Here is a 133,370-nt window from a genome sequence, read left to right on the forward strand (position 1 = left end):
AAATAAAAGTTGTGTAAAATTTGGCAGGGTTGCTGGGGTTTGAGACAAGGTCTTGCTATGAAGTTCAGTCTGGCTTTGAACTCATGATATAGCCCAGGCTGGCCTCCAACTCAAAATCCTCTTGTCTCAGCCTCCTGATGCTGGCGTTACAGGCCTATGTTGCACAACTGGCTTGCAAGTGCTTTTGTAATTATTGTAACTGTTGGGTTGCTCAGAATTATTTAGAGATCTTCAGAATCAAATGAAGTGGCAATATTCTGAGAGGGGTCTCACCTACCTGTCACAAAGAGTAATTTACCTCTGCTTTGCAGCAAGCAAAGCAACTTTTAAAAATGTGTTCATTTTGTTAAAGGCCAAGAGGGCTACACAAACATGATAATTTATAATCATTTCTGCATCTTGGAGTAATTTTTTTTGTTTGGGAGATTTTAAGAATACAAATTTTGGTTAATTTTTGATTTTGCTTTATTTTGGTCTAAGGATTTATTTAAGCACATGCTTTCATTTCTCAATCTTTGTGGTCTATCTCATTCTACTTCTTTTAAAATACATGACTTTTAAAAGCTGATTATCAGTGTGTTAACATCAGAACATGTGTGTTATGAATAATAGTGAAGACCTAGGTCCTTAGACCTGACACCACCTATATCTTCTTAAAGCTAACACATTCTTCCATAAGCTCCATTCACTCTTCCTGTCTTTGGCAGGCCCTTCACAATTATAATTGTTTGTAATCTCCTGGCCTAGAATAGTAGTGCCATTTTTCATAACCTCATTTAATATCAGATCTCTTTGATGTTCTCTAACATAAAAATCTTCACTTTTTTTTTTCTTTTAGTACTGAGGACTGAACTCAAGGCCTTCACACTGAGCTACATCCCCAGCCCTTTTTAAAATTTTTTATTTTGAGATAGTCTCACTAGGTTGCTAAGTGGCTGAGACTAGGCTTGAATTTGCGTTCCCCCTGCCTCAGCCTTGCAGAGCGATGAGATTATAGGCAGGCGCTGGTTTGAGAAGAGTCTTAAACTCTGGAATTAAAGTGAAAGGTTAGCAAGGTCAAAGAGACAGATAATATCACTGTAGTCTAAGACCGCGAACGAATTGCTCGATTGTCCCAAGCAGCACAGACTTGTAACCCACACATTCCCTGTGCACATGGCCTTGGAGCCTTCCCAGGAAAAGTGTCCTTGGGTTAAACCGAGAGCTGGGACGTCTTAGAACTTCTCACTTCCTAACAGTCCCACCTCCTCAAACAGCTAAATTACCTCTCCGGTCTGAGAAAGGATTAGGAAAGATACGCCCTCCTCACACCAGGTCTGATCTAGAAGACTGTGGAAGCAGCGCAAACTCTGACCTCGAGGACACCCACGGCCACGCCTTGTTCCCTCCCGTCCCCAAGGCAGCACACAAGGCCGGGCCGCCTCCCCAAAAGAGCAACCCACCCCAACCGTCCCCATCCCCGACCTGGGGGACCCGCCAGGCCGTCCGAGGCTCCCGGCCTTCCTCTAAAAGCTGCAGACGCCCCTCCCCGTCTGACAGCCGCGCTTGAGGAGGAGCGGAGGCCCCGGCGGAGGGTCCGGCCAGGCCCCCGTCCCGCAGACCGTAGCGGAGGAAAAGCAGCATCCGTCTCGCTAGGAGAGTCGCGCAGGGATTAGCCGGCCCGTAAGTGCTCCACTCCCAGGCCAGAACCCCGCCCCGGACAACGCCCCCGTGCCTCATTGGCCTACGGGGCGGCCCTCGAGCCAATCCCGGGCTCCCGCTCTTCTGGAGCCGCCTACCCCGGGTTTGCACCTGAGAGGCACCGGCTTCTTGCGGCAGAACTGAGTGTATTTGTTTTTTTGTTTGTTTGTTTGTTTTGGCTTTTTTGTTGTTGATTTTTTGGTACCGGGGATCGAACTGAGGCCCTTGCGCTTGGGAGGCAGGCGGCAGTACCACTGAGCTAAATCCCTGGCCCCTGACTGTATTTGTTTAATCTGCAATTTCCCACTCATCACCCCTCTGCAAGATTCACCCATCACCTCTCTGTAGGCAGCCAGAATACAACAGTGTAGATTATCTTACAGAAAGGACAAAACAAGGGACGCAGGAAGAAAATAACTTTCTGGAAGAGGAAAATCAAACACTGTATCCTGTTTTGGGTTTGGGAGACAAAGTCTCATTATGTAGCCCATCTGTCCTGGAACTGGTTGGTGCTCCTCCTGCCTTCCCAGTGCTAGGACTACAGTACCGTGCCACTGCATACGACCTTAAAAGAAAAATCAAAGGTGAACAAAAGGAAATAAGGAAGAGGGTGGAGGTGCATCGTTCCCCAGTCAGCCCTCCGTCATTCCAGTCTATGCAACTATACTCAATGCTTCTAAGATCATACCTATGAGCCCAAGATGTCTCCCTTCCTCACTCATTCAACCAATATTCCCACGAAGCCCTCAGTGAGGTTAAAAGATTATTAAGATACAATGCTGTTTACAGTCTAGCTCCAGACTGAACATGGTATGATAAATGGTACATGTACAAGTGCTCTTCAAGTACAGAGGGGTGCTTAGAATAGGGTTTTATGTCCCTTCCATCCAGCCTAGGCAGCGCAGGAGGGGTGAGGAGTCAGATACATGTACAAAGAGAAGGGCGTATCAAAGAGAAACCATGAACACAGAAATCCAACACAGCCAATTTCATTTTACACTCCACTGGCTTGCTTCATTCACAGAGACATGGGTTTTTTCACACAAACTAAAAATATACCAAAGCAGTTTACAAGTTTTGATAAATATGTACATATGTAGTAAAACTATATGGATAGGTATAATACATACCACTTTCAGTAAATTTGGTTATGGAGGGTAAGGTGGGACAAATTAGGCAAAGCAGGAGCTTTTATGGTATCTGCAGTGTTTTAGTTCTTTAGATCATGAACAAAATATGGCAAAATGGTAGTGTTTGTCAAATTTGGGGTAGAACCTGAGCATCTATTATTTTGTAACTTTTCAGTTTATTTAAAAAGTTAAACATTTATTTTAAAATTATAACCAAAAATTAGAAAAAAATGGTATCTTCTCAGTAAGACTTACCCTGGTAGCTTTCTTAAAGGTATAACTTCATTACCCAGTACACTTCCGTCCCCCTTATTCTCTATTTTTTATAATTTCTACATGTATCATTTCCTAACATGCCATCTGTTTATTAGTTTTGTCTATTTCTCCTAGCACGTATGCTCCATGAGAGCAAAGACCTTTGTAAGTTATGCTCTCTGATCTAGTGGCTGGCACAAAAGGTGCACTGTAAACATTTGTCGAATGAAAGTATGGGTGTTAGAGCCCAGCTGCCTGTGTTCAAGTCCTGGACTTCGATGCATTATTGCTTTTATATGTAACTCCAAATTTATCTATCACCAAAGTTGATGTATTTTATTTGCTCTCCTTATCCTTGTCCACTTTTATTAGAAATGTTAAGAAGTGGAGGGTGTAGTGCAGTAACACAGAAGGGTGAGGATGAATTTCTTCAAATAAATCCTTTGCACTGGAAAATAACATTTCCCTATTACATTAGTTGATTTCATTGCTTCCCTGATTAATAGAAATTCCTTTTTAAAATGACTACTTGTTTTTCTTTCCCCTGGCTAATACTAGAGGTCTTCTCTTTGTCCTTGTGCTTTCCCACCTCTGTTGTGAAAAGCCCAGATAGAAGAGCAACCACAGCTGCATGAGTCTCCTGGAGTGGCATCTAACATCAAGATGACTTTAGTGACACACAGACAATGTGAAAGTTTAAAGGATTTTAGTATTTACAGACTCCCATCCTCATGACGGTGAGGAACACAACACAGTGGTCAGAGAGCACAGGCATGGATAGAGAAGGGGACACGTGGGTGGGCTATTTACTTTACTGGGGCCAGGGCAGCATCCAAATTGGTTTCCACCAGCTGGAGCCATTCTGGTGGGGCATAGTATTGAAAACTGGGTCAAGCATGACTGAACACTTCTTCCCATATGAGAAAGCTAAACTTAGGATGCTAAGACATCATAAAATTATAAGCACTCACTACAGGAATATATTGGAGATGGGGGAGTGGTACAGCACTCTCCCAGCAGGCACTGGGTTCAATCCTCGGCAGTGAAAATTATAATTACAAAAATATATGAATACATATACCAAAAAGAAATATTAAATCATCGTGATCAGTCCTGTTATTTTATCTATTGTTTTGTAGGAAATTAGCCCACAGCTTAGCACTCTGAAACAGCACACATATTATTTCAGTTTCTGCAGGTCAGTACATCAGACAGGTTAGCTCAGGGCCTCTGTCTCAAGGTCTTTCAGGAGGAGGCACTCACTATTGAGATTCTGATTCTTAAGTTCAGTTAGGAGAGAATCAGCTTCCACGTTCATTCAGTAGTTGGCAGGATGAAGCTGGCTGTTGGCCAGAAACTTCCCTCATTCCTTGCCATGTGGGGCTCTCCCTAGATCACCCACAACACAGCAGTTTGCTTTCCTCCAAGAGGAAGCCACACTCTGAACACTGGCATTAACACCCCATCACCTCTGTGACACATAAAGAAGTTAGTCAAAATCCAGCCTACACTGAAGACCAGAAGTGTACAAGAAGACAGGAATAGTAGAAGGCAGGAACTGAATGAATGGTTGGGGCCATCTCAGAGGCCACCTACCACCGCCCCCCCCCCACTTTGTGCCATGTTTAGCAATATGTGTCCTATCTTCCATGCACTTGCTCATGTACTTCTCCCCCACTGGCTGCTACCATCTGTTCCTTCTATCTCTACTGACTTCTTCATCTGTCATTTTCTTCTTCCAGTTCCTGGTTTTCCACATCTCTGAGCATTCTCTCAGAATGTACATCTGTCATGATTGAGACCCCCAGTCTAGCTCTCACCTGTATTCTGTAAAATTACTAAGTCAATCAAATATACATTTCCCTTTTGTGGATTCCTACAACATATAAGGGCAGTGGTGTTCTGCTAAGATTTTTTTCCCTCTGCTTTTCTTGTCTCCCCCAAAATGAAATCTTTTAGAGTGAGGATCATGTTTTTAATTGTGTATGTCTTGGTACTCTTTGAAAGTCCTGATTCTAGCATTCAATAGGGTAAGGGCTAGCACTGAATAGCTTAGTTATTCCTGTACCCTACTATACCTGGTAGTACTTTTTATCACACACTGGAAACACAAGGACAAATGGAGAAGGAAATCAGCTAAATGGGATAATCTTGGCTAGTCTGAGAATTTATGTAAATGAAAACCTTGAAAATGAAGTAGGAGTTAGGCAAGCAAAAATAGGTGTCAAGAATGAATATCTCAAAGTCAAAATTAACCATCTTTTCTACTTGTCTAATGATATTGCTTTAACTTTGTTTCCTCTTACATCATTTTGTCCTGATCATGACAACTTTCATGTCAACCTATTGTCTCACTATTGTGGATGTGGCTCCTTTAGAAAATGTCCTCCAGATAGGTGATGCGTCGTCCCTTTGTTCTCTTCCTTACTTTGCTTCTTGAACCACCAAAAGGATGTTTACATCACTGACTGAGATCAGAAACTGCAAGAGGAATAAACTGGGAAAGCAAAGATTATTTTTGGATATTTGCGCTATTATGTGTGATATCAAGCACATCTGTCAATTAAGCAGTTGGATACATCTCTTAGGAGTTCAGAAGCAAGGCAGGGTCTAGGAGAAATTTTAGTTTTCAGTGTATAGATGTTACTGAGATCCTGGGTATGATTGGGATCCTTCTTTCTTTTGTACCATCATTGGGTATTGAGGTCCTAGACTTGTATTAAAAAATTTGCAGTTTGAGATGAAAAGTGGTTCCAGCAAACAGTAAAAGGTAGCTAGTGAAGTTTTGAAGAAATGGGGCATTTAGGTTTGAATACTAGTTTTGCCAGTTACTAGCTATATGACCTATGTCTTCAGCTGTAAAAGGTAATGTTGCCTATCTTAGAAAAAGCTACCACAGGGTTGCGGCTAAATACCCCAATTCTTCTTTTTCTTTCTTTTTTTGTTTTGTTTTTTTCTGGGTTTTTTTTGTTTTTTTTTTTGAGACAGGGTCTCACTGTATAGCCCAGGCTGGCCTCAAACTCACAGCGATCCTCCTGCCACAGCATCCCAGCTAAATTCTCCAATTCTTTTTTTTTTCCAGTACCAGGGATCAAACTCAGGACCTTGCACTTGTAAAGCAGGCGTGGTGCCACTGAGCTAAATCCCTGGCCTTCCCCAATTCTTTGTCTTGGTTCTGCTACTTAACAGCTGGGAGCTAGGTCAAGTTTCTTAACTTTTCTACACTTCATTTTTCTCATCAGTATGATGGGCTTAATAATTGTGCCCAACTTATGTGAGGATTAAATAATTAGTGCACATAAGTAGTACAAAACGTTAGCTGTTATTACTGGGCTGTTTTAAAATAGTGAACAAATGTATAGAGGGTGTCCCATAGTAACTATATACAAAATGATACCTTAGTTTGTTATTGTTAAACTGATATTGACTGTGGAGTATGAAAAGATTAATACAAAGTGACATCTCCATTTAGATGTGTCTTTCATTAAATAGGAACCAATGGAATGGCTCACTCTACAGCTTCCCAGGGGAAACTTAGGGAACTATAATGCATACATTACTTTGTTTGCAGTATAGCACCTTCCAGAAGAAACATTAAGTTAGGAATGACACTTATTTCTGTATATTAACTTTGGCACAAGAAGTGAGGCAAGTGCAAGAGACCCTCCTGGTAATAACATTGTTTTCCCTTCAGCTGTTTCTCAATGTGATGGTATTCTGAATTATGGAGGCAACTCCTTTCCACTTGGTTTCAGAAACACTTGGAAGCAGTTATATATGTTGCCAAAATTAAATTAAAATAATAAAATTAAATTTTACTGCTTTTTTTTTTGTACCAGGGATTGAACTCAGGTCCTTGCGCTTGTGAGGGAAGTGACAGAACCACTGAGCTAAATCCCTGGCCCTCTTACTGCTTATTTTTAAAATGAGGCATCTGAGCCAGGGGGTTCACAACTTGCCCTCCTTAAGAGCTCAGCGTGGCACTATGTCATCTAAACCACTCTGGGCTCTAAGACTAGGTAACATGTTTTTGCTCCTCAGCACTGCCTTCTTTATATTATCATGAATATAGATTTGGCAGCACACTGGTCTGACCCATGTAGACATTCTTTAGTTTTTGGTTTTTTTGAGACAGGGTCTCGCTATATATTCCATACTGACCAACTATGTAGCCAGGCTACCCTTGAACTTGAGGCAATCCTCCTGCCTCAGTCTCATGAGTGCTAGGACTGGTGTGCACCACCACACCTGGCTCTTATTTTTACATATATATGTCTTGTTAGAACTAGATTATAAAATGTCTTCCATATTCCATGGCAACAGGGCTACCTCTATTATCATGTGTGTGATATACTCTTTGTATAAGGTGGGGAAATATCCTAGAATGAGAAGAAGTATTACCTATGAATTTGGCATCAGACAGCCCAGAGCTGAGATTCTACCTAGTAGCTGTAAGAGCGTGGGCATATTATGTAACCATCCTAAGCTTTAGTTTCCCCCTCTGTAAAAGAAGAAAATAAAACCAACAAATAGAATCACTGGGTGGATTCTGACATATACTAAGATAAAGGCTATTTATCTCTTCACCCACCCATTCAACTTTCAGTATTAAAAAGTTCAATTAGGTTTAATACAAATCACAAAAAGAGATATGGAATCCTATATCTGGTGTGTTAGGGGCTGATATATTGTTTGGTAAATAAATATGAAACTACAGGCCTATGCTTTCCTCTAAAATCACCTTTTCTTCTCACCCGTGTTTAGTTTTACACATTGATGTGGCAGCACACAGGTTTTTCTCCCTTGCTCAAGAAAGCATTCCTTCACTTAGTAACACTTCTACCAAAATGTTAAGTCTCCCATGGTCCTAGGACAAAGATTAATAAGATACAGATCATAGCCTCAAGGAGCTTAGTTGTTTTTTTTAAATCTCATTTAAAATACATTTTGTGAAGAGATTAATTCCAGGAATGTAAGACCTCATTTTTTAAAAAAATTTATTTTATTGGTACATTTTAGGTATACATTATAATGACATTTATTATTGGAAATTTGCATCTTTACATAATCTCTCTTGGTTATTTTTTCCTCCTTCCTCTGCCCTCCCTATTTACAAAGACTTTGTTTCCGTTTTTTCATTTTCTCATATTAATTCCATTCCCTTCTTTCCTTTCCCCTACCCCTCCCACTTCCCCTTCGCCCCTTTTCTTCCTATTTCACATTATCTATTATACTTTGTAGTCCTTATTTACACTTTCAGTTTCTCACACTAGAGAAGCTATTCGGTATTTACACACGTGTCCTATTGTAAGGCCTCAATTTAATAAAATCTACTCTATTAAGTGATCAAAAATTTTAGTTTTATGGGGAAAAAAAAGACAAAAACTATTCCAATAATGAAAAGATATAATATGATTAAAAGGCCCTATGGAAACCGAGTTGGGGGCAGGGACTTAATTCAATATAATGTGGGGGTGGTTGTGAGCCAAAAAACCCCAAACAAACAAAATGAGTTTTTGGAGTAAACAATTCTTTAACCAGCCTGGAACATTCACAGGAAAAATAGCATTCTAGGTAGTCCTATGTGCACTGTGGGAAGTAGCTCAGTATGTGTGGGTTATTTGCTATGGCTAGAACTTAGACATGTGGGGGAAACAGTAGAAAATGAGACTAGATGTACAGGGAAAAGCCAATGTGTAAGAGCTCTTGCTACAGAGTCTGAGTTATACCCTGTAAGTCAGTAACTACCAAAGGGGTTTGGCAGGAGAATGCAAGATGATCCACTTAGGCCTAAACATTAAAATTTGTTTTTATTACTAGTTTCTTTTCAGGCATGAATTATTATTAGGTATGCATTTGTGCAGTAGTACATATATACATGATTCGTGTCTAAATACAGTACATATACATGGGGTGGGAACACATGCTCTCCTCCCTTTCCCTTATAGGGATACATGACTAAAGAAGTGTGAAAAGTCTGGAGACCACTGCCACGGGTAGGTTTATAGCAGAGAAGTTAAGTGAGTTGATCCGTGTTTGAAACAATACTTTCTAAGGTAGAGAACAAGACTAGAAGCAGTCAAGGGAGACTGAGATGACTGGCAATTGTAAGAGTAATGTGGACACAGGCCTGAACCAAGGCTCTGGCAGTGGAGATAAGGAGCACCCAGTCAAGTTCCTTTTAAAAACTACTACTCTGGGGCCAGGGATTTAGCTCAGTGGTTTCGTTGCCTGCTGCGCAAGCACAAAGACCCGAGTTCGATCCCCGGTACCAAAACAAAAAGCAAACAAAAAAACTACTGATCTGGACAGGGTGGTGTATACCTGTAATGCAGCACTCTGGGAGGCTGAGGCAGGAGGATCATGAGTTTGAGGCTAGTCTGGGCAAGTTAGTAACTTAGCGAGATTCTATACAAAATATAAAATAAAAAACTGAGCCAAGATCCTAGGTTCAATCACCAGAACCATACACACAAACACACAAACACACACACGCGGAAATATTAACTGTATTTGGATAAGGAATAGAGAGTGGGGACTATAGCTCCATTAACTAAAAGAATATTAACAGAAGTAGGTGGGGTGGGGGACTAGTATATCAGTATTGGATATTTTAGATCTTACATATATATGGAATACTCTATTTCAGACGTCCCATAGCCAGGACTTAGAAATATAGGTCAGAAATTCTTAATGAAGACCAATCAGATGGCAGAGCATTAACTTTCTCACTACATACCCATAAGCTCTCCTAAAGAATATTGAGGCTGATTATTTTTCTGGACAAAATGAAAAACAAAAATTAGAACCATGTAGATTTCCAAATCTGTCATTATTGGTCATAATAGAAAACTTTTCTTCCTCACCCCAGTCACCTTTCTTTTCAATCCTCATTTTGAAGTTCATTGGCACAGCATAGATTTCTAATACTTGGTGTAAACAGTATGAGGTATGTTGATTTCTAACCAGTGTTAAGGCAAAGAAATGGGAGAGAGCTGAAGTACTCTTTGTTCACAGCACAAACACATTTGGATTGTGTTGTTTCCAAAATGATTTAGTAATAAAACTCACAGAGCATATGGTATTAGCTCTGTGCTAAGGGCTTTTTTGGGGGGTACTGGGGATTGAACTCAGGACCTTGCACTTGCCAGACACTGGCACCACTGAGCTAAATCCCCAGCCCTGGGATAAGTGCTTTAGTTGAATTTACCTCACTCTTCTCAATACCCCATGAAAAAGTACTATTATTGTTACAATTTTTAAGAATAAAAACCTGACTTAAAGTAGTTAATTGGTTCAAATTCAAATACCTAGTAAATGTTGGCACCAGAATTTGAACTCATGCAGTTCAGTGCAGAGCTGTATGTTGCTTTCCATCACTGCTTCTCAACCAGTACTCTTCCATCCTCTCAAACACCTCAGGCCCTTTAGGTTTGTTCTTTTTGTCTATACTCACAGCTCCACAGCTCTTCAGAATCACCTTCTACTGTCTTCTACTGACTGATGTTTTTGGGTCCTTCTTGTTTTCTTTGCAACTTTTACTCCTAACAATCCATTAATTCTGACAACACTCTCACTCATTCCTCATTTCCCTTCTCTTCCCTCCTTACTCAGCTTAGACTCTGTGATTCTCCATTGTAATCACTGCTGCAAACATTTTAAATTCTTATTCTTCTATGCAGGGATTTCCAAGTGTCGCACATTTTCTCTTTTCAAAACTCTCACTCTCCCCTCACCTCCCTCTTAGCTGAGGACCTTGCCTCAAATTTCACTGAAAAAGGAACAATCAAGGAGGAAGTCCTTCATAGACTCTTTATTTGCAAACCAATTTGGACATGTGCCCATTATCTTTGTCTTCTCTCAATATACAGTAAGGCAGAAATGTTCCTGCTTCTACCTAAGGGACTTTTCCTCTTGAAGTTGCATAATTTCTTGCCACTAAGATTTTGCTCCTACAATGATCTATAGGTTTCTTCATCATTATCAGTATTTCCCCCTTTATTGAATCACTACCATTAGAATACATTTTTTGTACTTCTCATTTAAATGGACAAAAAGGATAGAAAAAATTCTCACATCATACTTTCAGTTATATTTCTTTGCTGTTCTCTATAAAATTTCACAACTATTTGTCTTTTGCCATCACCAATGAGCTAATCTGGCTCTATTCCACTGATCTGCATTCTACATGGTCAGTATTGGTCTTCTACGATGTCAATCCATAGAAGCACTTCTTGCCTTCTGACTTTTTGCTCTGTTACACTGAAGACAGTGACCTACTTTTCTTGAAGCAACTCTTTCCTTGGGTTTAGTGATATCACGTTTTCCCTTTCCTCAATCTCCTGTTTAGAGACTTAACCTCCATATATTTTGAAGTTTCTCTGGGCTTAGTCCTGGAGTTTCTCTTGACATTTTCTTCAGTGATTTTATCCTTTTTATGGTGGTAAATACGATGGTCCCCAACTTAGTATATGTGCTGCTGAAGCGAGCCCTGATGGTCCCCAACTTATTATGGTTCAGTATGTGACTCTTTTCCTTTATATGGTGTGAAAATGATAGTCAGTAGAATCTGTACTTCAAATTTTCATCTTTTTTCCAGCTTAGCAAAATGTGATATGATAATCTTTTGATGCCTGGCCCATTGCCTGTAAAGTAATAGGTGTCCAACCTCTTGGCTTGCTTGGGATGCAGAGTGAAGAATTATCTTGAACCATATATAATAAAATATACAATATACTTTAATACATACAAGTAACAAACTTTTTTTTGAGGCAGAGTTTCTCTATGTAGTCTGGGCTGGTCTCAATCCTGATTCAGACTTCTGAGGGCTGGGATTACAGACATGTACTATCATGCCTCAGTATCCTTTTAATATTAAGACAAAACAACGCAACAAACCCAAGGGCTCAGATTGGACACTCCTTAGTGTACTGTCTGGCTGAGCTAGGATGTTCATTAGGTTAGGGACTATTAAATATACTTTTGATTTATGATGTTCCATTTACAACAGGTTTATGATGATGCAACTCCAACATAAGCAGAGGGGCCCTTGTACTATACTATTTATGTTGATAAATATAACACAACTGTTGATGCTCAAATTTTTATCTCTTGGACACAGGTCACCCTTGTGTTCCAACTGTCCATTTGTTCTTCATTGGATAACTAGGACTTTTTGGGGTGTCTCTTTTTATTTTTTCTTTTCTGTGATGGAGATGAATCCAGGGCCTTTTTTGGTCTAGGCAAGTACTCTACCACTGGGCTCCAATCTTCAGCCCTTTCCTCCTTTCGATTCCCATCTTCATAGGATTTTTTTAAAACACCTGATAGAAAATGGAAAGCAAAGATTGACTTGATTTAGGATAAGAATTTATGGAGAGTAAATCCATTTAAGGTAGGCAAAATGAGAACAGGAAACTTTAAAAAGGCCAACGCCTATACTGTATATTTTTTGAACCGTTTTCTGCTAATTATCTATCAATAGAAGAACAACATTAATCTTTCTTTTGCTACCCTTTAAATGACTGACTTAATGGTATTGTTTTGAAAAAAAATTTTAAATACAGGAAGTGACAACACTAAGTTTGGGAGGGTAATTTGGAGGCTAAGAATAAATAAGACATAAAGCAAAAAAGAGACAGGGATAAAGGCTGCATAAAAGGGTACTTCTAAGAACCGAATGGGAAAAGCCTTGATTCCTCCCCACTCTGGGTTATTCTTATGTCGAACACTTGAAGGTGCTTTTGGAATCTTCACCCACGGGACTTTTGTAGTCTTTTAGGGCACTCCTAAATCTACACCCATTCCTAACCAATTTCACCCTCCTCACCAGCTATATTCTTTAGCTTCGCCAGTTTCCCAAATCTTCAACCCTTCCTCGAATTAGTCCAATCAAACTTTCCCTTCTGGACTTCTTCCTTACCTTTCAAACCAGGAAACGCCTATGAGAATCACGTGACCAAACTTGTCCTTAATGGCGCTCCATAATTTTGCTACCATACCGCCCTTCCTCACCGCTCTTCCTCACCCATTTGCTCGCCTCCGCCTTAGTCTCACTCCCCCCTACCCGCGAAAGAGTTGCGCCTGCGCGCCTCCAATTCAGGAGCTTTCCCTTTCCTGGTGACCAATCCACTGTCTACTCCGGTCCTTGGGACGCTCCTCCCCTTTGCTGGGGCCCTGGCTAGAGGGACTGGCAGTGGCTGCCCTACTGCCTGTCTGAAAGATTCGCTCGGCTCATCTAGTGGAGAATTTTAAAGAGCCACTAAATGAGTAGAACGTATATGAAATTGTTCCCTATATTTTCCACTCCGGAGTCAAACTGAGGAAATCGGCATGTCGGGGTGAACGGGCGATCCGGTCTGTTTTCGATCTGGCAATCCGCGGACAGCTTCTTCCCTTCCACCTCCCTCCGCCCCGCCCCCACTTGCTTCCCGGCCGCGCTGGTGAGTGGCGGGCGGGAGGGCCGGCGGGGGGAGGGAGGAGGGGGAGAGGAGGAAAGGCGGGCCCTCGGCTGGGAGATAGGTGGGGGGAGGGGAGGGAGAGCCGGAGCGCTGGAGTTGGTGCTGGGAAACCCGGGGCTCATGTTGACAACAAGCTCGAGGTGAGTTCCGGGGAGCCTCTTCCCCCTCCGCTGCAACCATCGGGAGGAAGCGGGGCTGTGGGGCACCGGCCTGGAACCTTACTCTCCGAGGGACCCAAAAGGCTACTCCGCACCCCAGCTCTCCCTGGGCGGCGAGCAGCGGAGAACCGTGGTCCGGCGTCGTTCTCCTCAGACCTCTCTCTGGGAAGCGCTCACCAACGCGGGAGCCCCCGGCCTGGCCGGGGCCGACATGAGGGGTGGTAGAGGAGGTGCCTGTCCCGTGTGCTGGGCCGAGCCTGGGGGCTGGGGGAAGGTGTTTGGGGGCGTGGAATAGAGCTAGGGGAGGTTGGGGAAGCGAGGGCGAGGAAGTGGGGAGGGCGCGTGTGTGGGAGGCCGTGGAGTGGGGAGATCAGCCGGAGAGTCCGCGATGGAGAGGGCGTGTAGGGCGAGAAGCTCGGGTTGGCACGAAGGTGGCCCGCGAAGGTGACTGGATGCCCCTAGGAAGGAAGGAAGGGGAGTTGTGGCGGGGAAACATGTTAGGTGTAGGAGTGTGAGCCCGAGCAGGAATTTGGGGGAGGTGTGTTTAGGGGAAGGGCGTTTGGGTATAATTGGGGGTGATGGACAGAGGTTGTTTGGTCTTCTTCTTCATCACTTAGGCTGGTCGATTCCTCATTTCGCATTCATCAGAAGCTTCAAGACTGTTGCTAGTGCTGTTCAACTAAGGCAGTCCCAGGATATTTGGTCAAATATCCAGGTTAGGAAAGCAGAGCTCGCTTGGAGGTTTAGGGATACACACTCGAGTGACTGGACCATCAACTCTTACTCTTTAAGAACTTACTAATAGTGATGCATCGAACAAAAATAAAACATTATCGATTCTTCTCGTTTATCATAGTTTTTAAGGTGTTCGTAAAAATCGTACGAATCATCCAAAAAGCCATTTTTGAACTATGGTGAAATTTCAAAAGATTTAATTAAGTTCTTCGTATGTAAGAACTTTTTAAAGTATAAAGGTAAAAACGGAGATGCTACTGTGCTGTTCTGCTCCTAGAACATTTTAAATAACACAGAATGAAAAGGCAAAAGCATTTTTAAACTCAGGAGTATTTTCAGAGCAGTCCAATTGTGATTTCATCCATGGTCCATATGGTACTTTTCAAAGTAATATCTCTAAAAGGGAAACACTCCATTTCTCTGTCCTCTCACTCAATTGGTATTTGTTTTACTAGTAAGTAGTTTTTACCTTCTTTTGGAAGTTCAGAATATACTTAGAAAATAAAATAAAATACATAGCTCAAGTGCCAGGGCACTATTTTGGGAGCTAGGAGGGTGGTTTTTAAGTATGGTTTCCTTTTAACAGCTGTCTGAATATTATTCAGTAAAATAATTTTACAAAACTAATTATTTCAATTAAAAGATCACTACTTTTTGTCTTATTTTGAGATAGAATAATGTTCTATAAACTGGCTTTTACACGAAAACCTTTTGGAAACTCTTCGGATGAAATATTTGGCTGTTGAATAAAGCTTGCTTTTACTAAAATAAGAATTTTAGCATTTTATTAAATATAATTTTGCTCAGTTTAATTCATGTATTACAAATGTTTAGTAATCTGAATCTTTGTCATATATTTTAGGTTTTTTTTGAATCCTAAAGTAAGGAAATGTAGTGGAAAAGAGCTCTGGGCAGTCTCTAAACTTGTGTAATTTGGGGCAGATTCTACTGCTACTGCTGCCTCAGTGTAACAGTTGAGAGTCAAAATAGAAAAAACCCAATAGTCCTTCTGATTTTAAAAGTCTCTCACCTTATGGACTTTTCAATGTTCTGTGTAAAAGAGAATCAGCATTTACTCCATACCCTTCTCCATGGTGTCTTAACTCTTTAAAATAGGTAGCAATATCTACATTTTATCGATGAATAACTAGAATAAATAGAAAACTTAAGTTACTCAGTTCCCATAGCTAGCAGATTGCAGAGTTGGGATGCTAACTGAAAGTCTGACTTCAAAGCCATGCATGTTACTTCACAAGTTGCATTGCTCCTGCTACAGGAACCTTTAAACTTCTGTCACTGCTGAAATGTAGTTGCAGATGTTCTTTGGTTGGGTGCTTCTAATACAAGGATTAGATGAATCAAAGAAGATGCCAGTACCAAAACTTAGGGGTCTTGTTGAGAATTTGTTTTATTATACTCTGGAGCAGGATTTGTCTTAATTTGCATATGACTTCTACAGTTTATTCATGTAGTAGATAAGATTTATTGAATAAATGAATATTGTAGAGTCATGAAAATTTGAGACTCCATTCTGCTAATTATGCTTTTTTATGAAGGTATGTACTAAGTAAATCGCTTAATATTTTAGAAGAATTTTAATACTATCTTTATAAGATGACTTTTTTTTTTTTTTGTACCGGAGATCGAACTCAGGTCCTTGTGCTTGTGCTGCAGGCGACGAAACCGCTGAGCTAAATTCCCGGCCCAATACTGTCTTTGTAAATGAAGCATTGATTATACTTTTTTTTTTTGGTACTGGTGATTGAACTCCGGACCTTTTGCTTGCGAGGCAGGCAGTGGAACCACTGAGCTAAATCCCTGGCCTGATTATAAATTATTTTTATTGTCTAAAGCTGTAGCTTCTTATAACCCTGAAATATTAACTTTGCTACTTGTTGATGCTTCACATCAGAAATTACAAATTCTGTATAAATATTATTTTTTTACACATGACTAATTTTTTTTTTTAAGTTTTTTTTGGAGGTGTACTGGGGATTGAAAGCAGGACCTTCCACTTGCGAGGCAGGTGGCAGCATCACTGAGCTAAATTCCCAGCCCAATGACTAATATTTCTAAGTATGGTTATTACTACCTTAGACATTATATTGTCTCCATACTTGCTGGCCAGACTCTGCCAAAAAGTTTAAAATGTTATGTAAATACTGCTTAACCGTTATCAGGGATTCTTCCTAGTTTTTATTTTTTCTGGTACCAGGAATCAATCTTCCTACTTTTTAAATTCACAGTTCTATCGTAGTCAATGTCTACTATCAAGTTTTCTTTCTCATAATTTGGTACTCTCAAAATTCTTAACTTTTATCAAGACAGTGGTTCACATGCTACCTCTTAACAGCTGTGGAGGCTTGGTCAAGTTACATGGTCAAGTTTCAGTTTACTCATTTATGAAATAGGGGAAACAATATCCACTTCATAAAAATTTTAGTATTAAATGAGATAATATACATAAGATGTGTAGTATGGTGAGTAGCTATTAATACTGTAGTTTAAAAATTTTGCTTATTTGTGGGATATATTTTTCACATTAAAAGTAGGTATTTAGTTAGAGATGTATAAGAATAGTCATACTTCCATATAATGTAATGCTAATTGCACCTAAGTAGTTTTATTTTTTCATATTTTAACAGTGACTATTTAAATAGGAGTAACGGCCATTATCTGTTTGGAGTTCCACCAGTTGGGATAACTAATGCCTTTGGGTGTCAGATTACATAATTGCATAGAACATGACAATGAGAGAGAATAAGTGAAGGAGGAGGAAAAAGGGAAGACTGAGAAAAAGTACAAACTGCAAAAATTCTGTTAGTCTAAATTGCCTCAGTGATGCTTTTTTTGCTAAAGTAAATTCTTGTGTATTTATAAAATATTTATTATAAATGTTTTGGTTAGCCTAGTTTTTATTGCTGTAATTTAAACCTATATTTGAAAATATTTAAGAATATTATGTATATCTCTATCTTGTAATAAACTAAGGAGTTCAAGGAATTTTATGCTTTTTAAATAGAAATTTGATTTTCTTGTATATAACTTTCAGGTAACTTAGTTAAAATATGAAGACTGTAAAGAAATTAGCAAATGAGGTCTGAGTAGAGAAATACATCTTTAGCAAAGAAAACTCCTGAATTTTGTTGGGAAATACAAATTTTGTTTCACCATTTGTTATTTCCGATTAACTATGTAGAATCTTTACTATACACTAGTGCTGTCCAATAGAACTTTCTGTGGTGGTAAAAATGTTCTATATCTGCACTGCCCTGTATAGTAGCTACTAGTCACATGTAAAATTGGTAACTTAGAATATGGATGGTGTCTGAAGAACTGAATTTCAAATTTTATTTAACTTAAATTAATTTACATGTAAGTAACCACATGTGGCCCAGCAGTGATTTTTCAACTGGTGGTGATTGTGTCCTCAGGGTCATTTGGCAGTATCTGTAGTTCATATTTGGCTGTCAAGTCTAGGGACGTACTTCTTGCATCAATTGCATGAAAAGCAGTGTTGTGTTAAACTTCATAAAGTACATAAGTTAGCTTTCTAACTCCCAAAAGTAAGAATTATTTTGTGGGCTGAGGATGTGGCTCAGTTGTAAAGTGCTTCTTGCATAGTGTGCTTGAGGCCCTAGGTTTGGTCAAGAAAAAATATCTTGTTCAGAAGTGTCTGGCGTGCTGAGATTTAGACACTCTAGGTTGCTGGCTACTCTACTGACAGATACAGATCAGACTCTACAGAATTTATAATCATTATGTTTGTTAATATTGGCTAATACTAATGAAGAATTGTAGGTTTGGTCTGAGGTAACAGTTTTTTTTATTTTAAACTTTGATAAGAGCAATGAGGAAAAATTTGTGAGTCCTCTGTTCTCTGTTTTGTCCATTGATTTGTAAGAGGCAAGAGCTTTTGATTTGTTTCCTTTGTCTAGTTTAAACACTTCTTTCTGCAGAATATTGTATGAAGTAATGAACCAGTAACTTTTTTTTTTTTTTTGGTACTGGGGATCAAACTCAGGTCCTTGCGCAGCAGGTGGCGAAACCACTAAGTTAAATCCCCGGCCTATGAACCAGTAGCTCTTAACAGTTATGTAATGCCAGGGTTAAAACAGACTCAAAATGTTCTAAGATATGTACTATTTACAATTAAATTTTATATTGTTTTGGAGTTGACAGTATTGAATCTGAGTACATGAAAGTTCCTTTTACTATGTTTGAATTTTTACTTAACTCAAAATAGTACTTAGACATAGGCGTAACTAATAATGATAGAATATAGAGTGTGACACAAATAATAAATTTTCTATCAGGAATATTGTTCACTTTCTGTCATAATTACTAAATCATTAATGTGTTTTGTTTAAAATATCACATTACTAAATAAAAGTCACTGTATTTCCAGTACTAACCTTCTTTTATTCTTATAGATTGTTCTGGGTCACATAATGCCAGCTGAGCGTAAAAAGTCAGCAAGTATGGAAGAAAAAGAATCTTTGCTAAACAACAAAGAGAAAGACTGCAGTGAAAAGCGGCCAGTGAACAGCAAGGAAAAACCAAAAGACGATCTCAAGATCACTGCCAAGAAAGAGGTCAGTAAGGTCCCCGAAGAGAAAAAGAAGAAACTAGAAGAAGATAAGAAGAAAAAGGAAGACAAAGAACGCAAGAAAAAAGAAGAAGAAAAGGTGAAAGCAGAGGAAGAATTAAAGAAAAAAGAAGAAGAAAAAAAGAAACATGAAGAGGAAGAGAGAAAAAAGCAGGAAGAGCAAGCAAAACGTCAGCAAGAAGAAGAAGCTGCTCAGTTAAAGTAAGAAAATTTAATTATTGATGTGAAAGAATGGGAAATTTGAAATATTTGGGGTGAGGATGATTATTTGAAAACTTCCTGTATGCAGCTCCTGAACATTTGGGGGTATCTAAACTTGGTTCTGTAGGTTCCAGTGACTAAACTAGTACTAAATGCTTTAATTATTAGTTTAATAGTAAAAATCATTAATAGTTTATGAGATGTAATCTAGATTGTTTTTGATTTTTAAAAACTTTTTTTATGGTATAATAATACTCCATCTTTTTAGAATATTTTGAGGCATCATTTTATTTTACCCATAAAAACTTAGTCTTTTCAATTGAGTCATCTAATGTTTCCTTAATGTGTGCTTTCACTGCTAGTCCTATATTTGTGTGGGGCTGGGAAATTTCCAGGAGTTATTCAGATGTCCATGTTCTCCATGGAGGATGCAACCTGTTAAAGTAGAGTAGTTTTTGGTGGAAAAATCATAGAATTGTAGGTCAACTCAGAAATATTTACTTTTTTTATAGATTTATATTTTAAAGTTACTATGCTTGTATCTAAAAGTCAAGTTGTCCCTCTCCTCCCACCCCATCCAAGTTATTTTATGACTTCTGCAATTTAAACTTGTTCTATCTTTTTGGTGGAAAAAATGGGTGTGTCTATTTTTAACAATTTGTTCACATTTTATGAAACGGTTTCTAACTGATAGTTCTCTTCTGGTTTCCTTTCAAATTTTCTAGATCATACTTGAATTACAACCCTAAGCATAGCAAGTACAGTACTTCATTAAAAGTTTGATTATTGCTGAGTGTTAAAAAAACAAATACAAGGGCTGGGGATTTAGCTCAGTGGTTTTGCCGCCTGCTGTGCAAGCGCAAGGACCCAAGTTCGATCCCCGGTACCAAAACAAAAACAAAAACAAACAAGTACAACATTTTAAAGCATTTTTAATGTATTCTTTTATAATACTTTCTTTAAAATATTTTGGTGGGCAATTTTTTTCTCTTTCTCCAATGCTTTTGTTTTACATTTTATATTCTTCCCAAGCATATCATATTTTTCATATTAAATATCATGTGTTTAATTTATGTAGTTTCCCAGGTGGCAGAATGATTTTTTAATTGTGATTTGTTGTTATTGTTGTTGTTCTTTTTGGTACTGGGGATTGAACCCAGGGTCTTCCAAGTGCTAAACAAGTCCTCTACCATGGAACCACACCTCTAGCCCATGATTTTAAATTTTGATTTAGTTATTCAGAATCTTTCACTCTACCATATATGGTATTATCAGTATACTGAGCTCTGATTATCTTAAGTCATAAATGAAATATCTTCAAAAGTAATGAAAAAGCATTTTTATCTTTTGTTCCTCTTAGGTGCTGATACTTGAGATGATTATTTTTTTCCCCTGGGGTTTACTCTTACAGGATTTATCAGTGATACAGTGATGCTTCAAAAATATTTAGTCTGTTTTATTTGTGTTTCTGTTTTTTTCCGTAGAGAGAGGGAAGAATCCCTTCAGCTTCATCAGGAAGCTTGGGAACGACATCAGTTAAGAAAGGAGCTTCGTAGCAAAAACCAAAATGCTCCAGACAACCGACCAGAGGAAAATTTCTTTAGCCGCCTGGACTCAAGTTTGAAGAAAAATACTGCTTTTGTCAAGAAACTAAAAACTATTACAGAACAACAGAGAGACTCCTTGTCCCATGATTTTAATGGCCTAAATTTAAGCAAATACATTGCAGAGGCTGTAGCTTCCATTGTAGAAGCCAAACTAAAAATCTCTGATGTGAACTGTGCTGTGCACCTGTGTTCTCTCTTTCACCAGCGCTATGCTGACTTTGCCCCCTCACTTCTTCAGGTCTGGAAAAAACATTTTGAAGCAAGGAAAGAGGAGAAAACTCCTAACATTACCAAGCTAAGAACTGATTTGCGTTTCATTGCAGAATTGACAATAGTTGGGATTTTCACTGACAAGGAAGGTCTTTCCTTAATCTATGAACAGCTGAAAAATATTATTAATGCTGATCGAGAATCCCACACTCATGTTTCTGTGGTGATTAGTTTCTGTCGCCATTGTGGAGATGATATTGCTGGACTTATACCAAGGAGAGTAAAGAGTGCTGCAGAGAAGTTTAATTTGAGTTTTCCTCCTAGTGAGATAATTAGTCCAGAGAAACAACAACCTTTCCAGAATCTTTTGAAAGAGTACTTTACGTCTTTGACCAAACACCTGAAAAGGGACCACAGGGAGCTCCAGAATACTGAGAGACAAAACAGGTGATTTTCAAATGTTTCTCAGAATTGAGAATTTATTTTGGAGCGCATACTTAAAAATGTTTAACGTCTTCATGCTACTGAAAGAACTTATGGAAAAGGGCTCCTTACAGGTGATTTCTTAACATTCCAGGAAAATTTCAAAGTATAATAGTCTGAATATTCATGTTTAAATGTGAACCTACAATAGTTTTGTTTCTGATTTTTAAAAAAAATCTAGCAAGTATGTGGTGACTTTTGCTTTGTGGATTTTTTTTTTCCTGTGACTTCAAAGACTCCTTGATATTAAGGAGTAAATTTTCTGTCACTTTAACTTGCTAGTATTTTTGTTTGTTTTTATGTCTCTTCTATAACAGGTTTGCTTTCATTGTTTTGTACTTTAAGTTGTTAATGTCACTATTGCTACTCCTTTTTTTTTTTAAGAAAATGATTCATCAGTGATATTAAGATCTTCATTTTGAGAAATAGTGTACACAATTAGCTGTGAAAAAATTTGCTAGATGTGACTATAAAGTACATTTATAGAAGTCTTTTTGGGGGCATTCATTTAAAATTCTAAAGGTATAATGTACTCTTCCTGTAGTAATTGGTAAAAGACTAGACCCAGTGGCCAACTTTGTGAGTAAATAATGTAGACTCTATAGTGTTTCCACTGAGAAGGCATTAATAAGCTGGAAGTCAATATAGTTTGTGGGTGTTGTGTCAACTTTATGGACAAATGTGGAGCAGGGCTAAGGGTGTGCTAAAAGGGAGGTAATAACAACAGCATATAGCTGAGTACTTTCCAACTAGTATAATTGTATGGTTGAGAATCTGGAATTGCAATTAATCAGACATTAGTATGGGAGAGTACCTTTTATGGTTCCCAGAAATCTGCAGTGGGAAGGGACAACCATAGTTTCAGTAGTTACCACTGGAGGATGATTTGACTTAACCAGGAGAAAAGACAGTAATTTTGTTATGCCAATAGTAGTATGGGTAGAACAGATGCAGAGATTACGTGGCTGAAGGTTACTCAGGTGAGAATTTGAGATGCCAGTGGTATTACCAGTGTTTCTTTTTAAAAAGAGAAAATGGGCTGGAGATGTAGCTCAGTGGCACTGTGCCTGCCTTGCAAGCGCAAAGTCCTGAGTTCACTCCCGGGTGCCAAAAAAAAGAAAGAAAATGCTGGGCATGGTGGTACATGCCTGTGAATCCTAGCTGGTCAGGAGGCTGAGAGGATCACTTGAGTCCAGGAGTTTAAGACCAACCTGTACAACATATCAATGCCCTGTCTAAAAAAGGACAAAAAATTGTCATAGTGTTTTATGCTTTTGAATGTTAATAAGTCTCACATATTTAAGGCTTCTTCATTGTTTCCATAATAGTTTGTCATTTTCATAGTCCTTACCCCATATTTTTATCTTAATGTATCACAATTCGGACTTTGTATGTTAAAAATTGGTTTTATTGGCCACTTTAAGGGTTTGTATTTATGTGTTAATTTTTGTGCTCAAAGAATTGTAGTAGGAAAAATCTACAGTGATTTACTCTAATCACTTTTCTTATTCAGGAATTTTAGATTCCTGACAGAAAAGGTTATCATTCCTCTGAATACCTCCCAGAAAGAGCTCAGGGCTCTCTGAGCCATTCCAATGTTGGGCACACCTATTTGCTATGAATTCTTTGTTATGTCAAGTTGAAATTTAACCCTCTAAATAGTGATTAATTTGGATTTTTTTTTTTCTGGTAAAGTTGAATAAGGTTACTTAAAGGGATTTATAAACTGCTCACCTGTTCACAGTAAATTCAGTACAGAAACTGAGTAAATGTTTAGAAAGTTTAGAGCAACTTTGTGTTACCATGATCATCTCACGTATTTTATGAAAGTGTTTATAATGATTGGGAGGAAAAATTAATCTTTTACTACAGATAATTGGAGAAGCACTGGTGTAGGACATGTGTCCTCTTTGCTTCCCCTGACCATAACTCACATATTAGCAAACTGCCTGTTATTCAGACTAAATACCTCCAGGTTGTCAGTTTGTTCCATGATTTCCAGATAGTTCACTACCCTTGGGATATCTGTCTCAGATGCATTTTTTAATATTTGTGACTTAAAATTGCTTTTACTTTTAGAGCTGCCTTGTCATTTTTACTTTTTGTTAGGCTTCTTTACACTAAAGCCTGATTTCTCAATTGAACTGCTTCACTAGTAATTTTTAAAGCCTAGATAAGTACTTGCTTATGTCTTAAACTTTGTTTAGATGCTTTTGGCATACTATTTTAACCTAATGATAATTTTGAATTTTGATTTTATTTACATTGTAAGTACCTGCTCAAGTTATTGATAAACAGCTTTGTAGCCTTCCTTCAGAAACTTGTTTTGTGTTTTTGAGACAGGGTCTCGCTGTGTAATTCTCACTGGATTTGAACTTATTACATAGCCCAGGCTGGCCTTGAATTTGTGGCAATCCCCCTGCCTCAACCTCCTGAGTGCTGGGAATTACAGGCATGGCATGCACCACCACACCTGGCTACTTTTATCCATTCTGATACAGAACTGTTAATCTCTGGCTACTAGAGGTTACTTGCCAAGTATAGACTGACCTTAGGGTTGAAGAAGTCACTTATTGTGGGAGACTTTGTCCACTTACAGATGTAATCATTTGGGGGAAGTGAGAATCTTAATCACCATCAAAATCAGTTGGCATAAGCTTAGTAAATCACTCATGCTCTAGGATACCCTCAATCCACACAGCTTCTGTAGTGAAGATACCCGACTGAACAAAAAAGACTGAAGAATGGATTAGTACCGAATCCCTGCTTAACCTAATGTTAGTTTCCTTCCTTCTAAAAAGGTACATTACAGTGTACTGCTAAAACAACCAGTTTCTAAAAGTTTCTCTTTCCCAGTAATTGTCCAGTAGGTGTTTTCCTGGAACTAAATCGTGGACAGTAGTTTTTAGGTTTCTCTTAGGTATGATAATGCTGGAAAGCTACCTACTAAGCTAGCTGATATGTAAAGCTCGTAGGTGGTTAAATGTCTTTAAGTGTTTTTTCTATCTTTAATAAAATCAAATATATTTATTTTCAGTCTAGAAATTATAAATATTCTTAGCCATTTTAATGTAACAGGAGATAGTGCAGTTCTTGTTTTGTGAAGTTGTGTTCTGTATGCATTAAAGTCTGCACTTAAAAATTTATTCAGCCAATTTTTAAACACAGACATGTAAAATCTCTGGTGCTTTCTTAAAGACACTAATGAATAAATGAAGAAAGTGACTGAGTCACATTGACTCCTCGAACAGTTCTTTTCTCATATTATCAAGTGATTTGATTTTAAAGTTTAGTTAAAAAAAATGAGTATAGTGCAGACTTTTTCTCCCCCACATTGTTAATAGAGATTTGCTGCCTTGTGCCCCCCTCCCCGCCCCCCTCCCCCCCGCCAGCCCCCAGCATATTGGTGTTGAATCCAGGGATCACTGACCTACATCCCCAGCCCTTTTTATTTTGTGGTTCTGAGAATTAAACCCTCACGCATGCTACCACTGAGCTACATCCCCAGCTTTTCTTATTTCTCATTATGAAACAGGGTCTTGTTAAGTTGCTCAGGTTGGCCTGGCACCTGCCATCCTTCTCATCCTTAGTGCCCTGAGTGGCTGGAATTACAGGTGCATCCCCACTCTTTCAGGCTCAGAAGTTTCTTTTGTTAATGTAAATTCATGCAGCATTAGTTGACTGATGTTTAAACTTAAAAATATGTTGGCTTAAAATTAGTGTTTTTACTCTCATTTTCCATCTAAGTGGAGTTGTATCTGTCCTTATAGGTAGGTTCTTTGATCAATTGGTAATATTTAAGCTCTATTAAAATTTTACTTCATTGTACTTTAAACTTAAGGAGACTCTAACAATGCTATAAAAGCTCTAAAATTGTTAAGTCCTTCTAGATATTATACTTTGACATAGTAGTTGTTTAATAAGTAGTAGAATGGGTATAATTATGCTTTACAGTATATTTACAAGTTTGTAAGACATCATTGCCAAATTCTAAAATGAGACTACATGAAAATTTAAAATAATTCTAAGATAAATTTTTATGATAATTTGACAGCATATAGAAATGAAAAGTAAAACCCAATAGTTGCCAGATGTGGTGGTACCTGCTCTATAATCTCAGGTGCCTGGGAGACTGAGGCAGGAGGATCTCAAATTTGAGCCCAGCCTGAGCAACATAGCAAGATTTTGTCTCAAAATTTAAAAAATAAAAACAAAAAAGTCTGGGGATGTGCTTGCCTAGCTTGCATGAGGCTCTGGGTTCAATCACCAAAAGTTTTTCTTGAGTCTGCTTCATAATCATTTTTTAAGCTTTGGCTATATGTTCTATGTTATTTTGTATAACTGCACATGGACAAAGTTAAAAAGGATACTATGCATTTTTGCTGAGATTTTTTTTTTCCTTTTTCATTTGGCTGATGAGAGTTCAAAATAATACTTGGCCTTTAAATTCTTGCCTTTTCTTTGGTGCGCTTTGGCAGATTCCCACCCCCTATGAAAGTACTGTTTTACATTAATTTGTCATCTTAACTGATCCTCACGGAACCCCTAAAAGAAATACCTATAATTTGAAGGTGACAGATTTAGGGATTTAAGGATTTGCCCAGTTTAACATGGGCGGCCAGTGATAGAATGAGATTCTTCAGTGCTCCACTTTTCACAGTTATGTAATACCTGTCATTGCCTGCATTTAGTACTTTCAGTTTTTTAAGTGTGTAATATGCGTATAAAATGGGTAACATTTACCCCAAATGGGGTAACATGGGGTATTACCTAGATCTGGGGTAAATGTGAATCATGTAGTATGTGTATATGTATAAAAGCACTTATTACAGTATCTGGCACATTTTAAGTGTTCAGCAAATGTTAGCTACTATTAATGTATTGCCTGTTTAATCTTTTAAAAACTCTTTTTATCATTTCAAAAGTTAAACTTCCATAGCTTGTTTTAAATTTCATGTTCAAGACAATGTAAAGCAACAAAGTAATCTATAAAATAAAAAAGAATAAGTCAAAATTTAAAATGAAAAAGAAAAAATGTCTCAATATGAGATGAGGCACTAAGGGATTTTCTTGTTTGTGAGATATAATACTTGATTCAGTAATTGACTATTTGATATTTTATGTCACTGTTACTATTTTAAGTTAGTATAAAAAGTACTGCACATAAATTGAAGATTAATGTACCTTAGGGATGCTTCCAGACAGACATGTCATATCCAAAGGAAGTCTACTTTTTACATTTTTTTATTATAATGAATACATCTGAACTGATTTTTTGTTGGTTACTTTTTACATCTGTAAAAGAGTACCAGTACCTCTCTATTGTGCAATTGTATGAGAGGGAATGAACTAGTTCATAATACATTTAAAATTGATGCTTTGGTTAACTCCAGTCATGACACAGGGATAGCCAAGCTATGGCCTGTGGGCCAGTTTAGATCTCTGACTAGGTTTTTTGTACAGCTTATGATCTAAGAATAGTTTTTACCTTTTTAAATGGTTGGAAAGAATAAAAAGTAGTATATATGTTCTGAAACATGAAAATTATATGAAATTAAGTGTCCATAAATAAAGTTTTATTGTAATGTAGTCATACTCATTTATTTTCATATTGTCTATGGCTGCTCTTGTACTATTATATAGCAGGATTCAATAGCTTCAACAAAGACTCCATGGTCTACAAAACCTAAAATATTAACTCTGGCACTTTAAACAAAGGGTTTCCTGACCTCTGGTTTATGACATTCTCAAAAGAGTTTTTTTTGTTTTTTTTTTAATATCAGACATGGAACTCGGGACCTTGTGCTTGCAAGGCAGGAGGCGGAACCACTGAGCTAAATCCCCGGCCCTCAGAAGAGTGATTTCAATTCAACTTTACTTAGTAGATATGTTTCTTAAAAGATAGTAATTACAGTGTTAAATGCTGAATCATTTTAAGCTTGATTTTGCTTTTATTTCCAGTGTTACATTTCCATAGAATTCATGTAAGAAATTTTGATAAGGCATAGGGGTGTAGCTCAGTGGTACAGCACTTGCCTATCATCAGTGAAAACAAGGCCCTGGGTTCAGTGTCCAGCACTGGTAAAAAAAAAAAAATGGTGAGTTTTTTTTTAGTAAAACTAATGTAAAGAAGAGGTACTCTGGTCAAATGTGCTGTGTGATGTTTAGTTCCCTCCCAGAGCCGTGGGGCTTTTTGGGTCTTTTTTCCCTTTTTCTTTTTGGCAATGCTGGGGATTGATCCCAAGGCCTTGTATATGCTAGGCAAGTGCTTTATCATTGAGTTGTACATCCCCAGCCCCTTCACAGAGGTTTTCTAAGACATTAATTAAGCAGAAAATTTTCCTATAAGCTTCATAAATTTAAAAAACTGACATACATAGAAGATACATTTAAATGTTTTGTTTTAACTTTATTTGAATTTCTGTATGATTCTAGGGTTTTTGAATATTCAGACACCTTTGATGAGTTACTTCTCTGTTATGTCAGAATAGTCTTACCACACGTGGATTTAGCCAGGTGTATAGTAAATGTGTATTAAATCAGTGGCCAAGGATAAGACATGACTGTAGGAGTTCAGTTTATAACAGAACTCCTAATTGTGTTCATTGGTATCCTGTCCTGCTTACTCAGTGCTTGATGTAAGAAGTGGTTAGAAGGGCCAGGAATTTAGCTCAGTGGTTCTGGCACCTGCCTTGCAAGTGCAGGGTCCCGAGTTCAATCCCCAGTACCAAAAAAAAAAGTGGTTAGAAAACAGAAACCAAAATCTAAACTTTTTCCCTGAGAACTGTTCTCACTGAATAATATGTTTACTAGTTAGGTAAGTTACTGCTAGTAAAGAAAGAGTTTGATCATGAAGTTGAGATTTGGGATAGGGGAGAGTATGTTTGAAGTTTAAAGTTTTAGCTGGACTAGAGAGGAATGGGAACTCCGACACAGGGAACCGACCTTGAAGCAAATCACTTTTAACTGACAGTGCAAAGTCCCAGGCAAATATTTGTGAGGTTGATTGTGGAGTAGGACTGTTAATTTCCTATTCTGATAAGAGCCATCACTTTGCTATTGTTTATATATCAGCAATTCTTATTATTTTCTTTTTAAAAATTCGTTAAGTTTATTGGTACACTTTAGGTATATAATATGATGACATTCATCATTGGGAATTTGTTTTACATGGTATATTTTTTGGTTCTAGGGATCGAACTCAGGACCTTGCGCTTTCAAGGCAGGTGGCGCACCACTGAGCTAAATCCCCGGCCCTTACATGATATATTTTGATTCTTACTTTTTCCCCATTCCCCTGCCCTCCTTTCAACCCCTCTGAGTATTTTCTATCTTAGTAGACTGGCTGTTTCTTCAACTGACCAGAATGTCATAACCTAGAGAAATAAATTTCCAGGTTATTTTACTCTAAGATATTTTATAATTCCTTTCCAAGTACTGAAATAGTATTGTACCTTGTCATTACAGAATTTGAAATCTCTTAGAATCATTCTTTCTACAGTTTGTTTGAGAATGAATTCTTCAGTTTTTAATCAGTTAACATTTTCTCTAATAATACAATGCAAATATTTTAATATACTTTTGAACATTATATATTAAAATCATTTAATTTTAATTGTGTGTGTGTGTGCATGCACGCACACGCATGCCTCCATTTTGATTGTACTAGGAATTGTACCCAGGACCTTTGCACTGAGCATTTTAAAAAAATCTTTTAAGACAAGGTCTCACTAGACTGAGCTTGAACTTGGAATCTTCCTGTCTCAGCTTCCTAGAGTGTTGGGATTACAGGTGTGCCACCATACTTGGTTTGGATTTTTTCCTTAAACCTTCAAATGACTTTTATTAGAACTTTAATTAAAAGTTCTAAGAAGCTCATTCATAGTAATGTTAGTGGTTTCTTTCATGGGTGTGAATATTTTACAGTGCGTTAGGTTTTTGTTTTAATTTTTAAACATCTTTTATAAGTTTGTTGAATGTAAGTGTGAAATAAATGTTTGAAGAGGGAGCCAAACCTGTTGATAGTATTTTCAGTTTTTAGAGGAACACTTTTAGCCTGGATTATTATTTTTAAACTATATTGATGTTTTACTAATACATTGGTTGAATGTTGTCCAGTGTGTACTGACATCATAAGTAAATGAGTGAAAATTTCTCACTTTAGACCATATTAAGCCAGATTTGAAAAAGGGAATGACTGGAGTTAGTCCATGCATTGATGTGTTCGTAGTGGAAACCAGTACTTTTAAAATAAGATGTTATTATTTGGACTGTTACAGCATTTAAATAGAAGTTTATGTGGGTGGGAATAGGGTAAGAGAAAAGTTTGGAAGTTGTTCCAAATAAGCAGGGAAGAATAAATGTGGGCATGATTTTTCCACTTTGTTTTCTGTAGCTTTTAAGATGCTTGCATCTCAAAAAAGAAAAACACTCATTTTCTTTAGTTTGTTAAAAAACTCAAATGACAAGCAAAAAAACCTAACATGTTACTTTTGAAAATGACTTAAGTTTAGAATTTATAGTCGACTTTGCAACCTGTATTCATACTATGGGTTATGAGTTTCCGTTGTTATACAACTACAGCAATATATAGTATAGAATGAATTAGATCCTGCTAAATGTCTCAATTGTGTATACCTAACATTGTAGGAATTTTGACTTCATACATTTTGGCATTTTCCAGTAGTTCTGCATTTGTAATCATGGAGGACTTACTGGTATACTGTTGTAATGTGAAAGTGTGGTTGTCTCCCTGCCCTCCTCCATATAGCATGGACTTAAGTAAGTGGGTTTCTCAGTTAGCATTTGTGAAATGGACTGTAAATTGAGAATTGGCTATGTGGGAGATGTGAGCTTTTTTTTTTCTTTTGTACCAGGAATTGAACTTTCACTTGCCAAGTAGGCATGGCACTACGGAGCTAAATCCCTAGCCCTGTGGGCTTTTTCAAAAGATAATCTTGATTCAAATACTGAGTTTAAGGATAACTCGATCTGTTTTTGAACCCATTTATGACCTGTTTGAAAGCTGACATACATAGATGCATTATTTTTTTGGTTCTCTGTATGTCTGAGAAAAGTACAGCATAACAAAATTATTTTATTTAAACTATATTAATCACATATTTCTGTATCAAATCATTGTGGAGGCATAAGAATAACTGATTCTATAATGTGTTGCTTTTGGATACTAATCTGTCCATTAAATATTTTTTAGTTAAATGTTTTAACTAGAGGAGAGTATGACAGTAACAGAATACTAAATAACCTCTCATTAGGTAATACATTTTTTAATATGATATTTCTGAAGATATACTTTATAATTTGAGGAAATTTAATTGCTTAAATGATATTAATTTTATGTATTTTAATTTTCAAATATATCTTGAAAATGCTAGGTAATAAAGATAAATTAGCAAAAAAATTGTGCTGAATTTGTGTGATAAGATCAGATTCTATGGAGCATTTCCTATGTAGCAGTATATGAACATGTCTGTTTAGAGGTTTATCAGATTATTTCATCATTTGTTTACAGGCGTATTCTACATTCTAAAGGGGAACTAAGTGAAGATAGACATAAACAATATGAAGAATTTGCTATGTCTTATCAGAAGTTGCTGGCAAATTCTCAATCCTTAGCAGACCTTTTGGATGAAAATATGCCAGATCTTCCTCAGGATAAGCCAACACCAGAAGGTAAGATGTTCTTAAATGTGATTTTTTTTTTAATGAGGACTGTTACTTACCTTTTGGTTTATCATATACATATTATTAACATTTTAAGTTTTTAAAATTGCTTCAAAAATTTTTAAATGATATTAAGACCTAATAAATAAACTTGAAAAAAGTGTTATGTAGAATAAATACTTTGCCATTTTGTGAGCTGAATTAACTTAACCTCATCACACCGAATGCTTTATAAAATGTTTTTAGGTAGATAAATACTAACAAATCATAAATCTTAAAAATATCCAGCAGACCTATTTATGTAAAAATAGTAACTAAAGTATTTCGGGTTTTTTTTTTTTTTTTTTTGGTTTTACTTTTTTGTTTTGAGTAAAGTGTTTGTAAAGCATCCTCGTAATAATAAAAATATTTTGTATTTTGCACACTCAATAAGAGGATCAGGCAGGAGGATTACAAGTTTAAAGTTAGCTTGGTCTACAGAATGAGAGCCTTTCTCAAAAAAGAAAAAATCAGTGAGTCTCAAACTGTTTTATGTCTTTGCAGTACTGGGGATTGAACCTGGGTTCACACTTGATAGACAAGTGCTTTACCACTGAGCTGCATACCCAGCCCAAACTTAAATTTTTAAAAGACATTCTGCCATAGACTTTGAGTTTTTCTTCAATCCATCTGGTGTCTTAGTGTATTTATTATGATATTTTAGAACCAAAATCTTTTCATAATAATTAGCATCCTTTGATACTGATTTATTTTTTTCTTTTACTTTTCTTCTTAAATGCTGGTGAAATTTCTTTGAAATGGATTTCGAATTAATTTTAGGCATTTCCCAGGGATAACAAACCTTGACAAAATTCTGTCATTGTTTTTAGAAGATATTTTCATCTAGTATAAAATTGCAGGGCGAGAGAATATTTTTCTTTCAGTATATTAAAGATGTTCTTTATCTTTTAGCTTGTACTGTTTCCAGTGAGAAAGCTGCTATCATCCTTATTTCTGTTCCTATTAATATGATATGTATTTCTTGTCTGGTTGATTTTTTTTTTTTCATTGTCTATGATTTCAAGCAATTTAAGTATGATCTAGCTGGATGTGGTTTGTTTATGTTTCTTGTGGTTGAGTTTCATTGAACTTCTTGGATCTGAGTATTTATACTTTGTATCAGATTTGGAAACTCTTGTCTTTCTTTCCTCATATATGTTCTATTTTCCCCTTTGTCTCCTCTCTTGTGGGTACTCAGTAATACTATATTAGATTGTTTCGAGTTGTCTGACAGCTCATTGATGCTCTGTCCTTCAGTATTTTTATTTACATTTTTTTTCTGTGTTTATTGGAAAGTTCTTATAGTTCTTTCTTAAGGTTCACTAATTTTTCTATTATAGTATCTAATGTACTATGAATCTCATCTACAGGTATAATTTTCACTCTAGAAGCTGGATATATTTTCCTTCTCCTTGACATATACATTAACTATTTTCTAGCTTGTTCAGCATGTGAAATGTAGTAACAAATATTTTTAATGTGTCATTTCTGAGTTGGTTTTAATTGATTGTGATTGATTAATCTCCTTTATATGTCTGGTATTTTTTCTACTTCTTTGCATGCCATTCTTATCTTATTGGATGTATGTCAGATATTTTTGTATACTTATAAATATCATTGAGCTTTCTTCTGGGATACAGTTAAGTTATGTGGAAACTTTCATATTTGAGAGAATGTTTTATTAGGGGAGATCAGGGCAATCTCTAGTTTAGGACTAATTTTCCCTAATATTAAGACAGTACCTTCCTGATTTAACCCACTTTTTTTTTTTTGGTACTGGAGATTGAACTTGGGTCCTTGCACTTAACCCACCTTTTTATGAATTAGAAAATGTTTTCAGTCTTCATTAAGGCATTCAGGCTGTGAGGACTAACCCTTTTGAGTAACTATTTTCTTAGTCTCAGTAGCGGCTAACCACTACTCAGGCAACATTCAGAGGACCCTCTGTAGATCTTTGAGGCCTGTCTGTATACTCCTTTCTCCTCTCTGGTACTTTCTCCTGGGAATTCTTGATGCCTTGGAATTCTTTGTTGTCTTTGTGTCGGGGAGGATGCTGAGCTGTCCCTAGCTTCTACCTTACTCAGTCATGGCCTAAAAAATCTAGTGAGTAAGCTAGGGCTCTTATAGGCCTGGTATTTTTGTTTGCCCTCTCGTGGGGATTGTTTTTCTGTGCTGCTTGCTGTCTAGTGTTTGTAAACCATTTTGGAGGGCTAGTAATTCTTTTAATTGCTTATAATAATATCCTCTTGTATAATTGTGCTATAATTTATTTGTCCTCTGTTGACTGACTTTTCTAGTTTTAGGTATTATAGTCATTAGGCATTTTAGTCACTGCTGAAACAAAATCCATGACCCTACTTCTTTCTGTATGTACATTATTTTTTCCAGGACAAATTCTGTTTTTGTTTTTTTTTGGGGGGGGGGACTGGGGATGGAACTCAGGACATTGTGCTTTCGAGCCAGGCCTTGGCACCACTGAGCTAAATCCCCAGCCCCAGGACAAATTCCTAGAAGTAGAATTCTTGGATTAAAGGGGTATTACATTTTAAATTTCAATATAATGCCATATTTTCTTTCAAAGAAGTTAACACACTACTGACTGCACAAGAATGGTTGTTTCTTACATCTTAGTGTATTACAGTTCTTGATTTTTAAATTCTGAGATTTAGCATGTTTTCTTTAAGTTTATTGACTTTTTATCAATATATTCCTTTCCTTGTGAAGTTCCTGTTTGAATCCCCGTCCCACTATTCTCCCCAGTTGTATCTTTTTAAAAAAATTGTATCTTATTTTAATTGATTTGTAAAATCACTTTGCATAGTAAGGAAATTGATTTTTACATATGCCTTGCAAATATTTTCTAATGTTTGCTTTTAATTTTGTAAATTTTTTGCCTCTCAGAAGTTGAATTTCTTTTTTATGATTTACTACAAATACTTTACTTTTAGATATGTAAAATATGCATTTTTTTAGAATAAGAAATAAAATTCTTCTATCAGATCCATTCCATTCTCCAAAGTAACCAGTAGTAACAGCTTGATAGGATTATGTCCAGACCTTTTTTCCCAACACAAAATATACACAATCTGATATTTATAAATACAGCTTTCTTATTAATTTAGATAAAAGCTGTTTTGTGTCACTTCCCTTTTTCTTTCAATAATATAGTTTGAGAGCTTCCTGAGCTAGTTCATGTAGAAATATTACAATTCTATTAACACCCAATTAATATTATTTAGTTATGTTAGTCTATTCCAGCTGCTACAACAAAGTATAGACTGGGTAATTTATAAACAACAAAAATTTATTATTCACAATTCTGGAGGCTGGGAAGTCTAAGATCAAGGCCTTAGCAGATTTAATATCTGGGGAAGGCTTGCTGTCTGCTTTGTAGTAACACTTCTTGCTGTAGGGGAAGAAACAAACAAGCTTCCTGGCACCTCTTTTATTATTTTTGTTTTGTTTGGAGGAGGGCAGCAATACTGGCCATTGAATCCAGGGCATCTTACTGCTAGGCAGGTGTTCTACCACTGAGCTACATTCCCCAGTCTTCCTGGCTCCTCTTTTATAAAGACATTCATTCTATCCATGAGGGAGCTCTCATACCCAATCATCTCCCAAAAGCACCACCTCTTAAAATTACCACATTGGAGATTAAGTTTTATCATATGACTTTTGGGGAGGATTAAAACATTCAGACCATAGCAATAGTGTAATCTGTGATTTGTAATCCTTTACCTTACTGATAAATATTTAGGTTCTTTCCAGTTTTGCTCTGTTTTAAACAGTGGCACAGTGGATATTTTTGGAAATCATGGTTCACATTTTTTAATTTCTTAGATACAGAGTCCTTGAAAGAATCTTGCAGGATCAAAGATTATGCTTATTTTAAATACTGAGATATTAGTCTGCTTCCTCATCGTTGAGATACAATACCTAGCGCCCACAATATAAAGGAGGAGGTTTAATTTGGGTCACTTTCAGGGGATTGAGTCCATGATTAGTTGGTTCCAAGTCAGAAACATGGCAGAAGGGCTTGGTGGAGCAAAGATGCTTAATTCCTAGCAGCCTGGAAACAGCAGAGAGACAGTGCCAGAGAGATGGGGGAAGGGACCAAATATAGACACTAAGGTCAGGCTCTCATGACCCGCCCATACTTGTTCAGAAATATGCTTTACTAATCCCCTGGGTCACTTTTCAAGTCAATCAAATTGACACAATTGAGCTTATTGAACACATTGATAATTACTCCCACATTAGTCTGTACTCTAGTAAGATAGGAGAGTGCTTACTTTTCCACTGTCTCTTCAACATTTGAAGTCTTTAAAATTTTCCATAATCTAAAGGGTCAGATTTTTTAAATTCTTTTACTGGTACATTTTAGGTATACAATACGTTTACATTTATCATTGGGTGCTTGTACCTGTACATGGTGTATCTTGGTTCTTATTTTTTCCCCCATTACCTGTGCGCCCTTCACCCCCTCCACCCTTCCCTATTTACATAGATTTTGTTTCCATTTTTTTTTCTTCTCTCATAATTTTTCCTTTCCCTTCTTCCCTTTAAAGGGTCAGATTAATAGATGGTTTTGTTAAGTTTATCCTGATGAGTACTGAGGTTAAGAATCTTTTCCTATACTCTTTAACTTATCTATTTGGAGACTATCCATTTTTGCTTTGGAATTTTTGTCTGTATTTGTATATAAAACTTTCTGGAAAAACATTTTTTCACTTTCACACAGAATAACTTGTGGCAGCAGATGTGTGGGATTTTTCCCATACTGAACAATTCTCAGATACTAGTTGGATATCCTAAATTAAATTTAACTCTGACACTGTTTACCTGGAATTAGCACTAATTTTTATTTTTTTGGTACCGGGGATCGAACTTGGGTCTTTGCGTTTGCGCAGCAGGCGGCGAAACCACTGAGCTAAATCCCCGGCCCCACCACTAATATTTATAAGTTATGGGCTCAGTTCCATAAAACTGTTCCCCACTTATGGTGCTAATTTTAAGTCTGCACTGGTGGGCTATATATTCAGGGCTCCAATGATAACTTGCTAGAAAGACTCAAAGAACTCAGGGAAATAGTTGAAGTTTACCTGTTTAATATAAAAGATATTGTAAAGGATATAGATGAACAGCCAAGTGAAGAAGTACACAGGGCTAGTCTTAGTCCAGAAGCAGGAGTCTCTGTCCCTGTGAAGTTGATGGGCAGCTCTTCCTGACCCTGGATGCATTCATTTGATCAGCCTGGAACCTATCAAATCCCCTTGTGTAAAAATTTGTATGGAGTTTAATTCCTACCCCTCACCTACCTGAGGGTTCTGGGAAGGCAAGAGTTGTAACCCTGTACTCACTTGGTCTTTCTGAAGACATGCCCCATCTTGAGGTAAAGTTCCCCACTTTAAATTACTTCATTAGAATAGTCTCAGGTAAGATCGAATGGTGCTTCTTATGAATAACAAAAGATATACACATTACTCAGGAAATTCTAAGGGCTTTAGGGACTCTCTGTATGGAACCAGAATGAAAGACCACATATAGTCTGGCAAAATTTTGTTTTCATTTGCACATTCTACATCAAGTGACAGACATGACCGCAGCCATCTTTGCCGCACAAGCACAAACATGGCCATCTTTTCTAAAATTCTAGAACAAATTAAGTTCGTGTACACAATGGTACATTGTGTATATTTTATTATACTATATTCTAAGGCTTACAAATATTTGTTTTGTATTAGTATTGTCAGTATTGTCTTTTGCACTTGTTTATATTTTCATTAAACAAATTGTAAATTTATCAGCCTTTTTTTATGTACGGATTTAGTTTCCTAATAAATCTGTATTGAAAAACATTTTTTATAAGAAATAGTGAATTAGTCAGAGAATCATTGTTTTTTGTTGTTGTTGTTGTTTTTTGTTTTTGGTACCGGATATTGAACTCAGGACATTGTGCTTGTGAGGCAGGTGGTGGCACCACTGAGCTAAATCCCAGTCCCCTGTTTTGTTGTTTTTGCTGTCATTTTTCCTAAGTCGTACTTAGTGAATAATCTAACTATTTTTAGGGCTAATACTAAACTACATGATTATTCTATTTATAATTCTATTTTGGAGATAGGTACAGTGAGAATAGATAAAGTTCGTGAATGGTCTCATGATTATGAAATAGGAAGTTAATGACTCAATGGTTTGAGTCTATAAATCTATCATTTATGTAAAAGTAGACTGAGTATATGTGTATGTATATAGTTTTCCACCCTCTACTAAGAACTATATATTTTATCTTCCTTTTTTCTCTAGTTATCAGTTAACTATGACAGCAATCCACCATATGCCAAGGTTTATACTAAAAGAAGGGATATTTCTTAATTAAGGGTTTATGGTCTGTTTTTGAAGATACAAGATATATAAGAATGACATAAGTGGTAACAGAGTTGGGAGTTTTCAGAGAAATGCTTCATGAAAGAGGTGGGCTTTGGAGCTGAATGTTTTAGGAATGGCCAAATGTACATATTCATTTTGGTTTAAGTTTCATGAAGGTAAACCTGATTTATCAAATGGCTACTTAATCTCATATAAATTTAAGAAAAACACCTTTGTCTTATGCTGGTATTGAAACACAATTTGTGACTGGATGTTAAAGATGGTCACATGTACAGCCTCAAGTGCTTATGGACTGAAAAAAAACCAGTTAAAACAGTCAAGATTCAATAGCTATAAAATTGAAAATAAAAAATATCTTATAATGTAATGCTTTCCATGCTATACCTGAAATGGTGTTAATTACCTGTGGTTTGTTTTATTGTAGAGCATGGGCCTGGGATTGATATATTCACACCTGGTAAACCTGGAGATTATGACTTGGAAGGTGGTATATGGGAAGATGAAGATGCTCGGAATTTTTATGAGAACCTTATTGATTTGAAAGCTTTTGTTCCAGCCATCTTGTTTAAAGATAATGAAAAAAGTTGTCAGAACAAAGAGTCTAACAAAGATGATTCCAAAGGTAAATTCTAGATGAATAAAAATAACATTAAGTTCTGCAAAAATCACCTTCAGAATACAATTTTTAAAATAAGAATTGTTAGTTACTATTTTGCTAGTATGCACAGAAGATTAAATGAATGACAGAATAACATGGAGCAGAGCATTAAAGGGTGGTAACTGACATGCTTTTACCAGAGCCAATATAATTTAATATGAATCGATTCAAAACTTTATTTTTAATACAAATTCAAAATTTTAATTCAAAATTTTATTTTTATTTTACAATGAATTCATGTGAGATCTTGGCCAAGCATTAATTTCTCTCAACTCTATAGTGCTCTTTACCTTTACTATTCTTTCTAGTCTAGATCTGTCAGCTTTTTGTGAGAAAGAGTTACTTGGAGGAAATCAAGAACTTTGAGGTCATTCATAGAGTTGGAGATGCTGAATGCCACTTAGACCTTGTTTCTCAGATTTCTCTTATCTTCCTGCTACTATTCTAATTAAGCTGTGATTTTCTCTTCTCTGTGCAACTTTAATAATTCCTATTTGTTTTCCTGTATTTGCTTTTGGTACCTTTGCATTCTTAAGAATTTATTTTACTCTCCTAATGCTTTACATGTACAGTACTTGGAATATAATTTAAAATTGTTAACATTGTCTCTAGAACCAGTATAGTTTGTCTCAGGTCTGCCACTCCAACTTTGTCTCCCTAATTTTCTATCCTTTTTAGTCCCTGAAATGGTTCAGTCTTGTATTTTGACCTTCAGGTATTATTCTGTGTTTGCTTGGAACCTCTTTTCACTATATGGTTATTTGACTTCTTCATGTATATTACCTTAATTTCCTCAGGTAGGGGAAGAACAAGGGATCACCCTGCTACCCAGTGCTGAGAAATCAGACCCAAGGGTGCTCTGCCACTGAGCTAAATCCTCAGTCTTTTACATTTTTAAAAATTTTGAGACAGAGTGTCACTAAGTTGCCCAGGCAGGACTCAAATTTGTGATCCTCTTGACTCAGCCTCTCTCAGTGCTCGATGATAGGAATTTGCCCCTGTGCCAGATGAGGGTCACATTTTAAGGTTTTTTTCAGAATATTCAATAGCTTAGTATAGTTCTGAATGTGCATTGCTAATCGGTAAATGTCTTTTTTTGGGTACTGAGCATCGAACTCAGGACCTTGCACTTGTGAGGCAGGCGGCGGCACTGCTAAGCTAAATCCCCAGCCAGTAAATGCTTTTTTGATGGGTAGACACTAGGGAATATTGGAGAGTGAATATAAGCTCCATTCAGGCAGGGTTGTTTTGTTTGGTCAGCCATTGTCAACAGTTTTATCTCTGGTGTTTAGAACAAGACCTAGCATATAGACAGAATTCAATAAATAATAATTGAATGAAAAGATGTATGAGAAAGTAGTAGTATATTTTCATATAGAGGCAACAAAATTAATCTGTACTAGTTAGAGCTTTTATTCTCCCAAACATGGTTCACATCTAAGTATCAGGAGCGCATTTCTGCATTCCATGCAGAAACTAAGAGTGTACAGGACATGAGATGATGCTGAAAAATACAGTAGTTTATGCATAAATTCTTGAGCTCAAATTTTTTGTCTTGCTATCTTTTACTTGTGAAAAATTTCAAACACAAAAGAAAGGCTGGTGTACTAAACTCTCATTTATCTATTAGCCAGCTTCAGCAATTATGAACATTTTGTTAGTCTTGTTGAAGTATGGTTTCATTCCCATTTTTTTTCATTCTATTTCTAGCCATTTCTCCAATTTTAAAATTTTCTTTAACTCCTGACATCTAAATTATAAGAATATTTTCCTAATTTTCTATATCTAGTCTTTTCTGTCTTTCTAATTTATATATTGCTAAGTTAATATTATATCATATCATATTTAAATGTTATCTCCTGCTATAGCCCAGCAAAGGTCATACTGCATGAAGGAGCAAGTCTGAAATCCTCATCTTTGAGTTTGAGACCCTTCTTAATCTAAGACTTCATTTCCCTTTATCTTTAGCACAGATCCATGTAATTCTCCATCTGTCCATCATCCATTTATTCATCTCTTCAGTGAAAAAATTTCATACAGAACCAAAAACTTTATATGCTCTTTGTTCCCAATGAGCATAATGTATTTTATTTTATTTTATTTTATTTTCAGGTTTTACAGAATTTAAAAGGATATAGAAAGCATATTACAAAAATCTTCTTTGAAATAAATTTGACAACTGTGAAGTACCTTGGAAGACAAATTAATGAAACTAACTCTGGAGGAAATATAAAATTTGAATAGCACCTATTAAAGAAAATATATTCCTAGCTTGAAAACCTACCTATATGACAACAACAGGCTCATATACATTTTAACTGATAAATTATATCAAACATTTAAAGCAGAAAAAAGAAGGAATACTTCTCCCCACATTTTAGGAAATCAACAGAGTATAATGTATTTTATGAAATCTGAATATATTAAATTTTCACTTACATTTGTTGTCAGATATAATTGTAAGTTCTAAGATGAGCAGTGCCGTTTTTATTAATCTTTATCTATTTTTTGCAGCAGAATTTCAACTGTAACTTAATTAGATAGACAGTGTTACCTCAGCTCACAAACTGAGTTCTCTCCACAATTCTGAGCACAAATTGAATTGGGCAAGAACCGAATCCAATTTCCTCTTATGGTCACCATTGAACGTAATCATTGAATTAGATTCAGTTCTTAGCCAACCTGGTTTGCGACCAGAACCATGGAAAGAATCAAGCTTGTGAACCAGGGTACCATTGTAATTGTTCTTTCTTTTTTTTGGTATGGGGGATTGAACTCGGGACCTTGTGCTTTCAAGGCATGTGGTGGCACCACTGAGCTAAATCCCCAGCAGTTGTCCTTTGTTTTATTGAGAGATCAAACTAAGGTCCTATACATGCTAGCCAAATGCTCTACCATTGAGCTATACTCTGCTCTCTTGTTCTCTGTTGTTTAACAGAGGCAAAGGAACCTAAGGATAATAAGGAGGTATCAAATCCTGATGATTTGGAACTTGAGTTGGAAAACCTAGAAATTAACGATGACACTTTGGAGTTAGAAGGTGGGGATGAAGCTGAAGATCTTACAAAGAAACTTCTTGATGAACAAGGTAAAGAACTGTTTCACCAATTTCATTTTTTATTATTTTTTACACAAAACTCTTACCTAAGAATATGAATCTTTTCTCTTTAATTTTCTTTTAGTTCTATTTTTTTCAGATTTATGACTTTTGGGATTTGATTTAGAACAAAATATTACTCAATATTATGTGATTAAGCTTTAGTCTAAGCCTAAGTTCTGAATATCTTATGGTATTTCTTACACTTTTTTGAGAACTTGCTGCTATAGCAGTATCAATATTTAATTCTATGACAAAATCTTTACAAACTTAACATTGAATGTTATTCTAAAATGCCTAAAGAATAGAGAAATACAGCTAGCATATCAGTTTATCTTTGTTGATTTTATGTCTTAATAAATGAATCGTTTTATATTTACTAATGAAAATATTATATTATTTCCTAAATACTTCCTATTGAGTTTGTTGTGATTCTTTATTAAAAGGATACCTTTGTCAGTATTGATTTTCTGTCTATTGTCTTTGTTTCCTACTGCAGATTCTCTTTTTCTGCATTATAAAGGGAGGGTAGGCATGGCCTGAGGCTGCCCCATACTTAATCAAACCAACTAATGACATCAGAGAAAAAGAGAGTTTCCCTCCCACTACCTGTGTTTAAGTATCCACTGTTTGACTTTGGCTCATCCTGTGTCATTCTTGTCATGTGGCCCCTAGGAGTGATGGATAGTGTGCTGTGCTTTGTTTGGCAGCAGCCACCCCCATCAGAATCACATGGAATGGGGAGGCTTAGTTCTTCAGAGGCAAGAGTTGGAAGCACTGTTAATTGAAAAACATGGGGACTAGAACACTGAGCAGATAAGAGTAATAGATTTACCATAAAGCTACATACATTTTATGAGTGAGCTTTTGTGTCTGATGCAAAAGTTTGCCTTATTATAGTTGATATTGGAAAGATTATAATGCCTTGAAGTTGTGATTCTAGAGATACCCAAAGTTTCTAGGCATGTTTTTTAAAAATGTTACGTTTTTATGAGTATGAAAAGGTCTAGATAATCTGTTTCCCAAATAATTTATAACTGGATGTTTTTATTTTGATATGTTCTCTGTGTACTTTTTTATTCTACTTAAAAATTAATTTTATATTAGAACAAGAGGATGAAGAAGCCAGCACTGGATCTCATCTCAAGCTCATAGTAGATGCTTTCCTTCAGCAGTTGCCCAACTGTGTCAACCGAGATCTGATAGACAAGGTATCCTTATTTTTATGTAATTACATTCAAGCATGTGTAGACTTTTAATTTGGAATGTCAGTGGTTTTTAGACTAGTTGAGCTATAGAATGAACCAGTTTTTCAAGTGGAGTCTTTTATGGGAATCCAACATGAACACAGATAAAAAAAAAGCTAAACTGTAGATGCTCAATTTAGAACTGGAAGTGGCTTTATAGTCCTGTTGGCTTGACACCTTTTCCCTTTACATAGGGATTCTTCAGTTTGGAAAATAATGTTTTAGCACGAGTGAAGACAGTGGTACCCTTATATTCTTCACTGTCCTGTATTTTCAATTTTTAAAAAATGCCACTGTAATCTCCTTGATAAATCCATAAAAATGAGTGATTTTGTTAATATCAGTTGTTGAGTACTCATCTTTCAGTCTGATAAAATGAGAAGCACTTTGTCTCAAAGAAAAGTACTTGAAGGATAGCTGCTTTTATCATAAAACACCATTCTTGTAAGAACTAAGGGACAAACCATGGGTAATCAAACTTGGATATTCAGTACAGTTTTTCTAAAACAAAGCAAATGACAACTTTGCTTCTAGGAAGACATCTAATAGTATTTATTGACAGTGATCAAATTTGGCTTTTCAACACAAGTTACAATTTGGAAAATTTATGTCCATCATCATAAACTTGATAGCTTCCTCATTTTCTGAAGAAACTTTATTGATGACACTGTTCTGATGAGATTCTGTGGTATTAAATACTATAATTTAAAAATATGTCTCTCTCTCTCTCTATATATATATGGCTCTGAACTAGTGTTCTGAGTGACTCATGTACAATATTAAAAATCATCCATAAGTATTAAAAGATCCACTAAAAAATACAAGTTAGACCAATATATTTTACTTTTACAGAGAAGGAAATGTTTATTGATGCAGTTTCGTATTCCACATTGCAACTAGCCTTTGAAAAAACTACCACTTGCAACCATACATGGTGGTGCACACTTGTAATCCCAGCACATTGGATGGCTGAGGAGGAGGATTGCAAGTCTCACATGAGCAAGTAAGAAGACCCTGTTTCAAAATAAAGAATTTTTTAAAAGGGCTGAGGATGTAGCTAAATGAGAGGCCCTGGATTCAGTTCCCAGTACCATGAAAGAAACTACCATTTGCATTTGCTAAGTTTTAATATAGTAGCAAAGGAAAATAACTATGCTTAATGAAAAAGATTTAAAAATACATTTTCATTTTCCACCTACATATTGTGAAGCTGTATTTTCTTCACATACTTTTATCCAGATCAACATAATCTAACAGATTGAATGCATAGGTAAAAGAATCCAGCTATCCTTTAAATGAATGCTTGTCATTCACTAAATTTTTTTCATTTTGAACAGTAATTTTTTCCTAAAACATTATCAAGAGATTTCTAAGTAAGTTAATATTTTTTAAATTTTTACTTAGTTTTAATTTCTAGTACAGTAAATTCTATAAGATGTTATCCACACAAGCACATTTTTTCATGTCCTTAATTTTCAAGTCTGTAAAGGACTCTTGAGACCAACAGTGTGAAAATAGTTACTTTAGATACCTTTTTCCTTGCAAATGTGAATAATCTTTTGTTCTTTTTTTCTCCATTTCAGCCTTGTAATAATTTAGATGTACTTTAGTTACTATTCATGTAGTAATCAACCAGACTTAAAACTCGTAAGTCAACCAGACTTAAAACTCATTCCAAATTGTCTCACTTCTAGAGTAATATGGTCAATGTACTTCTAGAGTAATTGGGTTTAAAACTTATGAATTGTAGCATTTTTATCTGTTAAGAAGTTGTCTCTTCTACCAAATGTAACAAAAACTTCTTTTAGGCAATTGGTTATTTTTATTTTTCTAAGTTTTGAATATAACTTAGTCTGTACCCAACTAAATTGTCATTTATAGTAATTGACTATAAACAGAAGATGAAAGAAAGATACCATAACTCTTCCTGCTCACATCCACCCCACATTTTAAGAACTAATATAAAAGTTGTAGGTAGAAAGGGATCTAATCAGTTACGTTTTACTGTATTGATAACATTATTATTGTGAATCTCTGATCAGACTAGTGCAATGTGTCCTTTAATGTCCAACGTGGTATTAAGAGCTGTTGCCAGTAGTGACCATAAAATAATTCTGAATTAGCTCTCTGAGACCCAGATGAAAAACAGCAGACCATCTCCTCCCTTATGGACCCTGGTGGCTTCCTCATGAAAGTAATTTCTTCCATGTATGTTGGCAAAGATCCAAATGACTTAACAAGAAAAAGTATTTGGGAACTAGGTAGAAAAATCTAAGAATTATTGGAATTCAATAATTATGTTGCTGTACAAGAGAAACCACCAGCAGTGTGAAGAGACAAGCCACAATGTGGGAAAAAATTTTCACAGCGGTCCCTCAGACAAAGGTCTACTATCTCGAATCTGTAAAGAACTTAAAAAAATCAGACCTCCCAAATTTAAAGACTCAATCTAAAAATGAGCATCTGAAATGAACAGACATTTCTCACACAAAGAAGTAGACATGGCAAATAAACATATGAGAAAATGTTCAACATCAGTGGTCATTCGAGAGATGCAAATGAAAACAACACTGAGATTCCACCTCACTCCAGAAAGAATGGCTGCTATCATGAAATCAACCAACAACAAATGCTGGCGGGGCTGTGGGGAAAGAGGAACCCTGCTCCACTGCTGGTGGGAGTGTAGACTGGTGCAACCACTGTGGAAATCAGTATGGAGATACCTCAAAGAACTAGGACTGGAAGTCGCATTTGACCCAGCTATTCCCCTGCTGGGTATCTTCCCCAAAGAATTAAAAGAATCATACCACAGTGATATATGTGCATCCATGTTCATAGTGGCACAGTTTGTAATAGCTAAAACGTGGAAAATAGCCCAAATGCCCATCAACTGGAGACTGGATCAAGAAAATGTGGTTTTTTAAAATAAAATGGAGTACTACTCAGCCATCAGAAATGAGAAATTAGAGGCATTTATTGCTAAATGCATGCACATTGAGGTAATACTCTTAAGTGAAATAAACAGGACACACATGTAAATACCGAATAGTTTCTGTAGTGTGAGAAACTGAAAGTGTAAATAAGGACTAAAAGGTATAATAGGTAATGTGAAATAGGAAGAAAAGGGGCAAAGAGGAAGGGAAGTGGGAGGGGTAGGGGAAAGGAAAGAAGGGAATGGAATTAATTTGAGAAAATGAAAAAATGGAAATAAAGTCTTCTTAAATAGGGATGGAGTGGTTGAAAGGAGGATGGGGGAAGGGAGAAAAAATAAGAACCAAGAGACTATGTAAAGGTGCAAATCTCCAATGATGAATGTCATTATATTGTACACCTAAAATGTACCAATAAAAGGATATACAATAAAATAAAATAATTATGTTGCTGTAAATAATAAACTTAAGACATTTAAGTTTAAAATACCAAAAATATTCTTAGAAATGGTCTGGTTCATTTCTAAAATCCTGAAAGGATTATCCTAGCCTCTCATTTTATGGCTTATGAGCTTAAAAGGCTTTCCAAGATTACATAGACAGAATCATAACGTGATCCGAACATCTGATTTTATCTGTGTATACATTGTCTTGTATACATGTATAAATTCATTTGTAGTTTTTTCTTTTTTTTTTTTTTTTTTTGAGAGAAGGTCTCATTATGTAGTCAAGACTGGCCTTGAGCTCGTTAATAGAAGAGCCTAGTATACTATAGCCTCCTACCTCATCCTCCAAGTGCTGGGGTTACAGACATGTATCACCAAACCTGGCCAGTTACAATTTTTTAAAATGTGAGCTGGATTTTTTTCCCCCTTTAAATCATGAAACTTAATTAGTAATAAAAGTATAATAGAATTTGCTTGTTCACTAACTTTATTGTGTTACTGCCAATCAAGATTCTTTATGGAACTCTCAATATCAGTTCTTTTCCTCAGACTGAAGAGATAGTTTCATTTTTAAACTTTTAAAATAAAATTACCAGAATGAAGGTTAGTAGGAAATTCCTCTTGTATACCATTTATATGTAAGGGAGCAATTTAAAATTCTTTGTGCATACATGAAGTCATCGACAGCTTGTAACATGTGTTCTATCCCCACTCCTACATGCCACTGCCTTTTTAATTTTTGTTTGTTTGTTTTTGTTTTTTTGGTACCAGGGATTGAACTCGGGTCCTTGGACTTGTGCAGCAGGCTGCGAAACCACTGAGCTAAATCCCCCGCCCATCACTGCCTTTTTAAAACTTATTTAATATACAAGGGCAGATAATTTGAGCAAAGGCCTATCTGATTGCTTTCTTAGATTTTAATTCCTTAAGCCATAAATCTGAAAATAAAGTAACTCTTCTCATGTTGCTCAAAAATGTTTTAAGTTTTGGCATGGCACGGTGGCTCACTCCTGCCAATCCCAGCACTCAGGAGGCTGAGGCAGGAGAATTGCCATGAGTTCAAGGCCAGCCTGAACTGCAGAGTGAAACCCTGTCTCAAAAATCAAAACAAACAGAAAAAAATGTTTCAAGTTTTAAAGACCACATATGTAATCTTCTATTCATTTAGTCTATGTATTTACTGAATTCTACACCGTGTACAGTATTAGGCATCCATAAGTTTTACTAAATCCTAATCCTTGAAAAGTTTTGAATAGTTGTGTGTGCGTCTGACTTTTTTTTTTTTGGTACTGGGGATTGAACTCGGGTCCTTGTGCTTGTGAGGCAGGCGCCAGAACCACTGAGCTAAATCCCTGGCCCTGACTTTTGATTATTGTGATAAGAAAAGTGTTTAGTAGTACTTTTTCCATGTTCATAAAACTCAAATGATTTAAATTAAGCGCAGACATCTCTATATCTGGGGCTTCTGTATACATGATTTAACAAAACACAGATAGTAAATATTTAGAAAATATTACCTCTGGCCAGGCGTGGTGTTGCGTCCCTATAATCCCAGCACTTGGGCTGAGGCAGGAGAATTTCGGCCAGCCTGGACTGCATTGTGAGTTAAAGGCCAGGCTGAACTACATAGCGAGACCCTGCCTCACAAAATTAAAAAAAAAAAAATTATATCCGTACTGAACACATATATTTGGTGGGAGGAATTAGTCCCTAAATAATACAGTATAGCAAATATTTACATAGCATTTCCCTTATATTAGGTATTATACGTAACCTGGAGAGGATTTAAAGATGTGCCATTTTATACAAGGGTTTGTGTAACCATAAGGATTCTTGCAACTAATCTCTGTGGAGACCAAGGCATTGCTGTATCAATTATTTATTATATTTTGTTTTCTGGAGACTTTAGAATACACCTTTCCTAGCTTTTCCTTCATACTCACATTAGACATTTATGAAATATTAGACACATTTTAAAATACTACCTTTATATTTTCCTTATTAGCATTAATGATTTTTTTTGGCTCTTGGTAAATATTTTTGCTGATTTCTAGTTGTTGTTTTTTTTTAAATTTGATTTACTTGTCCTTAAAAACATTGATTGTTGGGCTGGGATGTTGCTCAGTGGTAGAATGCTTGCCTTACCATGCATGAGGCCTGGGTTCAATCCTCAGTACCACAAAAAAAGAAAGAAAACATTGATTGTACTATATAGTTATTTACCAAACATTTCATGGAAGAACTTTGACCTCCCCTTGAAGTTCTGTTCCTAAAACAAGGTTGCACTTTGAAAAGTAAGACGCATATATTTTTAGATAGGTAAAAAGAGAGGGCTTTTAAGCATAGTGATCTTTTAGTTTGGAAAGTGCTTATAATGCTAGGGTCTTAAAAAAATTTTGAAATGTCTAGGAACAAGTAAAATTTGTGGTAGGCAAGTATTTTGCTTTTAGTAGCTAAATTGAGATTTTCTTCAGAAAAAAAGTTTGCTCTCTTCCCTGTAGGCAGCAATGGATTTTTGCATGAACATGAACACAAAAGCAAACAGGAAGAAGTTGGTACGAGCACTCTTCATAGTTCCTAGACAAAGGTAAGCACTAAAAAAACTATTAGTGCTTTTACTAGGTAGCAATGTATGTAAGATCAAAATTCTAATTTAATCACCTCTTTAAAACTGTTGCCTCTTGATTTTTATTAACTACAGAGACATTAGCATAATTTACAGGTCTTGTTTCTCATTGAATTTTGTCTGTATTAGTTCTTTTGTTTGTTTGTTTTTGTACTGGAGATCAAACTCAGGACATTGTGCTTGCAAGGCAGGCATCGGCACCACTGAGCTAAATCCCCAGCCTGTCCATATTAGTCCTAAGGAACTATTTCTTCAGATATTTACCAGTTTTAGGAGAAAACATTTAGGAATAAAAAATATTATTTATGATAATATCTGTTTCTTTTACATGTGTGTAAAGATTACACTAATTCTATATTCTTACAGTTAGGCTGAAAAATTAGATTGAAAAATTTTAAGTAATTAGAGTTACTGTGATAGTTTAGAGGTGAGATAACCTGCCTAGGTAGAATTGGAGATCACTTTAATAATTTTGTTGCTAGTAATTGAAGACATTCAATTGCATATTGATTTGTTTTATACTAGTGTAAATTTACTTTGTCATTTAAAGACCACTCACAATCTTTTTACCTTAGGAACCTAAGGGAATCTGTTTTTATTTAACAGTGAGTTAGCTATTAATGATGATTATATGCGACATAACTAAGATATTTTCTCCAAAGATAAGGATTCTGAGAAATTTCACTGGGAATTTCTTCAGCAAAATTTTGATTTGATCCTTTCATTGGCAAAGACCAATGATCTCTTAGTAATAGTAAGATTTCTCAGAGAAACCAAATCCCTTTTTTTTTTTAATCTCTCGTCAGCAACATTAATGTGAGCATTTGGTTTTTCATTTCAGTGGAGCAAAGGAGAGGGAATGTTAATATATTGAACAGATAATTCATAAGAATTATGTAATTGAGAAAGTCATACAGATGATGACTATGATTTGTGCATAGTCATATGATATAAAATTATGTATTTCATTAAATATATAGTACTGTAAATTTTGAGGGGCACTATTATATACAACTAAGATAAAAACTTTTTAGGTTTTGATTGTGAGATATGTTCCATTTTCATATATATAGAAGTAGGGGCTGGGAAATGTTCCTATTGAATTGATGAAAATTCACACACACACCCCTACAGTATCTGGAGTAATAATTTTCAAGTAATTTTTTAACTGTACAGGACAGAATGTTTGTTTTCGTAGTTTTTCACCTGTTTTTATTTGAATGAAGACCTATAGCAGCAATTATTAGACTTATTTTTAGTTAGAATAAACCAGGTAGTAAAAATAAAAGGCTTGGTTAACAGAAGAAACCATGCAATAATGTTTTAGTAGTTTACCTGTAAAAGATCATCTTTCCCTGTATACCCATGCCTAGCACACCTCTAAATGAATGAATGAATGAGCCTCAAAAATTGTCATCAGGGACCAGGGATTTAGTTCCGTGGTGCTGCTGCCTGCCTCGCAGGCACAAGTTCCTGAGTTCGATTCCAGGTACCAAAAAAATTGTCATCAGTTATTTGGTTTTATGCCAGTCATATCTTTTATAACTGAAATTATCCGCTTAGCTCAGTGGTAGAACATTGCAAATTCCTCATAGTTGAAATCTGTTACAAACAGACTAGAAAATAGTACAATGTGAGAGTTTGTGGTTTGAGAGAGAGAAAAAAATTATTTTTAAAAAGGTAGAGATATTTAAAATACATAGCAGTCTAAAACTGTGAGAAATAGACCCCAGTCTTGTATCCCTGAAGCATATAAATATCTTTATATGCTCATTATAATCAGCCTAGTGACCTAGATAAATGTAATTATGTTCTAAAATCCATGAATTAAATAATTCATTAAGTATCTGCTATATACTGTGATTGGCATTAGAGTTAAAATTTAGAAGTAAGATTGTCTCAGCTGTTATTTGCATACCTTAAAACTTAGGAAGATAGATGAAAAATTCTAAGTGCAGTTACTAAGAAGCACAGCATGCTTTCAAGAAGAGGATTGTTTAATCTGATTCTTGAAAAAGGAATTAACTAGACAAATAATGGATGAAGAAAGGGAATAGAGAATGAATATTTCTGATAGATAGTAGTGTGTGTGTAGAGACGGAGACAGAAAAGGTCATGGCATCAGACTATGCAACAACCTTTCCCTTGGACTCCCTGACATTGTCCTCTGTACTATAAACTGCAGGAAAGAGGCCGTGTTTATTTTGCTATCCCCTGCACTTAGCATAATGCTTGTTATATAGAAGATGATAAAATTGTGTAACATGGTGTTTAATGTCCTTTCTTTGTTTTCAATTTCTTTGGTCTTAATTCTAGCTATTCTTCCTCTTTCAAAATCCTAATGTATAATGATTTTTTAAAATATCATTTGCTCTCTTCACCTTCGTGCTTTCACCATTGCTTTCTACCTTATCTGGTATGTCCTTTATTTTTCCATGGGAAATCTGTAAGTCACTTTTTAAGCCTTATGTAAATATTGGTGCTTTTTATGGCTCTTCCAGCATCTTCAGATAAAGAAATAGGCATATCATTTTCCAGTTGTTGCTTTGCTGCCTGTATTTACTACTAGACTCTAAAAACCATCAGCTCTTTAGGAAAGTAGACTAGATATTTTAATTTTTTCCATCTTTAACACCAAGATGTACCTTTAAGCATAGTACATCTTAAAAATATTTGATGAATTAATGTTGGTTATGTGCAATTTTTAAAAATGAGTAATACATGTACATAGCTCAAAACCCAGAAATACACATTATGCGGTGAAAAATATCCTTCTTATCCTCTCCCCATCCACCAAGTTCTCACTCTTCCCAATTGGAAACCACTGTCTTGATTCTTACATATCCTCCCAAGTTCTTTCATATGTACAAGAAAATATAATTATAGATCCTTACTTCCTATTTTTTACACAAAGGACAAATTATTATATACATCTCTTTATCTATACATACATAAAGGCTTCCCTTGTTCTTTCTTTTTAAGCTACGGTGATTCTTTTCACTATTATGCTTACCCATTTCAGACTTTCCAGTCTTTTGCCATTACTGCCATTATAAACAATCCAATATTTGTACTTCCCTATTCTTATCTTTTGTTAGCTAATGATTTATTTTAGCTTCTTTCTACCAAAAAAGCCATCTTTTAGATTTATTATTCTATTTGATTCTTAATACTTTCTCATTCAATATTTTTTCTTTTTATTAATTTATTCATTTTAGTTTCTTTCATTTATTTTGTTCCTTTTCTGGTATTCCATCTATGTCTTGTCCTTTGAACATGGTTTTAGCCATGTCTGTCAGTTCTGACATATGATTTTTTGTTTTCTAGAAATTCTACTGTTTCAGCTTTATATCCCATGTGACCTAAGGAGTTTCTAGAATTTTGAAATTTTCAGGTAGTGAAGCTGTTTCTTTTTGTGATTGTGTTAACAGTTATAGTATTTAATTGAGATTGGAGAATACTGTTTTTATGTTTGGAAAATTTTTTGCAATTTCCTTTGTGGCCAATTCTATGGTCAGTATTCATGAACATTCCACAGGCATTTACTTTTTTATTTTTATTTTTTTGCTTAAATTCTTTTATTGGTACATTTTAGGTATACAATACATTTACATTTATCATTGGGTGCTTGTACCTGTATATGATGTATCTTGGTTCTTATTTTTTCCCCATTACCTGTGCGCGCTTCACCCCTCCACCCTTCCCTATTTACATAGACTTTGTTTCCATTTTTTTTTCAGAATTACTTTCCCTTCTTTTTTTTCCCCTTCCCCTCCCACTTCCCTTACCCCTTTGAACCTTTTCTTCCTATTTCAAATTATCATTTACTCATTTTAATCCTTATTTACACTTTCAGTTTCTCACACTGGAGAAACTATTTGGTGTTTACACATATGTCCTATTTATTTCACTTAAGAATATGGCCTCAGCATGCATCCATTTAGCTATAAATATCTCTAGTTTCTCGTTCTTTATGCCTGAGTAGTACTCCATTTTATAACAAAACCACATCTTTATCCGTTTTCCAGTTGATGGGCACTTGGGCTGTTTCCAAGCTATAGCTATTATGAACTGTGCCGCTATAGACATGGGTATACATATATCACTGTGGTATGAGTCTTTTAATTCTTTTAGGAAGGTATCCAGCAGGGGAATAGCTGGGTCAAATGGGACCTCTAGCTCTAGTTCTTTGAGGTATCTCCATACGGATTTCCACAGTGGTTGCACCAGTCTGCACTCCCACCAACAATGGAGAAGGGTTCCTTTCTCTTCACACCCCCGCCAGCATTTGTTATTGGTTGATTTCTTGGTAGCAGCCACTCTTTCTGGGGTGAGGTGGAATCTCAGTGTTGTCATCTGCATCTCTCAAATGACTAGTGATGTCGAACATTTTTTCATGTTTATTTGCTGCTTTTACTTCTTTGTGTGAGAAATGTCTGTTCATTTCGGATGCCCATTTTTGAATTGGGTCTTTGAATTTGGGGGGGGTCTGACTTTTTTCAATTCTTTATATATTCTAGATAGTAGTCCTTTGTCTGAGGTACAGCTGCTAAGATTTTTTTCCCACATTGTAGGTTGTCTCTTAGCTCTGTTGGTGGTTTCTCTTGCAGTGCAGAAGCTTTTTATAAGATGAGATCCCAGTTGTTGATTGTTTGTGCTAGTTCCCGTGCTACTGGGATTTTGTTCATAAAGTCTTTTCCTATGCCAATGTCTTCATGAGTTCTACCTGTTTTATCTTCCAGCAAGTTTAGTGTTTCTGTTTTAATATTTAGATCTTTAATCTACTTTGATTTTAGTTTAGTGCATGGTGATAGGTATGGGTCTAGTTTTAATCTTTGGCAGGTTGAAATCCAGTTTTTGCAACGCCATGTATTAAATAGGCTGTGTTTCCTCCAATGAGGGTGGTTGGCTCCTTTGTCAAAGATGACATGACTGAGTATGTCTGGAGTTGTTTCTGCATCTTCTAATCTATTCCACTGATCCTCGGGTCTGTTTCTTTGCCCGTACCATGCTGTTTTTAATCACAGTAGCTTTGTAGTATAGTTTCAAGTTGGGGATTGTGATACCCCTTGCCATGTCTGTTGCTTAGAATTGCTTTTGCTATTCTGGGTCTCTTCTGGTTCCAAATGAATTTTTAGATTGCTTTCTCTAGTTTTATGAAGTATATTGTTGGAATTTCAATCGGCATTGCATTGAATCTATATAGTAGTTTTGGAAGTATGGCCATTTTCACTATATTGGTTCTTCCTACCCAGGAGCAAGGGATGTTTTTCCATTTTCCTATATCCTCTTCGATCTCTTTTTTCAGTGTAGAGGTCATTTGCTTCCTTCGTTAGACTGATTCCTAGATATTTCATTTTTTTGGATGCTGTTGTAAAAGGAATTGTTTCCCTAATTTCTCTCTCAGTGAGTCTGTTATTTGTGTACAAGAAGGCTATTTTTTTTTTTTTTTGCTATTGTTTTTTTGAGTGTTGACCTTGTATCCAGCTACTCTACTGAATCTGTTAATTAAGTCTAGAAGTCTTTTGGGGGAATTTTTTGGGTCTTCTATGTAAAGTATCATATCATCAGCAAATAATGACAGTTTATGTTCTTCCTTTCCTATCTTTATTCCTTTTATTTCTTTCCCTTTTCTAATTGCTGTGGCTGATTTTTCCAGAACTACATTGAACAGGAGTGGTGATAGTGGGCATCCTTGTCTTGTTCCTGATTTTAGTGTGAAAGTTTTCAGTTTTTGACCATTTAGTATGATGTTGGCTGTTGGTTTTTCATAGATAGCCTTGATCAGGTTGAGATAAATACCTTCTTTTTTTTTTTCATAAATATAAGAATAGTTTATTTTCAAAGTATTTAGAAAAGGGTCAGAGGAAAGAAAAGGAGAAGTAGGATAAGAAAATGGATAAAGATTTCCTATGGGGGAGTAATAGGAAATAAAATTGGGAAAATGGAATGCAGACAATATTCAGAGCATTGAATACCATGCTAAATATCAGAAAAGGTGGCAAATTAAAAAATGGCTACAAGAACAAACAGAAAATGTAAATGAGTGAGGTGAATGAAATAGATAAAAACAATAATAGTTATGAAGGCATGGCTTTACCCCAAAACGTTCAAATTTAAAACAAAATTTTAAAACCGAAATTTTAAAAAGGTGTGGTGGCACACACCTGTCTCCCAGTACTCTGGAAGGGTGAGGCAAATGGATGACAAACTTGAGCCCCACCTGGGTAACTCAGCAAGACCTTGTCCCCAAACAAAAAAATTAAAAAGAACAGGGGATATAATTTAGTGCAAAGGCCCTGGGGTCAATCTTTTTTTTTTTGTATTAAATTCTTTTATTGGTACATTGTAGGTATACAACACAATTACATTTCTCATTGAGATAAAGACCTTCTATTCCAATTTTCTGTAGGGTTTTTACCATGAATCGGTGTTGGATTTTGTCACATGCTTTCTCTGCATCTATTGAGATGATCATATGGTTTTGTCCTTGTCTCTGTTAATATAGGGTATTACATTTATTGGTTTATGTATGTTGAACCATCCTTGCATCCCTGGGATAAATCTGACTTGGTCAGGGTGTGTGATCTTCTTGATGACCCTCTATATTCTGTGTGCCACTATCTTGTTGAGGATTTTTGCATCAACGTTCATTAGGGAGATTGGCCTGTAGTTTTCTTTTTGGGTTGGGTCTTTCCCTCCATAGGCATTTAGAAAGGCACATTTTTGTTTTTAGGATGCAGAGTTGAATGTGTTGATCAAATTTATATTATTAAATAACTGTTTTTTGTGTGTGTCTGTTTGTTTGTGTGTACGTGCATGCTGGAGATTGAAACTGCAGCCTCACACATTCTAGGCAAGTACTCTACAAACTGAACTCTACCCACAGCTCTTAAATAGCTGTTTTATTAAGATCTCCCATTTTTAACCTTTTTTATCTACTTGCCTAGGGGTCATGGGCCAAAAGAGGTGAATTAAAGACTCCCACAGATGTATTTCATTTCTAGTTGTCACTGCAATGAATTCAGCTATCAGGATGTTACTGTCATAGTGCTTAGTGTTTTATAAAGTTTGCATCTTCATTTTAAATTGCACCTTTTATCATTATAAAGTCTACTTTTGTTCTCATTATAAAGTACTTTGGTTCTCATTAAATGAGAACCAGATTCCACATTATCTGGTGTTACAATTTTGAATTCTCCTTTCTTTTTGTTTTCATTTTGTCTGGTATACAAAAGGCAAAGGCCTTTTCTTTTATATTCAGCTTTTCAGAATCGCTTTACTTGAGTTTCTTTTGTGTATTACAGAATCAAATTTTACTTGGAGAATCATTTTGAAAATGTTTCTTTAAAAAGTAAGCTATATAGGCCTAAGTTCAGTTGCATTATTGCATTTTTCTGCTTGTTTTTTTTTTTTTTAGGTTTATACTATGATGTTTTCATTTTTTCAGTAGTGGGGATCTAACCAAGAGCCTTGTGAATACTAGGTAAACACTACCACTGAGTTGCATCCCCGACTTCTGTAATTTTGCTTTTAGTGTGTGTATGAATATGTTTACTTTCTGATTTTAAGATTTGTAATTTTGTTTTAGCATTTATCTTTATGATTGTAGCTTTGCTTAGGGACCATTGTAGACATTCTCTTGTTTTCTGCCATGGACAGGGATAAAATTAGCTTATGTTTTGTTCTTCTCCCTGTCCTCACCATCTGCTATTAGTTAATTATATTATCTTGCTTTTTGTTTTCCTTTTATACTATTAAATGTGATTATTTTTGCATTATTTGATTTGTCAGCTTTATGTGATATTTAACTTCCAGGATGAAAAGCAAGCAAGCTGCAAACTTCTTTGACTATGATCTTTTTCATTCTCCCTCACTATTTTATTTCTACATTGATAACATACCCTAATAAAGAATAACATATTTATATTCAGATTTGTCGCTCTCAGTTCCAGTCATGTTTTCATCTCTGTGACTGCCCATGTGAGTGTCTATGCACATGTGCGTGCAGGAGCATGTGCTTGTGATGGAGCCCAGGCCTTCCATCATGCTAAACACATTCTGCCACACTGAACTACAGCTCTAGACCCTGTTTTTATCTTAGTTCTAAAGTTTAAAATACTCAGCACTCCCTGCCAATCCTCTTGTGATGGTTTTTCCAGGTATTTATTGTTTTGCTTAAAATCATCATCTCAGTTTTCTCAAGGAGGGTTCTTGGGAAAAAATATTCTTTGAGTTCTGTTTTCAGAATGCTGTATCTAGTGGCCCTTTTACTGAATGACTGGCTGGTTATAGGATCTGTGGTTCATACTTTTTTTTTTTTAACCCTAAATATCTTGTAGAAATTACCTGATCATCATTTGGCATTTGGTATTGCTATGCAGAAATCTGAGGCTGGCCTTTTTGTTGTTGTTGGTTTGTTTGCACCCTAAAAATTGCCTTGATTATTAATGTGGTTGCCCAAATAGTTCTTGGTTCATAATCCATTAACTTTCCTAGAATAAATATTCTATGCCATTGATCATTCTAGATCCTAGTTCTCAGTGCCCTTTCTGAGTTTCAATATTGAAAATTTTGAGGTTGTTTTCTTGATGTCATTCTTAAATATGTGTGTAAATACTGTTTGTGGTTTTAGTTTCCTTTTTTTGTCACTGGAGTTGCACACAGTCTGTTCCCCCTAATGCTTTTTCCTCATTTCTTCCTTCAATTCATTTAGTTTTAAAAGAAATCATGGTGAGGCTGGGGATTTAGCTCAGTGCTTCCGGCACCTGCCTCACAAGCACAAGGTCCCGAGTTCGATCCCCGGTACCAAAAAAAGAGACAACGAAAAGAAATCATGGCAAACTGTTTGCCTAGAATTTTTTTTTTTTGGTACGGGGGATCGAACTCGAGTCCTTGGCGCTTGAGCAGCAGGCGGCAAAACCACTGAGCTAAATACCCAGCCCGTGCCTAGAATTTTCATATATTTCATAACAGTCTTTTCCTGGTAAACTTTGATAGATTTTGAGGAATTCTTTTTTTGTTTGTTTTTGTTTTGGGGTTTTTTTGTTACTGGGGATTGAACCCAGGACCTTGCCCTTGTGAGGCAGGTGCGGTACCACTGATTGAGGAATTCTTTCAGTGTTTTTAATTTTAAAAAATTAGGCAGTACCTTTATACACTGTACTCATCCTTTTTATTCCATGTAATGAAATTTCCCTATTAATAAATGTCATATTAATTATACACTTTTGTAAGGGTATATTTTGTCATTGTTTCTGTTGCTTTGGAGTCTGCTTTCCTATTCTGCACTCCTACTGAATTTCCTGTTGTGGCTTATCTTCAATCTTTCCCCTACCTTTCCAGCTCCCAAGCTTTTATTGTGAGTGACAGATGTCTAGTTTATCATTTAAAGAAGCATGCTAGCGGAATTGTTGAAGATCTACCCTGTTTGAGGTGGCTTTGCACTCAGTTTTCACTTGTGACTTCTACTGTAATTTATCTTGCTCCTAGTCTGGACTGATTTGACATAGATTATGCATCTCTCAGTTTCTCTGAAATTGAAAATTTCAGACTTCTTTATCCCTACCTTCTTGCTTTTATATGCTCTCTAGGTGGGATGGAGGAAATAGTTGTCTTTAACTACCATTTTAAAACTGGGAATTAACATTTAAAAAATATTTGCTCTTTGTCTGTTTGCCAACATTCACATACTTGGTTAATGAGGCCACTTTTCCCCAAGCTTTTAATATCATTATGTCACCCCATATAGGTAATATAGTTTATCTTAGAAATGCAACGATAAAAATTGTTCACATACATTTTTTCAAAGTTCATTTTCTTTACATTAATACTCTAATTTTCTTGAGCCAGTAAAACTATTTTTAGCCTTTTCAGTGTGGACTGTTAATTTTTCTGAGAAAATGTATAAGCCAGGATTACCTAAGCTTTGCTGACATAACAAATACCCTATGAAATCTTAAGCGGCCTCTCAGTCAAAATCCTCTGAGTCTGGTGGACTCTCTGGAGTAGTGCCTTTTCCAGGGTTTACTCAATGATCTAGACTGCTTTCATCTCACTGCCAGTTTCCAGGATCTCATGGAGTAAAGCGAGTGAACTCAGTCTAGCCTTAAATACTGTGGACAGGAAGTGACACCTCTTAGCCTTTGGCTAGGATAACAACTTTTGAAAAAACGACATGGGAGCGTTGGGTTAGCACCATGGCCTCTCCTATGGAAATACTCATAGAGATTTCTTTTTAGTCATTATACTTTTACTTCTATAGTAATTCATCTTATTGGAAACAGCAAAAAATTTTGATTTGTCAGGTAGAGGATAGTCTGTTGAAAGATGCAATTTATTTTTGTACCTTTGACTTATTCTGTAATGGCATTTCTGTATTTTAGATAAAATTTCAATTGTGTAAAAAATCTCGAATTGGTATAGGAGTACTTTCTAATTTTTTACGTTTCTAATGTTAATAGTACTCTGTAAGTCTTTTCAGTGTTCAAATGAAATTGTTTCAGTCTTTTTAAAATTCCTTAGTGTATGACTTGTCTCAGTTTACAGCTCTATAAGGTGCAGTATTATGGAGAGTGTCAAACCGAGTTTGTGTTCCTGGTTAGGTTTATATATTTGTTATTCATCAGAAAAGCCTGTAATTTTGAAGTTTACCTTTTGTCCTTTTAGCCTACCCTGAGGAAAATGGCTTCGTCCCTAGGGATGATGGAATAGAAAGAAAGTAAGCAAGTGCCAATACTCCTCCTGTCGTTATTTCTCATTCTCTCTGCTCCCATAAGGTTTGCTCACAAACCTTTCTCTATCCTTGGAATAAAAGAAATGACTGATATACTCAAGGGATGTGATAAGGAAAACAAAACAGGGTTAGGTTTAGAATAAGCTGGCTGAAATAATCTCCTGAGCATCTGAAATAAATAGATACTTCTCAGATGCAGAAGTACAAACAGCAAAAAAATACATGAAAAAATGTTGAACATCACTGGTCATTTGACAGATGCAAATTGAAACAACACTGAGATTCCATCTCTAGAAAGAATGACTCTCATTTAGAAATCAACTAATAACAAATGCTGGTGAGGCAATGGAGAAAACTGTTGGGAGTGTGAATTGGTACAACCAATATGGAAATCAGTGTGGAGATTTCTCAAAAATCTAAAACTAGAGATTCCATTTGACCCAGGTATTTCTCTTCTTGGTATCTTCCTGAAAGAGATAAAGGCACATACCGCAGTGATAATGCACACCCATGTTTATAGCAGTACTATTTGTAACAGCTAAGTCTTGGAAACAGCCCAGATGCCCATTAGCAGATGAATGGATAAAGAGAATATGGTTTTTATATACAATGAAGTACAACACTGCCGTAAAGAAAAATAAACTTGAGACATTTTTAGGTAAATGGATGTACCTTGAGACCAAAATAAATTGGACACACATGTTTAACTATTGCATTGTTTCTCTTGTATGAGAAACTGAAAGGGTAAATAAGGACCAAAATGGATGATAGATATTGGGAAGTAGAAAGAAAATGTTCAATTGGGAAGGGGAAGTAGGGGGTGGGGGAAGGGAAGGAAGGGACAAGAAATAAAAAATAATAGGGAAAAAATGGAAACAAAGCTTTTAAACATAAGGAGAGGAAGAAGGGTTAAAGGAAGGAGAGGAGAATGAGGAAAAAAGATCAAGATATATTATGTAGAGGTACCAGTTCCCAATGGTGAATGTGATCTTTATGTATATAAAGAGTATCAAAATTAATTTAAAAAAAATAATCTCCTGAATTAAGAGGTATTAGGGAGGTAGCAAGTTACTCCTTGAGCTCTCTAGATATAGAGGCAAATTGGACCTCTGAGGGAAGGGGAAAGGAAGTACTTTTTGTCACTACCTTCTGTCTTAGTTACTTTTCTCATTGCTGAGACAAAATATCTGACACTCAGAGTTAAAGGGGGTGCCGGGCATGGTGGGGCATCCCTGTAATCCTAGCACTCAGGAGACTGAGGCAGGATGATTGTCATAAGTTGGAGGCCAGCCTGGGCTAATAGTGAGACCTTGTCTCCCCCCCGCCCCCCAAAAAAGAGAAAAGATGTATTTGGCTCATTGTTTGTAGAGGTTTCAGTTTATGTTGGCTGGCTCCAAGGCAGTGTTGCATGGCAGAGAGGCATCACAGAGGAGAAATATTCCATGGGAAATCAGGGCAGGCAGAGAGCAGCAAGCAGCAAGTGACAAGCAACAACCACAGCAGCCTGCTTTCTGTCTCTTATATCAAGGCTACACTTAGAGTGGGTAGCATTCGCAACCTTACTCCTAGCATAACACCCTGAACCAATCCCAGCATCACATCCTTGATCCCAGCAGTACACACTGTAGATCCAGCCACCTCTGAAAAGTTTCACCTGTGACTGCCTTTGGCTTTGGGAGGACATCTAGATAGAAACCATAACAGCTTTCCAGCCTCCTGCCCCCACCCAGCCTCACTAGCCACCCATACCTACTAGACTTTTTCAGCAAGATGCTCCTCCCTCTTTCTGCGATATTTTGTTCCCCGCATCCTTTCTTAAGGGACATGAATTCTACTGAGTGTGTTTATTATTTTTCTTTGGCCAAGAATCCTTCCTTGTCTAACCTGAGTGACCAGAAAATACACTAACAAAACCAGGATGGATAACGTAATACTTCTTTCAGGGCCTATGATTATGAGGTCCCATTGGCAATATATAGACTGTCTTAAAGAATTCAGCTATTCCAACGTATTTTGTATACTTCAGTTTAGTGACCTAGGTAACTTTTAAGGTTCTTTACAATTCTTTTTTTTTTAAGAACTGCTTTATTGAGATATAAATATATTGGTATATTGAGATATAGTTTCCCCATTTGAAGTATGCAGTTCAGTGTTCTGAATATATACCACTTTTACCACAATCTAATTTAAAATGCTCTTGTATCCCTGAGATACCATACACTAATAATCAATTCCATTCCCTCACTGTCACCTTACCCCAGCTCTAAGTAACCACTAATCTGCTTTCTATCTGTGTGGATTTGCCTATTCTGGATATTTCATGTAAATGAGAATTATAATATGTGGCCTTTTATGTTCAGCTTCTTTCCCTTAGCATAATATTGTCAAGATTTACCCATTTCAGAGCAAGAATCAGTACTTACTCATTTCTTTTTATGACAGTATTCTGTTGTGTGGATGTACTACATTTGTTTATCCCTTAGTTGATAAACATTGGTTGTTTCTACTTTTTGACTATTAGAAATAATACTTTTATGACTATTAATATACAGGTTTTTGTGTAGATAACTGTTCTTGTTTCTCTTGAATATACACCTAGGAGTGGAATTACTAGATCATATAGTAACTATGCCTAACATTTTGAGAAACTACCAGAATATTTTTTATGGTGCTTACTCTGTTTTATATCCAAACCAACAATGTAGGAGGGTCTAGTTTCTCCACATCTTTGTCCACACTTCTTTTTGTCCATTTTTAGATTATAGCCACCGTAGTGACTGAACTAAAACCTCTGTGATTTTGATGTTATATTTTCCTAATGGCTAGTGACATAACATTTTTTTCATATGCTCTTTGGCCATGTGTATTTCTGGAAAGATATGAATTCTAACCTTTCTACCCCTTCTCTTTTACTTTTATGTGTCTTTTTTCCGGCCCCTGAAAGTCTTTATACATTCAGGGTATATCTGCTTTATCTGCTTTACAAGTATCTTCTTTTATTTACCTTTTTGCTTACTTGGTAGTATAATTTACAGCCCAAAAACTTAAAATTTAGTGTAGTCCATCTTTACAATTCTTAAAGGTGTTATCTGAAGCAGTGTTTTAACTTTCAAGTGTATTCTTCCTTCATTAAATGGTGGTGAAAAAATGCAAAAATATTGTCATTGTATCTATTAATTTGAAGCATTCCACAGAAATGAAATCTAGGAATCTCCTTAATTAGATATTTGCATACCATTTTATAGGTAGTAAAAAACAGGAATATACATACATGTAATTGAAATTTCACATAAAACATTTTACATCTCAATATTCCTGTGTCCTCCTTCCAGACCAAGATATGTTCCCAGCACCCATGAAAGCTCCCACCTAAGCCAGATTTTTTTTTTTTTTTTTTTTTGCACTGGGGATCGAACTCAGGTCCTTTGCAGGGCAGGCGGCGGAACCACTGAGCTAAATCCCTGGGCCATAAGCCAGAGTTTTAAAGTCACTCAGAATCTGGGAAAGTACTATACCTAAGAAAATCTCTCTCTCTTTCTCTCTCTCTTTTTTGTTGCTTTATATTTTTGAGACAAGGTCTTGCTATGTAGTTCAGGCTAGCCTTGAACTTGCAGTGATCCTCTTGGCTCAACCTCCCAAGTGCTTGGATTATAGGGGTGCACCTCTGTGCCTGGCTGCTTTTTTCCCCTTATTTTAACTAGAGATGCACCACATATTGTTAGTTACTTGGAAGCCATATGGATTTAGCCAGGTGTTGGCAGGTGGGTATCCAGAATCTCCTTAGATTAATGTAAGCAGATGGCCTTTGAATGGGAAGTACTACACTTGATCCTTGAACAACTTTTCCTGATCAGGCTTTGCAGAATGTTAGCTGCCATTTTTGTGGTATTTTCATTGGATTTCCTAAACTCTGTAAATTTGAAACTCTTGAGATTTTTTTGTTTTGTTTTTCTTTAACATGTATTAGTGTGTTTTACCACTTGATGGCACTATTGCATCGGGAACAAAACTGAAAAAAAAGCCAACATGGCATTTGGTTGTGTATTTCAGTCAGTTACTCCAGTCTTTTATTATATTTTGTCATTTTGGAATTACTTGCTTTAGCATTTTCTATAAAGAAAATCCTTTATATTAATTGAATTGTGACAGAGTTCGTGCATATTTTTTCAGACTTTTTTTGGAGGGGGGTTGATACTAGGAAATTAACCTAGGGAATGCTAAGCTGTATTCTCAGCTTTATTTTATTTTGAGATAGGGTCTCACTTTGTCCAGGCTAGCCTCAAACTTAACATCCTTCTTCTTCAGCTTTCAGAGTAGCTGGGATTACAGGCGAATACCATCAGGCTGGCTTTTTCCAGGCATTACTGAGCACAGAGATAAAGTTAATAGCTTTAAACAGTCAAATTCTTTAGAATTTTAAAGAGAATAAGAAAGCTAGATATTTATAAAGCTAATTGATTAGTACTTCTAAGAATTCTTTTTTCCCCCTCAGCTACAAGTGGATGAGTTCTTGTTTCAGTTACTTGTGGTTAGTGACTGAATGTTTACTAACTTGGTGATCATTAACTGCTAGTAGTAAGATACTTAAAGATGTGATTTAGAGACCTTGAAAATGCAAACAAGATTTTATTGAAGGAAAAAAATACCATCTATTTAAAGTAGTTCACTGTTAATTGTTAGTAAAAATAATTATCACTGTCTTAGAAGATTATAGAATTCAGGTTTTTTGTTGTTGTTGTTACCAGGGATTGAACTTGGGACATTGTGCTTTCAAGTCAGGCTGTGGAACCACTGAGCTAAATCCCCAGCTAGAATTCAGTTTTCAAAAGAAGGATCTAAGTTTATTTTCTATTTTCTTTTCAGAAAATTAAGATGAAATATCTGTTTAGCTTATGAGATGAACTGTCCAGCTTTTTTCTTTTTTTTGGCAGTACTGGGGATCAAACTCAGGATCTTGCACGTTTGCAAGGCAGGCAGGGTACCACTGAGCTAAAGCCCCAGCCTAATACACCAGTGTTCTCCCCCACCCCCCAACCAGGGATCGAACTCAGGACCTTGCACTTGCAAGGCAGGTGCAGTGCCACTGAGCTAAAGCCCCATCCTGTCCAGCTTTTTAATGGAGAAGTTTTACTCCTTATGATTTTATTTTGTATTTTCATAAACCTTATTTTGACTAATATGACTTTTTGCATTCTAATCCCATTGACGTTTACATTTTTGGAAGGAAAAAAAAGACAATTTTTTGTTTGTTTTAGTTTGGCAGTAACGAGGATTAAACCTAGAACCTTACATGTATTAGCCAAGTGCTCTACCACTGAGCTACATCTCCAGTCATTCCACTTCATTTCATTTCATGTTTTATTGTGTTATTTTGAGACAAGGTCTTGTTAACTTGCGTAAGTTGGCCTCAAACTTGCAATCCTCCTTCCTTAGCCTCCCAAGTAAGCTGTGTTTGCAGGTGTACACTGTCTCACCTAGCTAAAACTGAAAGTATTCTTAAGCCCTGGGTAGCATTGAATAAGTATATAGTTTATTACTTTATCTGTAGTATAAGGGATTTTATTTTGTGAAGTAATGAATGAAGACTCACAGAACTTGAAGATGTACCTAGGGCAGGGTGAAACTTAGTATCAACTATTCATTTTATAGAGATAGGGTATACTGAGAAAAAGCATTTCAGTTTGCCTCCACGTGACCATTTCCAAAATAAACAAAAACTAGGACAAACCACTTTTTAAATCATTTTTTAAGTGACTATTTAAGCTGAAAACACCTGTGAGATTAGTTTGCCAATCTACACCTGAACAGATAAGGTAAACTATTTTGCTTTAAAATAGATAGCTATTACTGCCTTCTTTTTGGGGTAGGAAAAAGACTCAGAGTAAATTGGGAATAACTGGAAGATAAAGAAAATGAAGGAGAGTATAAGTGACAGACCAAGGCCTAGAAAAGGAAAGGATATACTTTAAGAATTTTTGATGTCAAGCATTGTGATAAAAAACCAATGCATACGCAAGGACCCGAGTTCAATCCCCGCTACCAAAAAAAAAAAAACCAATGCATGGAAAAAGACAACCAAAATGAAACATAGTTTTAGAAATTCTAGGGCTGGTTCTTATAAAAATCCAAATAGAGAAGCACCTAGAAAATTTATTATGAAGAAAAAGAAAATTTAAAAATTTAAGACTTAATATGCCAAAAATTTTTAGTTTCTAGGTGATATATTGGAACTACTTTTAAAATCACTAGAAAAAAATCTCAGTGAAACACATACTTTGAAAAAGTTACATTTCCAGAATTGATTCAAGACAAAATGCCCGCCCCCCAGACCAATGATCATGGAAGAAAATACAAAAGTTACCAGTTAATTTCATTTCAGACTAAGACTCCTTAACTTTATTGACTTCTCTTCTTTTGTGGAACAAATAATTTCTCTGCTATATCACTAGTTCCAGAGCCTAGAAAACTTGACATTTCAGAAGAAAAACTAAGCAAAATCTAACAAAAAGAAACAAAAATATTAAAAGTGCTGACTAATCTAATTTTTATCTTGATACAAAAATTATAGGTCATCCCTATGTCCAGGATTGAATGAATGCTTGAGACTTTGCCTAATGGGAAAGACATCTTTGGAATGGTATTTCCTAAGTCACAGGCAAGAATCCACATAGATGACTAGATGGGGTTTAAGAATGGCGCCCTTCTAATATTGGTGGTCCCAGCATCTGGTTATCTATCCAAAGGCCTGCATTTTGGCTTTTTTAACATCCACTTACTCTGGCAGTCTGAACCCTTTCCCCCAACTGAACTCTTTCATGCTCTGAGAAAATGTCCCACAGGACTGGGCCCTCCTTAACCATCTTATCTTCCTTCTAATCTATGGAAATATCTGCAGTAGCTATCTTATGTAAAATACAGCAAAAACTTATTGTACATACTTTCTATTAAATATTAAAACATGGGAAAAAAAGAAAAAAAGTTATAGGTAAACATTAGCAAATCAGATTTAATAGTATATTAAAAGTCCAGCATGATCAAAGAAGATTGACCTTAGGGATGGAAGGCTACCATAACATAGGAAATTGATTAATATATGTAATGTCAATTGAGAAAATAAGAAATGATGAATATCCTGTTAATTGCTTAGGATATTTAATTAAAAACTTTTGTTTGATAAAATAAAATTTGATAGCATTTAATATTATTATAAAAATGGTATGAGACTCCCTTAATATGGGGCAGGATATCTTAGACTAAATGCTAACATTGTGGTTAAAAGTGAGATGCTAGTGATTGTTTTAGTAGCACAAATACTAAATTGCAATTATATAGGCAATATTCGCATGATATCTGTGCAAGAATGACACACATTCCTGAAGTGTTTCATATTTTTGAATGTATATAATAGAATGGGAAGGGCCCTTCTTCTGAAATCCAGAAATACTTTATACTCTGAAATATTTTTCACCATTATACTATTGATTTATATTTCTATATCCTCAACTAAACTGTGAGCAATTTAATTGGATGCTGAGCTGAGTTCTAATAATGATTTACAGAGCACAACTCTATGCATATAATAAATTTCATTAAATACTTGTTAAATGGGAAAAAAGTGATATTTCAGAGACATTCAGTAGTTTTATGACAATGTATGTATGGTACACCTACTTTGTTACAGATAGTATTTTGAGTACTAGTAAACTGTTTCTGTGCAACTTATCTTCTAGTGGGGAGGGATGATATGTAAGTAAACATAACAAATAAGTAAATTATATACTATGTTATAATCCTATTTTAAAAAGTAGTACAGGATAAAGTGATGGGGAGATTATAGGATGGAGTGTATTTGCAGATGCTATGGAATATTCAGAATGGGTCTCATTGAACTGAGTTGTGCTTGGTGAAAGACTAAACAGTATAGATGTTTGGGGAAGCATATTCCAGCCTAAGGGAAAGATCTTGCTGGGATTCTGAATGAAAAGATTGATGAGGGGCAGTATGTGTAAGGGAAGAGAACAGGAAAAGAGGTATTGGATGAGCCCATGAGGTCACAGCAGTACTACTGTTTGCTGGCCCTACTAGCTCCTAGCTCTTTGTTATCCTAGGACTTCAGCCCTTGTGTCACTGAGCCGTGGTGTGGCAATAGAATACTTTTTTGTTGTTAAAATAGGTGTGGAAAACAAATGAGCCTAACACATTAACACAAATTTATAAATATGCTATTAGTATAAATTCATCAGTTATGCAAGAAAATAAAATATTTATTTGCTCCAGCCTTTTTAAACACTAGTAACATCAATAAATTACATATTTTTAAGAGTACATTATAAAATTATCCTTTTTTCTAATATCAGAAAGTAAATGACCCACATTGTATGCAGTTTCCATGTGACAGAAGCTTAACCTTCAATAGATAAAACTCTTTAAATATTTTAAATAAACATTTAAAGTTTAACAATAAATGTTCTGATTCAAAACATTTGTGAATCTTTAGATAATGTATCATAGTTTTCACTTTAATACAGGATATATTTAAAATTTATTAAGGTGCTACTATATAGTTACCATATTCTTTACTTTGGCTTCTGTCCCCTTATTTCTGAAATGGTGATTTTAATATCTATCTCATATATGGTTGAAATAATATATGTAAGATGCCTAGCACATTAGTAAGGCATGAATCTAATCAGATTCCTTTCCTTAACCCAGCCTTTCAAGTGTATCTCCCTTCTTCCTTAACCATGCCTCTTCGATCTCAGAACCAATTTGTTCATACTGGGAGCTTCCAAGATTTAATTCTAAGCCTTTCATGATATATAGTCCTTTGTTTTTCATAATAAACTATTTTCATATACTTAAAGGGATTGTTTCTGTTATAAATGGCCTCAAGCTATTATAGTTTCAGCTCTTGTGTGTATAATTTTTAACTTCCTTATTCTCTGTCACCTGCCATTAGTGTTGCTGCTTTGTTAGGTTTTGCCGCTTCTTATCTTCAGCCTCTGATCTACTCTTGAGCCATTGACTAATCAAGTTTTGTAAAATAATGTCTGGCAGGAATGAAAAAAACATTTTGGCTTGTGTATTGATTCTGATTAATATGGCTGCCTGGAATGTTGTGTTAAAGCAAGATTCTATAGCTGCATCCAGTTTGATGGGCAGAAATACTCTTGACAGTGGAAGGGGTGGAAGCATGTATGCCACATATTGCCATTAATTATCTTAAGTAAGACACATGAAGATCTGAGTAGTTCTGTGATTAGTAAAATATATGTTAATGTGTAGGTCTTGTGATAGTGTTTGAACTGCTCAAATATATTTTGTTTATTGCTTGCCCTCTTACTTTAGGTATTGAGATTTCCAAATAACTTACCCTGAGTAAATGAAGAAAATGATTTGAAAGGACTATATTTTGCTCTAGTTAATTTTTAGGTTTGTAAATAGTTACTCGGCAATTATGTGATTAAAAACTTAAGCCATGTCAAAACTTACCACTTTCTTTGCTTAATTCATATTTTATCAAAATTACATAGATAGATTACAGATGACAAATGCACTGAATGGAAAATGTCAGATTATTAGTAAACTTTTGAGAAGTTTATTTGATTTTCAGACACTTTGTGATGGCAATAAATAGGCATGTCTGAATAATTATTAGTTTTTATAGTCATTTAATGTGTGAATATATCTGATAGTTTAAATTTTAAAATGAATTATTTCTGGTATGTCATTCCTTTTACACATATCGCATATAACTTTTGCAGGTTGGATTTGCTACCATTTTATGCAAGATTGGTTGCTACATTGCATCCCTGCATGTCTGATGTAGCAGAGGATCTTTGTTCCATGCTGAGGGGGGATTTCAGATTTCATGTATGTATTTAAGTTTATTTCTGTAATATGTATATTCTTTTTTTTTTTTTTTTGTACTGGGGATAGAACTCAAGACCTTGCGCTTGTGAGAGGCAGGCACCGGAACCACTGAGCTAAATCCCTGGCCCAATATGTATATTCTTAACAAGTTGAGGTGCCAGGAATTTAGCTCAGTAGCACCGCATCTGCCTCATAAACAGAAGGTCCTGAGTTTAATCCCCGTACCAAAAAAAACTCAAGTTGAGTGGGGATTCTTTAGTTTAAGAACATAATTATTTTGTTGGTAAGCATATTTTTGAGATATGATAGTTGTATAACAGTAAAAAATTTACAGAATTCTTAATTTTTTAATATAAATTTATTCAACAAAACTTGAAATTGATGTAACATTGCAATTCTCAGCATTGTCCTAATTGCACGTTAGTTGAGGAGCCAGTGCTCCTGTTCCCCCATTGTAAGTACTGTGCTTTTTGCTTTTGTTAATTAAAACCATTCTGCAAGGTCAAGACAGACAGAATCCTCATTGGTAGTCCCAGAAGAAACAGGATTGGCTATGAAGAGTTGGGGTGTGGTACTCCATTGTATGGCTCTGTAGGTTTTGAGGGTCCAAACGTGTAGAGCATAAAAGGTTCCATAAATTCTGCAACCTCAGTGAATGCTACTGTTGCCCATGTTCTATTGATTCTTGTCTTGAAAATCTCTACCTTGGATAGAGGCAAGTTCTTTTTTTTTGTTTTTGTTTTTGTTTTTGTACTGGGGATTGAACTCAGGGATCAAACCTAGAGGCAAGTTCTTTAGAGAACACCCCACCAAATACCAGGGGGTCATTACCAGACAGTAGGCACCTTCCTTTCCTTTTCAGTACGAGGAGTCTGGGCACACTACATGTTCATAGTTTAAGCCCTCATTGCCCAGTCATCCTGTGGAAGTGACAGATCTTCAAATACAGGCTTGATAGGGTATAAAACGGTCCTGCCACAAGTTACTGTACATGAGCATTGGTACACTTTGAAAAAACTTGAACTTTAAATGTTTATGTTAGCCAGTGGGAACACTGTGTTTCCAAAATTTAGCATTACAGTCAGTTGCTTGAGCACACATAAAATCAGGGAATGTTTGCTATGTTCAGTACAAGCTTTATTGCACTCATTGTGCACAAATCAGTAGTATTGTTGAGCATTCAGAGAAGAGCACAGAGTTCTCTCATGATATAGTTAGGGAAAGGAGACATAAATACAAAAGCAGGAGGGAAATAAAATTTTAACCCTTAAAAGAATTGCATGTTTAACTGGCAAGGGAATTACTACAGACTGAGTACTTTGAATTCAGAGGAAGGGGGAAAGTATCATGGAAAGCAAAAGAACAAGCAGTGATCTATAATTGCATCTTGCAGTAAGTGTTAATTTGTTATGAACTTTGTGGTTAAGATTTTTTTCAGGCCAGCTTTTGCTGGAGTGTGCTCCAGATAGTAAGTAGTATTAAGCAAGGTAAGGTTTGTGTTTGGAGAAAACCTCAACTTTCCGATCAAGCCTTTTTATTGGTTAAAATAGCAGGGCACATATCCCCAATATAGGTATATTATTTTTAAATTATGTACATTTGCAGTTGTACCAAATTTGGTACCTTGTGGAAAATGGAAAGATAATGAAGTAAAATTTAAGAATAGAAGTTCCCATTCCCCTATATGAAGTGATAGAGCTGAATTTAAAACCAGCAAAATTGGTACAGAGTCCATACACTATCCTCAGAGTTCACAGACTACATAACAAACATGTATTTATAAAAGCTATGCTGTTTTCTAAATTATAAGGCTGAAGAAGTCAAGATTACTCCTTCCTGTTTTGTTTAATATTAAAACTGAGAATCTCATTCTATTTTGTTTGTCTCTAATCTCAAAGATATTTTGTATGTATAGATGATGAAAGTTCTGTATAAAGTTGAATCTTTGTGATTTTATTCATTTTTGCTTGATGCAGTTTTGTTGATGCTTTAGAATAAATTCAGTTACAGTGACCATCTAGTTCTGAGTTTTTAGTAGGCATGGTTTTATTTAAAAATATAAAAAGTCTAAACACCTACCTCTGCTTGCCATAGAAAGTAGATCCTTAAAAATTAACATAAATTCCACTGAAATGTTAACTGAGTATGTAAAAGTTTAGTTTTTGCATAAATAACTATCATTAAGTCTTCAACTGCTGGTGAGATTAGACTTTCTTTTGAATCCCAGCACATATGTGTGGGAGTAGTGCAGTAAAATTCTCAATTTTACAGTTGGAAGATTTGGCTCATAGTATATCCATCCTTGGTCAAGTCATTTGATAGCTTTGTGGCCTTTTATTTTTTTTGTCTTGGGTTTGGTTTTTGTTGCTTTTAACTAATCAGAATAATAATGGCTATTATTCCTCAAAAAAATGAGGAAAGAGTAAACTAAAGGTACTATGACATTATGGTCATTGTTATTCATATAGAAGATTTGTGGACAATAGTTTTGTTTTTCTGATGAAAGTGTAATTTTGAAGTTAAATCTAATTCTGTTTATCTTGATGTGTTTGTTTATATTGTACTGACTTACTGGGATTTTGTTGGTTTTGATATTTCTTGAAATGTGTGCCATAAATAGAGGACCTAAATGTGCAAAAGATTTGAACTTTGACATGTGACTGACTGGTAATTAAAAAGAAAACCAGTGACTATATTAGATGTTTCATTGTGAATTTATAATTAAAAATGCAGTATAGTTTGTAATTATATCAGCAAACTTAATAACTTTTTTGCTTACGTGAGCTCCTGATATTCATACTTTTAAGACAGCATTTTCTTTTCTTTTTTTTTTTTTGTACTGGGAATCAAACTCAGGACCTTGGCACTTGTAAGGCAGGTGCGGTGCCACTGAGCTAAATCCCCAGCTAAGACAGTGTTTTCTTAAGTATGTTCCTTACAATGCTAATTTAATGGGCTGTTAACTAATAGGGGTTATAATTTCCAAAGAAGGGGCTTGTGTTGACAAAAAAATTTGAGTAGTATTGATTTAAAATAAATTAAGTAGGTTTCTTTTAAGAGGCTTGTTAAGCCTGAAAAAAAAATGCTTTGTTTTCCCAGATTTTTTTGATCATAGAACTGTTTTGCAGAGTACTTCCTGGGACTGGTGTTACACAGAGCAAATTTTTCGACTTCCGTAAAGTAATTTGAATGTAACACAAAATTATACTCAATTTATTGAAATATTTGGGGCAAATTCAAACATACTAGAGTAACAGTTCTTATCGCAGAGATTAAAAATGTTCATTAAGCAATGTCTTTTTTTTCTTTATTTGTAGGTGCGAAAAAAGGACCAGATCAATATTGAAACAAAGAACAAAACTGTTCGTTTTATTGGAGAACTAACTAAGTTTAAGATGTTTACAAAAAATGATACGCTCCATTGTTTGAAGGTTAGTGCTAAATGTTTTTTAACAGAAAAAATGTAAATGAGTTATACTTAGTGGATAAAATGAAATAGTTGATAAAACCAAAAAAAAGACAATAAAGGAATATTAAATAGATGATCAAAATAGAAAACAGTAAGATGGTAGATACAAATGTTGCTATATCAGTATTAGATGAAATTTAAATGGACAAAATGCATAAATAAAAGCCTTAATATAAAACTTGATTAAAACAACAACTATGTGCCATGTACAACATGAAGACAAAAATTAAAAAGATGTGGAATTACGTTGTATCATCAGTGCTTACTAGAGAAACATTTAATGTAAGATACACAAATATATAAGGATTTACAAGATAGGTTTACAGTGGCCACCCAGAGTCAAGAGTGGAAGAATGCAAAAGGTCTGTCTGCATGCATACTGAAGACTTGGAGGATCCAGTCAAAGGCCTGGAGCTCACTGTAGTGTCCTGTGCAAGTCCATATCAGGAGGCCGAAGGGTCTGCAATGGAAGGCTAAAGGGTCTGTGCTGGAAGCTGGGGGACAACGTTCAAGGTGAAGGTGAAGACTGGCGCTCTTCTGAAGAAACAGAAGCAAGCCTTCCTTCTTTGTTTCCCTTTTATTCTATTCGGGCGACAAGCCTGTTAGTTGGTACCACTCATACCCAGGATGTGTCTTCAGTTTTCAGTAAATCCCTTCAACCACACCCAGACTGCAGATCCAGTTTAGTTGGGCATTTCTTACTCACGTTGACAAAGTTAGCTATCATATAAAGTTAGTTTCACTAAACTGTTTTCAAAGTAGACTTTAAAACCCAAAGCATTATTTAAAATAAAGGGTACAATGATGAAGAGTTTAAAAATGTTATCTTTGAATTTTATACCCAGTAACATACTGTAGCTTCAAAATATATAAAGCAAAAATAAATGAATCCACAGGATAGTGAAGGATTTGAAAAAACCTCTCAGTAGCTAAAAGAAGCAGCAAACAAGTATAATCTGACAGAATTTGGTCAACACATTTACCAACCTTGACCTAATCACACTATGTGGAACAACAGAACTTAGTCTCTTCAAATGCACATGGGTCATTTACCAAAATCAACCATAAAGTCTGAGCAAATTTTGAGAGGATTGGAATTACTAACAAAATTAAATATCTTTACTGCATGATTTCTTAGTGTTTAAAATACTAAGTTATTGTAAATAAATCAATATTCAAAGGATTAAGTTTCCTGAACTTTCTTGGATCATCTCAGGAGATTAGTATATGACAAAGTACTTTTAAAGAAACTCCAGACAGCATGGTAAGAGAGATAGTAGAAATTTTCTGAATGCTGTAATTGAAAGGAATTACTATAAACTATTTAAATATATTAATATATTCCTTTGTACTAATTCTTAAAAATATATGGGAAGGCTGTATATTTCTTGATATAAAAATTTTATTTCTAAGAATTCATTTTAAGGAACTAGTCATAAATGTCTGCATAGATTTATCTGTATTTTGTCATACCATTTTTACAATAGTGAGAAAAGAGGCAATTTTAGTGCCCAGTAAAGCAATCAAGTTTTAAGCTAGTTTATATTTGCTATACTATGTACCTTGTAAATCATACCAGAGAAGGATAAAAAAGAACAAGGAAAAATTACTCATGTTAAGCTAATAAAACCAAGCTAGTAAATGATGTCTAAATTTGTTTTTGTATAGAAAAAGATTTTGAGAATAAATACTAAAATATTATGGTGATGTGTTATATTCATAAATTCTATTCAATGCGTAAATAATACTTTGTAGTCAGAATTTAAGTAAATGTTATCTATACCAAAACCAAAAGCCATTGAGAAAATATCATCTGCATGTATGGCATAGCATCTCAATAAATATAGAAAGTGCTTTCACATTAGTTTCTGTATATCTTTTTGAAAAGAAAGATGTTAAATATATTGAAATTTTTCAATAAAAATTTTATGATAGAATACAAAGATGTCCAGTAGTGAAGCTTAGTAGACTCGATTTTTTTCCTTTTATACGTTATTATGTACATGAGAAGTATATACTGTTTTCTTTCCCTACTAGGATTGAAGTGTTGCCTATGTAGCTTTTCATCATTCTTATTATTCCAGATGCTTCTGTCAGACTTTTCTCATCATCATATTGAAATGGCTTGTACTCTACTGGAGACATGTGGACGGTTTCTTTTTAGATCTCCAGAATCACACCTGAGGACCAGTGTACTTTTGGTAAGGGCTTGAGGATCTGTTAAGAAGTAGAGGTCCTTGATTTATTTCCGGGATTAAAAATATTGACCATCACTGGTTATCTTCTTCTGCCATATGAATATAAGCATTTCTACCTAAACTAGAATAGCCAAACATGTAGTAACTATAGAAATTTTTCTTACTTGGCCACCAGTGAGTTCATAATATTACAAAAGGGCATTAAGTTCAACCTAGAAAACTTTGCACAGATGAGCAGCTACTCTTAATACTATTAGGTCAGAGCCATCTTAATGTTTTTTGCTATATCTCAAGCCATCATTAATGTGTCACGTAAACTTAAAAGATTTTAAAAATGAAATTTTAAAATGGAAAAAATCATAAAATATTAACTTGAAATTTTAATTAGGGAAAATAATTTCTTTTTTTTTTTGAGACAGAGTCTTGCTTTGTAGTTCAGGTTGGACTCGAACTCACTATGTAGCTCAGGCTGCCCTTGAACTCACAGCAATCCTGGGTCAGCCTGCCAAGTCTAGTATTACAGGCACACACCACCATGCCCAAAAGGAAAATTATTTCTTAAGCTAATTAGTATGTTGAAAAGGCCATCAAGTTTGTGGTGCAACTGTGTGATTTACGTACATTTGCTTACAGCCTTTCTGAGGATAAAGAGACTGTATGTATGACAGAAAGGTAAATGTTGGTGTTACTGTTAAAAGAGAGCTCCAGTTTAGACTTCCTTGGCATAGGCTATTGCTATATCAGTGTTGTTTTTATGAAAGTCTTGATTATGTCATTTTCTCTGGATACTCTGCTGATATTTTAAATGGAGAAACATGAATTTATTTCTGATCTGTTTGCAAACATACTAATGTGATTGTCATCAAATAGAATTGATTTCTAAATTCTCTTAAAGCTTAAATCACATTAATCAATCATAAGTTCAAATTTTATTGTAACAAGGGGAAAAAACCCTACTTTTTATCATTTGGCTCAGACTGATGAGGTTAGATAAGATAACATGTAATATTGATGCCAGGAAAGCTTACTTTTTTTTTTTTCCTTTTCTTTTCTTTTTGCAGTACTGGGGATTGAAACTAGGGCCTTTGCAGTGAGTTACATCTCCAACTCCCAATTTTTTATTTTGAGACAAGACCTTATTAAGTCTCTCAAGTTCCCCAGGCTGGACTCAAACTTGCAGTTCTCCTGCTTCAGTTTCCCAGAGCACTACACCTGGCTGGAAAGCTTAACTTTTAATGGCTCTGTTTTATTATAATTTGAACCTTTTATATTTATCTTTTGCTAGGGAAAACATTTATGAATTCTTGTGATAGAGATTAACGTAGCATTGTTGAAAACCAAATTCTTTCCTATCTGACCAATTTTCTTGGCTTGGTAGATTGTTTCCACCCTTATAGCAAAAACAACTAGCTATTATGGTTGATTTTCTTACCTTCTGAATAGGAATTGTGTTTATTTATCATATAATAGTTTGGGGGTTCTTCCTGTCCCTAGCACTAATCACTTCTCTAGGGATGTTATAGCTAGATGATAGGAATCATATAATGAACTGAAATATAATCACTGTCCTCAAAGTGATCCATAGCTAGTAAGCAAGAACTAAATGTGCATTTCCAACATGGCATTGTAAATGCTGTTGTAGAGGTCTGTAGCAGGCATTGTGAGTTCATGGAGGGATACTTAATCCAGACTAAATAAATCAGGAAAGGTCTTTCCTATAGACATCATTTTATTGAGTATAACCTCTCTGCGAGACCCTTGGATAAAAGTGATCATCTTCCATCATATGGTTTGCAGTGTTAAAAGGCAGGGAGACAAACAATTGAAATAAATTATTATAAATGCAGCATAATAAAATGAGTAAGCCTAGAGTATTGTGGCTGTAGGTAAAAGAGAGTCCTAATCTAATCTTGGTATGTCAGGAAGGGTTTTATAGAAAAAGTAATATTTTAGAGACCTAAGCTGAGTCTTATAGACAGAGAAGAGAAATCATCTGAATAAAGCTCTTGCAGGTAAGACTGGAGAAGTAGGCAAAAACTAGATTATAGACAGTCAAGTTTGCTATGCTAAGAAGCTTGAGTACTTTTCTTGATGGCATTGAATAGCTATTGTAGGATTTTAAGCAGATAGGATAGATATGGTCAGATTTATATTATTAGATTATTCCATTTTGACTTGAAGGAGTTTGTACATCTTTGCCAGCTTAGTGGTGCACACTTGGAATCCCAGCATTTTGGGAAGTTGAGGCAGAAGGATTGCAAGTTCAAGCCCAGCCTAAGCAATTTAGTGAGATTTCAAAATAAAATTTTTAAAAGACTGAAGCTGTAGCTCTGTATGAAGACCCTTCATTCAATCCTCAGTACTAGAAAAAAACAAACAAACAAGATTTGTATGGAGGAGATAACTCTGAGTTAGCTGAGTACCAGTGTCCATGGGGTACAGTCAAAAAGCTGTTTTAAAGGAGAAAACAGTGAAGAGATGGATTGGCATAGGGATGGGGGGTGGAGAATAATAATTAACTGTATAAAAATTATTAGGAAGTAGAGCTCATAAGACTTGCTGAGCTGTAAGAGATGAGGAAGAACACGCCCTATGATAAGATCCACAATTCTGACATGGACATATGAGTGGGTAGTGGTGGCAGTCCAGCAATAAGGGAATGTAGGGGAGGGAACAGATGCTGAGTTTGGTTTGAAACACATTAAGGTTTATGGAATAATCTAAAATGCATTCATATTCATTTGAGAACACATACATGACAACCTTTAACCAATTTGCATTCAGAATTATTCTTAATGGAAAAATTAGTTTGGGGCATATGTGTGATGTGTATGTGTTGAGGAAAATGGTTCTAAACCAGTTTAACAGGTTAAAACTAATCTAAATTAAAAACTATATTATATATGTATAAATGATAAGCTAAAGAGTGTATTGTATTTTTCTCCAAAGAACTTACAGGGTGTGATCATTATCTCCAGCCCTGTTAAATGTGGATCTGTTTTCTTGTGTGTTAGAAAGAGTCAACATTGTCTTAGTCACTTTTCTCTTCTCTGGGACACATTACCCAACCCCCATAATTCTAAGGAGGACAGGATTTTTGGCTCACAGTTGGTAGAGGTTTCAGTCCATAATCTAGTGGCTCCAAGGCAGAACAGCACAGCAGAGGGGCATAGCAGAGGAATAACTGTTCATGTCACAGTGTTCAGGAAACAGAGGATGTGGGAGGAGTCAGAGATAGATAAATCCATCCAGGCCATGCCCCCAGTGATGCCTCTTCTGACCAGACTTCACCTCCTAACTGCAGGTCAGCTATAAGCCTCCATAATCCAGTCACCTTCTGAGCACATGAGGCTCTGGGTGGGCCATTTTTTATATAAACCCTAACAAACATTTTATCTACAAATTAGGATACATCAATGTCAGTATCAGAGCTTAGGCACAATTAATATACTATGAGACAAGAGAAGCAATTATGAAACTTGGTATACCTGCACTTGAACTTACAAATAGCAAAATTCTTCCCAGTATATGGTAGTTCTACTTGTATGGAAAGTAGGTCATGAGAAAGATCGAATATGTTTATAAAAATTCACTCATTCATATACTGTTAAATATTATATGTTTATCAAACATCATTTTAGGGGCTAGGTAAACAATAGTAAAAGAGAAACAGGTCCTGCCCTCCTTGTGCTTATATACACAATGATCTTTTCAAAACTTGAAATTTGCAACCATACTAGTCCATGACACCTGCTTGAAGCTCATCAGTGGTTTTTCGCTACATGCTTTAAACCCAGAATTCTCAGTATAATGTTTTGCATTACTTAACCTTCCTTACCTCTTCTGTGTTATGCTGCTCCATATTGGAACCACATTGCCTTATGTTAGTTCCTATACCATATCACATTCTCTTTTGATGTCCCCTTTACTGTGGATATTCCTTTTGTGGTTTTTCAACTTTTTGTTGTCCTTCAAGTCCCAGCTTAAGGGTCACTTTTTCATAGAGGCCTTCCCTAGCCCACCCCTAACTAATTTTCTCTTGATTATTAATTTGTTTTTTGACTTGTTTATTCTTACACCAGACCATTAAACTTTATAAAGGGAGGAAAAATATCTGTCTTGTTCATTATTGAGTTTCCAACACCTGGCATAGTTCTTAGCACATTGTAAGTGCCAAGCAAAATGCTTTCTTGAAAGGCCCAGTAAATTCAGTAATCTTTTCAACCCTAGTACTGGGGATTGAGCCACTGCTTTGTCCATGCTAGCCAGACACTACTACTGAGCTACCATCCCACCCCAAATTTAGTAATCTTAATGCTTGGTGTGTTAGCTGTCCCATCACTGGAATAAAATACCTGACATATACAACTTAAGAGGAGAGGTTTATTTTGCCTTTTTTTTTTTTTTTTTTTTTGCGTTACCAGGGATCGAACTCAGGACCTTGTGCTTGCAAGACAGGTGTGGTGCCACTGAGCTAAATCCCCAGCCTGGGAGAGTTTTATTTTGGCTCACAGTTTCAGAGGGTTTGCCATATGGTCAGTTGCCTGCAAGGCAAAAACCGGAAACACCATGGTGGAAGGGCCTGGTAGATAAAGGCTGCTAAATCCATGGCTTCCAGGAAGAAGAGATATATCTTCAAAAGTCAAAGCAAGAGATGTATCCTCTAAAGGCACAGCCCCAATGACCCACCTCCTCCAACCTCCTAACAACCCACCTCCTAACAGCACATTCAGCTATAAATTCATGAATGGAGTAATCCACTGATGAATATGTCACTTCCATGATCAATTCATCTTCCAAAGCCCCAACTCTGAAAACATGAGACTTTGGGGGACATTTTAGATCTAAATCATTATACTTGGTATGATACTATTTTAAGAATTATCTGAAAATCTTCAACTGGTCAGTACTCAAATAGCATCTAATGGGTAGAGGCCAGAGTGGTTGCAAAACATTCCATAATTTGCAAGTTAGTCCTTTATAACAAAAGATTATCTGATCTTATCGATAGTACAGAGGTGTATATCAACTCAAGAGGATGATGATTTAACGCATCTGTGTTTTTCAGCACCCCTCTTTAGTTGATGCCAAACAAGCTTAAACAGATTTTAAGACCTGGGGGGCTTTTAGTTTTCTTGGCTATAGAGACTTGTCAGATTTATCTGGTACAACACTGGATGGCATAAGCTCTGAGAAAGAATTTATTCTCAATTGTACATGGAACAGCTAGAGGTAGAGTTAACCCTAATTTATATTCTTAGCCCTTAATTTCAGGCACTCACAGAGCCATGCTTTCCTTAGAGTTATACAACCTGTCAGAGTTATAAATAAAGTTACACTTGTAGCACAGTTCTATGAGTATTTTATTGGATAAGACCTAAAGCCAAGCAGTCGTAGACTAATATGTTCTTATGATTAGTATTTGCTTCACAGTCTTAGAAATGACTAGTGGTTTTTTTTGGTTTTGTTTTACTAAGCTGTATTTGGAAATCCTATCAGCAACAATAGACATTAAGTTAGGAATGAAGAACTATTAGAATGGAAGTGTTTTAATTTGAACATTTTATTTTAGGAGCAAATGATGAGAAAGAAACAAGCAATGCATCTTGATGCAAGATACGTGACAATGGTGGAAAATGCTTATTACTACTGCAACCCACCTCCAGCTGAAAAGACAGTGAAAAAGAAACGTCCTCCCCTCCAGGAATATGTCCGGAAACTTTTGTATAAGGATCTCTCTAAGGTCACTACTGAAAAGGTGAATCTTAATGAAACCATCTGATAATAGCTTGAGATTTGTGGTAGTGCTTTGCTTATATCAATTGTAGTAGAGATGGGTGGATCCCAGAAGTTCCATTATGATTGATTTTGTATAGGTCATCCTAAAAAGGGACTCAAGATGATATGCAGTTTTTAGAACATATATTTTGTGTCTTGTATTCTATAATAAATTTGCTATTAAATACTTTAGCTTCAGTATAGAGGTTCTTAACCTTTTTTTTTCTTGGTACCAGGGATCAAACTCGGGACTTTGCGCCTGCAAGGCAGGTGCTGGAACCATTGAGCTAAATCCCCAGCCCCGAGGTTCTTAACCTTTTGTGGGCTCTGTGAGGCCCATAACCCTTCTGAAATTTCCTAAGTTTGAATGTCTAGCTCTGTATTTTTCTGGAGAGTCTCTGTAGCTTCCTATAGATATTTACCAGATATCAATTTCCAGAAAAGTTTCAGAATCCCTGACCTGTTAATTATAACAGTTGCCTTGTTGGAAACTTCTCTTTTATGATACTGAACAGAACATTTCCTGATTGACTGTATAAGTTGACATACAATGCAATACAAAACTTTTTCTCTTTTTAGGGTAAATAAGGAATAACAATTACAGCTTTGAAAATTGAAGCCATTTTCCCGAGAGGCAGTACTGTAGTTGTTTAACACAGTTTTCTTTCAAGCTTCCTGGTACACGACTGTAATCCTAGCTAGTTGAGAGGCTGAGGCAGAAGAATTGCAAGTTTAAAGCCAACCTGGGCACCTAACAAGACCCTGTCTCAAAATAAAATTTATAAAATGCTAGGGTTGTGGCTAATGGTAGGGCACTTGCCTGGGTTCCATACCCAGTACTTCAGACTAAGAAGTGAACAATTTTTACATTGGCTAAAGTCTTGAAAAGTATTGAATATTAATGAGGCAGCAGAGAGATTGACATTTTCTGTGAAAATGATATATGAGAACATAGTGTTTGATATGAGAATGTTTTTCAGTATCTGTTTTCTTTCAGAATAAAAGTAGAAAGAATTTGATTATAGATAGAGCTCTGCTGATTATCTTGTTACTAATAGAAGTTTTCAGATAGTAAAGCTAATATCTGTGGGATCTTCATAATGTGCCAGATACTTTCCTGTGTACTTACCTGCCTAATCCTTATTATAACCTATGAATTACCCTGATGCCTTGGTTGTTGAATGGCTCCAGGCTCAAATTTTCCACTACTTGAACAGCAGAGTTTAAAAAAAAATATGCCTGGTGTTGGTAACTTTGCTTGATAGTTGAACTGAAAATCCAAGTTAAAAACCTGTATGGGCCGAGAGTGAGTCACGTGTTGCATATTGCCACAGATAGAAAGGGGTGACACTTCAGTCTAAGCACTGTTCTTGCTTAGACAACATATAGTGCTTGTGTAAGTGCATTAAAACATTCATCACTATGCACTTTTTTTTTGCACTTTATTTGCATAAAATTTTGTAACCACGGCTCCAAAGAAAGTTAGTGATACCAGCAGTAAAGCTCAAAGGAAAACTTAAGAGAACCATAGAGTTAAAGAAAAATAATTGTGAAATTTGTTAAAGTCCTGGAAAAATGAATTTATAAGTGTAATTTTGGGGCCTCAGAACCAGTTATTTGGTTTTCCATTATTTCTTATGGGAAAAATATGTTAATTTCTCCAATTTCTTGGTGTGTTGGAACAATTGAGTTGATAACAGATATCACTGTATAAGTACTTTTGTTACCTCCCATTTTATACATGAAGAAACAGGTGATTATGAAACATTGGTCTTGATGCAGTGTCCTCCATCTTAAATGATCTTTTAACTAATTGACCGACCTTGGGTTTACGTATTTGTTGGAAATTTGTTGGAATTGGTTTATTTGTTGGGAAATCTTTTTTTAAAGATTATTTATATGGAATAATTTACAAAAGAAAACACATTATTTTTTATAAACCTTGGGTATTTCAGTAACATGAATATATGTCTGTATACTGTTAGCTTGATTGAAGGGCTGGAAACTTGGGGAAATTACGAAAAGCTGTACAAAAATAAGAGAAAATTTTGTCCTAATTAGAAAATCCCATTTTTCCTATCACTTAAAGTAAGAAGGCCAATAAGGCTCTTCAAAGTATTTCCCAATTTAAAAGTTCTGTATCTCTGTACAGTAATAAAGCACCTATTTGTTCAGACTACTGTGTGCTTATTTTAATAATTTAAACAAAATTCTCTTCATTCAGGTTTTGAGACAGATGCGAAAGTTGCCCTGGCAGGACCAAGAAGTGAAAGACTATGTTATTTGTTGTATGATAAACATCTGGAATGTGAAATACAATAGTATTCATTGTGTAGCCAACCTTTTAGCAGGACTAGTGCTCTACCAAGAAGATGTTGGTATCCATGTTGTAGATGGAGTTTTAGAAGATATTCGATTGGGAATGGAGGTAACAGGATTTTCTTTAAAGTAACCACATTGGAATTAATGAAGTACAGTCTTTAAAATCCTAGTTTGAGGGACTGTCCCTTTCCCATGTGGTATCACTTAACTACTACCTCTTTGGGGTTAGTCATTTGTTAGTCTGAGGCTTGCACTGAAGTATTTTTTTATTTTCTGAAACTCTATTAATCTTATTTTTGCAGATACTAAATTTTTTTTATTTCTAGATTACTGTTGAGGTTCAAGTTACAGGAATTTATAAACTTATTAGAAAAGTTGGTAATCATAAGAATTTTCTGTGCTTTTTTCTTAATGTAAAACTTATTTCATAGGTTAATTCATAGGTTGCAGAGAAACTAGGTTGTGAGGGCCTGATAAAGGGAGAATGACATTTTAACTGTTTTAGAAATAATTCATTTAATCATAGCTTCAAATTCGTTTTAATGTATAACATGTTCTTTTTATTAAAACTTTTTATTTTGGTACTGGGAATCGAACTCAAGACCTTGTGCTTTCAAGGCAGACACAGTGCCACTGAGCTAAATCCCTGGCCCCTATTAAAACATTTCTAAGATATCCATTTCCTAGAAAGTAAAAGTATACCCAGAAGTGAGTGTATTAAGTAGAAAAGAGTAAATTCACTATCGTTTCTCTGTTCAGTGTTCTTGAGTAATTGATATTGATAAAGTAGAGAGGAGAATTTACCCTATCAAATACATTACTACTCTTCAGTGAAAATCTGTCTCTATGTGTGTGCTTTTTTTTTAGGTCAATCAACCTAAATTTAATCAGAGGCGTATCAGCAGTGCTAAGTTCTTAGGGGAACTTTATAATTACCGAATGGTGGAATCAGCTGTTATTTTCAGAACTCTCTATTCATTTACTTCATTCGGTGTTAACCCTGATGGCTCTCCAAGTTCACTGGACCCTCCTGAGCATCTTTTCAGAATTAGACTAGTATGCACTATTTTGGATACCTGTGGCCAGTACTTTGACAGAGGTTCCAGTAAACGAAAACTTGATTGCTTCCTTGTATATTTTCAGGTATTTAAGCAGAATATGCAGTCTGGCATGTTTTAATGCATTGCATGTGTTAGAAATGCTGTCATATTAATATAAAACATGTTCATAATTAGATTCTGTTCATGAAAAGATGATTTTAAGGATTTAAATTTTTATGAAGAATTCTATTATGTAAATATTATAATTGCTTGCAACTTTTATGATGGATAATTGATCTTTGATGTTGAGAATTATTTTGGTACAGCTTTGGGATTTGGTATAGAGTTATAGATTATAGTATTTCATGCAGTAATTTATTAATTGAATTATTTGTGATTTTTATACATTTAATAACATTCTTCTTTCATCTGTGTTCTGGTTTATGGCCAAAATTTTCATTTCTAAAAGGTTTCAGTTTATTATTTTTTAAACCCTTTTACTTTGGGGAAAATATTTTATTTGTAACACAGAAGTAGTTTTTCATTTATTAGTAAAGTCTTGGATTCTGCTTCCTATATCTTAATTTTGGTTAATTATATAAACTTGTGATTTGGAACAAGTACAATACAAATTAAATTCAGTACAAATACAAGGACAGTCCTACAACTTCTATAAAATTTGTAGCCAGTAAATTAACTTGTGGTTTGATTCGTTGGTGCCCAGTCACTATTTCTCATAAAATACATTTTTATGAATATTGATTAGGGTGAATAGCTTACTGTCAAGTGCTTAAAATATTACTAAATAAAATACCAATAGTACCATAAGAGTCAATCACAATTATGGCATGTTTTTTTCACCCATTGATAAAGTAGATTTATTATTATAACATGAGCCATCAAAAATTCATACACAGTGGCTGGTAGTAAATGTGGATAAATACACATAGCGAATTACTTCATTAACTTTCTCTTAGAAATATCTTTGTGATGTAGGACAACTTTTACTCCTTTATTTTCTGAATTGTTTCTGAGCAAAAAATAGGGAAAGGAGTTTGCAGATTTAAGGGTCAGCTTCCCTGTTGCATGTAAGGACTGTCTTCAGTTCATGACTATGTTTAAAACCAGAGTGTTGCTACAAAATGGCAGCTGTATCTATCAGCATCCATAATACCTCTTTCAGAAGGGAATCCTCATTTGGATTCTACAGTCCCAGGCTAAGAGAAAAGAGAAACTCAAAAATACCTATGATCAGAAAGAGACAGTATTTTCCAAAGTGATTAATAGACAAAAAAAAGTGTAGCAGAGATATCTAGGGAATGGCATCAAAAGGGGCTGTGACCTGGGAGATGAGATCATTATATTCCCCCTAGATCATAGAGTGTAGGGTTAAGTTTTAGACAGCTAGGTAGAAGAATCTCCTGGAATAGTGCTTCTGATTTTAATGTCCATCCATATTCCCTGGGAACATTGCTAAGGTACAGATTTTGAATAACTTAGTCTAGGGTTGAGGTCTAAGAATTTCTAACAAGCTCCCAGGTAAGGTTCACACATTTGAGTATCTAGGACCTAGCACAAATTGGAGTGGAAAAGTGAAGCACCAAGAGGCACATTTGTTCATATACTAGTAAGTTCTTAGGTTATATTTTCAGCTGATGTAAATTTAGGAATTAGAACAAAAAATGAAGGAACCAGGTTAGGAGGAAAGAGGGAAAATACGTACACAGTGCCATATATACAGTAGATGTTCAGTAAATGCTTATTGATGATTACTGATTTTTATGTATTTCAAAAATCTTACCTTCAGATACTTAATTGACATTTTAAAGCAGGTAGCCTAAAGAAAGTAATGAAAATTATTAAAACTATATAAACCTTTTTAGGATGTAGGAGTAGAGTTTCTACCTTCATTTCAGAGTATCTGAAAATTTTGTGGTATTTTATTTATAATTTTTCCTTGTCTTCAAAACAAAAAACAATTACAATAAAAAGATACTTAAAGTCACCAAGTGGCTCACAAACTGTAGAGATAGAGGGAAATACTAGCTGGAGTTGGGGTCTTAGCTATTGACTAGTAATAAAAATGGCAAGTTTCTCATACAGTTTTTCAGCTTAGTTATAACTAGGTAACATCACAATTACTATTTTTAAATATTTTGTTATTAATTTCCTATTACTAAATTTATTTTCATTTGTTACCAGCGTTATGTTTGGTGGAAGAAAAGTTTGGAGGTTTGGACAAAAGACCATCCATTTCCTATTGATATAGATTACATGATCAGTGATACACTAGAACTGCTAAGACCAAAGATCAAACTCTGTAATTCTCTGGATGAATCCATCAGGCAGGTACACGAACTGGAACAAGAATACTTAATAAAACTAGGTAAGCAATCAGAGAAAATGAAGGTGATTTGGGTAGATGGTTTCTAGAATTTGCTTTATAATGTTACCAGTCAGAGTTTATATTTGTATACATTTCTATTTTCTGTGTTGGATGTTAAAATGATACTATTAGGTAAAGACCTGTGTTGCGTGCTTGATTTCATTAAGTAATCTCAAATTGAAATAAAACAGTCATCCAGAATATGAAGCAAATGATAGTGGTGGAAAAACACAATCCTGTCAGCAGAGAATCTTGGGTTGCTAATACTGTAATGTCTTTTTTTTTGGTACTGGGGATCAAACTCGGGACCTTGCGCTTGCGAGGCAGGTGGTGGCACCACTGAGCTAACTCTTTTACAGATTAGATTTTCAACAGGCATTATTCCCTAAGAATGTGCAGGATAGAGACTGTTAGAGAGTGTAGTGCCTGTTAGAAGTTTGGAACTACCTTACAGAATTTCAGACCTTATTCATTGACAGAATTGCCCCCAGAGCATTATTTATATACCTCACAATATCCTGAGATGTTTCTGGGAGAAAAGTTAGCACATGAACAGCTCCCCCTAGGGACTGTAAGAATCTATTAGCTCTATCAACAGAGGTAACATGTACAAAATGTAGCAGTACAAGTCTTGCTGATAGCTCTTAGCATGTTTTACTGTAGTCCTTTCAAAGTGACATGTTTTTAGAATACTAAGCAGTTTTATTTCCTGTTAGTACTTCATACATTCATGTTTGTCATTAAAGGATCTTTACCTTCACCAGTTATACTAACTATAAATTTATTACATTGCATTTCCAAAGAACCAGTCTTCATGGTGAGGACATTTATGATTTGTTTTTTGGTTTTTTGAGACAGAATCTTGCTTTATAGTTCAGGCTGTCCCTGAACTCACTATGTAGCCCAGGCTGGCCTTGAACTTGTGTCAATCCTCCTGCCTCTGTGTCCTGAGTGCTGGGATTATAGGCTTGTGCCACCACGTCTGGCCACATTTATGATTTTTTACCCTTAAAATTAAAAAAAACTTACATCTGGATACTAATAGAATTTCTTTCTCCAAAGGTAAATCCTCTTTTGGAGACTATAATTTTTGCATTTTGTGCTACTGATTGTTTTTTTTTTCTTTTTCCTGCTATTCAACCCATCTTGTCCCAAAATAATTTTTTTTTCAGACTGCTAATTGAATAAGTGATCATTTCAAACACAATATTTATTATTTATCAACTTACTTTCACTTTGTATTCCTTGAAAATGTTCAGTTATAGCCTTAATAAATGTTAAGTTAGGGCCAGGGATTTAGCTCAGTGGTTTCGCTGCCTGCTGCACAAGCGCAAGGACCCAAGTTCGATCCCCAGTACCAAAAAAAAAATAAAGTTAAGTTATAGCCTTATTGCCTCAGAACTTTCATGAATGATACTCTATCAAGGCATGAGTCAGTATTATTGTGGCACCTAGTTTGGTATTGGTGATAAAGAGAACAATTGTGTTTTGTCTTTTGTAGATCAAAGTATTAAAGGACATCAGGCTTTTGAGGAGTCTAGAGAGAAATATAGATCACCATTTATAAATGAAATTCTAGAGGTAGTAGCAACTACACTCAGTGTACTCCCATGTCATCTCCCTTTTCCTCTGGTTTTAGAGTCTAAATATTAGAAAGAACATGTATATAAGCAGAAATTAGGTTAATTTTCTGTAATATATCATAAGAGAATGTAGTATTTACCTTTGGTGGTAGTTTTTTTTTCAAGCTCCTGCAAATTTATTGTATCATTTTAATTCTGTGGTATCCAATGCTAATAGCATAGTTAATGGAAAAAAACACTAAGAGCATTTCTTTATATTTTTAAATCACTCTTAATATTATAAGTAATAATTCATTTGGTAATTTTTAAAATACCAGGAAAAGATATAGAAAGATAATCATATGTTAATGTTTTGATGTATATTCTTTTTAAAATTTTTTTTCTTTTTTGGTACCGGGGATTGAACTCGGGTCCTTGTGCTTGCGCAGCAGGCAGCAAAACCGTTGAGCTAAATCCCTAGCCCTTTTTAAAATTTTTTGTGTGTGTTTGTAGTTTTATAACTGGATTTGCTATTATGAATTTTTTTCTGGGATTTTTTAAAATCTACTTTCAAATAGTGTATATTCCTTTGAATGTGCCATAATTTAATCCTTTTGTTTCACACTTGGGTTCTTTTCCAATTTTGTGTTACTATAAATAACATTCTTGTGTTATTTAAGTGTACCTCTTGTTTCCTCAGAAAACTTTTACTATAAGGCATTTTCTTTAAATTTAAGAACAAAACCAAAGTGATAATGGGCAATATTGTTTAATTCTGGTTTAGAGGATCCAAATATATAATGTATATTTTGTAATTATAAGGAAAGAAGTAAAAATGAAAAAAAGCCATACAAATAAATTACATTTTAAAGCAAATGAATATATTTTATAGATTGGAAATAAATTCAGTAGAGCAGAATTAAAACTAGAGATGATTCCAGTTAAAAATAAGACAATTTAGTATATGATGAACCTAGGAGTATTAAAAATAAAATAAAGACAACAGGTGAACCAAATGGATAAAAGAGTTAAGTGTTTGGGTTTTTTTGGGTATCGGAGATCGAACTCGGGACCTTACGCTTGTGAGGCAGGCGCCAGAACCACTGAGCTAAATCCCTGGCCCAAAGAGTTAAGTGTTTAAAAGGTTAAAAATAGGGCTGGGGATTTAGCTCAGTAGTTCCAGCGCCTGCCTCACAAGTGCAAAGTCCCGAGTTTGATCCTCTGTACCAAAAAAAAAAAAAAGTTAAAAATAGATCCAGTTATTTGTCAAATATGGGAAGAAGTGTTAATGTTCCCCAGTTTTTAATGATAGAAAAAACATACAAAAATGACAGATTTGAGTATTTAAATTTTTCATACAGTGAAGCCAGGCATGGTGGCACACACCTCTGATCCTGGTGCTTGGGAGGCTGAGAATAGGAACCCATTGAGTTTGAGGCCAGCCTAGGCTGGCTATGTAGTGAGTTCAAGGCCAGTCTGAACTATGTAGTAAGTAAGAGCCTGTCTTAAAAAAAAACACTTAAATGATGAGAAATAACTGAAATTAAAAGAATTATTCCTATGCCAAGTTATTGTCATTTATATAAAGAACACAGGTACATTGATGATTAATACATTAAGCTTGACATAACCAAATAAGAGAGGGCACAGGAGAATTGGTGTTTTTATTGAATACTTCTTATTTGCCAGAGTAACATCGGTATTGTTACTCACATTTAACAAATAATTTAAATAAAGCCCACGTTAATCCCAAATTTGTTTACGATAGAATTTTTTTAGATGTGCTCCTTCCCTGTCTTGATCTGAGGACATTGTGATTGATAGCCAAATGTGTGTTCTCCATAAAGTGACATGGTTTTATACTTATACCTTTGAGGTTTTAGAGATTCTTGAAATATCATTTCATAGAGTATCACCAGATCTATTTCCTATGTATCTGAGATAGAATCTTATCTATGGCTACATTTGGCCTTTGATCGTCCGAGAGTAGGATTAAACAGGATATAACCTGTTTGAAGTGCTAAGAAAAAGAAAAAAAAAAACTTGCACACTTACGTATTGTTTTCCTCTTTGCTAATGCTTAGAAATATATCAGTGCTCCTTTGTTAAAATGTTGATCTAAACATGTAGTTTAAAAATTTTTTCTCACAGTATAATTCTGATCTTTTACCATTGTTTTGAAGAAATGACTGTTGAATTATCTCAATACGTATTTTTAAAAGAGGTGTTATGAATATAGAAACTTGGCCTTTATATTTTTAATGCATTTTTTCCATTTTCTTCTCATTTCAAGGCCTAGTAAATGACAAAGACTCAAAAGATTCTGTGACAGAAGGAGAAAATCTTGAAGAAGATGAAGAAGAAGAAGAAGGGGGAGCTGAAACAGAAGAACAGTCTGGAAATGAAAGTGAAGTAAATGAGCCAGAAGAAGAGGTGATGACTTTTATTTATAGCAATAGGTACATTTAGAGTATTTTGATTATATGAGCCAAGACTTTCTTAAAACATAAAATATTATCTTCCTATTAGTTTTATTACAGTAAACATAACTGGTTGTATATTTCTGTTACAAAATCCCTTAAAGGTTTTTATAAGAAGTAATAAAAGATTCATATCATTTTAGTTTAACAATTTGAAGAAAAAATATTGATCTATCTCTCTATTGAATATGGATTTTTAACCTGTTGGTTAAAAATACGACAAGCTTTGCTTTTTTCCCCTAGCTCTAGTGGTATATGAAATTTGAAATTTATGGTGTATCATACCCTTTTTGTTTTTATGACTGTTTTATGACAGTATGAAATTGCTGCTTCACCATTTTGGGCCTACTAAAATGTCATTTTCATATGGTCCAACATAATAATTTTAATTATCATTTTTTCTTCCATACCTGCTTAAGTTTAAAAGTTCCATCAAAGTAAAAGGATATCTGGAATTTGTTTCATAAGTGAGAGGTAGAGTGGGGAATGAGTTAGGAGTATAGAAGAAGTATAACTGACCATGGACCAATAATTGTTGGGTTTGTAACAGTTAAGTAGGGATTCATTATACTAGTCTCTGTACCTTTACATATGCTTAAAGTATAAAATTAAAAATAAAGTTTTTTTGAAAGAAGGAATAGAGTACTAAGAAAAGTAAAACTTAAACCAGAAAATTAGTAATTGTTCATTGAGTTTTGTATATACATTTAAATTATTTGATCATTATGATTTAGTACATGTGCTGACAAAGTAAACACTATAATCATTATGATTTAATGGATATGTTTTTTTTGTGTGTTCCTTGATGCTTAGCATTTAGGATAATTTAATGATTTAAAAGTATGATTTTAATTAAATATTGAAAACATTTACAGTTAATATTTTAATGTTAAGCTGAATTTAAGTTTTAAATTGAATAAATCCAATATAGAGGATGTAGATTGCTAAATGTTTAAAGGAATATATTGTTTAAAGCATTCATAAAATTCATGAAGTAGATTTTTTAAAAGCCGCAATTAGAGTTAAAGAAAAAAGGGATCTGGTAATTAATTGAAGGTGATCAAAAAATTTTTCAGTTAGAAGTAAAAAAAATCCATGAGCCTGTGTTTCCTTTGGTCTGTAATTATTAGTAAATATCTAGTATGATTTGATTACTACAGATAGTTTTGCAAATGAATGATTATGTTAAAAATGTAGTTTTTCTTTTCTTTTTTTTCTTTTTTCAGTACCAGGGATCGAACTCAGGGCAGGCATAGTGCCACTGAGCTAAATCCCCAGCCCAACATGGGGTTTTTCTTACGGGATAACATTTATTGGCAGTGGAAATGGACGTTTAAGTGTTTGTGTTATTTGCTACCCACTCTTTCCAACCTTTTTTTTTTTGGTACCGGGGATCGAACTTGGGTCCTTGCGCTTGCACAGCAGGCGGTGAAACCACTGAGCTAAATCCCCAGCCCCACTCTTTCCAGCCTTTAAAGCTCCCTCAAAGTAGATAAAAACAAATTAATAAAAACTTAAGACTAGAGGGCCAGGGATTTAGCTCAGTGGTACCACCACCTGCCTCACAAGCACAAGGTTCTGAGTTTGATCCTCGGTACCCGCCCCCCCCCAAAAAAGAGAAAACTTAAGACTAGAATATATTTCTGGAGTGTTTCAGTAAAATAGATGAGCATTATATTGATTTGTTTTCAAAATGAGATTGTCATAGAAACATTCTGTTAGATAACTTCAATTGCTTATGAAATATAACAGGAGAAATGAGCAGGTATTTCCCTTTTATATATTCAGGCTAATCTTATGGTTATCTTTGGGTTTTGTTGCTTACTTGTAATTAGATGAACAGGATCTGTTAAGTCCAACATCCTTAGTAAATGTGACATTAAACAAGACCAATGTTCTTACAAATTTTTCATTTGAAGAACTGTAAGATTTTTTTCATCAAAATGCATTTCCTTGTTTTCAAATTGAACTTTACAATTTTGTCAGTTTTAGCTATTACTTATTTTTCTAGTTGGAGAGTGTATATTGTCCATGACATATGTATGTTTGCTAAGTAGAAATGCAAACAAGATGTTCAATTGGAGAATCCGTATGCCTGCCTGGGAGGAGTGAAAAGTGTGGTATACTTTGAGAGGAGTAAGATTAGAATAATTTACTTCTCTTCCGACTCCCAAGACCACTGTTTCCCATGACTGCACTCCAGATATATGGAGGAGAAATGTATTGAAGAAAGAATATGTGTTATGAAATAATAAATTCAGTGAAGGATATTCTACAACTACTTCAACTGAAAAAGAAAAGTACTAGAATTCAACTCTTTTTTTTTTTAAATGTAGGACAGAGGTTATAGCTCAGTCTTAGCATACATATTTAGCATGCACAGGCTCCTGTCTTCCCTAGCGCCCTCCTTGCCCCGAAGGTGTTTTGTTTTCACCTTGGTCCCAACTTCATAAAGCTATTTATCTTTTTTGGGGGTGGGGGTGGGTACTGGGGATCGAACTCAGGACCTTGCACTTGCAAGGCAGATGCGGTGCCACTGAGCTAAATCCCGGCCCTTATAGTTATCTGTCTTAACACCTAACAATCAAATATTTTCTCCTGCATATCAGATGTATAACCCAAAGGTAAATGTTTAAAAGTTAAATGTTCTTGTGCTAAAACTCTTTAATTTTCTACAGCATTTATATAATTTATTATCAGAAAGTACAAGATTCATTATTACAGTAGCAATAGTTATTCACTGACCATTTCTTATTCATAGTTTCTGTCCAATTCATTATATTTATATTACTAATTCTCATACCACCCTTGATATAAATGAAAAATTAAGGCACAGATAGATTAAGTAATTTGCCCAAGTCTCAAGAATAGCAAGGAGCAGACCTAGTCTTTGAACTTGGGCTGTTTGTCATTTGCTATGCTGTTCCTTCTGTTTACCCTAGTCTGCCTAGATTTTGTAGTCCACCTCTTTTCAATTCCACCCATTATTAGTGTATAGTGGGTTAAGAACAAATGAAATTCTTGTCCAGCTTTTTACTTTGAAAAATTAATGATACATTTTAGGTATACAATATAATGACATTCATCATTGGAAATTTGCACCTTTACATAATCTCTCTTGGTTCTTATTTTTTTCCCCCTTCCCCCGCCCTCCCTTCAACCACTCCATCCCTCCCTATTTACAAAGACTTTCTTTCCATTTTTTCATTTTCTCATATTAATTCCATTCGCTTCTTTCCTTTCCTCTACCCCTCCCACTTACCCTTCCCCTTTGCCCCTTTTTATCCTGTTTCACATTATCTATTGTACCTTTCAGTCCTTATTTACACTTTCAGTTTCTCACACTAGAGAAACTATTTGGTATTTACACGTGTGTCCTATTTGTTTCACTTAGGAGTATTGCCTCAGTGTGCATCCATTTAGCTGTAAATGTCTCTTAATTTCTCATTTTCTATGGCTGAGTAATACTCCATTTTATTTTTTAAAACACACATTTCCTTTATCCAGTTTCCAGTTGAAGGGCATTTGGGCTGCTTGGAACTTTCAGCTATTACAAACTGTGCTGCTATGAACATGGGTGCACATATATCACTGTGGTATGATTCTTTTAATTCTTTGGAGAAGATATCCAGCAGGGGAATAGCTGGGTCAAATGGGACTTCCAGTCCTAGTTCTTTGGGGTGTCTCCATACTGATTTCCACAGTGGTTGTACCAGACAGCACTCCCACCAGGAGTGGAGCAGTGTTCCTCTTTCCCCACAGCCCTGCCAGGATTTGTTATTAGTTGATTTCATAATAGCTGCCATTCTTTCTGGGGTGAGGTGGAATCTCAGTGTTGTTTTCATTTGCATCTCTTAAAGGACCAGTGATGTTGAACATTTTTTCATGTTTATTTGCTATTTCTACTTCTTTGTCTGAGAAATGTCTGTTCATTTCAGATGCCCATTTTTGGATTGGGTCTTTAAATTTGGGAGGTCTGATTTTTTTAAGTTCTTTACATATTCTAGATAGTAGTCCTTTGAGGAATAGCATGTGAAAATTTTTTTGTCTCTTCACACTGTTGGTGGTTTTTCTTACTGTCCAGAAGCTTTTTAATAAGACGAGATCCCACTTGTTCATTGTTTGTGCTAGTTCACAGGCAACTGAGGTTTTGTTCATAAAATCTTTTCCTACACCGATGTCTTCAAGAGTTCTACCTAACCTCTGTTCCAGTTGGTTCAGCATTTCTGTTTTAATATTTAGATCTTTAATCCATTTCGATTTTAGTTGAGTGCATGGTGAGAGATATAGGTCTAGTTTTAATCTTTGGCAAGTTGAGACCCAATTTTTCCAGCACCATTTATTAAAGAGGCTATCTTTCCTCCAGTGAGGGTGTTTGGTTCTTTTGTTGAAGATGAAGTGGCTAAGTGTGTCTGGAGTTATTTCTGCATCTTTTAATCTGTTCCACTGGTCTTTGGGTCTGTTTCTTTGCCAGTATCTTGCTGTTTTTATCACATTAGCTTTGTAGTATAGTTTCAAGTTGGGGGTTGTGTTACCCCCTGCCTTGTCTTTATTGCCTAGAATTGCTTTTGCTGTTCTGGTTCTCTTCTTGTTTCAAATGAATTTTTGGATTGTTTTCTCAAAGTCCATGAAGTATGCTGTTGGGATTTCAATTAAGATTGCATTGAATCTATACAGCAGTTTTGGAAGTATGGCCATTTTCACTATGTTGATTCTTCCTACCCAGGAGCAAGGGATGTCTTTCCATTTTCTAATATTGTCTTCAATTTCTCTTTTCAGAGTGCTATAGTTTTCAGAGAAGAGGTCTTTGATTTCTTTTGTTAGGTTGATTACTAGTTATTTCAGTTTTTTGGATGCTATTGTGAAAGGAATTATTTGCCCTATTTCTCTCTCAATGAGTCTGTAGTTCCTGTAGAGGAAAGCTATTGATTTTTGTGTGTCGACCTTGTATCCAGCTACCTTACTAAATTTGGTTATTAAGTCTAGAAGACATTTTTTTTTTTGGTACCTGGCATTGAACTCACTTCCTTGGACGTGCAAAGCAGGCAGTGGAACCACTGAGCTAAATCCCTGGCCCGAGAAGACTTTTGATGGAGTTCTTAAGGTTTTTTATATAGACTGTTATGTCATCTGCAAATGATGACAATTTGACTTCATTTCCTGTCTTTATTCCTTTTATTACTTTCTCTTGTCTAATTGCTATGGCTCATGTTTCCAAAACTGTATTGAACAGGAGAGGTGATAGAGGACATCCTTGTCTTGTACCTGATTTTAGTGTGAAAGATTTCCTTTTTTGAGCATTTAGTATGGTACCATTACCATTCAGTATGATATTGGCTGTTGGTTCTTCATAGATGCCTTTTATCAGATTGAGGTAGAGACAGTCTATTGTTTTTTGTAGAGTTTTTAATCATAAATGTGTGTTGCATTTTGTCGAATGCTTTTTCTGCATCTATTGAAATGATCATATGGTTTTTGCCCTTGGCTCTATTGATAATAGTGTATCATATTGATTGATTTGCATATGTTGAACCATCCCTGCATCCCTGGGATGAATCCCTCCTGGTCAGGATGTATGATCTTCTTGATGATCTTCTTTTTCCAGATCCTCTTTTATTGACTGTTCAGGGAGTCCAGGTGGTTGAGTTATCAGATTGTTCCATCTCATTTCCCTTTGGGCTTGCTTTAGGTGATCTGGGAGTCTGGTTTTGAGACTTGTTTAAGTGCCTTCTCATTTCAACTTGGAGGTGGGGCCGGGGGTGTGTGTGCTGCTGGCACCCATGGGGCTTACCTCCTCTGCTCAGGGCAGTGTACAGCAGCCCAGAAGGTTCACCTCCTCTGCACTGGGGGCAGCTCTGTTCCTCCCGCATCTGTGAATTTTAGCATGCAGTCTCCCTTAGATACTAAGGAACAGCTTTATTGCCCAAGTAATAAAACAAATACCGTACAGGGAGGGGAGAGAAAACTTAATGCATTTTAACTTCGATTAGGTTAGTTTTTAATTAAGAAGTATATTTTAAATGTTAAAGGTGATTCATTTTTTGAAGGACAAATTAATGAACATCTTTTAAAAATTTAGATTTTAATTACAGAATTGCCTCAAAGTTGATGCATTTGGAGGAAAAAAGTGTGTAGCTTTTTGAAGTGTTTAGTTTCTAAAGAAACTAAAAATCTCAAATGTCTATAGAATGTAAAAATATACAGTTGGACTTTAGGAAATAATTGTCACACAATAAAAAATATTAAAGATCTAAATCATTTGTTTTAGAAATTATTTCTTAATAATCTTGGCACAATGAGCAGCAACTGGGATTTTATATGTATTTATGGGGCTATAGTATGATAATTTGACACCTGTATGCAGTGTGTAGTGATCAAATTAGGGTAATTAGCATTTCCATCTCAAATATTGATCATTTCTGGGCTGGGGATTTAGCTCAGTGGTGCTTCCGCCTGCCTTGCAAAGCACAAAGTCCTCCTGAGTTTGAACCCTGGTACAAAAAAAAAAAAAAAATCGATCATTTCTGTGTTTGGAAGAAAATGTGACATGTCTGTACAGTGGAATATTATTCTGCTATAAAAAGAATGAAATCCTACCATTTGCACTAATGTGGCTCAAACTGGAAAACATGTTATGTGAAGTAAGCTAGGCACAAAAGGAAAAATACCACATTTTCACTGATTTGTAGAAGCTAATAAATGGATTTTATAGAAGAAGACAGTAGAATAGTGATGAGTCTGGGAGAGAAAGGAGAAATGGAGAAAAATTTTGTGTTTTTTTCCTTTTAACTTGGGGATGAAGTATGTTGTAGGGGTGGCAGAATGAATAGATGGAGCCCCACTGTATCCTTTGCACCTTTGACAGTCCATAGGGGATCTGCCTGTGTTTCACCAAGTTAAGAATTTTCAGCTGATGGGAGGAAGTTGTGTTTAAAAGCCACTGCTTAAGTAAGCAGAAAAGCTCACTGTTCTGTTTAACAGAAGTGGATCGTTGGGCAAGTCACTTAACTTTTCTGAGCCCTTTTTTTAAAAAATGTATAAAGGTGGAAACAATAAGACTGTTACTCTTCCATTCTGTTGTTCAGATTGGGGAGAGCAAAGTATGTGAGAGCACTTTACAAACTAATGTGCTGAATCATTGCTTTCAGCTGGTAACTGTTAAATTTGAACTTTGCAGAGTTAGGTGAGCTTTAAAGCACTACAGTGAGAGAGTCTTGCAAGATTAATTTCAGGGAAGAAAAATACAAAACTTCAGGCTACTCATTCCTTACAGAAATCAGGGAAGAGTTTCTACAAGGAATCTTTGCATTATTAGATGAGTGGGAAGCTAGTGCAGTGAGTTTTCAGCTACTGTTACATAAGAAATGTTGGCATCTGACTGCCCTACAAGTAAGACATTTTAAAATCTTTTTTAAGGCATGTAAAATCTAGGAACCCTTTTTAAGTATTTTAATCTTTTAACGTTAAACAATTTCAGGAGGTTTCTGATAATGACGATGATGAAGGAGAAGAAGAGGAAGAAGAGAATACAGATTACCTTACAGATTCCAACAAGGAGAATGAAACTGATGAAGAGAATACTGTATGTATGGCTGAAATTTTTGCTTTTTGAATGTATAGCAGTTTCATAGTATTTGAATTTTACCCACTGAAGTTTTATTTCTTTTGAATGCTGAAAAATACTCTTTTTGGAAGTTAACTTTCAATTTATTTTCCTATCCATTTTATTTATTAACAAGTTCTTTAACATTTAATAAGGTTTTCTGTTTTATTCACTTATTCCTTTAGTTATGTTGAGCACATTAGTACAAAAAGGCTCTGCCGTATGAAACATTACAGTTAATATCTGTGGTCTCATTTTTTTTTTTTAATAAGGAGGTAATGATTAAAGGAGGTGGACTAAAGCATGTGCCTTGTGTAGAAGATGAGGACTTCATTCAAGCTCTGGATAAAATGATGCTAGAAAATCTTCAGGTATTAAATTATCTATTTCAAAGAATCTTCTCAACACAAAACATTTTAGCACACTAAATTCTGGCTGATATGGAGTCTATTATCTAAACATCTGCTTGTGGTAGCAGCTTTTCCTTTTATGTATACAGCTTGCAGCTGCCAAATCTTGCATCCTAAGTCTTGATTTTCATAATCCTTTGAGGAAGAATGGGAGAAAATGTAATAAATACAAGACTTGGAACAAAGTGATTTCATTATACCTTTCTCTCTTAAGTCCTATCTCATTATTTAAAAATACTTTTTCTTACACTTTGCTTAGGAGCCAAACTTCACAAAAGATAAATAATTGAATTTGGTCAATTCTTATATTGATTTATTTTATGAATAGCTTGTATGTAAATAGAAAAATATGAATATTTAAGGAAATGTTAGTTTGTAGATGTATTGATAGCATTAATAAACTAGATTCTATAAAAAGCTTTATCAAGCAGGTCCTGACCTACCTCTGGTACTGGGGATCAGACCCACAGGCTGGTCCATAAGCAGGTGCTTTACCACTAAGCTGTACCCCACCCTCCACCTAGCAGTTTTTAAAATGTCACAGCAATTTGGAGTAACTGCATTTTTTTTGTAGTGACAGGTAAAATCTCTTCAGTGTTTGTTACCTATATGTACTTGTGATACTTTCTGGTGACTTGAAAAGATTGCCTTTGTTCGTGTGAAGGGGTATAAGCCTCTTTGGGGTAGGGTCAGTGGAGAGTGGAAGGAAAGGAGTGAAGATCTCAATATAGGTAACTATTGGGGAGTTTTACTAGAAGGTGTAGAGAAATGGAGAAGTAGCTAGGGCAGATCACAGAGTGAGGGTTTATAAAGGTAGAAAATACTGAGTATATGCTGATGGAACAATCCCTTTTAGAAGAAGTAGTGGGTTTTACTTGATACTACTACAGCCAAAGTTATGATAAAGCACAAGTTAACATTATAGGCATGTTAGACCATTCTGCTGCTCCTTTCACATACTGAAATTCTTCTTTACAGATCTAGAAGCCTCTTAATTTATAAATCATATCTATATGTATCATTTAGGACTCTGAATCATCAAATAAATCATAATCTTATAATCCCCTTAAAGAGAAAATGAAAGAGTTCATTTAAAGACACTTTTCCTATCTTATGTGAGCCATTAACTCTTCACTCATCCAGTCATTTGTTTGGTAAATGTTTATTGAGTATGTACCATGTGCCTAGCAGTGTACAACAGACATTGTCTCTATTCTTAGAGAAGCTAAGCAAACAAATAATTTCAAGTTGTGATAATTGCTAAGTACAGAATATTTTGTTGCTAGAAAGGGAAGGGCCTCCTTTAGATAGGATATTAGAAAAGATGTCACTAAGATTGTGCGTTCTAGGGGCCAGGGATTTAGCTGAGTGGTTCCGCCACCTGCCTCGCAAGCGCAAGGTCCAGAGTTCGATTCCCAGTACCAAAAAAAAAAAGATTGTGCATTCTAAACAGGACAGGTAAATTGAAGCCATCCAGGTGAAAGATTAGGGGAATATGGGAACAGTGTGTCAGAGGTTCTGAGAGAAGAACTTGTATTTGAAAAACTAAAAAAAGACTGGTATTAATAGAACCTGTCTGGAGGGTGAGGGTATGGCACAAGAATGGAGGGTTGCAATGGAACCCTTCGGCTGGGCCCAGTCTTATGTGGAGGCGATTCAGATAGGGGCAAGACTAAAGGGCAGGGAAACTGAACGAAGGCTGTTGTGGTGACCCAGGTGAGAAATGACAGTCCTGTGTCTCTCATAGTAGCAGGACACTCTGAAGTGGATTTTAAAGCTCTTTTGGAGGTAAAATGAACTAGATTTATTTGGTGCTTCATTGGATATGGGTGCGTAAGGTACAAAGAGTCTACAACTCAGTTTTCTAGCTTGGGTCACTTGCTAGTCTCCAGGAAAGAAAAGAAGAGTGAGCAAGATGCACTTCAGTTATGTTAAGTTCGAATAGCCTGAGGGATGTCAAAATATCTGGAGATCAGAAGAGTTGCATAGAGTAAAAACATAAATGTAGTAAGTAGAGCGTATTTAAAGCCATGGAAATAAATTAATCACCCAGGTGTAAAGTGTGGAGAGAGAAGGGAAACAGTTTCAGGTTGAACTCTGAGGAACCATAGCATTGAAAAATAAAATAAAAGCCAGACAGGGAGCTACAAACCTGTAATCTCAGCGTCTTGAAAGCTAAAGCAGGACGATTGCAAGCTTGAGTCTAGTTTGGGCAATTTCATCAGACCCTGCCTCAAAATAAATTAAAAATGGCCAGAAGTGTATAACTCAGTGGTAGAGAGCTGTATTCAATACCAGGACTACACAAAAGAAAAAGAAGAGCTGATGAAGAAAAAGAAATAGAAGCTTTTGATGTGGTCCAATAATTGTTGACTCATTGCAAGTTCTTAGAAAAGGAAGCTGGAATTATGGGAAGATGCAGGAGGGAAGTTCAAATTCACATTTTTTAGCAGATAGTGTGTTGGAGAAAAATTTAGTTCTCTATTAGGTCCTAATTTTTTAAACATTATCAAATATTGAAAGTGAACAGCTGTACAGGCTGTGTTGTGATGAAGTTGTCATAGGAAGATGCCATATCTACACTGATTCTTTATAAATCAGGTCCATAAATTTAATTCAATCCTAATTATATCCCACTGGGAGGTTTTTTTGGGGGGGGGGCAAAAGAGGAATTTAGAATGAACTTAAAATAATTCATGGGCTGAGGATTTAGCTCAGTGGTTTCGTTGCCTGCAGCACAAGCGCAAGGACCTGAGTTCGATCCCCAGTACCAAAAAAAAAAAAAATAGAAAGAAAAATCATTCTTAAAACCATCTGTAAGAAAACACAAAATAGCTAAGAAATTTCTGGAAAATGAGAGTGAAATGCTCTATAAAATAGATATTAAAGCATTTTAAACTTACAGTGATAATTTTTCACCAGAATAGATAGATCTGTGAAACAGAGGAGTCCAAACAAGACACAAAACATGGCAGTTTAATAATGTGATAATGAGTACACTTCAAGCCAAGTATGGTGGTACATGCCTATGGGAGGCTAAGGCAGGAAGATCACAAGTTGAAGCTCACTCTGGGCAACTTAGTGAGACCCTTGTCTCAAAATAAAAGGCTGGCGATATGGCTTGATGCAAAAGCTCTAGGTTCAGTCCCCAGTATGCCACCTTTGCCCTGCAAAAAGATAACATTTCAAATCAAAGGGAAGAGTTTAATAAAAATAAAGCTGGATTCCCCAAGTGGTCTGTAAATAAAAATTAATGTAGGGCCGGGGATTTAGCTCAATGGTTCCACCGCCTGCCTCGCAAGCGCAAGATCCCAAGTTCAATCCCTGGTACAAAAAAAAAAAAAAAGTTAATGTGGATTTTAGTTTTACTTTCAACTAAAATTAATAATTGCTCTATCACATACTTTTTTTTTTTGATACCGGGGATCGAACTTGGGTTCTTGCATTTGCGAGGCAGGCAACGGATCTATCACATTTTAGTAAGTACAAAGACTGTTGGGTTCTGCATCAAGTACTTTGACATCTGTCTTTCACACAATGCTGCCAGATAGCTATTAATATTCCTGTTTTTTATATAAAACTATGTTGCCTTAGAAAGGCTAGAATCTTGTTTAAGACTACATAGCTTCTTAGTAGTGGAATGTTTTGTTTTTTTGATGAATTAATTTTGCCCTGTTAGGGATGAAACCCTTGTGCATGTTAGGCAAGTCCTCTACTGCTGAGCTACAGTCTTTTTGAAACCTCTCTGCTCTGTTGCTTTACAGCACAGAATGCCAAGTATCTTGATGAAATGACAAGTCGGGGTGGGGGGGAGTACCCTATACAACAAAACGAAAAACCCATACCATATATATAGCAAATTTTTTAAACCAATGAGAAAGGATAAGTAGTCCTGTTTTTTTATTGCATGAAAGATAATAGCCAAAATCATCCTAAAACTCACTAGTAATCAAAAGATATGCAAATTAAAATTAGTCTTTTTTGCTTATCATACCACCAGATATTAAGATTTACAAAGTGATAACCCACTGTGGTTTTGCACTTTGGTAAATGTGAATTGGTCTAGCCTTTTGGGGGTGGGTGGATAGTAAATCTATCAAATGGACATATCATTTGGTCTAAAAATTTACCTCTAGTTAGTACTTCTTTTTATATGAGTATACAAAGATGTCACATTATTTGTAATAGAAGAAAGTCTTAGTTTTCTGTCAGTAGGGGACCAAATAAATAATGACACATGCATATAATTAGCTCTCTATATAGTCAAACAGACACCCAAGATTAAGATTAAAGAGAAGAAAAATATCTATGCTTACTGTGGAACAATATGGTTAATGGTTGCTTGTGTTTATATCTATATATTAGTAAATGCAAGAGAAAATCTGGATAATATACTCCGTTATGAACAGTTGTTGCATTGTAAGGTGGGGCAAAGAGAGGTAAATTGAAGGAATTAGTGCTGACACTAATAACATTTTTGTATTTAAATATTTTATAAACAGAATGTTAATTTTATAATCAGGAACAAATACATTGCAAATGAAGATTTGTCTGCCAACTCTTTCAAATTTTAAATAAAAGATTTCATAAATCTTAGGAACCTGGGAGATCTTCAAGCACATTCTAAACTGGAGCTTTATAAAACAAAACCAATAAAGCCACATTTTGCTTGATTTGCGAGTCTTGAATGTATGAGACCTATATCCAAAGATTATTTAAGTGTTAGGAGAGCAATTTCAAGGCTTTTAAAGCCTTTCAGCATTACCTGCCTAGCTTTGAGAAATCATTCTGTTGTATACAATAGGACGTTGACAGTTATTTGTAGTTCCCTAAACACTCCATACTGTTTCGTGTTCTTGTTTGTGCACCTGTTTTTCCTCTGCATAAACTCCCTCTGTACTCCCAGAACTGCTCTTTTACCATCTGCTTGGAAGACATCATATGTCCCATTTCTATTCAGCCTTTCATGAAATCTCTGTACCCATCTATTCCCAGCCAAGCACAGATACTCTATCCTCTATAAGGTAATACACACCTCTGATATATTGTAATTAATTTATTTAAAATAAATCTATTTTAAGAAGTTCTTAAAAAAAAAAAGTTCTTGAGCTCGTTTGGGTCAAAATCAGTCTTTTTAATCTGCCTCCAAGCCTACACACAGAAATCTTTAGTGAAGGTTCATTTAGTTAGTTGCTTGAAAAGTTCATTGTAAATGTTAAAAATAATTGATATTACCAACCAAGATTTTGATGTGAATGGTTATAGATTCCATTCATTCTTAAATATTTCTCGAGTGCCTGCTGTGTGTAAAGCTAAGGCGCACTGGGGAAAGGTATGCCTGCCCAGTCTTGGAGAGGATTCAGATTGATAAAAGGGCCATTATGAAACTATAATACCTCTGAAGGAAGATGTGTGCTCTGAGGATGCATAAAAGGGCAAAGTGCTTTGAAGAACAGGAGTCAGGAGGACCTGTAGTGTTGTGTGCTTGAGAGATCTTAGAGCAGTACACAGGAACCCAGCCATGTTGTTCCTTCCAAGTCATACATAAAGGTTTTAGGTAGTGGGCAAGATATATTCCCCGAATTCATCTCTGGCTGTTGTGATTGTTGTGTTTTAAGGAATACAGTACCAAATTAATTGTTTACAATTTATGTTTATACACATATCCCTGTTTATCTAGGAATATTTATATACTTTTAAATTTTTGTCTTTTAAGCAACGAAGTGGTGAATCTGTTAAAGTGCACCAGCTTGATGTTGCTATTCCTTTGCATCTCAAAAGCCAGCTGAGGAAAGGGCCTCCTCTTGGTGGTGGGGAAGGAGAGGCAGAGTCTGCAGACACGATGCCATTTGTCATGCTAACAAGAAAAGGAAATAAACAGCAGGTAAGAAACTGTCTACTGTGCAGTTATAATTGATTACTTATCAAGTATAAGGAGTAACTTTGTTTTATAGATTCTTAATTGTCTTTTGCCTACAAAGAGGAGTTGGAAATTTAAAGTGTTCATAGATAGATATGACTTTAACTATTATATGTATACAAGATATATCTGACTTCCGGAGAATAGATATATTTTAATGGAAAAGACATTTTAAATTCAAACCAGGTTTGGTGATTTATACCTGTAATGCCAGCGACTCTGGAGGTTGAGGGAAGAGAAGCACAAATTTGAGGCCAGCCTGGGCAACTTACCAAGATCCTATCTCAAAATAAATTTTTATTTTTAAAAAAAGGGCTGGGATGTAGCCTCGTGGTAGAATGCTTGTCTAGGTAGCGTGCACAGCTGGGTTTAATCCCCAGTACCATCAAAAAAACTTTTGTTTTAATTCATATATTCGTATTTGTAAGAATGTGTAGATACCTTGACTTTTAAGTAGGATGGCACCTAGTCTGTATCAAGGAAATACTAATTTGCCAGAATTGCTCTTGAAAGTTCCTATTGTTCAACCCCTAATTTCTTTTTCTTTCCCTTAGCTTACAGATGACCCCATAAAACTATTTTCTTGACTACTGAGTTGGTTTTTTAGGGATTCATACAGCATGCTTCACATATTTATTGAGCATCTGCTTTGTTCTAGATATTATTCTAAGTCCTGAGGCTATAGTAATAAATGAGATAAAGTCCCAGCCCTCATGGAATTTATGTTCTAATAAGAGAGGTACATACATATATTTGCAGATAGTGGAACATAGTGTGACAATTAAGGCCAGCTCTCAGACACAACTCTAGGAGGTATCATATATCAGTGCTATAAAATGTTGTCAAATTTTAACATTTCTAAAATCAGGGTTCTTCTTAGAGTTGATGGAATCTTGTGATAATTAGCATAATTTTTAAATGATATGTAACATAATGGTGCATCTTAGAATAAATGGAATTATTTGAAATGCAATTTCAGATACCACAAATACTAGCATTATTATTTCAAATACTGCCACAGTTATTTCAGTAAGTCCAGTACATACCTGGCTCCCACATTCACTCACACAGCCATTCAACAAACATTTGTTTACCTGCCAGATACTAGGTGCATCTGTGTACAGAACAAAAATAGTAAACCAAGGTCTTTTTGGAGCTGTCATTCTGGTTTTGGGCAGCATACAATAAGCGCAAGGTCCTGAGTTTCGATCTCTGGTACCAAAAAAAAAAAGATTGGCTGATTGCTAAGAAATAAAAAAATATTAGTTTGGGGAAAACGTTATGAAGGAAAATAAAGCAAGTTAAAAGGACAGAGACAGGGATAGGGAGGAGCAATGAAAAGTGAAGGTGCTGTGATTATTAGGTGCCACGATCAGGGAAGACATCTGTAATGAGGTGTCATCTGTGATGGAGAAGAGTACTCTGTCTCCTCCCCATCAGGACAACCTCAAAGAGGTGATGTTTAAATAAAATTTTATCTCTGCTTTTGTTAGATAATTTCTTGTTAACAAAAGGGATCAAAGTTGTGTAGTATGTATTTTGCTGGAGTGCAAGGAAATCTTGATACATCAACTGCATACCAGTTAGAGTCATGGAATGTAGGGCTGGCAAAGACTTTACATCATGCCTTCTACTGGTGAAAATTAATTTTGACTTATGTTCAAAGCACTCCTACATCTTCCTCAAGCCTTGACTCCCCCAAGGCACTAACCAAACCTAATTATACTTCCAAGGAGCCCCGTACCTCCCTCATCCTCCACTCTTAGTTTCTAGGGAAAATGAGAGCTATTTTGGGTCAGTACCTTAAACTTAATATTATAGCCAGATCATTGTCAAAACTGATCTCAGAGCACCTACTGGAGTTAATTCACCTGGGTTAGCAGGGTTCTTAAATCCCAGAGTGTTTGCTTTTCTTCTCTAGGTACTACTTCTTTGAGCTGGCTTTTCCTTTGAAGCTTTTTTTTTTTTCTTTATAAGCACTTAGCTCCTCCCCCGTCCAAACCACCATCTTTTCTTGGCTCAAGAAGAAAGTTTCAAAAGGTCATTAGGTTCTAAAATTTTAAGGCATATACAATGCACAAAGCCATTACATCTCTTTTCTTTTTTTTGTTTTATTTTTTGGGGATAAAAGACAGAATGTGGCAAGTTAGATACTCCGTGATTCCCATTATTGTGCAGCTACTAAATAATGGTATATTCGTCACTTCTTAGGCCGAGTTTTATTAACCTAATGGGGGTTTAGGAATATCTTTTTCTGATACTCAGATTGCATGATAGTAAACAATTAGTTTTCCTCTTCCTTTTTGTGAGATACATATGAAAATTCAATATCACTATTGACAGCTTGTATATTCTGTTTGAACCTTACAGAATGTGTAGGCATGGAGAATAAACTAAAGCAAAATACACCTGTAAAAATTAGGGGACTTTGAAAAATAAATTCACTTTAAAACTAAATTGTATATATCAAAATAAGACTTGTGGTTCAAAGTAGACAAATTATATAAACTGTACACAAAGTGAGTCCTCTTTCTTAAAATTGGAAATTTAATGTCTAAGAATATACTTGTATCGAACTTTAAAAATACTAACAAACATGGAATAACAGGCCCAGAGTTTTTGGTTAAGTAAATATTCAACTCTTAAACTTTACTTGAAATTTTGGAAAATGTTCAATTTTAGGAACATTATTTGCAAAAACGTTGGTATTTGTGGTCTGAAAAAGAAAGTGTGTTTTGTTCTGGTTTTTATTTCTTTATCTGGCTTTTGGGTGTGGGCCCTTCTGTTGCAGTGGTTTTTCTCCAAGTGTGGAATGGGTTGCCTTATAGGAATCTTTAATTCTTAAGTGAAAGATCTCTTTGTGTATCAGATTTGTAGAAATAACTTCACTTAGCAAAAAGAATTGCACCAATGAAGTGAATATTGAAGAGAAAGAAAAGGATAATGCTCTTCATAATTTATATCTTTCTAAATTTAAATATTGATGAGATAGAATAATGAAATAAAATATTTTGACCATTAAAACAAAAGTTTAACATAATAGCATAGTTATATAGTATTCAAAGACTTTTAAACAAATGCATAATATACTTATTACATATTTATTACAGTCTTGCATATTAATTACAATTATTTATTACACATTAATGCATAATGTATTTATTACATTGTAACTTGAGGTAAGATTTCAGCTACTGTTACAAAGTAGCTTTAAACTGTAGTCTAAATCACCTTTACTGCTGCTACCATGTTCTGGGAAATTTAGTTTTAGTTGGAGTTACTACAATCGTTTTGTCATCTAATTTACTATAAAGTAATACCTCTCTTCTAATAGTGGCTCTTTCTGTATATATATCTCTCCTGTTGTTTTTAAGGACATAATACTTGAGAACTTTTTCTTGTGTAAAACTTGTCTCAGAGATCGTAAAATGTGGTTTTGTTCACCTCATAATTGTTTCCTTTTAGAAGATCTAAATATAATCTTGAAATAGGCATGGTGGCACACACCTGTAATCCCAGCACTCTGACAGGGTGAGGCAAGAGGTTCTCAAGTTCAAGCCCAGCCTATGCAATTCAGCAAGATCTTTTCTCAAAGTTAAAAAAAGGGCCAGGGATGTAGCTCAGGACAGAAGCCCTTAATTCAATCTCCAGCACAACAAAAAAATGAAGTAAAAATAAATATAGTCTTACAAGTGAATAGAAAGCCTATATTTTTCATATTCTTTGATGAAATTTATTATAAAATATTCTTTATAATATTTTATGCTGTTTCATTAGTAAATTAGTACTATCATTAGGCTCTGAATTATGAAGGAAATTTCAAATTTTATCACAGGAACCTAAGAAGAGGAAAAATGACCACTTTTCTGAATATTTTAATATGGCAGCAAAGGAATCTAGAATTGCGGTCACTAATTTCATGATGATCAAGAAATTACTTATCTATATTTCTACTTGGGCTGCTTTGCTCTAGTATTTTGTAGAAAAGTAGCGTACTGCTCCCTTTGTATTTGCATAAACTTACAGGTATTGGTAACCAGTTAGTACAGCCAGTGGAAGGAGAACCAGGCAGCCAATTAACTCAGATTTTCATCTCCCTTCCCCCCCAATACTGGAGATTGAACTCAGGGCCTTCACACTGGACTACATCCCCACCCCTTTTTATTTTATTTATTTTGAAATTTTGAAATAGGGTCTCACTAAGTCACCAAGTTCCCTAGGCTGGATTCAAACTTACAGTGCTCCTCCTACCTTCCAAAGTGTTGGGGTTGCAGACATGCACCACCATGGCCAGCTCACCTCTTTTTTTACAAAAGATGACTTAAATTTACCCATCATTCTCAGAGCCTAATAAATATTTCACTGAGAAGAGTAACATTGCCCACAATCCCAGCCTATGTTAAAAATAATAATTATGCTACGAACAGTAATATTTAAAATTTACTGACTTTTTATGTATTCCAGACATTGTTGTTAATGTGTAATCATACCTTTAAATTTAGGGTTTTTCTTTATATGACTTGTCATTGTTGATTTTAGACTGATAGAAATCCCTTATATTGCTAAATATTTTTCATGACTGTGTACTCTTCAAAATTAGAAAATCACTTTAAGTCTTTTCTTGTTCTCTCTTTTTTTTTTTTTTAAGAAGGTTGCACTGTTTTTCTGTAGAACTTGAACTCTCTCTTCCTGATGCCCAACTCTGTTTACAATTTCTATTTAATGGAATTTTTCTCTACCAATAGTTTATAACACCTGGGTTTGGAAATACAGTGCAATAGAATGCTTTCTATGTGAATAGTGCTGAAACTAAAGAATTTTACTATAAATTACTGTGATGTCTCACATTGACCCTACTGTTTAAGAGGCTTAAGTTGATTATGAAGTTATGTATTAGAGACATGTAAGGACTTTGACAGAAAACTGATTTTGAGTCGAACTTTTCATTTACTTATTTTTTATGTGTCTTCCTGAATTTTGAAACATGAATTTAAAAGGTTTATCACAGAGAATGATTTTATATTTAAAATTATATTTTTGTTAGGAGTAAAAAATACTTGGAGCAAATCCTGTAGGTAAAAATATATTCTGATAAAGATTACAAACTAGGTATAAGAATATTTATACAGAAATAAAGATTTCATTTTTCTAATTGTTGGTTTTCTAATTATTTCTAAATTGGCAGGCTTTTTTTTAAAGATGTACCTCAAGAGGATTAGGAGGTACTGTTTTCAGAGCCATAAGAACAAATATTCCCAGTGATTATAGAGATACCTTCCTGTGTATTAACATTTCTCTGAAAGATGAACATTGAGGGGAGGGATTAACATTGGGTAAAATTAATGTCAAAAAGGATAACCTGTCTACTTTAAATAAATCCTAGTCTTCAGGCATAAACAAATTCTCATCTTTGAGGACTGAAAGAACTTAAATATGTAATTGTAGAGCATTTGTCATTAAATTTTTAAAAATAGAATGAAACAGAAGATTCATAGTGGGCAAATAATTTCCTTTTTCAAAAGAAAGCAAAAAATATCTTCTAAAAACTACCATCCAACAAATGTACTTTCAAATTTTAGTATAAAATCTAGGATGAGGTGTTTTTGGTTTTTTTTGTTTTTTCCCCTCTGGTACTGGAGATCGAACTTGGGTTCTTGCACTTGCGGGGCAGGCAGTGGAACCACTGAGCTAAATCCCAGGCCCCCTAGGATGAGTTTTAAAAAATCATTTTAGTCATTAGGAAATAAAAACCAAGGGAAATATCAGTGTATACTGACTAGAATGCCAAAAATTAAAACAACTGACTATGCCAAGTTTTGGCAAAGATTTGACCTCATAGACTGGTAGGGTAGTGTAAAGTGATACATCTACACTTTAGAAAACAATTGCACAATTTCTTTGTTTTTGTTTTTTGGGTTTTTTGGTACTGGGGATCAAACTCGGGTCCTTGCCACTTGCTCAGCAGGTGGCAAAACCACTGAGCTAAATCCCCAGCCCTGCACAATTTCTTAAGAAGTAAAATAGACCAGATATTCTCAGCTATTCCATTCCTAGCATGTATCATTTATGTTATATGAAAACATACATTTATATCAGGGATTTAGCTCAGTGGTTCCACCACCTGCCTCGCAACCGCAAGGTCCCAAGGTCAATTCCCAGTAACAAAAAAAACCAAAAAAACCCATTTACACAGATCTTTACATGAATGTACAAGTGTATTTTTAATAACTCAAAACTCAGAAACAACCCAAATGGTGCCAACAGGTTAATCATAATTTGGTATATTCATATAGAGTGGTACCTCAAGTCACGAACTTAATTTTTCCCACAATTCTGGTTGCAATCTGAATTCAGTGAGAACCAAATCAAACTCAGTAGTTAGGTTCAATGTTGACCTTATGGGGAAATTTGATTTGCTTCTCATCCAATTTGGCTTGCAACCAGAATCATGGAAAGAATTAAGTTTGTGAACCAAGGTGCCACTATAATGGAATATTACTCTGTAATAAAAAAGGAAGAAACTAGTGTTGCGTACAACAACTTGGATGCATTTCAGAATCATGCCATGTGAAAGAAGCTGGACAAAAAGTAGTTTAACATATTTCAAATATGTGCAGCTGATTGTATGTTAGATATAGCCTACTAAAGTTGTGGGGTTTTGTTTCAATTTTTCTGTGATGCTGGGACTCTTAACCCCAGTGCTTCCCACATGCTAGGCAACTCCTCTGCGACTGAGCTACCCCTCAGCCCTTATTTTGCTAGTAGCTTTGAACTCTTTAAAACAAAAGTATTAATTGCAAGAAGTCAGTTATGGATCACTTAAGAGTAAATTCTTTCAAGCTAAGTTCAGGTAAAAGGGGTAAGATTTATTAGGGTTATAGCTAAGTGGCCTACTTTAATGTCTTTATTTTGACATGTGAGGCATTTAATTATTTACTGTTATAAATATCAAATGTATTTAGTTGAGTTTATAGATAGTATCTGGCCTAGTGTTTTCAGTGTTCTGAGTATTACATTCTAAGAGGAGTACTGACTAACTAAAGTGCATCACAAAAGAGAATGCCAGCAGAGAACATCTGAAATAATACAATCAATCAGATTTTCAAGTCAGACTCAAGCGAATCAGATCTTACAAAGTTAAGCTTTACTGATGATCTCAAGGATGCCAGCATTCAGAAGGCACAGGTCAAGCAGACAGAGGTCTAGGATCCTGAGCACAGCTCCCATAGCCCTGCCTTTGCATAGAATGCCCTTGGCCCATAGTAATAGATGAGATCTCTTAAATGAGGTGAAGTTACCACACATTGAAGAATTTAGGTTAGGAAACACCTCCATTTTATGCTTAGATAGTAGCATCACTTACTTAACATTTTCCAGGGAGCCATGACTCAGAAATTCATAGATTTTTATCTAAGTTTGTTTGCCATGTGCAATCCTTAGCCAGGAATATCCTGCTAAAAAATAACATTCCTAAACAAAGATTCCCTCTGTAACAAAGGGAATGTAACAGAGTTGCATCACTCTGGTTGAGTTGCTTAACTCTTCTTCTTCCCCAGTGTCACAGTTGTCTTCAGAATGCAAGGTGCAGCTGGGTGTGGTGGTGCACGTCTCTAATCCCAGCACCCAGGAGGCTGAGGCAGGTGGTTTGCTGTAAGTTTGAGGCCAGCCTGGACTACATAGTGAACTCAAGGACAGGCTAAACTACAGAGCAAGACCCTGCCCCCCCCCCCAAAATGCAAGGTGCTAGTGGTGCTAAAGATGGACGAAATTTGTTCCTTGTGGTTCACAAGGTAGATAGCAATGAAAAGAATGTAGATTGCAGTTTGCAGGTAAAAGCCTTTCTGAGAAGTATTCACATGTGACAGGATCTACAGGATGAAAAGTTTTCCTCTCTTGCTACATGTGTGCTTCCAGATAGGGTGCCCTAAACAGTTTCTGCTCTTCATGCAGGTTAAACTTGGTGGCCTTTCACTTCTCCTCTCACCCTGAAGGGTTTTGTCTTACTAGAGTAATAATAGTATTTGTTGTTAGATGTTCTTACAAATCTGTTGGTTAATAGGGAAGGGAAAATGTTATTTTTCTAAATTCATTTTCTACTTGTTATTTTATTTGAAGTCTGTTTTTTTGGTTTCTCTTGGCTTTCTAGGGCTATTTGTGATTTCTTTGTTATTTCTTTTCTCAGTTTAAAATCCTCAATGTGCCCATGTCATCCCAACTTGCTGCGAATCATTGGAACCAGCAACAGGCAGAACAAGAAGAGAGGATGAGAATGAAAAAGCTCACACTAGATATCAATGAACGGCAAGAACAAGAAGATTATCAAGGTATAAAGTCAGTTGTAAAAGAGGTGGAAATTTTTGATGCTGTTAAAGTTTTTAAAGATAGTTATCAAATTGTTCTCTTTGACCTTTTCATATCATTTATATATATTTATACTGTTACTTTTTTATCTCTTCATTTTTCTCACTCATTTGTAAAATACCATTTTCATCACATTTTGGTAACTTCATAATTCATTTAGATTATATGCTGTAAGCTACATTTGCAAATAAGATGATTTTTGAATTGTCTTATATTGCTAGCCAGTTGTGAGCAAATTAGTTCAGTAAATATTTATCTCATTTTGTCTGTTTGGAGTCCTAGTCTTGAGGATGAGACGTTTTTTCAGATTTGAGGGTATATTCAAATTAGGATTCTAATTTTACACATATATAGCCAGAACGCTTGAGTTCATTGGAACCAGATTCCGTGGACGCCTCACACAGATCTGTTTTTTGGCAGTCCTGTACTTTTTTGGTATCCAGATTTTACAGCCATAAGATAGCTGATTATATACCAAGGTATTGAACAAACTGGTGAATGTTCCAAAGACTATTATGTACATAAATTATTTATGGTTTTTTTATCTTTTAATTTCTCCTCTACAGTCTTCCCTCCTAATTCATACCCAATATTTTTAATAATAGCTAACACTAAGTGGCCACTAACAGTATGGCCAGATACCATTTTATGAACTTCTTTCAAAGCAGGTAATCCTCACACTGATTCTGTAAGTGCTGTTTTTATTTACATGTTATATTTATGGAATCTGAATCTAAAGTTTCATTGCTAGTAATTTGGAGAGGTAGGATTTTAACCAATAGAAACTCTATACACTATCCTATTAGCTAGTGCCTATATTGCTTCGTAGGCTGTTTTACCACCTCCTCAGGCACTTAGGTGGTGGCCACATTCACAATAAAAGGAACAGTGGGTGTTAATCATGTCTTGATGTGCCCTTCTAGTACTTTGTATCATTTTAATCTATGTAATTTTGATTTCTTTAGTTAGCTTCCTGAAAGAACTAGAACTTGATCTCCCTTACATTTTATTTGGTTCATTGAAGGCATATAGTAACAAGATTTAACAGCATTTTCTTTTTTGGTCTTTATCACAGAAATGCTGCAGTCTCTTGCCCAGCGCCCAGCTCCAGCAAACACCAATCGTGAGCGGCGGCCTCGTTACCAACATCCAAAGGGAGCACCTAATGCAGATCTAATCTTTAAGACTGGTGGGAGGTAAAACAATCTTTACTTCCTTGGCTGTTTGTTTTTTGTGACATCCATATGAATAAACTAGGGAATTCTGGGTTAAATTTAACTGGTAAAGTCCTCTAATTATCAGCAAAATACAGAAGCCCTTCATTGAAACCAGTCTTGCTGCTGCTAAATGTACAAACTAGATGGCTTAATAGGGGATGAGAAGTATTAGTTGTTAGTTTCCTGCTTCTGCCTTTTCTTAAAAGTAGCTTCCAGGGGTAGGATTCCAGCTCAGCAGTAGAGCATTTGTCTAGCTATGCGATGAGGCCCTGAAGTCAATCCTCAGCACCACTATTTTTATTTTTTTTAAAAAGTAGCTTTAAAGATACACTGTAATATTCTTGAAAATCTCTTTCCTCTTGTCATAATAGACCAAAACTATTAATATCTTTTTATCTTGATATTTTCCATCAGCTTCACATTTCTATGTTGCAATCTAACATCTCTGAACAGCACATTATTTTTATTAAAAGTTCATCCCTTCTCAGTTCAGTATAGTGTCTTTTCCTAATGTTCAAATGTGGGAGTGTCGGAACCATACAGGATCAGTGACTATGAAGTTTTATATCATATGGGGTATCTGCAAGAGGATCTGCTTCCTTCAGCATACATTCATTCAGTACCTACCAGGTTCAGCCCTCTCCTGTGAGTAATTGAAAAACAGAAAAGAGTGTCTTCACTTTCAAGGTTAGAGTCCAGAAGGAAAATCAAGTACAGGTACTTGAAAGCTGATTCTGCCTTCAGTTATTTTTTTTAAAGTAAGTCTTTTAAGTACAAGGTACTTCTTAGGCAGTAGGGAACAAAGATAATTATGCAGAAAACAGATTTGTAAACATATATACTGTAATAAATCTGTTTGTGAACACAGAGTTATGCCTTTCTTAGTTTGCTACCAGTGTTGTTCTCCAAAACTTTGTTAATTTTCTGTTTTCCCTTTTTCCCTCCAACTTCCCTTGGAAGAAAGGGCCACATTTCCTCTTTCTTCCCTGTCACCCATTCATTGTGTGGCTTATTCCTGCCATTTCAGTGAAACTGCTTCTCTGGGGTCCCTAACTGCCTCTTGAGTATTATCTTCAAAGCCCTTAATATTATAGGCCCTCCTCATTTTCTTGGCATACTCTTCCCTTGGCTTCTGTGACCCTGTGAGCTTTTGGTTTTTCCTTTTTCTGTGGCCACTCCAGATCCTACATGACTCCCAGCTCCTTTATGCATATGTCCTTCCTATAGATGTCCATATTTCTTGGGCCACCCTTCAGCCCTGTTTTTATCCTGTACTCTGCAGGAGGTAACAGCCCTCTCATGGCTCAGTTACCATTATAGCTCCAGCCTAGACCTCACCCTTGAGTTTCTGATTGACCAACTGTGTGTTTCTCAGACATAAACCTCAGTGTGTGCTCTTCCCCGAGCCCCTTTCTCCCACTGCTCACCCCAGAGTCCACATTAGAAAAAGGTTTCACTTTGGACTCCCTTTTGTCTTAATTTCCCCAACCTAAGTAATAAATTTCTACATTTTGTTACTAAATCCCCTGCATTTTACTGCTAAACAGCTTTTTTCCCACCCTGCTACTAACACCATGGATCACACCACCATCACCTCAACGTGCATTACTGCTGTAATCCCTCTCAGCCTTCTGGCCAAAATCAAGTGTGGATTACTGCCGTAGGTGCCTCATGGACTTCTGAGTCTCATTCACCTCCTTCCAGTTCATTCTCTGTGCTGTACTCAGTGTTCTTTCTAACATGAAAATCTACGTCTATATGACCCCTCCTGCTTAAAACCCTTCCATTGCTCCTCATGGCTTGTAAGATGAAATCCAAACTCTTCAGCTTGCTTAGCAAGCACCTGCAAGATACACATATACTTCCTATTGACTTCATCTCTGGCCGCTCTTTCCCTACTCCCAACCAAGCTGGCCTTTTTAAATTAACTTTATTCTTCTAGCCTTTCTTTTTTGTGCTCTCTCTGAAGCAGTCTTCCTTAGATAACTTATTTCTCTTCCTCGTTTAGGCCCACTTTGGTGCTCTCAAGACTGATATAGATTGAGAATATGCTGTCCCAGCTCATTATAGACCACACCCTAATTACCTGTTAGCTTTTCTCCATCTCCCATGAGATTAAAGACTATCGGGGCAGTGACTGCATCTTACCTTGCTTTTCTTTTTTTTTAATTCACATTTTTCTTATTTTAAAGACTTTTATTAGTATATATTTGTGATAATAAATATATTCCTCATAAAGTATTGATACATATACATATCACACATCTTGATCCTTTTTACTTCCCTTTCTCCCTTCACTCCCATCTCCCCCATTCCCAGTGCCCCTTCCCATTATATCTCCTTAATAGCTTAGTGCCTCACACCACCTAGATGGTCAGTAAATATTTGTTGAATAAACAAAAGAATGTTTTGTTTTGTTTTTTGAGGCAAGAGCTTGCTATGTATTACAGGCTGGCCTTAAACTTGCAGCAATGCTCCAGCCTTGTCCCATCCTTAAGAATGGTGCTTTGTAGCCAGGAATAGTGGCACACACCTGTAATTCCACATACTCAGAAAGCTGAGGTGGGAGGATCACAAGTTCTAGGCCAGCCTGGGCAATTCAGCAAGTCCTTACCTCAACATTTTCAGTAGTTTTAAAAGGTGTAACATGAGTTTTCACTCTTGGGGTAACAGATATTCATTGTCATTCTTAAATATTAAGTGAAGAATTGTAGCCATTTGAAAGAACAAACTGGTGGGATAGAGCCTTCTGGTCCTTTGGCTCCTCTTTATTTTCTTCTGCTTTTCACCTTGGGCCAGATATACCTTGAGTAGATATATATATGTGGAGCAGTGGCATCATCAGGCAGTTAGAAGAGTGAGCTGGAGTGGGGATTTCCATGTGAAGAAACAAGCCTTCAGTCTGTGAATAAAGTCCTGAGAAACTGCTTTCAAGCTGATTCTTAACTTGGTGATTTTCTTTTTAAAAATCAGTTATTAATGGTGATATTATGTGCTGGGTAAAGGGAAATTTGAGGGAGCAGTCTGTGAGTCAACTCTGAGAAATTGGTTTCAAATAAGGATATGTTATCATGTTGATTCTTGGCTGGTGCTTTTTAAAATTATTAATATTGATGATATTGTCACTTAAATTTATTTGCTAGCCGTTTTTTGTTTTGTTTTGTTTGTACCAGGGATGGAATTTGGGACCTTGCGCTTGCGAGGCAGGCAACGGTACCACTGAGCTAAAGCCCCAGCCCTTCTAGCTGGTTATTAAAGAAGTTGAAGCTTTTTTTTTTAACCTGTGGATTTTTATAGGCTCCTAGATGTTAATTAACGATGATTTTATAGTATTTTCTAATCAGGGGATCCTTGAAATAGAAAGTAAACTTCAGCCCTTTAACAAATTATAAACATTTGCTCTCAGTGACTTAAGATGGAAATAGTGCTGTAAGTAAAACTCTTGTCTCAGTTTTCTGTAATGCAAAACAAGGTTGTTTTCAACTTTGCTAGTGTTGAAAAAAACTGAAACTTAGTATCTTTGGCAAGTATTAGTACTAATATGATTTAGATGATAATCATTCATATAAATTTTTCCGAGGCTCCTCAGACTTTTAAAATACATACCTATCATCTAGACTTTTATTAAAATGCAGGGTCTGATTCATTTCTGATAAGTTCCTGGGTAACGTCAATGCTGTTGGTATGGAGGCCACACTTAGAGGAACTAGGATTTATAATATCAGACTGTTTTGTGTGGGTTTTTTAAAGTGTGTGTGTGTGTGTGTGTGTGTGTGTGTGTGTGTTTGCAGTACTGGAGATTGAATCTAGGGCCTTTGCACTGAACTACATTCCAGCCACCCTTCCCCTTTTTGAGATAGGGACTCACTAAATTGCCAGGGCTAGGCTCAAATTTGCAATCCACCTGCGTTAGCCTCCCAGAGTGCTGGGATTACAGGCATGCACCACCGTACCCTACCAGACTGTATTTTTTTTTTTAACATGTTAAGGAGAGTCTTCATTTTTTTGTTGTTTTTTTTTGAGATCAGGCTTCATTATGATGCTCATCCTGGTCTTGAATTCCTGGGCCCAAGTAGTCTTCTTGTCTCAGCCTCCCAAGTAGCTGGGACTACAGGTGTATGGTACCATGTCCAACTTTTTTTTATTAGATATTTTCTTTTTTTCTTTTTTTTTTTTGTACCGGGGATCAAACTTGGGTCCTTGCGCTTGCACAGCAGGCAGCGAAACCACTGAGCTAAGTCCCCGGCCCAATTAGATATTTTCTTAATGTCCTTATTATAAGGTTAAGTGATCATTTTATTGTAAAGCAGTACCTCCAAGAATAGCCTTTAATCAAAAGTGTACATAGTAAGTACTTTTTGAATTCAGTTTTTAAATCGCTCAGAGTTTTTGTTTGACCTATAAACTAGTCACATGATACTCTACACTAGAACTAGTGGTAGGTAAGATTTTGAATATGATTTCCTACCATTTCTTGCATTTAAAGTGTTCTGTTTTAGAGAGCTGCTTTGTCTTGATGTCAGAAGAAACACTTGTATCTTCTCATTAGGGAATGATTACATCTGATCTGTTTTTCATTCAGTTCAGTTCTGGAAGCATTATGGGTGTGTGCATCTGAGGATATACTTTTCCATATTTGCATTTTATTCCTTAAAATCTCTTGCTAATGTAACTTGCTCTGTGAAAAACAAAACTGTATAAGTCCCCTCAAACTATTGTAACAAAGTGACACAGACTAGTTTAACAACTGAAGTTTGTTGTCTCACAGTTCTGAAGGCAGGAAATCTGAGATCAAGGAGTCTCCAGAGTTGGTTGTTTCTGAGGCTGTGAGGAATAATCTGTTCCAGGCCCTCCCTCCCAGCTCCTGGGGGTTTGCTGGCAGTCTTTGTGTTCCTTGGCATGTAATCTCTGCCTTCATCTTCACGCAGTGTTCTTCCTGTGTGCATGTCTGTGTCCAGCATAGTTGTTTTGGATTAGAGGCCCACCCAACACCATATGGCCTCGTCTTAACTGATTACTTCTGCACCAACCCTATTTCCAAATACTGTCAACATTTTGAGGTGCTGGGGTTAGGCTTTAGGATACGAATTTTGGGAATACACAATTCGACCATGGCACAATCATGAATTCTTAGCGCCTTTGAAATCAGTCACAGAAAAGACCCAGGAGCCACTTCTTTGAATTATTGTTAGAATTACTCTTGTTTTGACTTAGTCCAGGTGAGAGCACTTTTGCTCTTTAAAAAGCATTAGCTTGGTGAAGCCACTAGATAATAGTTGATAGTGTTTGAGGGACTTTCTTGCCCCAGCTTTGCCCTACAGCAGTAAGGTCTCTAATGTCACCCTGTTTGCCTTTAGGAGACGTTGATCCAGCAGCACGTGTCATTTCATTAGGTCCTGTATCTGATGTTGTGGATAGTGGAGTCCTCCAGCAATTGAATGAGAGCAGTGGACACATCTCAGCATGTCGGTCTAGAGAGTTGCGAATCTAAACCTGGGACAGGCTGGGGCCATGGGGCAGAAACACCAGCTTCTGCCAACACCAGAACAAGCCGACGCTTCCAGACAAGGCAGAAAAGGCCTTTTGTAATGGAAATCACGTGAGGGTTAATCTTCTCTTGAGAATGGCAGTCAAGAAATGAGATGGTTCACTTGACTACAGAGCAGTTACACCAAGAAGAACGCCAGTGAGATGACTGAGCCAGAGAAGAAACAGTTGTGATGGTAATAGTATGGGGGAAATGAACTTGAGTTTTAAACTTGATTTGAGTTACAGTGTCTCTGAATTCAACATCCCATGTTGGAAGAAGATATATTTGGGGGCTCCAGGACTACAGTAGAAAAGTATAGAGCAAGCAGTAAAATCTTCTAGTAAAAACTTACATGCAGGACAACAAAATGATGAAAGATACCCAAATAGCAGATAATCCACCAGGAAGGCTTTTGTTTAGGAATTTATTTCAAGAGGAACAAGGGATGAGGGGGAAAAATCCGTTTTATCCATCAGTCAGTGATATAAAATTGCCTGAGTGAAAGAAAAATGTGAAGATTGTTAGTATACAGAGAGCATTAAGTCAGATGGCTTATAAAAGTCTGATACCAGCCTAAGAACAGGGATATAGTTGAGCCCATTGTAAGTATCATTGAAAACAAAACGTGCCAGTCAGCATGTCACAGAAAACGAATGAAGGACAACAAGAAGTAGATCAGAATATTTTGTTGACCTTCATGGGTTTACAGCCTCTGTCTGTAAACAAAATACAGAAACAAGTAGAGCTTTTGTTTTGCTTTTGTTTTTGTTTTGTTTTGTTTTCCCCCCACTGAATAGAAATGAGGGTTCTTAGTCTGTTTCTGACAATCTGTTAATTTATTAGGATAGTTGTCTTTCATTTGCTTTCCAGTAGGCATAGTGAATTTAGTTAAAGAGCACATCTGTATGCTACAACTTGATTACATCTTTTTTTTCTATTTTGCATTTTTTCTTTTACCATGTTTCAGTTTCTGCATGTAGATTTAAATAAAAAAACAAAATTTGTAAAGTTGTAACATTTCACATGGAAATGCTGCCCAATCTTCACCAGCTTCAAAAATCTGACCTTTGCCAATGCTGCAATAAAGTGTTGTAATTTAGATTTGGTGTGGTTTCATTTTTGCTTGCAATTTTGGAAAACTATTGAATGGGTCAGTGTCTTTCAGGGTGATCTTTGTACTTAATAAAATATTCTCATAGACCATTTTAGCATTTTATTGTTAGTGTTTTCACTTTCAGGATTCCATATTGTCTTAACCTTATTTGTCTGAGTTAGAATAAATGATTTTGAATAGGATTAACAGCAGTTAAAATGGAAAATATTGGCACAGCATAGGTTAGCCTTGAGGCAACATGTAAGATTTTACTGAAGTATATTCAAGCAGAGTTAGTAAAAGCCCCCTAAATTAGACAAGTCAAAACAGACCCACAGAATCACTACTTTACATTTCTTTCCCAGTGTTAATCCTAAAACTGATTGACAGTCTGTACGCAAGGGCTGGGGATTTAGCTCAGTGGTTCTGCTGCCTGCCTCGCAAGCGCAAGGACCCAAGTTCGATCCTCAGTACAAAAAAAAAAAAAAAAGTTACAGTGTAATGTTTGGGCCAGGGATTTAGCTCAGTGGTGCTGCTGCCTGCCTTTCAAGTGCAAGGTCCCAAGTTTGATCCCTGGTACAAAAAAAAAGAACAACAATCTGTACCCAGTTACAGTAATTGTTTTTGCTAAAATTCAGCTGATAGTCACTATAATTTGAAAATAATTAAACTATTCTTTTAATTTAAAAAAAGTTTCAAAAATTCCTTTTCTTAAGGAAGGAAGCCTATTACCCACCCTTTATCACTATATTCATCACTAACCTATATACTGTTACTTACTATTCTCTTGTTAGGGGAAATGTTTTACAAGTTTTTATCGTGTTTATATTATTTCTAGATTTAAAATTATTCCAGGGAGCCAAAGTTAATTTTAAATTTACCCTTTATAATACATACAATGAGCAAGAGAGAGGATGTGTAAAAGTCATCTATGTGGTGGTAATTGACTTTCATTCACGTTTCATCTTAAAAGATCACTAGCAGATGTGATGTGTTTTGGGAACGATAAGGTACACAGCAAATATAGGATTCTTTGCAACATTGCAACTTCATTTTGCTATTTTACAGGAACAAAGATAGGTTACTGGTAACAATAAATTATTCATATGTAAGATAAAGTTTATGCCACCCCCAGAGTGTTTGATTATCCTTTTTTAAAAAAGGACTAGGATAGCCTCCTGAAATGATGTGCATAACTTTGTCAGTCTTTTAGGCTTACTTTTTTTGGTTATCTGCCAAAAATAACGAAATGCTTACAAATACCACTGTCAGACTTCTTGCTTGCATCCTGTGATCGCTCTTTAATGTCTGATGAGCTGAGAAGGCCTCTGGACAGCCTAAGGATCTGTCTCAAGGTAAGTCCTTGCCCTTTCCTAAGAGCTGTGCAGGCCTTACCTAAGGCCTGACTTCACAGCTAGCCATTACAAACTTGACCAATTTAAAACCAGCCAGAGGAGAAGTTGTAGGTAGTACATAGTGACAAGATATGAAAACTTGGTGGAGGGCAGGCTGGGGGAGTTAGGGGTGGAGGATGATAAGCAAGACAGAAACACAGGAGAAACACTTCTTGAAGCCAAAACCCAAGAAATCCAGTATAGATAATAAAACATAATATATATAATCCTAGCATATATAGATAGGTATTGGGAGAAACACTCATTTTGGAGATGAAGAATCATCCTGAGGTGCAATGACTTAATCAGCACCTTTTTTACAATAAGATCAGTAATTGAAGTTTCAGCATTTTCTGTGTATAGCAGAAATAACTTCACCATGGGAAGGAAACAATTCCAGAGTGGTGAAGCCAACAGTACAAAAAGGTAGACTCCAGATTTCCTAACAACTCCAACTACATAATGAAATGTTTATAAGGTTTGTCAGAAAAAACCTAAGATATTGTAAAAGCTGAGATGAAACACATCTAGAGTCCCCTTTAAAATAGTTTGTTTTTATATACTCAAGGGTTAATTTTCAGCCATCGATATTCCAATGTGTTCCTTAGTTGCAAATGAAAGAGACCCAGTTTAAATCTGTTTAAATGCAAAGGAAATAATAAGGATCCTAAATATGAAACCAAGCACAGTAATTAATTGGGCTTTAGGCAGAACTCAGTATAGTCAGAGCCCTCTCAAACATTCTCTGCTCCTCAGCTTTATTTTTACTGTAATAGTCACCGCCAGTCACTGTAACAAAATATACAGACTGAGTGGGCTAGGATGTCCAAGGTCAGGGTATCAGCGAGGTTGGTTCCTCCTGAGGCCAGCCCTTGTGGATTGCAGAGAGGCCCTTCACTGTGTCCTAAGGTGGCCTTTTGTTTGTGCACAGCATCCTGTCCATTTAGAAGGAGACCAGTCTTATCAGAGTTATTTGGCATGAGGTCGTTAGCATATAAATTTTGTGGGCAGGATTGTAGGGGTCACTGGTCCATCTATGACATACTCTGTAAACTTGGTACCAACATCTAAGTTTTTTTTGTTTTTGTTTTCTTGCACAGTTGTGGAGGCTAAGTATTCTGGGAACTGCTGGCCCTGCTTGTCTCAGGTGTCTTGTCTCTGGACCAGTGGTCTGATTCCAGCATCTATGTGAACTACTCAAGAGGAGGATACTTCCTACAATTCAAAAACTTAGATGCGTGGGCCAGGGATTTAGCTCAGTGGTTTCGCCGCCTGCTGCCCAAGTGCAAGGACCCAAGTTCGATTCCTGGTACCAAAAAAAAAAAAATTTAGATGTGAGGTTTCCACATAGGTGTAAGTTTAATTAGTTCTAATTAATTAGTTTTCTTAGCCCCAAATGTTTTATATCTATGACTTCTAAACATTCTTCCACTATTTATGACCAGCCTCAGCATTTTAGATTAATGCTCAGACAAGCGCTTTTCTCCAGACTTGTTTTGAACAAAAGTAAAATAAGTTTAAAATTTCCTAAAGCACTGTAAATCACATTCAAATGAATTTTTCTTTTAATCATTGAACGTATGCTCAGTCATTTGTTCATTATATATGCTTCTTTCTGGAGGAATAACTGAAAATTGTTGGGTAATTACTCAAATATTTGTTGCCTTGGAAGATATTCTTTTGTAGTTTCTGGGGGAAAACATCCTTCTGGATGTGCATGTATGTGTGCAAGTACTACATGTTTTTAGTTTTTCTTTGGCTTTTTTGACCCTGGAAAACTGTTTTTAGATAGTGTGGTCCGTTTAATGTTGGATTCATGGCTTCTAACATTCGTGTACTTGGAGACCATGGGATGACAAAATTTCTTGTGATAAGTGTTTATTGATCCCATCCTATGTACCTGGCATTATTCTAAACCCTAGAGATACTGAAGTGGAGGGAAAGGTTCCTGTTACCAAGGAACTAAGGTTCTAGCAGAGACACAGACAAGAAGTCTGGGTAGGCCGGGGATTTGGCTCAGTGGTTCCGCCGCCTGCCTCGCAACCAAAAGGTCCCAAGTTCGATCCCCGGTACAAAAAAAAGAAATAGTCTGGGCAGTGCGGTGAAATTAAATGACGTTATCCATGAAGTGCTTGGCACAACGTTTGGCATGTAGGAAGGGTTGGTTTAGGGGTTGCTACTACTACACCTTTGCATGTGGTGTTTCCTCAACCAGAAAGCCCTCTCCTTTCCTACCTGGCTCATGTAACTTGCCTTTCAACCATCACCTCTTAGAAAACCTGGCTGTCCTCTCCTCCTCAGTTTGACTTACAGGCTCCTTCTGTTGAAATGCCTGCATGCCCGCCCCTTGGGGGGATACAGGAGCTTAAAAGAAGGCTGGTCATTCAGCTGCCGTTGTGCAAGTGAGACAAGCACAGTCCATGCACAGGAGTATAAGATTAGCAATAGGGCCCTTCCTGTGAAATGTAGACAAATGCTTTTTGTCTTCTGGAATAAGTATTTTGAGAGAATCTGGTCAATTCCGAGGAGTGGGCACAGCCATGTCCCAAATCATGTACCCCTTCTTTGTTTGGAATAAGATTTATGCCTGACTTCAGGCAGGCCTCTCCTTCCTCTTGTCTGGGTTGGCCAGTTGAGCTCAGGAATTTGGAAAATGGGGGCAGGTCCACTGGTGTGTTTACCCCAGTTACCCAACTCTGGTTGGCAGCATGGTGACTTAGAGCCTGCTAGGGTCAGCACTGGCAAGAAATGTCTTGTCTGGACCTAGGGACAGAACAGCATGCTAGTGCCGTGAACTATTGACTTTATCTACAAGGTGAACAGAAGGGTTTCATAGATAACTTGCCAAGAGGGATCATTCTGACCTGGAACCTGTTTTCAGTAGAAGCCCAGAGGTAAGAAATACCTGAAGTTTTTTCTACATTCAAAGGAGCGGTAGAGGATCCAGGCTGGCCATAGTTCACCCACTCACACTAGATGTATACTGAGCCCTAGCTGCAACACTTCCTACCTTCATGACCTTGGGTAGTTTTTGACTTCTAACCCTCAGGGTTCTCATCTGTACAATAGGGATAAATTAGGGTTGTATGAGGAATTAATTAGTGGGATAATGCACATGAAAGTCTTAGCACAGTGACTGGTAGAGAGTAAGTGCTCCAGCAAGGTTAATTGAGCTGTGGTATTGCCACTTCCGCATCTGTGTGCCTGTTGCAGTGTTCTATGCACAGTGAGGCATGCAGGCACTGTTGTTGATGATTTCATGAACTGCTTTTGCATGCAGAGCTCAGTATCAAGTTCAGACCTGGCAGCCAAAAAATCACACTTAATTCCAACAGCTATCTTGCCCATAGAAAAATATGCCTAAACAGCAGTGGAAATGCCAGTGTTTGGGTGAAGCTGGGCTGGGCCAAGTTCTGGTTCTTGCCAAGTAAAGAATGTCATTTCCCTGGACTGGGGATGTAGCTCAGGGGTGCCATGCCTGCCTGGCAAGCACAAGGTCCTGAGTTCGATCTTGGGTACCACACACACACACACACACAAAGAATGTCATCTCCCTAGAGATCACTAGACAATTAAATTCAGCATAAACTTTTATTTTCTCATTATATATTTTTTTGATTTTGTTTATTTTCCTCTGTCCCTCCCTCAAAATGCCTAGATAAGAACAGGCTGTTGGGTTAGATCACCTCGGATTTTTCTGAGAATTTACCCGGGTAGAGGTTAGGACTCCCAAGAGATGGATGTCCTTGAAATCCCATGGGCTAGAGGCTTTTTCTTTTAGCAGAGTAGGTGAGGGAAAGACTTCAGAGTTATCTTGGGACTGAATTCTGGGTTTTACCAAAATTCCTTGAGAAGGAATTGTCAGAGTAAGAAGTAAAGAGCGAAACAGAAAGCAGTTTTAAAATAAAACTATTCCTTAATTTGATGAGTTTGACCACCCATTTGTTCACTCAGTACAAGAGGATGTGGAGGCTCTCAAATCAATGAGCCAGTGTTCATCATGTTATAGGGGCATTTTATTAAAAAGTGAAATTATGGGAATTGAGGAATGGCTCTCCTCAGTAATTTGTAATCTGATTCAGAGCCACATCTGGAAAACAGCCATTATACCTAACTACCCCTTTCCATCACTCCAACATAGTAGAAGTGGTGCTGCCTCGAGTTCAATGGCCCTGCCACTTCCTAAGTAAGGTAATTTGTGTGTTTGTTTTTTAACCTAAGGCTCTTTTATCTTTTTTTTTCCTCCTGAGAATAAAATTTTGATTGTCCCAGGGGATTGTGAAAATGGAATGCAGAGCATTCTTTCAATACTTAGTACATGTTAGGTGGAAGTTACAGTGATATGCAAGGCTGAGACAACCTGCTTCTGGAGCTTACATTCTCAAGGGAGCAACACATAAGCAATAATGAAGACAATCAGAAGTAAGTTACAACAGATGCTGTCCCACACTGCCCAGTCTGCCTTTGCTAAAGGACTTGTTTCAGGAACTGTGTGGAGTGTGCTTAGCACCTGGCATTTGGCCAGTTCTGGAACTGAGATGGGGAGGTTACTGGGGAGGTTCCATGCAGACTGATCAAGGCAGGGCTGTAGGGCCTGGCCATCTTTGCCCCAAGACAGGGCAACTCTGAAGAGCTATTTTAACCACAGAGCTTGTGGGGTCTGTCATTGGGCCCATGATGACAGCTGAGTGACTGGTTCACTGCCTGAGGTTGGGCCTGCATAGGAGGAGTCCTTCCCTTGAAGAAAGGGCTGAGCCAAGAGCTAAACTACAAGGAGTGCCCCCCCCCCATAGGAGTGCACATTCCAGGTGAAGCGGTCAGAGAATAAAATGAGCATGGCCATCAGAGGAGCCTGGAGAAACCAGAGAAAGGGGGAGAAAAAAGTGAGAGAATAGGACAACAGGCAGGGCCTATGTCAGAGAGGACTTTATAAGCCAGAATGAGAAACTTGGATTTTCTTTAAAGCACAGGATTGATTTGATCTGATTTTAAAAAACTGCTCTGCTGGCTAGTGGAAAGCAAGCTGTAGGCTGAAAGTGGAGTGAGGAAAACCAGTGAGGGGACGTATGACAAGAACCTGGACAAGGGACTGTGGGATGTTGACAGTGTACGGGGAGACAGATTCGAATATGTTCTCCAAGTAGAGTTGATGGGCCTTGATGGATTAGATGTAGGAGTGTGGAGTGAAGGGACTCAGGGTTCCTGGGTTGAGTGATAAGGGTGGAGGGTAGAACGGAGTGGGTGTGTGAAAAGTTCCCAGTGGTGTGGTTAATTGAGAGGGATAGCTCGTAGAAGCTTCCCACTTGCATTTTTGTAGTTTGCATACTTGGCACCACGCCTGATGCTTCTACAGGCTGACAGTAAAAATGGTCATTGTCAGATGAACCTGGTTTCTGGAGACCTCCCAAGTTTACAGGTGGACAGGCAGAGGTCTTGCCGGAGTGCTGAGATTGATTACATGTCCTAGGAAAGGCAAAGGAGGCACTTTGTGTGCGTGTGTGTGTGTGTGTGTGTGTGTGTGTGTGTGTGTGTATGTAATTACTGTTAAATGTCCCTCTTTTAGAGCTGAGTCCCTGCTTATCCTCTTGGAACTCTTGAACCTGGGTCTGGGGCTTGAGGAGCAAAGAGAATGTCCCCTGTAGGGACAGAAACTGCACAAAAAGGGCTAACTGGTAAGCTGATGTCTCTCTATTCTGCCTGACCTGGATTTTCCTTTCCTTTTAATTTGACTTCTGTTTGTTTGCTGTATATGTGCTTTGCATTGTTCCTAAGGGAAGCTCAGGAGACCCAAGTGGCCCTTGCTGGCAGTGTCTGTGCATCACACACCTGGATCAGGCAGGACTCCCCACCACAGCCTGCTCTTGTCCCTCCCACACATCTGGACCTCACTCAGCAATCTCAGGCTGCCCAAAGCTCAGGGAGGCAACCTTTTTCCATGGATTATGCTTTTGGTACCAAGAATAAGTCTACTCTTTGCCTAGCTCTAAATTAAAGGTTTCTTGCTTTTTTTCCCCCCGAAAGTTTTATCTTGTACATTAAGTTGATGACCCTTTTGAGTTAATTTTTGCATTAAGTGTGAGGTTTAGGTGTAATACTATTTTATGCCTGTGGATGTCCAATCAACTCCAGCACTATTTGTTTCCCCTCTGAACTACTTTTACACCTCTGTCAAAAGTTAGTTGATGCTGGGCACATGCCTGTGACCCCAGCACTCAGGAGGCTGAGGTAGGAAAAGGATGAGTTCAAGGCCAGCTTGGGATATATTGTGAGTTCAGAGCTAGCCTGGACTACTTGGAAAGAAGACCCTATCTCGAAAAAGAAACAAACATAAAAAAAACCATTCAATTGACCATACTTGTGTGGGGCTGTGTCTGGATTCTTTATTCTGTTCCAAAGATCCCTGTGTTTGTTCTCCACAAACACCACACTGTCTTGGTTATTATCACTATACTGTAAGCCTTAATAGCCGAGTGATTGCTCCTACTTTGTTATTTGTCAAGACTGTCATAACTAATCTGTTTCCTTTGTCTTTCCTTATACATTTTAGGGTAAGTTATCTATGTCTATAAAATATCTTCCTGGGATTTTAGTAGGAATTCCCTTAATATAATTATTATTATCATTATTTTTGCTGTGCTAGGGACCAAACTCAATGTACATGCTAAGTATATTCTCCACCAATGAGCTGTATCCCTAGCTCTGCATTATTTTTGATGCTATTATGAATGGGATTATTTTCTTAATTTCATTTTCAGATTGTTCATTGCTTATATAAATGAAATTGATATTTTTATATTGACATATCTTATAACTTTACTGAGTTATTTAATTAGGCCGAGTACTTTTATAGGTTCCTGAAGATTTTCTTATCATATTGTGTCATTTGTAATATAGACAGTTTCACTTGTTGCTTACCAATCTGGATGTCTTCTGTCTTTTTTTCTTACTTGATTGCATCAGCTAGACTCTCTAGTACAATGAACAATAGATGTGGGAGTATATATTCTTGCTTTGTTCCTGATCTGAGTAGAAAAGCATTCCCTTTTTGCCCCACAGTATGAACAGCAAACCATATACCCACCAAGGGCTAGGATCTTGAGAAAGGGGATGTTGGATGAGGGAAATCTGGAAAGACCTTCCTGAGAAGAGTTGAGAGGACAGGTCCACCCACCCAGGGCAGAAGTTTGTGAGTTTGTCCTTACACTGCAGTACTGGAACTGCCCACTGAAGAGGGTGGACTCAGGACTGCCAACAGAATGGCTTTGCTATGTGTCTTCTGATGGAGTAGATCTAGTCTCTTTCCGCACTATACCTACAAGAAGGGTGGCCATACAGCCTCCAGGCTCCTGTGCCATCCCCAGGCTGCACCTCATTCCCCATCACTCTGGGTTGGGGCTGGCCGAGGACAGCCAAACTGAGATGCTCTCTACCATTCACAGGAATAAAGCTGGGACCAAGCTCATGAAACTCTTGCCCAGGGTGCTTGATGCAGCTACTAGCAGGTATCTGTAAACCTTCTCAGGTTAAAAACCTGACCTTCATTTGTTCCTTTCTCCATTAACCCGTTCACTTGTTTAATGCATCTGAACAATGCAGGTACATGCAAACCATCTGCCAAGTCACAGCATAGCATGAGATCTACTAACAGGGTCCTTATTCACCAGACATTTGCCATTTATGCTAGAGGGATGAATTTCAAATACACTTCAGGGAACAATAGCTATGGGACAAAAGAGGTAGAAGCCAAGATAGGCTGGGCTAGGGCCTGAGAGTCTGCATTTCTGACATGCTCCTAGGTTAGAAGGTCATACTATAAGTAGCTAGGCCCAGGCCAGGGATGTACCTGGCAAATGTGAGGTCCTGAGTTTGATCCCCACCCCCTAAAAAAACAACAAAATTAAGTAGCTAGCCCCTAGAGAATATCTGATATGATTTGGTGGGAGAATAATGGTAGAGAAGAGCTGGAAAAGTAGGCAGAGGCCAGGTTCCAGGCTGAGGAGTTTGAACTGTATTTGGCAGGCAACACACAATCTCTGAAGGTATTTGGGTCATGAAGTGAGCCAAGCCTGACTTAGGAAGATTAGCGTGGAAATCATTCAAAGGAAAGACTAGAGCAAAAGCAACTTGAACCACAGTGATTTGTCATTTACCTACCCACCTAGCCATCTATCTACCCATCATCCAATTACATTTGTTACATGCATATTCTGGGGAAAGGATGAAGAGAAGCCAGTCTTCCCCCAGAGGGATCCCAAGCCGGAGCCCATACTATGTGTACAGGGTTGCATAGGAGCATGGACACTTACCACACCTGGTGAGGGCAAGAGGCTTCCTGCAGGAGGGAACACTTGGGAGCTTTTGAAGAATAGAGTTGTCTGAGTAAGAAGGGTCCAGTTCAAGGGTGCCACTTGAGCTAAGGGTGGAGGCAGAAAAGGCCAGATGTGGGGCCAAAGAGGTGTACTAGTCAAGAGTGCCTGATCACAAACAACAGAACTGGTTCTAGTTACATCAGTGTATTGGTTAGCTCATAGAATTGACCCAAAGGTTGGAGAACCAGCTTAGGCAGGAGCCTAAGGTCCTGCGCTGTTCCCATCTCTCTGAGGAGTATCTCCAAGACAGCAGGATATGGCCAGCCAAGATGACAATGTCTACCATCAGCAGGCAATAATAACTAGAATCTGGTACACTTTGCATACAGATCATCACATGGGCTCCTCTGTATAATTCTAGAAGAGGGGTCTCCACATTAAGGATGGGGAAACTAAGACTTAAGGACTAGTAGCTTGCCCAAGGTCACCTAGATGCCACGTGCTGGAGGCGCAATTGAAGCTGAATCTGTTGAAAACTTAGGAGAGTGACCTGGAAGGGGACAGTGCCCAGGACTACTTAAAGTTGGGGAGAGGCTGGGACAGGGCCAGGCCTGCAAGAGTGAGAGGAATAGGGAAGACATGGCAGCAGTGTGATCTCCAGGGTCTCTGATATAGGTGTGATGGCCACTGACTCCACCAGAGAGGGAAAGACAAAGATGCTCATGTGGGAGGGACTGTGAAGCCTGAGGCTGATAGAAAAGCAGGATAGCCAAGAGCAGAGAATGTTCAGTGAACCCTGGAGACATCAGGCTTCAGGCTTCTGGGATGCAGAGATGAGAGGGGTCAGTCTCCAAGTCAGAGGGTTGGAGTTTAGGACACTCCAGATGTCCACAGAGGATGGGAATCAGGATTCAATTGTTATTTCCTGTCATCACTAGGAGGTGGGCTGCATTTATCTTTGGTGGGTACTTAGGACCAATAGGTACAAACAGCAAGGTTTAGAGAGAAGACAGAACTGCTTGGCATAGATGGCTAGGAAGGAGTTGGGGGAGGGAGGTATGGCAGGGGATTCAGGGACAGAAAAGGCCTGTAGGAAGGGGCAGTTCCCTGGACATTGTGTGGCCCACCCCGTACATACACACTGCCATGTGCACACTCAGTCTCTCAGGTCTCTCATCTGCTGTGATTTGAGTGTGTCACCTAAAGTTAATATGCTGGAACCTTAATTCCATGGGTAGGAGGTGGGGCTAGTGGGAGCTGTTTGGGTCCTGGGGACAGGGGAGCCCTTGTAAATGGGTTAATCTCTTTCTCACATGACTGAGTTTACACTGCAGGACTGGATTGGTTACCAGAGGAGCAGATTTTTATACAGCAAGGCTTCCTGCCACATATCCATTTCCCTTATGTTTTCTACTATGAGATGAAACAGCACATGACCTCTGCTGGTGCCATGTTTACAGACTCTCAGCCCCCCTGAACTGTGAACCAAAATAAACTTCTTTCCTTATAAGTTACCCAGGTACTGATGAGGCCAAGCATAATTCTGAGCAACAGAGCGAGACCCTGACTCAAAAAAGTACAGTCTGTCTCTCTCACCCCACCCTCTGGTCTGGGTCAGGGCCTTTGTAAAGGAAGAGATGTGAGTTGATTGAAGGATGGCAAACTATGAAAGTAGAAACTGACATGATATTACAAATAAGAGCTCTAGCTAAGAATCTCTGGAGAGGCTGGGATTTCTGGGCTTCCCCATAGGAGCTCAAGCCATTTCCATGACTCTCAAAGGCAGAGGTGGTAAGCAAACACCTGGCTCAACTTTCCCTCTGACCAGAGTCCACCACACAGGAGAGCTGGCAGCAGGAGGAGTGGGATTAGTCTGCATGGGCTGCTGTAACGACAGACCACAGGCTGTTATTTTCTGAGGGCTATAAGTCCAAGATTAAGGGGCCACCAGAGTTGGGCCTGGTAAGGACTTTCTCCTCAGTTTGCAGATGGCTGCCTTCTTGCTGTGTCCTCATGTGGTCTTCTGGGCTTAGGTGGAGTCAGGGGGAGCCCTGTGGTGTCTCTTCCTCTTCTTAGGAGGGCAGCAGTCCTGTCTGATTAGGTCCCCACCCTTATGACCTTATTTAACTTTACCTTCTTTGAGGCCCCATCTTCAGTACAATCACGTTGTGGTTTAAGTCTTTAAAATGAATTTGGGGAAGACACAATTTATTCTATAACGAGGCCTATAGTTGAACCCCTTTATTTTACCAATGGAAAAACCAAGGCTCAGAGAGGTAACATGATTTGCTCAAGATCACAGCTGGCTAGTAGCCCAGCCAGAACTGGGAGAACAGTACCTTCTGACCACTGCAGTGTGAGTGGTGAGGTGTGCCCTAGGCGTGTCCTTCAGTAGCAAGCCTCTGTTTACATGAGAGATGAGAGCAGAGGGGAGCAGGTCCACCCTGAAACCTGAAGGATTTATCTGAGAGGACAGGAAGGCTTCCTGTTCAAAAGTTGTGAGTTACTGGAATGTCCAGACAAAGGCAGTTGTGAGGTTTCTTCTTCTGAAGTTGACAGAGTTTGACAGTTTGGAAATGGACTTCATGAGTGCTTACAGATTTTTATAGACTTAGGTTTCTACAATGGTGATTAGGAAACTACTGAACTGCAGCCTGCTGAATGCAGAAGTCTTGCCAGGAGGAAATAGACATGGGAAAAAAATCTCCCCATGCATATTTTTGGCTCAGGAGCTCAGCCTTGTTGGGGAGGGCAGGGACTGGGCAAGAGCTGTTTGCCCTGGTTGAGTAATGCAGATAAGTTGCCCTTTCTGATTGTATTTGCAGACTCAGGAGGTGGGGGATGAGAGGGAAGGCAAAGTTTTGGTGGCCAAGGTCAGGCCCAGAGCAGGCAGGAGGGGCTGGGGAAGCTGGCAGCACAGGCTGAGGCCTACCATTGGCAGGCAGTTCCTGAGGGCTGGGGTGGGAGGGAGAAGAGCCTGAGCCTAGCGGAGGGGCCATCCTCTATTACAGCAAGCTGTTCTCTGTCTTGTGCATGTTCAGACTTCTC

The 133,370-nt window shown here is 36.4% G+C and overlaps 1 protein-coding gene, 1 long non-coding RNA gene and 1 other non-coding gene across 6 annotated transcripts; 2 read left to right on the top strand and 1 right to left on the bottom strand.

The window, feature by feature from the left end:
* Positions 1 to 10,863: 10,863 nt before the first annotated feature.
* LOC106010202 (uncharacterized) lies at positions 10,864 to 13,246 on the bottom strand. Its single transcript, XR_001184099.3, has 2 exons — positions 12,988 to 13,246; positions 10,864 to 12,388 (listed from the first exon to the last, which is right to left on the bottom strand). It is a non-coding gene; the product is annotated as an uncharacterized LOC106010202 (long non-coding RNA).
* A 106-nt stretch (positions 13,247 to 13,352) lies between these two features.
* Positions 13,353 to 120,625, top strand: Upf2 (UPF2 regulator of nonsense mediated mRNA decay). 4 transcript variants are annotated; one of them, XM_021266335.2, is made up of 22 exons: positions 13,353 to 13,507; positions 18,852 to 19,228; positions 20,713 to 21,492; positions 31,061 to 31,221; positions 38,063 to 38,260; positions 41,235 to 41,384; positions 42,501 to 42,604; positions 48,518 to 48,603; positions 69,142 to 69,250; positions 72,568 to 72,681; positions 74,804 to 74,920; positions 80,490 to 80,675; positions 82,920 to 83,123; positions 83,885 to 84,160; positions 86,260 to 86,443; positions 90,299 to 90,438; positions 97,963 to 98,067; positions 98,361 to 98,459; positions 104,215 to 104,382; positions 112,601 to 112,742; positions 113,855 to 113,975; positions 119,354 to 120,625. In XM_021266335.2, exons 2-22 carry the CDS (start codon positions 18,870 to 18,872, stop codon positions 119,361 to 119,363), a joined length of 3,813 nt encoding a protein of 1,270 aa, XP_021121994.1. In that variant the 5' UTR covers positions 13,353 to 13,507; positions 18,852 to 18,869; the 3' UTR covers positions 119,364 to 120,625. The 4 variants fall into 4 exon arrangements, with proteins under 4 accessions (XP_021121994.1, XP_012931262.1, XP_087038077.1 ...); XM_013075808.3 differs by lacking the exon at positions 13,353 to 13,507 and adding an exon at positions 13,531 to 13,665; XM_087181951.1 differs by lacking the exon at positions 13,353 to 13,507 and adding an exon at positions 13,729 to 13,913.
* LOC147826322 (U6 spliceosomal RNA) lies at positions 66,667 to 66,770 on the top strand. Its single transcript, XR_015439673.1, has one exon. It is a non-coding gene; the product is annotated as a U6 spliceosomal RNA (small nuclear RNA).
* Positions 120,626 to 133,370: the final 12,745 nt, after the last annotated feature.

This window comes from Heterocephalus glaber, unplaced genomic scaffold, assembly GCF_053883595.1.
Source record: "Heterocephalus glaber isolate CG9 unplaced genomic scaffold, H.glaber_assembly_v1.0 deba00001472, whole genome shotgun sequence".
NCBI classification, from domain to species: Eukaryota; Metazoa; Chordata; class Mammalia; order Rodentia; family Bathyergidae; genus Heterocephalus; species Heterocephalus glaber.

What these genes read in the sequence shown, in the direction of transcription:
- Upf2 (XM_021266335.2), top strand. Translation starts at nt 18,870, where the DNA reads ATGCCAGCTGAGCGTAAAAAGTCAGCAAGTATGGAAGAAAAAGAATCT. An exon ending in GAAGAAGCTGCTCAGTTAAA is followed by an intron (nt 19,229 to 20,712) that starts GTAAGAAAATTT and finishes TTTTTTCCGTAG; the next exon opens with AGAGAGGGAAGAATCCCTTC. An exon ending in GGGGGGATTTCAGATTTCAT is followed by an intron (nt 69,251 to 72,567) that starts GTATGTATTTAA and finishes CTTTATTTGTAG; the next exon opens with GTGCGAAAAAAGGACCAGAT.